Source organism: Mustelus asterias, chromosome 9 (genome assembly GCF_964213995.1).
Source record: "Mustelus asterias chromosome 9, sMusAst1.hap1.1, whole genome shotgun sequence".
In the NCBI taxonomy this organism is placed as follows: Eukaryota; Metazoa; Chordata; class Chondrichthyes; order Carcharhiniformes; family Triakidae; genus Mustelus; species Mustelus asterias.
Window position 1 is genome coordinate 15,061,726 of NC_135809.1, and position 113,258 is coordinate 15,174,983.

Here is a 113,258-nt window from a genome sequence, read left to right on the forward strand (position 1 = left end):
AAGAGGCTTGACACTTTGACGGTAGAACATGCCTGCATTTTTGAGAAAAGAGCTAATTCATCAGGAGGACAGGATGTTATATTTTATGTTGCAAATGTCATTTTTTTGCTAAAAAGCTTCTCTCAATTTTATGAATATGGGAAATTGATTCCAGGAAGAGAAAGATTGTCAGTTTATCCCCTTCAAGATGCCAGATTAAATTGTTGGTGAAATAATTTTCAACCTCCTAAAAAAGTCAAAGAAACATAGAAAATAGGTGCAGGAGTAGGCCATTTGGCGAGCCTGCAGCACCATTCAATATGATCACAGCTGATCATGCACTTCCAGTATCCCATTCCCGCTTTCTCTCCATATCCCTTGATCCCTTTAGCCGCAAGGGCCATGTTCAACTCCCTTTTGAACATATCTAACAAACTGGCCCCAACAACTTTCTGTGGCAGAGAATTCCACAAGTTCATAACTCTGAGTGAAGTTCTTCCTCATCTCAGTCCTGAATAGCTTATCCCTTATTCTTAGACTGTGAGCCCTAGTTCTGGACTTCCCAAACATCGGGAACATTCTTCCCGCATCTAGACTGTCCAATCTCATCAGGATTTTATGTTTCTATGAGATCCCCTCGCATTCTTCTTAATTCCAGTGAGTACAGCCCAGTCGATGTAGTTAGGTTAAAACTGGTTCAGCCTCAACTGGAATACCGCAACCAGTTCTGGGCACTACATTTTAGGAAGGACATGGAGGTATTGGAGAGAGAGTGCCGAATACATTCGCAAGAATGGTTCCAGGGATGAGGACATTCAGTTACGTAAATGAATTTTTAAATTCATTCTTGGGATGTGGCGGTCACTGCCTGGGCCAGCATTTATTGCAAATCCCCAATTGCCCTTCAACTGAATGACTTGCCAGGGCATTTAAGAGTCAACCACATTGCTGTGGATGTGGAGTCACATGTAGGCCAGGTAGGTAGGAGTAGCAGATTTCCTTCCTTAAAAGACATTGAGACCCAGAGGGCACAGATTTAAGGTAATTGGCAAAAGAAGCAATGAGGACATGCTACGTGAAAAAGTTTTTCCTTAAATGGTTGGGTTCTGGAATGCGCACTGCCTGAGCATATGGTTGAGGCAGGGTCACATGGGGCTTCCGAAAGGGAACCAGATCATTATCCGAAAAGGACAGATTTTTCAGGAAATGGCAGGGGACTGGCACTAAGTAAATTGCTCTTTCAAAAGGTTAGATGGACTGAATGGCCTCCTTTTGTGCTGTAACCATCCTATGATTCAATACTGAAATATATTTAAACAATGGAATAATCTGAAATTTAGATGTGTACACCCACAGTTACCTAACATTTTTAATTAATTTCTGGCTTCAAGCATTGATGATTAAATTCATAAGTATTTCACATTTTTCATTCATTAATACTCAAAGTGCCTGTCCATTGCAGTAGAAATTTGGGGTTATGGAGAAGTTTTAGATTTTTATGAAAAGAGGTGTTTGTATTATTTCTGCACATGACCAGCTGATGCTTTTGTCAGAACCCTTAAAGCAGTTCTCATTCTCAGTGGACTTTGGATGAACTTCCATTTCTTGTGGCATTGGCATGGATGCCTTTTGCTTAAATATTTCAGTAAATGAGGGTCCTTAATTGTTCTTCCAATGGGAATAAAATAACGCTGCTTGGATTAAAGAAATTGCTGGTTATGATCCTTTTAATTTCCAGCTTCAGATTGAGGAAGAATGTCCTTCGTTTTCAGGTAGAGAATCAATGCAGGAAAATGTATTGAAGAGGTGGCTAACTTCACGTTATTCACTTGAGTTTTCCATCCTATCACTTCAGGATCAAAATGCATCCACGACCCATTACATATAAACAAATTGCTCAAGAATTAAATTACCCATTTCATTCCCCTATTATCTATATATTGTGTCCTAGGACTGATGGCAAACATCAGCTGGGATGTTTTTCTCCCCTTCCAAAGTTGTGGACTGCAGCTGTTTTATGGCGATGGGAAACATATCTTTGCATCTCATTTTTCACAGTTACCTTTTGCAGTGAGTTTTGATATGTTATTTGGAATGGTTAATACAACCAATGCTAACCTTGTTCTCAAACTACATTTCCTGCGGGGTTGCCAGATAGGAGTCATTTTTTTCCTGTGTAATCAAGGGATGCTTAGGCCAATGGTTAACATGCTGCCAAGCTGGTTGCAATCAACTAACTCAACACTGACCTGAAATTAACCCCTGGGTCCATTTGATCTGTAAGAAGTCTAACGACACCAGGTTAAAGTCCAACAGGTTTATTTGGTAGCAAAAGCCACTAGCTTTCGGAACAGGCTGTTCCTTCGTCAGGTGGGTGGGAGTTAGACTTCTTACTGTGTTTACCCCAGTCCAACGCCGGCATCTCCACATCCATTTGATCTGGACAGCTCAATTATACCGATTTCTTACCAACTGAGCTACTTTAGAGAAGAATGCCTATTCTAAGCGTTCATCAGTATCAGATTGTCAATCATTATCATATAGGCCAGCTTCAACCCACACCAAGATTCAGTACAAATTACCTGCAAGTGACAACTACACAATTTAAACTCCCAAAGTAGATAGTCCTGCTACCGGAGGACAAACTATTTTAGGATCCTTGAGGATGTATATCTTCTTGATTGGCTTTGTGCAGAAAGGTAGCTATGGAGCTGTTGATGGGTCGTTTATTAGAACCAGGGATATATATCAGGACAGATCTTTAAGATATATATTCAAGATCTCAAATGTCAAGGCAGTAGATTTTTAATTAGTCCTCAAGGAAGTACTCGGGACAATGGTAATGATGATATTGAGTACGATGATTTTTTGTAGAATCCCTACAGCGCAGAAAAAGGCCATTTGACCCATCTACACTGAATCTCCGACACAGCATTCCACCCAGGCCCATCCCTGCTATCCCATGTATTTACCCCACAAATCTCCCTAACCTACACATCTTTGGATACTAAGGGGCAGTTTAGCATAGCCAACCCACCTAACTGCACATCTTTGGACTGTGGGAGGAAGCCGGAGCACCCAGAGGAAACCCACGCAGACACGGGGAGAAGTGCAAACTCCACATAGACAGTGACCCAAGGCTGGAATCGAATATTCTTACACCGTTTAAAAGATTATCTTTGCCATAAAGCTTTTCAATCAAGTTGACTTGGCACAACACTTTCTAGATGTACATCTCTACAAAAGGTTCAAGCAGACCTTGATTTTGATGGAAGCTACTTAATAGTGGGCATAGATGAAGTAGTAATGGTGGGCTTGTCATACGTTGTCCCAGTGATGTGCACTTGTCTTATCCCTTTTTGTCAGTGCCAAACAGGATACGTTAGTCATGCTTTTACACACAATCGTGGTCATCAGCGGGTTGAAGTTGGAAACTAGTTTACAAGATGCATTCAGGGTATTCCAGAAGGCCCATCATCTATTTGGAATTTTACAAAAGAACAAGTAGCAGATCTTTTCAGCAGTAAGTGCAGAGAGCTGATGATGATCTGCACAAATCAAACTTTAGTCCTCAGCACATCTTAACTGAATCCTCCAAACTGATGGTTTTTATACAGAATATGTTGCGTAGAATGAATGAAGAAAGAAACTGCTTATCTTTAATTTTAAGCAAAGGTGTGTATTCTTTTCACTTCTCCAATTTCCTACTAGAATGGTAGATTGGTACAGTGTATTTCCTGGGTTGCTAAATTAATGTATCTGACCTATTTTTGTAAATAGTCCTGTTATTTGATGTACATAGTTTAAATTAATAAAACCCTTTTGGTTTACATTGTAAATACTTTATTTACCAACATTTTTCTGCTCCCTTCAAGACAAAGACATTCACCCAAACTCAGGTGATTTTCCTGACCTCAAGCTTGTCTCTCCAGACGTCTGGTGGGGGGGTGAAGAGATTAAAATTAATACCCTCTCTGTGAAGACCTATTATGGGGTAGGTTAATCTACTACACTTGGTTACACATTTCATGTGCTCTATGATCTGATTTTTTAAAAAACTGCACTGTTGTAGAAACATAGAAGATAGGAGCAGGAGGAGGCCATTTGGCCCTTCGAGCCTGCTCCGTCATTCATCACGATCATGGCTGATCATCCAACTCAGTAGCCTAATCCTGCTTTCTCCCCATAACTTCTGATCATTCACCCCAAGTGCTATATCTAGCCGCCTCATGTGTTTCCATGTCTTCAACTTTGCAAACAAAACAAAATTTTTTTAATGCTCTGACCAATTTTTTATAGTACTGGTCATTGGATACCATTCTTCGCTTATTGCTGAGACAGTGGTAAACTATGGAAAACATGCACTGACCAAAATTCTGCTGCAGATCAGGAAGTTTCATCCTTTTTGTCGCAATTCATTAAGTAGACTAGCATTTTAGATTGCCACATTATGGAAAGAGAACTCCATATCAATGGAAACACTAAATGGTAGAAATTCTGATCTCTGAGTTTCTTTCATATGTGAATGTTTAACATGTTTGGGTGTGAACCACACTGATAGGAGAATCCATCTTTCAAATATAGGTTCTAGATCACAAGTAACTTCCTGGAAAATAGCTTCTGTCTAACAAAGAAAACTCCCAAAACACCCATAGGTGGAAGCTTAACATTATTGTTGAGGAATCAGATTACAGGGTTACAACTTTTGAGTTCCCATCTGAACTGGGACTGATGCAATGACTGAGAGGAAAGAACATATATAGGAGCAGCCATTCAGCCACCCAAGCCGCCGCCTCCACTCAGTAAGATCATGGCTGATCTGATCATAACCTCAAACTCCACTTTACTGCACATCCCCAACCCATAACCCTCAACTCCCTTAAAGATCAAAAATCGATCTTCACTGCTCTCTGGAAGTACTGGTGTGAAAGCTCATGATCCACAAATTACCTCCTGCTTAAATATGTGATCTTTTTAAAAAGGAAGTTTTATAAAAGAAACAAGACAACTGGGTTCAGTTAAGCAGGAATAAGTAACATGATGAGCAGATTCTTTAACTCTAGCTTTTTTTAAAAAAACAAGGACATCGACTGATGCTGTTGTTAGTTTAGTTTTATTAACCAGCAAAAGATTAAACAGACTTTCCACAGCTACCAGATCCCTTGCTTAGCAAGGATCCAAATCTCTAATATGTAGAGAAATGTGTAGGAAGTTGATTTATGAATTATGTAATGTGAAAGGCCAAAGAACAGGCTTTCACCCTCCTCCTGGATGCATTTTAGTTGATTTTGACCAGACTGAATTGCTAACTGTAAACTGGATTCCAGAGGAGACAGACATACATGCCAATTCTCTATAGCAGCCCAGTTGACTCATTTAATAGGGAGGCGATGGCCTAATAGTAGTATTGCCAGATTACTAATCCAGAAACTGGGTTCAAATCCCACCACGGCAGCTGGTGGAATTTGAATTCGATAAGAAATATCTGGAATTAAGAATCTACTGATGACCATGAAACCATTGTCAATTGTTGGAAAAACACATCTGGTTCACGAATGCCCTTTAGGGAAGGAAATCTGCCGCTTTTACCTAGTCTGGCCTACATGTGACTCCAGATCCACAGCAATGTGGTTGATTCTCAACTGCCCTCGGACAACTAGGGATGGGCAGTAAATGTTGGCCAGCGACGTCCATATCCCATGAATGAATATATTTTAAAAATTCAAATATACAAGCTCGAACCAACACTAATTTGTGACTTACTTTTAAAATCTCCAGTCAAAAGAACCTATAGCTGCATGACTGAACTGTGGTTCCCTGGTCTTGGCAGAGAACTGGGATAATACACAAGTTTAATAAAATAAGATTGAAATCCCAGCTGGAATATATATTTTCAAAAATAATTTCGGTGACAATGTGAGGATCATGTTGTGCTTAGAAAGGATAAGATGAGCGTTCTATGGGATACAGCAGAAAAAAGCGATTCTAGTTAAAAGGTATCAAAATTAGGGATTTTCCACTGAGATTAAGGGATGTGGGTGGATACGAGTTTTTTTTAAATTAAGAAAGCTTTTGGGTGTAGGCAGTGAAAGATTATACCTGCTCAGTAAATCAAGAAAAATGGGTTAAATAATGTATAAATAACTTAACCCTTAACTAGAAGAATAAGTGATTATTAGAACGTGGAATCCTTTAGCACTTGTGATTTGAGACAGAATATGACAATTTAAAAAGGAGTCGGGTAAGTGATGAGAATCTGGAGCATCTTTTGTGCAGTTGATGTTGTCTACATGGACTTTAGCAAGGCCTTTGACAAGGTACCGCATGGTAGGTTGTTGCATAAAGTTAAATCTCACGGGATCTAGGGTGAGGTATCTAAATGGATACAAAATTGGCTTCTTGGCAGAAAGAAGTTTAACAACACCAGGTTAAAGTCCAACAGGTTTATTTAGTAGCAAAAGCCACACAAGCTTTCGGAGCTCCAAGCCCCTTCTTCAGGTGAGTGAAGGGGCTTGGAGCTCCAAAAGCTTGTGCGGCTTTTGCTACCAAATAAACCTGTTGGACTTTAACCTGGTGTTGTTAAACTTCTTACTGTGTTTACCCCAGTCCAACGCCGGCATCTCCACATCACTGCTTGGCAGAAGCTAGACGGTGATTGTAGAGAGTTTTTCAAACTGCAGGCCTGTGACCAGCGGTGTGCCCACTGTTATTTGTCATTTATATTAATGATTTGGATGAGAATATAGGGGCATGGTTAGTAAGTTTGCAGATGACACCAAGATTGGTGGCATAATGGACAGTGAAGAAAGTTATCTCCAATTGCAACGGGATCTTGAGCAATTGGGCCACTGGGCTGACGAATGGCAGATTGAGTTTAATTCAGACAAATGCGAGGTGTTGCATTTTGGTAGATTGAACCAGGGCAGGACTTACTCAGTTAATGGTAGGGTGTTGGGGAGAGTTACAGAACAAAGAGATCTAGGGGTACATGTTCATAGATCCTTGAAAGTGGAGTCACAGGTGGACAGAGTGGTGAAGAAGGCATTCGGCATGCTTGGTTTCATCGGTCAGAACATTGAATACAGGAGTTGGGACGTCTCATTGAAGTTGTACAAGACATTGGTACGGCCACACTTGGAATACTGTGTGCAATTCTGGTCACCCTATTATAGAAAGGATATTATTAAACTAGGATCATGTGTGGCAAAATAAACAGGCAAGTATTGAGCCTGTTTCTTGATCCCTGATTTGCAATGTTGCTGGTTCTTTGTGCTTTTTTAAAACTTTTTTCTCTGGAACGTAGGAGGCTGAGGAGTGATTTTATAGAGGTCTATAAAATAATGAGGGGCATAGACAAGGTAGATAGTCAATATCTTTTCCCAAAGGTAGGGGAGTCTAAAACTAGAGGGCATAGGTTTAAAGTGAGAGGGGAGAGATACAAAAGTGTCCAGAGGGGCAATTTTTTCACACAGGGTGGTGAGTGTCTGGAACAAGCTGCCAGAGGTAGTAGTAGAGGTGGGTACAATTTTATCTTTTAAAAAGCATTTAGATAGTTACATGGGTACGATGGGTATAGAGGGATATGGGCCAAATGTGGGCAATTGGGATTAGCTTTGGGGTTTTTTTTTTAAAAAAGGGCAGCATGAACAAGTTGGGCCGAAGGGCCTGTTTCCATACTGCAAACCTGTATGACTCTATGATCTTGCAGCCCAAAGAAATGTTGGACCCGCAGGCAGTGTTTGCCTTGGATGGAATATGGCACCTTGCAGCATGAACATGATCTGGGCCCAAATTCAATCACGAGCTGTTAACTGGCTTGCATGGGCTGTGGAAATCTTTGTGGAGTGTCTTAGATTTGGTAATAGCTGAAGTATAGGTGTCCAGGGCCTGCACTTGAAACAAGAGTTAGGCCCTTTGTTAATGTAGTGAATAACTGTTCATAGAACCTCCTCCCACAATTCCACCACTGCCTAAATTCAGAATAACCAAGTTTCCAGGCAGCAGCTTAGCTAGCGGTCCTCAAATATTTTGGAGACTGACACCTAAAAAGGTTTGTATGAAAGATGCTTGCTAAAATGGGGAGCTCGGAGGTCCAGGAGTGCAGTTGGCTGCAGTGATGCTGAAGAATGCTGACAGCCCCTGGTCGTCTGTGTCTTGGTCACACTTTCTACCTGAGGACTGCATTCAGTGATATAACAATCAGAAATTTAAATAGGCTTTGCTGATGAGATGTCTAGGGATGCACAACAAGTATTTGCAGCTTACCAGTATCATTTAGTTGAGGCCTGCTGCTCTATACTGGGTGTAATTAATAGACTACCTGCTCTGACAGTGATTACTCTCTGTGCCCAGTTTACACGATGTGGAGATGCCGGCGTTGGACTGGGGTAAACACAGTAAGAAGTTTAACAACCCCAGGTTAAAGTCCAACAGGTTTATTTGGTAGCAAAAGCCACACAAGCTTTTGGAGCTCTAAGCCCCTTCTTCAGGTGAGTGGGAATTCTGTTCACAGAGCATATAAAGACACAGACTCAGTGAGTCTGTGTCTTTATATGCTCTGTGAACAGAATTCCCACTCACCTGAAGAAGGGGCTTAGAGCTCTGAAAGCTTGTGTGGCTTTTGCTACCAAATAAACCTGTTGGACTTTAACCTGTTGTTGTTAAACTTCTTACCCAGTTTACACTGCAGGCAATTCAATTTCACGTCCAATCAGAAACTATATAAGCTCAAGTGGGTACTTGAAACGTAAATTTCATAATCGCTTAGAATCATTTATTTAAGAAGAATTTAGTATGTCCTGCTGTTGCTATTTTCTGTGGAGAAGGAATGTGCACTTCCCTTGGCAGATGTTATGGGATAGATTTATTTGGTTGTGAGTCACGAGGATGTGCTCTAAAGCAGTCTTGACCGGTATAGTTATCAATAGTTACACTTGGCTGATTAAGGTCCCAGAAATGAAATGCTTGACATATGAGGAGCGTTTGAGGACTCTGGGTGTGTACTTGATGGAGTTTAGAAGGATGAGGATGGGGAATTTCATTGAAACTTACAGAATATTGAAAGGTCTGGATAGAGTGGACATGGGGAAGATGCTTCCATTAGTAGGCGAGACTAGGATCCAAGGGCACAGCCTCAGAATAAAGGAATGACCCTTTGGAACTGAGATGAGGGGGAATTTCTTCAACCAGAGATAGTGGTGAACCTATGGAATTCATTGCCACAGAAGGCTGTGGATGCCAGGTAATTGAGTGTATTTAAGACAGAGATAGATAGGTTCTTGATTGGTAAGGGGATCAAAGGTTATGGGGAAAAGGCAGGAGAATGGGCTGAGGAACTTATCACGTGAACTTATTCGATGGGCTGAATGGCCTAATTCTGCTCCTCCCTCTTAGTCTAAGTAGTCGATTGCATTTTTAAAATTAGCAAGGGGCAATCTTCCAATAAGGTCATATGATCTGGGAATCCAGTCGGAAACCAGGTTGAGGGATCACCCTGGTGGAGCGTGAGCTTTTGCCTCAGTTCAATCCAGGTGGCAGATTTGCAGTGTTGAAGCTGCATTACTCTGTAAATAGCATGTTTTTTTAAAAAATCATTCATTGTACCTAACTGATGGAGCCAAGATATTACAATTGGTATATTAAAATAAGCAATGGCCACATTGCTGAAAATGTGACCTTAATACTCAATCACTTTATGTATGTATGTGTAGTTCTTATTTGGCACATTGGTTGATAAAATGGTGAGATAAAAGCAGCAGTGCAAATATTTAATTTTTATGTAGTTATAATAGTGAGTAATAAGTAAAAATAGTGGACACGTAAACGCTAATAACATGGTATGAAGTGAGGAGCCGACTTAGTGAGCTGCTGTATCCAGCAAGAGAAAGCAAATTCAACCAGTGATAGGTATCTGTAACAGTACAGCATTTGTTACGAGGTCGAAGGACTCCTGTCTTCCCTCCTCATTTGACTGCAACAGGGTTCTTTCATTTTTGATCAGGATATCCTTGTCAATTGAGTGTGTACTTATATGTTACGATTATAAAGAACCAATCGGATGGGTTCTTTGAGTTTAACAAATTCAAATTCCTTCAGTCCACCTTGCAGCACTATCGTTTTCTCCTCCACCATCGCGTTTCATTTTCTCCTGTCCAGGTACATGGGAGGACTTCCGCATTGTAACTAATGACATCTTGAACCTTAGTGATCATTTTTCTGGCTCTGACTGAGGAGGGGTAGGGTTCAACATCTACTTCAGACAGTGGAAGCCAGTACTCAATCTTTGCTTTACATTCAATGGAATACTTTGATCCTGTGAATGGCTGTCAGTCTCATTGCACCATTTAAGGGAGCAAAACACTCCCACCATAAAGGAACCACCCAACCTATTGGCTGGTATAACAATCATTTCAGCCATGGAAGAACTGTTTCATGTCACTACCCATCAGCCATTAAATCCTTTGCTGCTGCAAATTATTCCAAGAATCCACTTTCACCCCCTGCCTCCAGAGGGTCAACTTTTATATGTATAATCGCTGAAAAAAAATGAAGCTTTTCACCTTGCACTCATCAGGACAGATACACAAGAATACCAAGTATAAAGCGAACAATAGTTTATTCTGCCGGAACAGAGTTGATTGGCTGGTAAGTGGACTTTGGAGAATGCAAGACTTACTAAGCTGTGTTTAAGTTCAAACCAAGTAGATTGACTCTTATTGCTCAAGGCTGGGGAACAAATTAAGAAGTCTCACAACACCAAGAGACTTCTTAGTGTGCTTACCCCAGTCCAACGCTGGCATCTCCCCATCTGGGGAACAAACCCAGAGAATGGCTATTACCTATTTGTGCCTGTTTCATCTGAACAAATGTGTGTACATGTTCTTTTTGCCTATGAAGAACAGGGCTCTGTATATCATGTAACTTCCATCACATGTAAGTGAGAGCCCAATTGGTAATCTGTTAACATATTTCTTAAGGAATGAGCCTCAGTCCCTTGATCTCTCCACCTGTTCAAAACACACCTAAGTAAACTGCTAGTCATACTCCCTGTTCATCTTTGTCAATTGTAAAATGCCTTGGAATTTTAAACACTAAAAATTCTGTATAAATCAAGTATACAGTTAGTTACTCACCATCTTCAACAAAACATCCATAGGGATTATGCAAATATGTGCCCCATGCAGTACAAAAGGAAAGGATCAGACACCTGTTAGTCACTGGATCCCAACTTTAGACAGGACACTTGCTTTCGTAAGGACACTTATGGGACTTCGTTGTCATTAAAGTAGACAAGTATATGTACACCAAATCTCCATCATGCTTTAGAACTTCATCCCACATGCAAGTTTCAAGCTTAACCTACACAATTAATTTATGTCAAAAAGGGAGAACTCCAGCTGACTAAAACTGCTCAACTATCCTACAGGGGGATTTCACAAGTATTTCCTTGCTAGCACAAGCAGAGCAGGATTAGACAGATTTAATAGCATGGTCTGCAATGATGGACATGGGCATCTAGAGAATGAAGATGGACATGAGACAGTTGGAAGGCATATCTAAAGTCCAGAATTCAATGTGACAAAAGCCAGTGAGATGCTACTGAAGCAGTAGATATTGGTGTGTGTCCATGCAGTGGCTTGGTGGAGAACAAGAATACACTGCTCTCTCAGGACAAGAATTCTAGATTGACAACCCTCAAGAGAAAAAGTCTCAGATTCATTTTAAATGCATTTTCAAATTGTTTCCCTCACTGTTCTAGTCTCTCCCATCCTTTCAGCATTCACCCTGGGCTGAAGGGATTGTCTTGTGGTGAAATCATATTCTGCCTTAAATGAGACCAAAACTCAGTACACAGATGTAGTTTCACCAATGGCCTATACAACTGCAGCAATCTTCACTACTTCGTTATTCCATTCCGTTTGTAATAAACAGCATTGGGAAAGCAAATGGGACATTGACTTGCTGCGCCTGCATTCTATTTGTGATTCATGTACCAGACACCCAGATCCCTTGTACTGCAGAGTTGTGAGATCTCTCTCTCCTTAAGTAATGCTTTCTATTCATCCCTCCAAAGTGGACAAGTTCACATTTTCTCACATTATACTCTATCAGCCAAATCTTTGCCCCTTCATTTACCTATCTTTATCCCTTTGCAGATTTAATTTACACTCATATCTCTGTGATCTCCCACCATAATCATTACAAGGCACTCCTGCGATATGCTGTCTGGCCAGGAACAGCTCAAACTTGCAATCATGTTATTTGATGACCCTCAAACAATTATGTTCCTTGGGTTGGGGAAGTAGAACATCTATGGGATTGAGATAGCTACAAAATTATATCCTTCGATGGAAGTTCAGAGCAACCTTCTGGCATACTTAATCGGAACCAAATAGGTCCCCAACACCATACGCCATTACTGATGGCTGACCAATCCCCCCCCACTGGAACTTAGAAAGGTGGATCTGCCACAGATGCTCACATTTCACATAGCTTCCATCTTTCTATGAAATTGTATTTCAAACTGAATAATGAACTGGAAGTAGCAGGCATAAAGTTATTAATTAAAAAATTGGGAGAATTTTTGGGGGAGATGGTGTCCAAGGAGCATAATGAGTTCCTGCAGTGCATCTTGTAGATGGTGTACACAGCTGCCACAGTTAGTCAGTGGTGGATAGGGTGCCAATCAAGCTGGCTGCTTGGTCCTGGATGGTGTCAAGCTTTTTATGAGTTGTTGGAATTGCACTCATCCAGTAAAGTGGAGAGTATTCCATCACACTCCTGACTCATGCCATGTAGATGTACAGGTTTTAGGGAATCGGGAGGTGCATTACTAGCTGCACAAGTCCTAGCCTCTGACCAGTTCTTGGAGCTACAACATTTATGGCTAGGCCAGTTCAATTTCTGGTCAGTGGTAACCTCCAGGATGTTGATTTGAATGCCCACCATGTTCAGATCTCCACACACATGCAATTGCACAAAACAACCAGTCATATGGACAATACAAGTTGCCATTTCTAATGAATGCTCAAACCATAGAAAATATTTCAGCAATACAGTACACACCAATTCAATCAGACTGTATTGTCAATCACATTTTTATTAGGAGACAACAATCTCCTAGTATTCAGAACACTCAAACATTAGAAAACTCTTTGGATGAATGAGTGCTTTGTAAATTATGGCTTCGCAATAAATTGAAATTAAAATCCATCTTGTACAAAACCCAAGAAGTGTAGGGGAGTCAAAACTAAAGGTCACAAATAATAAAAAACAGTCAGTAATAAATCTAATTCGGAATCCAGAAGAAACTTATTTACCCAAAGTGGCAAGAATATGGAAAACATTACCACAAGGACTAATTAGGGCAAGATAAGCACAAGGGAGAAAAAATTAGAAGGATATGCTGATGGGATTTGGAGAAGGCAGGTGAGAAGAGGTTCATGTAAATCATAAACATAGACCAGTGGAAAAACTAGCCCGTTTCTGTTTATTTAATTTTATTTATTTATTCGTCACAAGGCTTACATTATCACTGCAATGAAGTTACTGTGAAATTCCCCTAATTTCCACACTTCAGCACCTATTTGGGTCAATGCACACAACCAGCACGTCTTTCAGCCCGTGGGAGGAAATTGGAGCACCCGGAGAAAACCCACACAGACACAGAATGTGCAAACTCCGCACAGTGACCCAAGTCGGGAATCGAACCCGGATCCCTGACACTGTGACACAGCAGTGCTAACCACTGTGCCACCCACGTTTCTGTGCTGTAGTGTGATGTAATGCAGGAGGTTTTTGGAGGTTATGTCTCAGTTCAAGTTCACCAACCTGACACTAAATTACACTGCCATTTTCCTGTCAATGAATGTCTAAAAACAACACTGAATTGGCACACAAAGTCCACCGGAGCATTTTCGATCAGAAATATCACTGTACCTCAGAGATAAACGTTCCATGCTAGGATAATGTTGAGTCTCATTTAATTCACTGAATGGCCACCAGCATGAAATCAATGACAATGGTACAGTCACAGCTGTATCATCAGTATCAGTTATGAACACTGCAAGTTGTTGAACACATTCTGTGCCGTATAACATCGGAAATAAACGAGTGCAAACAAAAACAAAAATGTCCAGTCTCTTTTATTTTAAAACTATAAACAGTCACCAAAGTAATTAAAGTCATCTAATGTAAAACTGTTGTATGTTTTTACTGCACATTCTACAGACAAAGCAGGAAATGGGAAAGGGGAGTGTTCCTTCCTTTGGATGCTAACACATCAGGCAATTGGCAGTTATGAAAGATCACATAACGCGCCATCCAGGACAATGAAGAGTCATGAAAAGATTCTGAACAGGAATGTGGTATGGTACAATATTTAAGATGGAAGAATAAACACTAAAATACTGCACTATAATTGGATTGGAAATAAACTTTATGAATAGCGAAGAAAATACCATACCTGCACCTAATGTAAATATAACACAGGGAGAAAAACCTGTATAAAATTCCTTGTATTTAAACTAATTTACAAATACAAAAAATCCTGTACAAGCACCTCGCTTGTACCAAGTGATACCTTTCAGTGGGTCCAAGTTAGGGTAAACCAAAATACCTTCGATAGTTTTCTTCTACAAAATGACATGAGATATATTATTCCATACTCTTTCAACCAGCAAATGAGTTCTACAAGGTGTATATTACAAAAAAAATCAGTTCCACAAAACTGCTTTTGACTTTACAGCATCGGTACCATTGTAGAATTATTTACACAGACATTCATCCACTGCAGAGAATATATCACAATTACTTACATTTGACAGGAAACACTAGGAAAAAAAGTCCTATATCCTAACAGTAATGCTAATATGATACCACAAGCTGTGTTTCCAGTGATTGCAGTGGCATGAAAGTTGGTTCATTTTATTCACAAATATTTACAATTGATCATGTGATAATAAATAAGTGAAAATATATTGGCTCAAATATGAAAAAAAAACAAGCTACTGATTTCTAAACAGGAAAGCACATCACTAGAAATAAGCTGCGACCTCTGATGGCAGAGGTTACATCCAGTGTGTCAATTTCTGTTCTGTTAAACCCAGCTTAGTCACTAATTATGAAATATAAAAATGTGCTCATATGGGGTAGAGGGTAAAAATAGTTAATGTGTAGCCTCTCAGTTTTAGCATTTACTATTTCTAAACTTTAAAAAAAAGGTACTGGATTATGAACAGTTGGTACTCCTCCTATTAAAAGCTGGTCAATGACAGATTCAGTTTGCGATCAGGATGAAAAGCTTCTGTGCCTCATGGAAAAAAGATTAAAACGAAACTATGTCCAGAATGGCCTTTTCGTATTAAGACTTGTTCTTTCTTCCGAAATCAGTGACGGGGTATTTTAGAATACTGTACACACTGGCCACGTACATCATCCCGACGCACCATTTCAGAGTTTATTTTCTGGTTGTTGCAATTGCTCTAGACGCACAAGCTCGAAAAGGCATTTGGCAAGTGTGCTGGAAGCTTCCATGTTACTCAGGGCTAGTACAGACAATTGGCTCTCGTGCCGCTTTAGTAATCTGCAGGAGGAAAGAAAGCACAAATCCAACCGGGTTTAAAACACTTTTCAACTTTCTGGCCAAGCTTATTCAATTCTTCAGTTAGGGTGGCACAGTGGTTAGCACTGCTGCCTCACAGCGCCAGGGACCCGGATTTGATTCCAGCCTTGGGTGACTGTGTGGAGTTTGCATGTTCTCCCCGTGTCTGTGTGGGTTTCCTCCGGGTGCTCCGGTTTCCTCCCACTGTCCAAAGGTGTGCAGGTTTGGTGGACTAGCCCTGGAAAATCCGCAGGGTTATAAGGCGGAGGGGAGGGCCTGGGTGGGATGTTCTTTTGGAGAGTTGTTGCAGACTTGATGGGCCGAATGACCTCTTTCTGCACTGTAGGGATTCTATGGTTCTATGATCAATAAAATGCAATATTGCTATGCTTGTAAGAAAATGCACGAATGTGATCTCCTGAAACCCTTCAAATTAAGCATCCAGTCTATATTAGTTTTTAGTGTTCCCACAGACAGCTCCAGCTCCATACTGAGTAGTTATCGTTAATGAGGTTGTATTTCAAAACTGGAAAAATAATATCCACAACCTAGTCCCTCATTCTAATTGAATGCAAAACATTGATGAAAGTCCCCCATCTTCAGTCCTTGCTTGCTCTAAGTAGAGACTCTGTTCACAAAATTCTCCAGCTTTATCAGGCTTGATATATTGTTCATGCTTCCAGATTTCTGATTTGCCAGTGGAAATGACAAGGTATTCAAGTGATCTCCCATCCAGGTAATGGTCTTCCCTCAAATCAGACAGCAATGAATCATATAGCACCATAACATCATGCAGACCAGAGTGGCCTAGATACAAACTACAACTTAAGTGCTCTTCTTCCCAGACTACTGAGCTCCTCCCTATACATACTCTAAACTGCCGAGAATTAAACTGTGACCCACTCAGAATCATAGGGATTTACAGCATGGAAACAGGCCCTTCGGCCCAAATTGTCCATGCCGCCCTTTTTTTTGAAACCACTAAGCTAGTCCCAATTGCCCATGTTTGATCCATATCCCTCTATACCCATCTTACCCATGTAACTCTAAATGTTTTTGAAAAGACAAAATTGTACCCACCTCTACTACTACCTCTGGCAGCTTGTTCCAAACACTCACCATCCGGTGTGAGAAAAAATTGTCCCTCTGGACCCTTTTGTATCTCGCCCCCTCACCTTAAACCTATGCCCTCTAGTTTTAGACTCCCCTACCTTCGGGAAAAGATGTTGACTATCTAGCTGATCTATGCCCCTCATTATTTTATAGACCTCTATAAGATCACCCCTAAGCCTCCTACGCTCCAGGGAAAAATGTCCCAGTCTATCCAGCCTCTCCTTCTAACTCAACACCAGCAAGTCCTGGTAGCATCCTAGTCAGCATCCATTTCCACTGGCTTTGTCTCCCAGTGACCACATGCCTTGATATTTACAAGTCCTCTACCTAATCTGGAAACCCCCACTGTAATCCCATCTCATCTATACTCCTCGAGCTCTGGCTTGCGCAAGTGTTCCTCATTTCGTTACAGAAACGCACTTCTCTCTCCACCTCAAAATGTTCATCTCCTAATGCTCCTACTACAACCCCGTATATTCTCTGCTATATGAATAGCACCATAGAAATGCAAGTTACTGTAACTGCAACATCCCAAATTCATGAGACCAAATGGCTGGACCTCTCTACTGCTCCACAGAACAAAAGATGTGCAGGTTAGGTGGATTGGCCATGCTAAATTGCCCCTTAGTGTCCCAGGATGTGTAGGTTAGCCATGGCAAATGTGTGGGATTACAGGGATACGGTGGGGAAAGAGGGCCTGGGTAAAATAGTCAGGAAGTCAGTGCAAACTTGATGGGCTGAATGGCCTCTTCTGCACTGTAGGGATTCTATGAGAACACAATCGATCTCGATTTATTGCCTATAACAGATCTCCACTGAAATGTGAAAGAACAAAAATTCTTGTTACCTGCGACCACAATCTGAATACTTAGCAACATTTTTTAAAATTAAGGCAGCTGTTAACCGGATGTGTTTTGTTATTGGACCCTCCTTTTCGTCCTGGGAAAAGGAAAGAAAAGAATTAGGTTAGTTTTGGCAAAGAAAATACACCAGACAGTAGAAAACAAGCTGCTCTAACTGCTCAACTCGAACTGAACCCAATTTACTTAACTCACCATATAGTCTCTAAATGCAAGATTCCTTGATCCTCTTCGCAATGCAACTAGAGCAGCACTAGGGTGATTCACAATTGTCTTCTGTGCTTTAGGAATGGAAGTAGATCCAGCAGGTGTCTGCCTGCAGAGATAATGAAAGATTAACTTGGTCAGTGCAAATCACATCAAATATCTGCGTCCCCCTCCACCCGCAACAAACGAGAACTATGTGCCCATGGAGTGTGAACAAATTTATTTTAAAAATCAGTTTAAAACAACTTACATTTGTATAGCCTTTAAGAGACTAACATCCCAAAGTGCATCACAGTGGTGTAATCAGACAAAAATATGCAGTGACAAAGGGAGAGATTTTAGAAGAGGTGACCAAAGCTTGAACAAAGAGACAAGCTTTGAGGGGAGAGCACACAGCTTACACTAAATTCTATAAATTATTCATTTTAAATTTTTGGTGCTTTTTCCTCTTACTTATTCAAAGTTTGTTGGTTTCCACTTTGTGCTCGTTCTTCAAGCCTCTTCAGTCCTGTAAGGAGTGCTTCTTTTGTGCAGTGTTTATCCTATTTATAAAATCAAATCAAAGCATCAGAGTATTACCACACCTTTGTAGCCAAAGCAAAGAAACAAACTGCCACTTCACAATCCTTTGCAGTTACATACCTGTAAAAAGTCTCACAACGCCAGGTTGAAGTCCAACAGGTTTATTTGGTACCACGAGCTTTCAGAGCACTGCTCTTTCATCAGGTGATCACCTGAAGGAGGAGCAGTGCTCCAAAAGCTCATGATACCAAATAAACCTGTTGGACTTCAACCTGGTGTTGTGAGACTTCTTACTGTGCCCAACCCAGCCCAACGCCGGCATCTCCACATCATAGTTACATACCTGCAAGTGAGTAATGAAGGAGAATCTCTGCCGTGGAAAGTGTTCACAGGCCTCCCACATACATGCCCCAGGATACACATCTTTCCCTCCATGCTCAGTTGCTGCATGGTAGTACACCTGAGATGGAGAATCAAACCATCTGAAATTTGAAATAAAGATATTTTAGTTTCCCTAAATTCAATTTATTTGTACTGAACAGCTAGCTCTTCAATTAGGCCAGTCGGGTCCTCCAGCAGACACGGACCACCAACCCTGCCCCAACAAATGGTTCATCCAACGACGTCTTCCTAAAGCACCATCGCTGTCAGCATGTACTCATTTTCTAGTTTTCTACCTCCCTCTAGATTTTATTTTGTTTATTCTCTTTTCACCTAATTTCTCATTTTTGTTTGCTAACCCAAAAAAAAGTACTTTACTGTTGAAGGTAAAATAAGTGACAATTGGATAAAAAAATTAAAAGACTAAAAATAATTATTATTATTAATAAATACAAAGAATTGAACATATTCCCAAACTCAAAGAAGTCATGTATCTACAGATTAACTCTGAATGGATAGGATAAACTTAAGGCTCTCAGTCATAGTCAAAGAATCATCTGTGAATGTTTTTCTTCCTGGTCCTGAACTGCTCCCTCTGGAGTTCCAAAGATCTATCCTTGACCCCCCTCCTATTTCTCAGCTTCATGCTACACCTCATCAACATTGTCCAAAGACACATGGTCAAGTTCTATTTGTATGCTGATATCATCACCACCTCACTCAATCTCACTGTCTCTGATATGCCATGCTGATTGATATTCATGTGTAGAAATTTTTCCAACCAAATATTAGCCACTGTCTTTGGTCCTCAACAGAAACACCATTCCCTAGCTCCTGACTTCACCCTCTGGTCACTTGCTGAGGCCGAACTGGACTTTGTTTAACCTTGGCATTCAAGTTGACCCCAATAGGAATTTCCTGACCACACATTCATTCCGTTACCAAGATCACCTACTTCCACCTTTGCAACAACACCAATCTCATCTGCTGCTGAAACCCTCACTAATGCATTTCCTTAAATCTCTAGTCTTGGCTATCCTGATCAATGCTCTCCAGATCAGCCTCCCATTTTCCACTCTCCATACATAAACACATTCAAAATCTGCTACCCCTGCACAAGTTTCATTGTTCACTGACTTACTTAGGCTCCTAGTCTGGCAACATCGGTTATAAAATACTCATCCGTGTTTTCCAATCTGTCCACGGCCTTGCCCTTCACACCCCCATAAACCTCTGGTCTTTTGTGCATCCCCGATTTTAATTTATTTATCTTTGATAGCCTTCAAATGACTGCACCCTAGAACATGGATTTTCTTCCAGTCTCTCAAGTTCTCTTCCTCTTTAAGATGCCCATAAAGTCTATCTCTTCTAGAGTCAACTTTTATTTGATAACCATTCCTGTGATGTGCACAGGGTCATTTTGATAACCACCCCTAAGTAGCACATTGGGATATTTGCATTTATATAGCGTCCTTAAAATAACAAGTATCTGTTGCAATGGTACTAAATTTAAAAATGACATTCCTTTCTGAAAGGCATTTTTAGCTTTCAACATGCTAGAGTTTACACCATATTACACCTGCAATAAATATTAATGGAATTATATCTAGAATTAGGGTTTTAAAAAATCAATTTTGTCTAAGGTTATTAAGAAAATCTGATAAGTTGAATTTTTGCTCTCTTATACATTTACAGGACATTATGTAAATCAGGTGATTCGAGTTTACATGGGCATATTTGAAATTTTAAAATTTCAAAATAATGATTCCAATATCAAAGAAAAACAAAGACTTGCACCTTTCACACTCTCAGAACCTCTCCAAGCATTTTACAGCCAATGGAATATTTTGAAGTCTTGTCATTATTGCAGTGTACATTACCCACTATTTCATTGATTTTAATTTTTCTTTATAACAAACTATGCTTTATATATTGTCACAAAAGAAGATATTGTCATAAAAAGATAAAAGCAACCTCACAATTTGTACTTAGCCACATCTTGCTAAAGTGCTTTTATTTCATCCTCTGAAAAGAGCAGCACAAATGACAACATGCGCAAAAGGCACAGTTCAGACATGCTGTGCCAACCTTTGATTATATATTGGACTGTTCAGACAGGCATTTTAGCTTACGACGATTAGACTGCTTTTACTGGAGTGACACCTCCAAGTGTGAAGAACATAAAATTAAGATAAGCCTCCGAACTACACTGGGAAAATAAAATAGTTGTCACTGAGAAGCTGAGGTACCACGATAGAGGATTTCTTCATAAATTGACCAAAAAGGAAGCAAAATCAGATAGCAAGTCATGTCAGACCACAGAACTGTAGAACTTCACGAGCAAACTGATTAGCCATCCAATCTGATACTGCATCAAACAGGGAGTGACTCAAAAGCATGTTTTTCTTTTAAAGAAAAAAGTAAAGTAGGAAATCAAAACGGGGGGGGCGGGGGGGGGGAATCCGAGCTCCAATACATATGTAACTTTTTCAGAATCATAAGTAGTGATTCACCTTCTGCATGCTTGCCACAGACACATGAAATTCTGTCCTGGTTTTCTTGTTAAATCGGCATTTGGCTGCGATGATAGAACTTGATGTTGAAGAGGCTGAGAATTGACCTGAGCTGCTACGGGTGGTGCTGATGAAACTGCTAAAGGAGCAGACTGCAGGAATATTTGTTATATGTAAATCAATACAGGCATGCTTTCAGTAAAAATAACTGAAAAATATCCATATCCTTGCACATTAATGTTACAGAGATCTGCAGCTATAACTAGCTTCAATTAAGGTAGAATAAAACATTCTTAGCTAAGACAAACCAAAATGTTTTGCAATTTAATGATACAGAATTGAAACATCGTCATTGAGTTTGAAGGCAGGTCAGTTTTCACTTGAGTTAGGCATCTCATGGTGATTTAGGGTTAATATGTTGCCCATAAAGTCACTGCAAGTGCTCAGTAACAAGTTACTTCTTTCAGCAAAATCTTGCCTATCATTTAAAGCTACTTGGTAGAAACTCGAAGATCATCATTAAAATCAAGTAAAGGTGTGGTAGGATATAGTACATTCATTTTATATCTTGTCCAACCGTATGCACTATCTGCAAAGTAATTTAATATTTTAAGTGTTACAAGAAATGCCACTGAGCTCTGACTGGTTACTACTATACATCAAGATAAGGCCACAAGTAGATTTCAGTGCAACACTATGTCTAATAAGAAATTGAGTTCAACAAGGCTAGTTCAATTGAATAAACATTAAATGCTGCTTTCATTAAGTTTAACCTTAATATTACAGACCACTCCTAAATGTAAAAACGTTGTTCGCCAAAAGGTTCCGTATACATGAAAGGTAAAAATGTAGCCATGAAACATAACTAACGTAATCATAAAATATTGCAGCAAATTACAATTTATCAATTTAATTTTTTCCATTCATTTAAATGAGACAAAAATATAGCTAACCTTAACTGTGAACAAAGTTAAAAACAAAAATACAAAGTACACCTCCATTAATGGAGCAAAGCTATTCATTCAATAGCTGGACAATGCAGACTAAAAGAAAACAGTTTTTGCAGAGTTAGCTGGTCTCAGCAGTGATCATAGTACAGATGGTCGGTGCGGACTCGATGGGCCGAATGGCCTCCTTCTGCACTGTAGGGTTTCTATGATTTCTATGATTCTATGATTCTATGATAGTAAAACAAGGAGGAAAAATTGACCAGATGTTCCATTCCTCAGCACTGTTCAGTACATCCGGTTGGTAACTCAGCGATAGAACTTGATTAGCTGAAGAGGTTGAAAATTGCTCTCCGAGTTTCTACTGGTCATGTTGTTAATACCGTTAAAGAGAAGACTACAGGATTGTCAGGTGTAAAGTCATATTAGATGAGCTTAGCTGAGGAAATATTTTTGCCACATCTACCATAATCAAATCTTTTCTTCATTTTAAATAGCTCATTTAAATCACAACTTTCTAAACAAGGCACATTTATGCAACTTGTTTTCATAACTTGACTCTTTAAAATTTGATATATTTTTAGTGAATTTGCACCAAACCTCCCCCAACGTGAATAGGTTTCGCCTGAGGTTCAGTGTCCAAAGGTTAACACAAGACTCCAGATAGAATCTGATAAGGCACTGTACCGCTGAAATAAAGCTTCATCAGTTTTGTATTCTAGACCCCTTGATAAAAAAAATTCCCATTACCTGTTTGATTATTTTGTACCTATGTCCTCCGTTTTAGCGATTTGAAAGCCTGTACATCAAACTCTGCTCCTGCACCATTCATAATCATTTACTATTAAGAAATTATTCTGATTTAACTTTCGTTAAATCCAAATTGGGTGAACTCACACTTCTCCATAGTGAATTCCATCTGTCTGAGTTTTGCCTACTCACTTATTCAGTCTACATCCGGTTGTTATTTGTGTCGTGGGAGAAATAACTGTGCCTCCTTACTTAGTGTCACCTACAAACCTAACAGGAAATCTCTCCTCCCTCATTCACGGGGACAAATGGAGACCTTAATACAGAACCCTGGGGAACACCATTGGTCTCAACCCACCAATCAGATAAAGTTTCTTAGATCCCTACTCTGACTCCGACCTTCTAATTAATTATCAACCCATGTCAGTTACCTTCAATTCGGTTCTAATTGTTGCTAATAATCCCTCATGCAGGTAATCTTGTTTTATCAAATGCCTTTTGGAAGCCCAAATAGATATGTGCATTCCTCTACCCAGCATAGGGCTGACCTTAAATATTCAATTAAATTAGTCAAACATAATCTACTTTTCAGAAATCCATGCAAATCTTTGATCAACTCAAGATTTGTTCAAGTACTCAGTAACACTAACCCTGGTGACGGATTCGAGTAATAACTTCCTCAAAACTGACATTGAGTGCTTTCATGAATTAATGACAAAGCATCACAATTCCTCAACAACTCACACCACAAGATCTCTGGAGCTTTCAAAAAAAAGTGTAGCAAAGTCATTTTGAAAATTGAAGTTGAAATTCAAGTCAAGCTGGGTTTGTTAGCGAAATCCGTAAATCTCTAGAAGAGTCAAAATGAACATTGCATCGAACAAAATAAAATGCAGTCAAATGTGGAACTGAAACGAACAGCCAACAGAATATGATGTGCACCTATGGGCTTGGATTTTACGTGAAACAATGGCTCCACTGATCTCTGTGGTGGGAATTCCCCTTTCCCAACCTCAGTTTGAAACTGGCGTCAGTGGGCATTTAGCAAATGACATCATCAAGCAGGGTAAGCAGCATCTTAATGGACAGCAATCCAGGAAGGAACATGTGCCCCTTTTTTTTCCAAGTTTAATTAAAATTTCACAGAGCAAAAATAAATGTTTGGCACATACACGTCGAAATATAAAACAAACTGTAAAAAGAAATTAAAATGTGATTTTCTTTCATCATGAGAGAAATTTGACACTCACAAATAGAAAATTAGTTTCTCAGGACAGTGAGACTATTTAGCAGAATTAAGAAGTGTTTCAAGTGTTTTTACAGCAAGACTAAGAATACAAAGAGCAATTTATCAGCAGTTAAAGTAAAATTAAAGTTCATTTATTAGTCACAATTAGACTTACATTATCACTGCAATGAAGTTACTGTGAAAAGTCCCAAGTCGCCGCATCTCTGTTCGAGTACACCGAGGGTCAATTTAACATGGCCAATTCACCTAACCTGCACATCTTTGGACTGTGGGAGGAAATTGGAGCACCCAGAGGAAACCCACGCAGACACAGGGAGAATGTGCAAACTCCACACAGGGAGAATGTGCAAACTCCACACAGATAGTGACCCAAGCCGGGAATCCAACCTGGATCCCTGGCGCTGTGAGGCAGCAGTGCTAACCATTGTGCCACCGTGCCGCCCAAGTTGATTGATTTCTGCTTGATTGCAGTCTAGGGAACTTCAATAATACATTCAATGGGAAAAGCAGATATTCACTGATGGCAACTTTTGGATTTCTGCATGTGTGAACTCCAGAGGTTGCTATCAGTTTTGGAGGTGTAAGGACAGTCAGTGCTAACAGTTTCTATTGTGATTACTGCTGTAAAATCTGGGATATTGTTTTTGCTGCATAGTAGTTGGAGAAAAATATAATGAATACGCAATTGCTACTTTAATCGACTTGCAAATTTGTTTTGAGAAAAATGGCATTAAAACCACACGCACAGGCATTGCATAATGTCAATATTCTAAAAGACTTGCTGGGAAGTGATCTAGCAAGCAGCAGCAGTAAATACTTTAAATAATTTGCATAAATAAAATAACCTTGGAATTGCGGTCAAAAAAAATTGAAGACTTCAGACCTTGGATAATTCTAACAGTTTCTCTGTAAAGCTGCCAAAATATATTCCCTCATTAACCCTTAAACAAGCACCTATTTGGCAGATTTCAGTGCTAAATTTCTTCTCACTCAAAGAACAGGAGTTTAGAATTAGTTCTTATAGCAGAAACCTGTAGCGACAGTGTGAAATCAAGAATATGTAAGTGGAAAACCAGCTGCGACATTTTTCTGAACACCATAATCTTTTCTTCACTTGCAAGTTATTCAATATAAAATGGTATAAGACAAATATCTGCAATCTTTACATCCACAAGTTATCCCAAGCCATCTTTTTAAACTTTATGGTATACAGCAATTTTCTACTTCCTTTAGTACACTGTAAATGTAACAAAATAATGTTAGTGTGAAACAAGTCATTAAACTGCAACGTACACAAAACAAGCTGGATTCTGAAGCATTAAATATCAGCATTAAAACAGAAATTTTACAAGGAACTTCAATCAATTTAGTAAATTAAACAGAAATTAGCTTATTTAATTACTTGCTTACCTGATTAACTCTGCTCTGAGAGAGAACAGGCAGATGCTGATTTTGCTGTGTTACATTGTCCATAGCTACTTTGGCTATAGTATTGGAATCAGATCCTACCGGCACAGCCACCATTGTTGAACTGCAACCAGCATTGTTAGGGTCACTGATGGTAACAATCCTTACTCCCACTTTATTTGGTATTAATGATATGTTATCTTTGCACTCAGCTGATCTTTTTAAAAGGTCAGTTGAACCATTGGTTGTTGGAGTCTGGTAAAGTTGGACTGAATGTATAGCTACAGGTCCAGGTTGGTTTGGAACTGGAGAGTAATGCACCTGGGGAGTGTTAGAAAGCGAGGACTGCACAGAAACAACTGAACTTGGACACTGCTGAAGCTGAGGCACCGCTGAACCTATGCCAACTGTTATGGGTCCGTTGGATAATCCTGAGTTTGTACCACTGATTTGTTGGTCAACAGATGTTGAAATGACTGTACAGCTAGCACTAGAATTTCCTATTAAAACAGGTCCATTATGCACTTTGGTCAACTGACCACTTTTGGCAGTGTTTTGCTGATTACAGTCCATATTGCCCCATTGCTCCTGTGCAACTATATCACCATTTTCCACATGATTGGAAGCTTTATGATTTGGAATGTTTTTGCTCAAGTGTGAACCATCTCCTTTTTCAAAATCACAGATTCCATTAACCATGGGCATTTTCAAAAGATCTTTTTTAATTTCCTGCATTCCTGTATGCTCTACATTCAGCTTCCCATTGGTTACATTTTGATTGACTCCTGTCAAAGGTCCATTTGAGGCCAGTGTGCACTGGATGGGCTCAGACTGAGCTATCCCTGAGTTAGATGGAGGTAGATGTGAATTATCGTGCTTTTTTCCATTTACAAGTTTTGTTGCCTGCGTTCCGCTTTCCTTCAAGCCACCATTTGGTGTAACTCCCTCTGAACAGGAAGGATTCTCCCGAATTTCAATTTTACGTTCATGTAGATGTAAATCTGTTGTATCTTTTGCTTCCTCCTCCTTCTGGCAAATTATTTTGTCACCTGTGAATGCAATTCCAGATTCTGCGCTTTTTACCTGTCCACTCTGCGATGTCAAGATAGGTGGAGATGCTTGTACTTGGAGGCCAACTCCGGCTTGCGACCCACTGACAGGAATTCCTGCAGGGGCTATGATCTGCGTTCCACTGCCATGACTCCCAGCTGCAGCAGTAAAGGTGGTATTTGGCACAACAGTAATGGTAACCTGGTTGCCAGTTGTTCCCTGGAGAAGAGCAGCAGTGTTACTAGCAGAGATTAACTGACCCGGTAAAATCTGCATGTGAGGAATGGGCACCGTCTGCACTGACCCCGGTGAATGGATGGGACCTTGAACAAGCTGCACATTTTGCTGTCCAACTACTAACTGCTGACCTTGGGCTTGAACTCCAAAATTACTTGCCTGATTGTGAGTCACTTGATAGACCACCTGAGGACTCGGAGCTCTAGTATTGGAAGGGGGAGGCATTTGAGGAGCAGGTAATATAAGTTTACCACCTGGAGTAGGGGGCCCTCTTTTTGGAAGAAGTAATTGTTTTATTAAGCTAGACTCCCCAGAGGGAGGTTGACTAGCTCCAGTACCGGTCTGTTGAGACTGAAGTTGCATCTGGAACTGCTTTTGGGGGTGTTGTTGCTGCTGTTGCTGCCGTTTCACAGAAAGCATCTTGCTCACTGTTTGAGGCCCTTGTATTTGAGGAGTGGAAGGTTGAGTAACCAACCCCACTTGTACCGGTGTGTTGTTGACAGGTACAGGAGATGGTGAGGACGAAGGGGTTACATTTGCCTTCCCAGCCAAATGAATAGTTTGGCCAGCTTGAATAGCAGCTGGATTTGTCAACAATATCTGATGAATGGCAGGGGAAAAACTCTGTCCCTGTTGAGTTGGCTGACTAACAATCACACGCACGCTTTGCTGGGGTTGCTGTTGCATTATGGTAGACTGGATTTGCTGAGGTGGCATTCCTGCTGGTTTTGGTGCTATATTCTGGAAACACATCCTGGGGGCTGGAGGGCTTTGAACCCCAGCAATTGCAACCACTTGACCTGTCGAGACTTGAAAGTTTTGCACTGTGGCACCAGATACAATGGTGGGACTCGGGCTGGAAGAATAGTGCTGAGATGCCAATAGAACAGGGTCCTGCTGGTTATTTATTTTTGGCTGGTGACGTGGTGCCTGGGATACTGCACCTGATAATAGCTGTCCTTGGGAAACTGTGGTGGCTGGTATACTTTGAACTCTGCCAATTGCTGCATGGCTGTGAGAGACAGCCTGCTGTATCACAGTAACAGTTGTTGTTGCTGCAGAGGTATTCACCTGATTAGAAGATACTGTTGGTATGGATAGCTGGTGACCAGGAAGCTGCTGTTGAAAGAACTGTGGATGTTGAAGCACTTGCTGAGAGGTTGTCATTGTAGCTGATGGTGTTGTCGTCGTGGCATGGTTTTGGATCACTGTTCCCTGTGGTATGCTGGTTCCAGTTAATGAATATGGAACGGAAACCGCAGGATGACTGCCAAAAGTTGGAGAATGGACAACTGTACACCTCACTGCGTCACTAGTGATTGGAGTTCTGCTTTGTACAAGAGTCACTGCAGCATTTTGGTGTGGTTGTACCAGGCCAATTTGGTCTTGTGGCATCTTGGTAACATTCAGAGCTGGAACGCTTTGTTGAAAAGTGTAGATCATTTGAGATCCTGGCTGACCAGTAGAAAGGTTACCTCCAGGAATCCTTTGAAAGTGGTTTACCACTGCCTGTGCTGAAATCAGAAAAACAATATCATCACAATGCTTACAACTGTGGTCCTTCCAGCAGAGTCTCAACTTTCAGCAGAGCCTTTACAGATTACAATCCTTTCATAATTCAGTTTAATTTGTTCAAGAATAAGAGTTCCATTATTTTCAGTATAGACCAAACATGCAACACCAAAGAGCAGAGATTCACTGAGAACAAGATCTTGCTTCAGAAATTTTATATTATACGGTGTTCACCATTCACCAGTCCCACACAACACCTCACAAAATCCAATTCCTAAACAACAATGTAAAGAGAGTGTGAAATTTGTTAAAGATAAATGCCATTCCAAAGGTGACCATAGATTTATTTACCATCACTTTCAATGAGATGCATTAATGATGCAATCAGCGAATTATATTATACAAAAATGGTTTCAGCCATTAGCAATTAACATCCTATGACAGCTTCAAAAATATTAACTCTTTTTTCCTGAACATGATATTTCAATGTTATCAATGGGCTTTCTGATGTAGACATTCAAGTAGCTCGACTTAGCCATAAATCTATGTTACATTCCATCCTTACCCCAACACTCCACATCCCCAAGGACTTGCCTGGACTTGCAAAATCTCACTAGCTGTCCTGTCTGGAGACAATACACATCTCTTCAACCTGTGCTTAATGCTCTCTCCACTCACATTGTCTGTACCTTTAAGACTTGATTAGCTGTATTAGCATTGATTAGCTTGATTAGCATTCCGATCATTATTCTGTAAATTGAGTTTATGTCTCTGTATGCCCTGTTTGTGAGCACATCTCCCACTCCACGTGATGAAGGAGCAGCATGCTCCAAAAGCGAGTGGCATTTGCTACCAAATAAACCTGTTGGACTTTAACCTGGTGTTGTTAGACTTCTTACAATGAATCCTGTACAGGTTTACACATAGAGCATTTTCTTCATTCAAGTATTTCCCAAATTGGGTTTCATGGAAGGAGACACCCAGGAGTTCTGCAGTACATCTGTTCATTTAAATTTGAAAAAGCTGTCCTTTCAGCTTGTCCATTTGAAGATGGTTTTCACAGTGTTGGCTACAGATAGACGCACCAGTCACTAGAAGGTGGCCTCCAATTGGATAAGCTAAAAATAGCAGCAAAGTGTGTGAGCGGGGGAGGGGGGGGAAGAGATGTGCAAGTGCGGGAGGGGGGGCTGTGCAAGCGCAGGAAAGAGAGAGGGAGTGTGTATGAGAGAGAGAGAGTATGAGTGCATGTGTGTGAGAGTGAGTATGAGTGCATGTGTGTGAGAGTGAGTATGAGTGCATGTGTGTGAGAGTGAGTATGAGTGCATGTGTGTGAGAGTGAGTATGAGTGCATGTGTGTGAGAGTGAGTATGAGTGCATGTGTGTGAGAGTGAGTATGAGTGCATGTGTGTGAGAGAGACACACATACAAACAGAACTAATGAGTGCACACGTGTCTGATCTGAAAATCCAGCTCTCCAGCAGCATTCCTAATATTAAACCAATTTGTGAGCACAAGAGCAGCATCACCACCCCAATTAAAAATGACAAAAGGTTAAATATTTGTTGAATAAGAGAATTTTAAAATGACAATAAATGTATACATATAAGAAATAGAAAATACTTTCATAAATTTGCTTTTACGTGCCTATTGAGCAAAAACTCATTTTTTTGTTGTTTAACCCTTCAACATAGTTAAGGATGTTTCTCAGGGGTTCCATCAGTGCTCTTAGGAGGTCAAAAGAGTTCCGTGGCTGGAAAAGTTTGGGAAACCCTGATTTAATCTAATCTACAAAGAGCTTGTAGACTTCAGATTGATGGTCTATCTGGTTGCTAAAGATATTTTACATCAAAGGGCATCTGCTCTGAACTAGTAACTTCACTGTAGTGTTAATGTAAGCCTACTTGTGACACTATAAATAAATTTTAAACTTTAAAATACCCAGAAAATGTAGCTTGCTATGAGGGTGGCAGCCCTGATTATTTGTTGGTCGGCCGGATTTGCTAACTTTTACCCCACTCATTTCTGTTTTATTTATTCAAAATTTCTGGAGGAATGTCTGAATGTAGTTTTTTTTCTGATTAATCTGACATGTTAAGTATTCACATATATTTTCATGAGTAAGCAACTTACCCGAGGGCAGTAGATTCTGTGTCAGCTCTGGCGTAACAGAGGGAGCTGTTGGTGATTGCTGGTAGTGCACCTGCATGGGAAGTGGTGTAGCCCTTCTTTGGATCCCTACTATGTGTATTTGTGCTTGCCCACTATTATTGGGATCTTCCATTCGTTTTACCGTATGGGTTGGAAATAGAGACCTTGCATACAAGACAAAAGAAAACATGTCAAGCTCTGTAAGCAACCAACCAATTCAGGTGTTCTGAACAAAACTATTCAGACTAGACCATGTAGTTACTGTTCCATAGATAGGTAATTGAGCATTTTAGAATGCTGTAACATATCACTCCCCAAATCTATTTTTCTTGCACAGCAAAATATTAAAAACATAACTCAGGCAAAGGAGCATTCAGGGATTTTGAGCAGGAGAGATCATATTTCCCCGTGGGAAAAACAGAAATGTGTTTGCCTTTCCAAAGCTATTGTTCACTTGTTCAAGGTCTTTTCAGAACTGGCACTGACAGAAGCCACGCACCGAGATGGTTCATAAGGTATATATAGGGGCAGAATTAGGCCATTCGGCCCATTGAGTCTGCTCCGCCATTCGATAATGGCTGATATACTCATCCCCATTTTACTGCCTTCTCCCCATAACCCTTCAACTCATTACCACTTAAAAATCTGTCTATCTCCTCCTTAAATTTACTCACTGTCCCTGCATCCACCGCACTTTGGGGTAGTGAATTCCAGTTTCACAACCCTTTGGGAGAAGTAGTTTCTCCTCAACTCTGTTTTAAATTTGCCACCCCTTACCCTAAGACTATGACCTCTTGTCCTAGAATGCGCCATAACAGGAAGCATCCGCTCCACGTCTACTTTATCCATATGTTTTACCATCTTGTATACCTCAATTTGATCTCCCCTCATTCTTCTAAATGCCAAACAGTATAGGCCTAAACTGTTCAATCTCTTTTCATATGACAAACCTCTCATCTCTGGAATCAATCTAGTGAACCTCCTCTGAACTGTCTCCAATGCCACTACATCTTTACTCAAACAAGTGTACCAAAACTGTGCACAATATTCCAGGTGTGGTCTCACCAATGCCTTGTATAGTTGCAACAATACTTCCTTACCTTTATTTTCTATTCCTTTAGCTATAAATGCCAACATTCCATTCGCTTTCTTTATTATCTGCTGTACCTGCATGCTAGTTTTGTGACGCATGAACGAGGACACCCAGATCCCTCTGCATCAGAGCACTCCGAAGTCTCTCCCCATTTTAGATAATAAGTTGCCTTCCCATTTTTCCGACCAAAATGCATGATCTTACACTTATCCACGTTAAACTCCATCTGCCACATTTTGGCCCACTCTCCTAATCTATCTATATCCATTTGTAAGGTTCTTACTTCCTCATTGCAACTTACTATCCCACCTATTTTTGTGTCATCTGCAAATTTGGTTATAGAGCCTTCTATCCCTGTATCCAAGTCGTTAATATAGATTGCAAATAGCTGGGGCCCAAGAACCGAACCCTGTGGTACCCTACTAGTTACATCCTGCCATCCAGAAAAAAAAATATTTATCCCGACTCTGTCTTCTGTCCAGCCAGTCACCTATCCCAAGCTAATAAATTACCCCTAATCCCACGTGATCTAACCTTGTGAATCAACCTTTTGTGTGGCACCTTATCAAACGCCTTCGGGAAGTCCAGATACACTACAAATACAGGATCCCCATCATCCATTTTGCTTGTTACATCTTCAAAAAACTCTAGCAAATTAGTCAAATATGATTGGCCCTTCATAAAACAATGCTGACTCTGATGAATAGCGTTTTGACTTTCCAAATGTCCTGATATTGCTTCCTTGATAATTGATTCTAACACTTTCCCAACAACAGCTGTTAAACTAACTGGTCAGTAATTTCCCACATTATTCCCACAAGATAGGTGCCAGCACATGGAGAATGAACTGCGAAATAACAGAAACAAGTCTTACAATCTTTTTATTACCCTTGGGTTGTGTCACTGACAATGCCAACATTTTTTGCCAGCATTTTGTTGCTCACTCAAGTTTCCCTCAAGAAGATAGTGGTACGGTTTTGTTCCATACCCTCCCAAAAAATACTAACTTTGTCAATGGTGGAGGGAGTGAAAATCATTTCCACCATCAAATAGTTTGACTTACCTGAGACATCTGTTAAATCCTGTTGAAGTCAGAATTCCACCCCGAGCTAATTTACTGCACACAGAAAGATATTCAGAGTACAGATCCACTCGCGAGACGGAGCCTTCCAAGGAGGTCTCAAAATGTGCACTTAACCTGAATAAGCAAGAGACCAAATTTCAGAAAGAACTTCATGGACTTAGAATATGGTGCCTTACATAATTTAACAGAGAGTGGACAGAGCTCAGAGAAAAAGCCATTCCAATAGTAATTATTTTCTTAACTTGCTGCAGTTTCATTAGTGTTCCCAGAGTTAAGTGGTAAAATTAGCTATTTCATTTAGGCTCTATACCTTTGGCAAGGATACCATAAAGGCTTTATCCATTCAATTAAATTTCCTGACAGAAAAGGGCACTTTCAGTATTCAAGCGGTTTAAACAATTTACTGTTAAACATCAATATTTCATATTTTATCCATTTCTAGGAAGGCTATTTTTAAACTACTAGGTGCTGACGATCTTTGGACAGTCAAGGTGGCAGTACAAATGAGTGAGCACTTACATTCCAAAACACATCTTAATCTATTGACAACAATAAATGAAGACAATGTCAAATGTTAATTCAAATGATGTGTGGAAATTAATTTTTTTGAGTTAATAATGACAGGCTCAGTCAAATGCCAAAGAAAAATGGTCAGACTCCCTCTTGCTGGAGATAGTCATTACGTGGGACGTTTGTATCCTTTCGAGCAAAAGTAAAATGAGCAAGGCATTAAGTAAATAACATTTAGCTCACTGCATGGGAGACTGTACATTGCAGCGCCTTACATAGCAAGTTTGCACTGTATTGTGAAGGCTCACTTAATCCTGGATCTTAATCACACTTCCCATTGAACTTTGCAGACTGCTTTATAGAATAACTGTCTAGTTTGCCAAGTATCTGGAATTGGTCATTCGATTTGACAACTTCCCAGAATCTTGCACTTTGGTCATACTGCTATCTGTCTACAGATCATAGGCAAATGACTGTGGTCATTGGCCGAATAAGCATTATGCTCACTTTTACTGACGCCAGCTTTTTACTCCCACATTTTAAAAATGGAATTCAAATTCTCAAACTATACAAACTTCCGTTCTTAGTCCAGATCTCTAGATTACAAGTCCAGTAGCATAGCCACTCATCCAAAGTTAAATTATGTAATCAGAGGATAATAAAAGCAAAATACTACAGATACTGGAAATCTGAAATAAAAACTGAAAGTGTGGAAAACACTCAGCATATGTAGCAGCGTTGGTGGAGAGAGAAACAGAGTTAATGTTTTGAGATGAATATGACATCATAGAATAAGATGGTTCCAGCATGAAAGACATCACAAAGCGAAACGAAAAGGGCTTGTTTCAAGTTCTACAATGGGCAACAGCTTGGGAGAAAACATCAGCCATTTTAAACCAGTAATAAATTGAGAAAAATAAATATTCATTTGTAGGCTCAATGGCTTGGAATTCTTTAGCTCAAAATTATGGCAATGTTCAAATAAACAATATTAGTAATAAAGTAACTCAAGTATCAGGATTTGCTTAAATACTGTAATACATTTCCCCATTCCTTTGGAATATCAAAGTAACCAAAAAAAATACAAATTATTTTCATACCATAACTAATTTACCTCCTCTCTCATTCTTTGTGCTATTCTAACTTTAATCGTTCTACTTAATCTGACAGTTCAAGTTCTCTACATCACATTTATTTGGGGCAAAAAAAAACATCCTTTTAGTTCCTTTTTTTGGAGATGGAAGCAACTTTTAAAAATAACTTGGGTTGGATGCGCTAAAGAATGGCCTAAAAGACCAGCTTTTCAACTCATTAAAAGCCAAAAAATTAAATTAGCCATTATACCCTGACCATTTCAATCATTGACGTGTCTACCTATCAAGAGACGATGGAATTTCCAATGTAAAAAATAAAATGTTGCTGATGTCTTAGAGAAAAAGAGCATGTCCATGATGTGCAAAAAGCTTATGCTTCTCAATATTGAATGTATATTTTAGACTGGTATGCTAAAAATACAATTCGAGTTGCATTGTTGTGTTGGCATTGCATTTTGGCAAATCTTTAATCTTTCATCAAGATTCAGGATCTTAGCTCAAGGGAATTAACCTCTTCTCATATTTAGCATCCAATATCAAATAAAGCATTCCAATTTTATTCACAGAACAGTTGGCCAGGAGCTTTTAGCAAGATTAGCAATTTGCAGCACAGAAACAGACCAGTGTTTATGTTTCTTACAAGCGTCCTCTCACCCTATTAACATATTCTTCTCCCTCATGGACTTATCCAGCTTGACCTTAAATGCATTTATACTATTTACCTCAGTCACTCCATCTGGTAGCAAATTGCACACTCAGCATTCTGAATGAACAAGCCACTCAAATTCCTTACTGGATTTATTAATGGCTATCTTACATTTATAGCCTCTAATTTTAGATGCTCCCAGAAGTGGAAACATCTTCTCTACGCCAATGTAACAAGCTCATTCATAATTTCAGGCCACATCTGTGTCTTCACTAGAGCCCCTAACTGTTCAGCCTTTCCTGGTAGTTGTAAACTCAATTTTGATATCATTCCTGCAAATCATTTTTGCACTTTCTCCAGTGTTAACATGGCATGACCATTTCAGTAGTAAAACAATGCCACACCATGGACATTTTTGGACTAGGATCTGAATATATTTCACATATAGGAATATTAAAGTTTGTAAATGAAAACACTGTCTTTAATGGATTTAACTCAGATCCCAGGGATGAACGAATAATGCACTCATCCAGTCTCTTATTTGTTTTTACTATTAAATATTTGACTTAACATTTCATTGTGTATGTCATATTTATTGAATAAATTTATTTTTCAATCTATCCAAAAAAAATGGTCAACTATATTAAATATAAGCAGAACAGATTAACTGCTGTTAATAATCTCAAAACCACCTCAACGAAAACTGATTTTCTAAACAGTTCAAAGTGGGGCCTGACAGCTATCAAATCAAAATATAGTCCACAAGTTCTTTAAATATTGAATCCAACCAACAGTGATTGTATTTATTTTCAGTCATAATTTTAAAGAACATTTTTTTTTAGATCTCCATGGAGTGATACTAACTTTTCATAATTATTTAACTTGTGTAACACTACTAAAAAATAAACATAAAAGTATATTTTATGGCATGACCTTTAAGAGACTGATTGTATCCAAAATCAAGTTTCAGTAAATTTTAAGTCTTCCATGCCTCCAGCTACTAAATAATTCACAACAGCCAAACATTCTGGCTAATTTTATATGAACCAGCTAAAGAGGTGTGTAATAAAAACCAGAACAAAATAATGTTTTTAGCTACTATTCTGCACTTCCTGTATCCTAAAGTGGATAGTATGTACAAACAATGTTGAAACTTATATTAGCAAAAAAGCAGTATCAAAACACTGTTTTAACTCGACTGTGTACAAAGGTTTAAGACAAGTTTCTTTTTTTATTATTCTTTCATGGGATTATGGGCATCGCGAACAAGGCCAGTATTTGTTGCCCATCCCCAATTGCCCTTGAACTGAGTAGTTTTTCAGGTCAATTCAGAGGGCGAGTTAAGAGTAACCATATTGTGTTGGTCTGGAGTCACATGTAGGTCAAATTTCCTTCCCTAAAAGGACATTAATGCACAAGGTGGGTTTTTACGACTATCAATGTAGTTTCATGGCTGATGTTTCCGAATTGATCAATTAATTGAATTTAAAATGGTTGCCATGGTGGGAGTTAAACCCGTGTGCCCAGAAAATTAGCCTGGGCACCTGGATCACTAGTCCAATGACATTAACACTACCCCATCATCTCCCACAATCATTATAGTTGAAATACGTAATTATTATACTACATTTTCCTTCACCATTTATACTTACCACTGGCAGCCAAACTTTTCACTGTCAACTTCTAGTCCTGGAGGTGTTACTAATGCAGAGCCAACTCTTGCTGCTGTGCAAGTGAGTAAGAACAAAAGATCAATGATGTGGGATGGTGGTGGGTGGGGGAAAAGGGAAGAGTAATGAAGGAATACCATCATACATCAATGAAGTCATATGGGACAGATTGTTTTTGCTTTGTTATGAACAGTAACTTAAACATTTTTTTTTAAATATATATATATATGCAGTTAACCACCCTTGTATTTATTTTACACCTGTACTTCCAACTAGAAAAAAAAGGGAAATTAGTCCTCATTGTAAGTTCTGTTCTCCAAACACAACTTTGCATATAAACACTTGGGTTTACCTGATTGTATGCATGTTGGTAGATATTCTCAAATGTACCCACATGCTCTGAAGTGACCTTCTGCATAGTAAGTGGCGCTCCCTCCCATCAATGCTGGAGAAGAGTTAGAAGTTACTCATTGAAATGATGTAGAGTCTCAGCACCAGCAGGTGGTGCCACAGGCTATGAGGATAAAATTCTCAGTTCTGGAGATCATTTGGCCAATACAGGAAGGAGAGATACAGGGACCAGAAGCAGTATATTTTTTTAAACTAGAAGCATTCCTCCGTTTCTCTCACCCAGCTCACTGCTATCTGCTCTGAGCCACACTGGCAAAGAACTTCAGTCAGGTCAACCATCAACTCTTTACAGCTGCCACCCTTTCAACCTTGTTATCTATTGTAACCATCACTGATAGGACAATCTCTGATCATTTTTTTAAAAATCGCTCTCTACTTGTACCTTTTTCCCCACCAACTTCATTTCATTCCGTGCTCTCTCTCCCACCCACCTGGGAAAAAAACATTCCCTCAAGTCTATTACCACTATCTTCATATTTCCAACTAGCGAGATTTTGTTCTGCAATTTGTCATTACATTTCTGCAGTTACTAGTTTTGCGGAATCACAATCCATCATCTTTGGTTCCCTTGTCCTTGTTAAAACCATTAAACTCTCATCCCCATCGCTCCCCTGGTGTACCTCCTACATTCGAACAGTTCAAGTCTAAAGGGAAACAGACTTGAACATCTTTGGCAGACAACTGGTTTAGTGATCCATTGTCAAATCTGACTGGACCACATAAAGCATCATTAACGTCTGACATCCAATTGTTCAAAGATATCCAGGAAGGTAAGGATAACACCAGACTTCTCTTCACCACCACAAATTGTCTTCTTAAACCACCCTCACATGCCTTCTCCACCCTCATCTCCAACATTAAGTGCAAGAAGCTCAGGAACAACTTTGCTACTTGGTACAAGATCAAGACTATCCATTCAGTTGCCTCTGTAGATTCCCGCCCTTCCACTAGCTCACCAGGTCAAACTTCCTCAAAAGATCCCCTTGCCCAAATCCGGAATTCCATCTTTCTCTAGTTTCTCTCCCATCTTTCCCCCATGCCCTCTCTCAGCTCATCTTGCCGATGAGACGCATTGCTTTCTTTCCAGTCACCAGACTTCCCTTCCTGGCTTCTATTTTGCTGATATTGTTAAAGGCTTTCTCACTTCACGTACTGTCCCTTCTCCATCAAATCAGCGGTCAACATCCTTCTCCTCAAAAAAAAATTCCTGGACTCCTCCATCCTGCAAAATGCAATTCCTGTAACTTCTTTCTTAAGTCCTTGAACTTATGATCGGCTCCTAAAACCTTGTCCACCTTCCTCAGAATCACTCCTGCCCAGTGCGAAAACAGCTTACCAAAGTCACAAATGACATCTTAGCTGACTTGAACAAAAGTAAACTCTCCCTTCTAGAACCAGCTGTACAAAATTGACCACAAAATTCTCTTCCAACATCTTTCCATCGTGATCCAATTGGGTGGAATTTGACTCACTTGGTTCAATTCTATCTACCCAGAGCATCAATGGTAGTGGTTTCTCTTCCTACTCCCATAACTTTACCTCATCACATATCCCCAAGAATTTACCCTCGGACCCTTCCTGCTTCTCATCTGCATGCTACCCCTGGGCAATATCTGAAGATTCAACATCAGTTTCCACATGTATGCCTTTATACGCAGCGCCAATGCTCCCTCCAAGCTATTTGAGTGTATGGTTACACTGCAGGTCAGAACTCGCTTCTTCTTCAGCAGTCCTTCAGGGTCGAGGATGACTTGCCTCCACTCCGAAGAGGTGGGCTTTGCAGTGGGTGAATAGTCCAATCCTGGAATTGCAGACTCTGCCACAGGTTTGGCAGGTGGTTTGATGAGGTGTGTGGGTGGGATGATCTGGATTCTGCACTTTTTTCTGCTGTTTAAGCTTGGTCTCCACGTGCTCCACCTGGTGATACGAGGTGATTGGCACCTTCGTGGATGCTTCTCCAGTTTGTGTGCTCTAAGGCAAGCGATTCACATGCGTCAATGAGGATGTTGCATAGATTTAGGGACGTGTTCAGAGTGTCCTTGTTGCGTTTCCTCTGCCTTCCTAGTGACCGCTTGCGATTGCAGAGCTCGGAATAGAGCACTTGTTTCGGGAGTTTAGTGTCGGACATGTGGTCATTGTAGCCCGCCCATTACAGCTGGTTGAGTGTGACCAGTGCCTCAATGCTAGGGATATTGGTCTGAGCGAAGATGCTCACATTGGTTATGCCTATCCTGCCAGTGGATTTGCAGGATTTCGCATAAGCAAAAACGTAGGCAATGTTAGTTATATCTCTCCAGGGATTTGAGGTATCTGCCATACATTGTCCATGTTTCTGATGCATACAGGAGAGCGCGGACCACAGTTGCTCTGCAGTCCATAAGCTTGGTGCTGGAATTGAGGTCTCGGCCTTCGAACGCTCTGTTCCTCAGGCGACCGAAGACTGCTGCTCCCTGCACTTTTCATGTGCTGACGATCGTGTCCATTGTGCCTCTTGATGGGCGGAATCTGCACTGAGACTCAGCCAGAAGCTCTTCAGCTACTGGGCGGAGGCGGGTGAGGAGGATTCTTGATGACTTTTCCTGTGGTGGAGAGAATGGAAATCCCTCTAACTTCCACAGTCAGACCTGTCTCTTTTCTTGAAGACGGTAACAATTAAGGCGTCTCGGAGATCTCCCGACATGCTCTCTTCCTTTCAGACAAGGGTGATGAGGTTGTGGATTCTTGTCAAGAGTGCCTTTCCTTCAGCGGGGATTCCATCTGCGCTGGAGGTCTTGTTGTTTTTCAGCTGTTAGATTGTTTTTTTGACCTCACGGTGAGCTGGGGTTGCGCTAAGACGGTGGTGGGTAGTGTGTTGTGGAATGGTGCCGAGGGCACTTGAGTCGAAGGCTGCATCTTGGTTGAGGATGCAGCAGCAAACACTACGCACAAAAGAAGCAGTCGCTTTAAGATATGGGTGACAATTTTAAAGGGACCACACAATAGGAAATTAGTCGGAACACTGCCCACTTCTACCTCATCTCCACCTGTTTCAATCATTCAGGTTTCTAAATAATTGAACCACTTATACAATACTGGATGAATATACATTTTCTCCAAATAAATACTAAGACGACAAAGGGCACTGTCTTCTGTCTATATTATAAACTTTGCTTTCTAGCCAATGACTCGATCCCTCTTCCTGGCAACTATCCAAAGCTGAACCAGATTGTGTGCAATCTGATCCCAAGATGAGCTTTCTAGCACATCACTAAGACTGTTCAGTTCCAACTCCATAACATCACCCAATTCAGGCTCAGCTTACCTGCTACAAAACTGTCATCCACGCCTTTATCACATCGAGACTTGACAATTTTAAACACACTCCAGGCTGGTCTCCCACATTCCACCCTCCACAAACTCTGCTGCCCATGTCCTAACTCACACCTCGTCTATGCTTGCTGAACTAGAGTGGCTCCCAGTTAAACAATACTTCAATTTTAAAATTCTCATCTTTGTTTTCGAACCCCTACATGGCATCACCACCTCCCTATCACTGTGATTTCTTCCGGGTTTACAATTATCCCCTCCAACCATGCCCAAGACCTCAGAGAGAGCTCTGCCAATCCTGGCCTTTTGAGCACTATCAATATTATTTCACTCTGTTACTATTGATCTTGTCTTCAGTTGCCAAGCCCCTACGCTCAAAAACGTCCTCAGTAAACTTCTCTATTTCACTTTCCTCCTTGATGTCAGGTTTTTTTAAAAATCAGGTAACACTTTTAACACATCTTGGGAGATTATGTTACCTTAAAAGGTGCTACATAAATGCAAACTATTGTTTTTGCAGTTAATATTTGGCATAGGGTTTAAGGTCACAAGAAGTTATTCTCCCAGGCCATACAAATTAGCTTTCTATTGCCAAATAAATACATCTAGCTGAACATCAAGAGACTAAAACAAAATTCTATAAGGAAATAAAATACACCTTTGGTAGTTAGCTGCTGGTGAGAGTTGAAATAAGCCACAAATTAATCAGCAAGAAAGCAAAGGAAGAAACAAAGATTGCAGATGAAGGATAGGCAATATTGCTTGAAAAATGTCTAGTGTTTTGCTTTTCAGCTTGTAAAAGGTTAAAAAGCAACTTGCCCCATCACAACACACAATTGTTTATTTTTTGAGCTTGAGTACCTGTTAATGCAATTCCCATTTCCCTTGGCACTACCCAACCACCACCTCTCCCTCACACACCATTTCCCCTCCCCACAACAGTGTCAAAATGCTTTGCTGAGAGAGGATCAACAGGTTTGTGCCAGAAAACCATTCTTTGGAGAACAGAAATTACAGTGGGCAACTTCCATTTCTCCTTCAAAAGCAGATCTTCCATCTATGGAAGGTAGATCAACGGGGACAGAGAAGTGCATATCCAAATATCAAATTAAACAATTACCACAGTGAATAAATCCCTACTGCCCAATTTAAGACTATAATGCTTCTAAATTTTGTTGTAAGTTTATATTTTCTCCCCTTACACTTTTTCAGGTCTCCCCTCGCCACAGACCATTCTCCAAGTCACGAGGAAGTGCATGAACATGGCCCCGGGGAAAACATCCCTCCAAATTTTCCTTCCTCTCTGTGAGAATATGCCTGGTCTCTGCTGTTGAACAAAGAAAGATGGCAGTCATTTTCCAGCAGCCATACCATGGTTCACGTTGGTTAGGAATAAAAGGCCAAGTGGCAGGCCTGGGATGAAGCCAAATAACTTGAAGGTTAAAAACTCCAAATTGCAACGGAGATTGACAAAACAAGAACATCTAGGGACGGAACATTAATTGATCAGTTATCCAAATGGTCTTTACTAGCTGCTGCCCTAGATAGCCTGGTATCATTGGTATCTTCTGAACGTCACTCTAGCCAACAGCTATCAACTTTGTACTACCAACAATTTTATGATAGAGGTGCTGGTAGTGCAAAGAAATTTTGGAATAGTTATCAGGTGAATCTACAGAAACTAGTAACTGGATATTTCTGATGCTTGTGTCTATGTGATTTAAAATTTAGTTTGTCTGAGGTATTACTTTCATCCCTTTACACTGAACCCATTGCAGAACAGAACCTTCCTATAGCCACTGATCTGAGGCAAAACAACCCAGCAAGGACATGGGAATGATTTGAAGATCCTGCTGTTTACTTGGCTCGTAACAAGAGAAATATCACGTCTACTTGAAACCATCCAGCAACATAAAGTTATGATTACTAAAAGAAAAGGCAGAATTCTTGAGCAAAGAAGGATGAGACATTAGGAAGAAGAAATTGGGCAATATGGGTTTAAGATCTAAGCCAATAGTGAGGAAACAACCCATACCATGCAGGGGGTCCTGTGGGGAAAAATAAAGTGCAACTTTCTATGTATTCAATGTTGTACATGTACAGTTAGGGAGACCCAAGTGTTTGTATGTGGAAGATATAAATCTGAAAAGAAAAAAATTAAATAAAAAACCATGGAAACAAAATAGTTCACACAAAATTTACAAATGTCACACAGGCAAAATTCTTGTGATTTTATTAAGTGAAGGGAAAGGTTATTAAATACTTTCCAATTCAATATTTAAAACTAAAAACTTTTAAAGACCTGCTAGATCATCATAAATTTTCATCAGATATTTTCTCTCCCATGAAGAAGACTGCAGGTCAGTTGGAATCCAAGCTGATCCATTGACATGGTTTGTGAAGACAGTCCACATACACATTGGTACTCGAGAATGAAACACTTGCTTTAAGGGCATCTTCAGTCAGCATCAAGCATATTTGGACACAAAGTATGGTCTATCAATTTGTGCTGAACTAAATGCAGTTGAGCTGTGGGTGTGCAGCAACTAGCAAGGAGGTAGAGTTTAAATGGATCCACATAACCAAGAGATTGGAGACTTTAAATGTGAGCAGCAATTATATTTTTGAGCATTAATTTTAATCCTCATCAGTTATCCTTATTGAAGAAAATCTCAGTCAATATCTCACTCAATAACTCAACAGATAGATGCAAAGTGCTGCGACAACAACCTTTATTGTGCTTGACTGTGTTTATAAAAAGTTTGCTAATTGTTTGGAAGTTTTTGTTTTAGGAAGTGAAGCTAACACAAGGCGAGGTACAAGCAGAGATAAATTTATGGAGTCACACATCTTGAGGAAGCTAATTAATCTTTACATGGGGGTATGACCATATTCACGACAACCATCTCTTTTCTATGCTCTCAGCAGTCAGTTCAAACCCCTGAATTTGAAACTTTTCCCAATTTTCTCCCCTTCTTAAGGAAAGCTGTGACACAAGTTGCTGGTAGATTGTAGTTGGCCATTCACCAGGTGCAAGTTGGCAGATTATGTGGCTTAAGTAGGCATCATCAAAAATCTGTTACCATACTCAACTGATATCCATGCCTGAACACTTTCCAAATGGAAACAAAAATAAAAACTCACGATTGACAAAAGAAACATCAGAATATTCATCCATATGGTTTGATTTTCAAGAGGATTTTGAATTTCAAATTTCAAGCATTTTAAATTTTACCACTAGTCACATACCTGTCACTGATGTGACGTGGGTTGGTACATGCGGCAAATGCTCCATTGCTTGTGGTCTGATCTCTGAGATTACTCGATGGTTAGAACTTTGATACTCAATTAGTTTCACTGCAGTAGGTGCATCAGACTCAAACGACTGGATATCCACCGACACAAGACACACTAACATATCTGATAAGAAAAAAGAAATTGCTTAACAAACAAGACCAAAACTAAAGTGGAATATGGTTTTAGTAATTGTTTTCTAATTTTAAATGGCCAAGTTTTGAATGATGATGAAACTGGTTAACAAATATAATACCCGCTAGCCGTGTTAAATTGAGAACATCTAATGAAGGGTTAAGTTCACACCAGTCCCCCACCCCCCACACACAAATGCTGCCTCACCTGAGTATTCTGAGTACTTTCAGCATTTCTGTTTTTATTTTCATAAATACCTCCAGCAGGTGGCTTCGCCTCCAGCAGCTATGAAACAATGCTACACTGCAAGGTACATGGAATGAATATTTACTGGTTCTCTCTGGCTATTTTAACCTATTCCACCAGATTTGGCTGGGAGATTTTGTTGTAATAATTTGCTTTTTGAAGACTTGTTCCTGCACTTGTATGGACACCGTACTGTCACATTTTACACGATAATTTCTGGTAAGGCTAATTTCTGACTGAAAATCTATTTCTTTACTTGTTTTTTTCCCTTCATTTGGCTCATGAACAACTGTGTACAATTTGCCCTGCTGCACCTCACCCTAGAATCTCCAGAAACAGTCAAAGAATCACAAATAAAAATATCCCAACAACTTGCATAGCATCTTAATGTAACAAAACATCCTGGAGGTGCTTTACAGGAACATTATAAAATAAAAAATTACACTAAGACACAAAAGCAGATATTAGGCCACTATTGTCTTAGGTCTTAGAAGGTTGTGGGCCTGGAGATTACAGAGATATGGAGAGGACAAAGTTATGGAGGAATTTGAAATCAAGGATGAGAATTATGAAGTCAATAATTGACTGGGAGCCAATGTAGGTGAGCCCTCACAGGGGTGATAGGGAATGGGGTTTGCTGCGAGTTAAGATGGGCCAGCAGTGTTTTTGAATACCTTAAAATTATGGCAGGCAAAATGTGAGAAACCAGCCAAGGGTGCGTTGGAATAGTCGAGTCTAGAAGTAATGAGGCATCAAAAGGGTTTCAACAGCAAATGCGCTGAGGCAGTGGCAAAGTCAGGCAATGTTACAGAGGTGGAACTAGGTACTCTTAGTGATGGCAGAAATAAGGGGTTGGAATCTTATCTTTGGATCAAATGTGACATAAGGATTGCGAACAGACTGGCTTAATCTCAGACTGTTCCCAGTGAGAGGGATGGAGTCAGCAATTAAGGAAGGGTTTGGAGATGGGACCGAAACAATGGCTTCAGCATTTCCCAGTATTTAACTGGAGGAAATTTCTGCTCATCCATTTCTCGATGTTGAATAAACAATCAGATAATTTAGCAATGGAGAAGGAATCAAGAGAGAGGTGGTGGAGAGATAGAGCTGGGGTGCTATGTCTTCAAGAGACAGTATGTAGATGAGAAGTAGGAGATCGATTCTTGGGTATTGCAAGAGGGAACTGTGCGGGGGCAAGAAGAGAAAAGTCACTTTAGCTACAGTTGGATAGTTATGAAGCCAGATGAGGGCAGTCCTAGTCAGCTGGACGATAGTGATAAAGAAGCATTGGAAGAGAATGGTGTGGTCAAACATATCAAAGGCTGCAGACAGATTGAAAAAGACAAGGAAGGAAAGTTTACCTTCATCAGTCTACCATCATCACTAGTTTCCTCAGAAAACTCCACTGCTGCTAAATTATCAGACTGCTTATCCAATATCTGATCCTGGATGAGGAATATTTTTCTCCAATTAAATATTGGGAAGACAGAAGCCATTATTTCCAGTCTCCACTTCAAAGTTCATCCCTTAGTTACTGACTCCATCCCTCTCCCTGCCAACAGTCTGAGATGAAGTCAGTCTGCTTTCAATATTTGATCCAGAGATGAGCTCCTGGCTTCACATCCATGTCAACACCAAGACCGCCTAGTTCCATCTCCATAATGCTGCCTGATTTTGCCCTTACCTCCGCTCATCTGCTGCTGAAACTCTTAATTCATTTCTCCTTTGCATCTAAACTAACTACTCCAACACATTCCTGGCTGGTCTTCCCCATTCTACCCTCCATAAACTTAAGGTCATCCAAAACTCTGCTGCCTGTCTTAATTTGCACCAATTCCCATTTCACCCCTCTGCTCACTCGCCTACATTGACTCCTGATCTTGACTTTATAATTCTCAAACCTTATTTTCAAAATCTTTCATGTCCTTGATCCTTCCCCACCTTCTCCAGTTCTGGCTTCTTGTGTAATTATAATTGTTCCACTATAGACGGCCGTGCTTGCAGTCTAATTCACAAACTCGAACTCCTTCCCCATACCACTCCTTTCTTCTGCACATTCCTCCTTTAAGGAACTCCTTAAAACCCATCTCTCTGACCACGCTTTAGGGCATCTGACCTGATATCAGCTTGTGAGGCTCAGAGCCCGATTTTACCATTTTCATTCTAAGTGCTGAATCTGGGTGTAATGCAGATCCGACTTGGAAATCTGCTTTCAGGCGCCCCGATACGCATTCAGCCTGAAAAAAAAAAATCACGGGTCCCATTCGCGGTGTGGGCGGGGCTTAGTGTGCCCAAAACGATCGGAGCTCTGAACTGCGCATGCGCAGTTAGAAAAAAAATTTGAAAAAGCGTGCCCGTGTCAGATCGCTCCCGGGCTGCAGAAAGTGGCCCGTGAGCAAAAAGCAGGAGCAATGGCCCCACACACATCACTGTCCCCCTTATCCACCCCCTACACACATCACTGTCCCCCTTATCCATCCCCCCCACTACCCACACACATCACTGTCCCCCTTATCCACCCCCCCACTACCCACACACATCACTGTCCCCCTTATCCACCCCCCACACTACCCACACACATCACTGTCCCCCTCAACCACCCCCCCCACTGCCTACACACATCACTGTCCCCCTTAACCACCCCCCCCACTGCCTACACACATCACTGACCCCCTTAACACCCCTCCCCCCGCTACCCAGACAGATCGCCACCCCTGCCCCACTCTCCCCCCCCCCCCACCAATCACCCACAGAGTGGCAGCGGATCCCCCTGCCCTCCCCCATGCCCCCATCAGAGATCCATCTGCCCCCCCTCCCCACGAAGGAGCGATTGGACCTCCCCTCCTCTGCCACCCCCCACCCCCCCACCAGAGATACATCTGACCTGCCTCCCTCCTTCCCCCCCCTCCAGACAACGATCAGCCCTCCCCTCCCCAGACAACGATCGCATCCCCCCCGCCCCCTCCGACCTGCCTCCCTCCTTCCCCCCTCCAGACGACGATCAGTCACTCCCCCCCCCCCCTCCCAGAGAATGGTCTGGCGCCCCCCCCCCCCCCGCGAGATGAACATCTGACCCGCCTCCTCCTGCCCCCACCAGAGATACATCTGAGCTGCCTCCTCCTCCTCCTCTCCCCCCTCCCCCCCCAACCAGACAACGATCTGGCCTCTCTCCCATCCACCCATGCCCCCCCGCCTCCCCGAGAATGATCTGGCCCGCCTCCCTCCTCACCCCCGCCACTGATCCAAGTCAGAGAGCCTTTGGAGGCTCTGAACACGCTCTTCAGCAGCTGGAGCGCCCGATTCAGACTTTTATTCAGCAGGTCCATTACAGCGCGATTCCGGATTGGCAAACACGGTGGTAAAGGGGGAAATGCTGATAAAGTTGGGCGGGAAGTTCATTAATTCAATTTAAATGTATGCAAATTGCGTTAATGGCCTCACACCCGACTTTACCACGTTTTCACGCCCGAAAACGGGCGCAACACAATGGTAAAATCGGGCCCTCAGTGTCACTCCTATAAATAACTATGGGATGTTTCATTACATTAATGGCACTATATAGAAACATAGAAAATAGGAGCAGGAGGAGGTCATTTGGCCTTTTGAGCCTGCTCCGCCGTTCATTAAGATCATGGCTGATCATCCAACTCAATAGCTTAATCCTGCTTTTCCCCCATAACCTTTGATCCCATTTGCCCCAAGTGCTATATCCAGCCGCCTCTTGAATGCATTCAATGTTTTGACATCAACTACTTCCAGTGGTAATGAATTCCACAGGCTCACTACTCTTTGGGTGAAGAAATGTCTCCTCACCTCCGTTCTAAATGGTCTACCCATAATCCTCAGACTGTGATCCCTGGTTCTGGACTCCCCCACCATCAGGAACATCCTCCCTGCATCTATCCTTTCTAGACTGGTTATAAATACAAGTTGTTGCTGTTGATTTTGTACCAGCATTTCAAAACTTGGCATGTTGTACCACTCCGACTACCTTTCCAGGCCAATTCCATACTCTCTTTATCTATTACCTCCCACTCCAGCTAAGTGCTCTCACATTCCCAACTTATTCTTCACATCTAAATTAAAATCTTCAATTACACATACAAGTCTATAGGACATTAGTGAGGCACAAAATCAAAACATCAATGGTGTGAAATGGTTCTTAAAATAAAGTAGCTGCAACTCCTCAGAAAAGCACAACTAAACTGAAGGGCAACAGACATGGCAAACAGTCAATTTAATATATTTATGCCATAGTTCAGTGATTCATTCATCAATTCAAACTCTAAGCACTTCATACAAAAGCACAAAATGTTCTTAAGCATATTAATTTTAGGTAAAATGTGACATTTCTTCAAATTCAGTTCATTCTCGTAAGTAAGTTTAAAAAAAACATTCATGGGATGTGGACACCACCTTCAAGGCCAGCATTTATGGGCCATTCCTAATTCTAATTTTATTCGTTCAAGGAATGTGGATGTCACTGGTCGGGCCAGCATTTGTTGCCCATCCCTAATTGCCCTAAACTGAGTGGCTTGTTAGGCCATTTAAGAATCAACCACAAGACTGCCGATCTGGAGTCACATGTACGCCAGACTGGGTTAAGATGGCAGATTTCCTTTCCTTGATTCCCTTTCCTAAAAGGCATCAGTGAAGCAAATGTTTTTTTTTGCAATCGACAATGGTTTCATGGTCATTATTAGACTTTTAATTCCAGACTTTCTTTTTACCGAATTCAAATTTCACCATCCACCACGTTGGGACTTGAACCTAGATACTCTGTGCTTTACCTTGGGTTTCCTGATTACTAATCCAGTGGCAATACCACTAAGCCATTGCCTCCCCTTAAATTACCCTATAGAAAATGATTCAGTAGTAAGTGAGGCTACCACATGGTAATTAACAGGAATTTTCCTTGCCCACGTTGACCTGGTGCCATGAGACTTCATGGGGTCTACAGTCAACACTGAGCGCAACCAGAACCACTCCACCACCACCTTTGCTGGGTCTGCCTTCCTGGTGGGAAAGGATATACCTAGCATTGGTAATGGAGGAGTCTAGAATGTTTCTGAGTGTATGACTATGTCAGGCTGTTGCTTCATTAGTCTGTGGCACAGCGCTATGAATCTGGGCACAAGTCCCCAAATGAGGGTGGAAGACTATACAACATTGACTGTGTCTTTGCCATGTCCAGAACTTAGGTGGATGTGACTATCCAATTTTAATTTTCATTGTTCTCTTTAATAGCAGTCTGATACAACGGAGTGCTTTGCTAGGCCATTTCAGAGGGCAGTTAGGAGTCAACCACATTGCTGTGGGTCTGGAATCACAGAAGCCAGACCAGTAAAGGACAACAGATTTCCCTCTCTAATGGACATTAGTGAAGTATTTGGGGTTTTTTTTCCACAAGATATGGAAATTGACTGATAATAGCTTTTTATTCCAGATTTATTTAATTAAATTTAAATTCCCTAGCTGCTGTGGTGGAATTTGAGCTCATTAGTCCTCTGGATTACCAGTCTGCTGATATAAACACTATGAGCAGGATTTTTCAGACGGCTGTGTTTCCCCAAAGAGTCCTCTGCCACCCAAAGGGTCGAAGAGGAATGCGTTCCTGCAAGGGGCGGTGGTAGATGGCATGCAGGCCATGCGTTTCATTTTACGAACACTTACACCTTCAAATCCATGGGCAGGGAACCATAAAACATTACCCTATGTTACAATTCCCGACCCAGCACAGGCCAACACTGCTCTCCCCAAAGCGGCCGACACTGCTCTCCCCAAAACAACTGTGGCTTTTTGGGACAGAAGTATATTTTTCCCTTTAAGTTCACATTAGAAGGCTCTGGCATGTTCAGATTCGCTCTTCTATATCCTCATTTTAAATCCAGAACCGAGTGTATTTTCAGGTACGTGGGAGATGAGAAGGCCATGGTTTATAAGATTACACATTAAATGGATTTGAACATTCTGAACAAAGCAAAATTGTAAAAACATTTTACAATTCCGTGCAGCATGCAAGTTAGAAATTAGGATCAACAATACAATGTAGTACCACGTCACAGTTGAGTTCTCCAAGAAGATGCAACATAAATACTGATTCATTCAGTTTAGATAATCTCAAGCGACTTTGCTATAATTAGCAAGTGGCATTAGAAAGAAAACTCAGCAGTTACTGCCGTCCAGAATGGTGAAAGATCAAGATGTCTAAATGGCTGTCTTTATCTCCAATAACCTTTAAACTTACCCACACTTTTTTCCACGCTAACTATCTTTGTGCAGGGTATTTCTCCTAGTTGAGTAAGCATGTATAGCACTTCTAATGAAGAGATGACCAGCAGCATATCAGGTAAAGTTAGATGGCATATGATCTCTTTGTAAGATTCCTGATCCACATATTCACATATCAAGTCTGCATTATCTTCTGCTCTACATAGATTTGCTAGTATTTCCATACCTAAAAAATGACAAAAAATTAAGTATGAAGACAATGCGTAAAATCAAAGAGAAAGAATGGCATTATTAAAGCAGCTACTCACCTCTCATCTTCAAACACTTGTCACAGGAAAGTAGACATTTAGTTACAGTATGAAAAATTAGGTGGGTACTTTTAAAATCAACAGGATCCAACTGAAGCTGCAAAATTATAAACAAAAAAGGAAAGTTAAATTATTTCATGTCTACTTGTCACTTAATAAGTTCTATTAACTGGCAACGGTACGCACTGTTGGTCCATGATTCACGTCAAGAACAAATAGGAAAAACCATAGCTAAAAATTAATTAAACTATTGTAGGACCACCACATGCAACACATTTTGTAGCCTACGATGTTCAAATTCACTGCGAAGTTAATGTGCAAAAAAAATTAAAGCTTCCTTATGTAAGCAGGAGTTGGCTGGCAAGTGGCATTAGAAAGAAAACTCAGCAGTTACTGCCGTTCTATCATTATAAACTGTTAAGGATTCAACCCAGAAATTATCTGATGCCATTATTTTAGAAGAAGAAGAAAAAATGGAAGGAACAATAATAAAATGTGGAATATTAAATGACTGTGTATTGAAAATATATTGGATCTATTATCGGAAACTCTCCTGGGAATGTGAGCAGTCCAAGTCAGTATTACAAGAGGTCCCATTCCTACACGTTGACAAAATGCAATATATTGGGGTAGAGTTTGCTGTTAAAGCTAATGCACTCACCACTAATTTTGTGCAATGGTACAGTATCTTCAGGCAAGGAGCAGATGCATGTTTAAATGGAAATATCCAAAAGTTGTTTCAATTGTGCCACTCCACTGTTAACTTTGCAGAAAAGAGAACCAACTGTCTGCCTCTGCTGAAGTGCACTGAATAGTGTGAAGTTGTTGCATTTGCAGTATGTATTAAACTCACATAAACAATGACGATGCCATTAGCCAGACTTATTATTTTGACAGCAAATTCTGGCCTGCCATTTAAAGCTTAAGTATCCTTTTAACTGTGAGGTTAGTGTTATTTGCTACCATTCCCCACCGCTCTGGCACCAAAAATTAACTCCCATTCCTTCAGGATATTAATTGCTGCTGGACATTGAGAAACAAAAGTTATTTTTCCTTTGTCTCTTTATTCTCTCTCTAAATTCAGTTTTTTTCCCCTCTCTTTATTTCTCGATTGTACCAGATTTAACATGGACTTCGCCCACTCAAATTTATGCTTCTTTTTCAGTCCTTGTGCGATTAACTTTACAATCTTTCAATAGTTGAGATACACAGATGTTTGCCCTATTCACTCAGGTCCTGAATGTTCTGTTTTGCATGCAATGCAGATATCAGCTCACACTTTAAAGAACTTGCCTTGCAAATTACTTTTAGAAATCCTATAAATTCAAATGTAACCAACAAAAGTTGCTGTTAGATGCACTACCACAGCAACATCTGAACCATTAGATTACAGCTTTAACATTCATAATAACAAAACAGGATGGGCAACATTTCTGCTGGTGGGTTTTAAGTTGTGTCATAATAGGCACCCTAGCCTATATGTTTTGGAATGGCAGTATGTAATAATTCTGTAGGAATGCTTTATTTTCTGTCAGAAACATGCATGTACATAGGTCCCTTTCTTTCTTGATCTTATTTGTCTCCATTTTGACGTCAGGATCAATGGAAATGTCAAGCTGTTTTTGAAATACAATGAGAACCTCAGGCTTCTCTATTCCATTAACATCTCCTAAAACCCATCTCACTTCCAAATAGTGCGAGGAGATCATTAACTTGTTGTTAAGGTTGAGGCTATCTGATTTGCCGCCTCCCACAACTTCCCACTCCCATGAAACCAAACTTGCCCCAAAACTTCCTAACTTCTTCCTGGTCCTCAGGCTAGCTGACATAGTAATGGGCTCGCCCATTTAGTACTGTCTCCCCCTTTTTTAAATTGACAATCACTCACCCCCACATTACAATCCCATTCTCTTTGATAGTGTCCCATCTCTGACCTCTGTTTTCTCTTCAAGAAGGATGGACAACAAATGCTGGTGCCCACATCCAATGAATAAAAAAAATACCACACCTTAATTGGGACAATTTTTTGCAGCAGTGCTGGAAAACTTTAAACGTTGAGTTGCAAGAAAATATGCACCGAATTAACAGTGTATATTTTACTGCAACTCAATTTTTAAAGTTTTCCAATTATGCTTCCAACACACTCGCATCACCAAATAGCCCTAACCAAAGTCACAAATTTTTGTGGGCACCAGAATTTGATACCCATCTCTAATTAACCTCAGGGAATCCCTGGCTGCCACAGAGCCAGGGAATCGGGTTCGATTCCCAGCTTGGGTCACTGTCTGCGTGGAGTCTGAATGTTCTCTCCATGTCTGCATGTGTTTTCTCCGGGTGCTGCACAGTTCAAAAGATGTGCTGGTTAGGTACACTGGCCATGCTAAATTCTCCTTCAGTGCACCCGAACAGGCGCCGGAGTGTGGCGACTAGGGGATTTTCACAGTAACTTCATTGCAGAATTAATGTAAGCTTACTGTGACACTAACAAATAAACTTTAAACAGATACACCTACAGTGCTGTTAGAAGGGAGTTCCAGGATTTTGATCCACTGACAGTGAAGGAACAACAATATGTTCAAAGTCATCATGGTGAGTGGCTTGGAAGGGAACTTATAGGTGTTGTTGTTCCCAAACATCTGCTGCCCATGGCCTTCTAGGACGTGGGTTTGGAAAGTGTTGCCAAAGGAGCCTTCACGAGTTGCTGTAGTCTATCTTAATAAATGGTGCATACTGCAGCCACTGTGCATCGGTGGTGTAGGGAGTAAATGTTTAAGGTGATGGATGGGGTACTAATCAAGTTTTGGATGGTGTTGAGTTCCGAGGGAGCCCTACTCATCCAGGAAACTGGAGAGTATTCCATCACATTCTGACTGTGCCTTGTAGACAATGGGCAGGCTTTGAGTCAGGGGATTAGTTATTTGTCTCAGAATTTCCAATCTCTAACCTGCACTTGTAGCCACAGTATATATACGGCTGGTCCAGTTCAGTTTCTGATCAATGGCAACCCCTGGATGTTGATAGTGGGGGATTCAGCAATGGTAATGCCACTGAATATTAAGGAGAGATGATTATATTATCTGTTGCTAGAGATGGTCATTACCTGAATGTCTTTGAAAATGGTTGAGTGGAAAATGGTGAAGAAAAAGGCGCAGCATAGCAAAAGGAGCAGCAGGTTACGTGTTCAAGTGAATTAAACCAGCAATTTAAGTGAAAAACAAATTTTGTGGCAAATATTGCACTGTAACCAGAGAAAAATTAATTTGTAAATGTTTGACTAAAGAGAAATCAGAAGAGATGATCAAAGGGGGCATAATGAAAATATCTACATGCAGCATGCCAAGTACCAGGTCCAAGGTGTGCAAATAAGTATTTAACCAAGATTTGAACATGTTCCTTCATTCAAAAAAATGGTTCAATGAAGCAGAAATGAAAAAAGCTCGTGATGCTTTGAGGAATTCAATTTTTGTTCTGGCTCTTTAGCTTTCAAGAACTGGCCACAGCTTACATAAAAGGGGACAAAAGAAAATGTCAAAAATTAAAGTTACATTATTTCCTTACTATCATTAGGTGTACACCATATCACAAAAATCCTATCTTAAGGTTCAATACAGGATTATTTGTGTACAGTTGATGCCAAAACATTTGTAAAAGTTAGGAAATCTCATTATTTCCACATGCAAGCCGATTATTTCCCAAAATAAAATAAAGACCCTTTATGAAATTTACAGGTCACACAAAAATTTTAGTAAATAAATCTAATTTGCCTTATAAAATAGCCTTTTCTCTGGAGACAAGTTTCATAAATGTGTTACATTAGATAAAGCACATGGTATCATTCAATTTAAATTAGGGTTTGTAACAGCACAAGAGTATAAACAATTTTACTGACTGAAATACACTATTTGTCAGAATAATTTCATACCTCAGCTGCTACGTTACCCAATGTGTCCAGCCCCAGTTGCTTGAGAGAAGCATACTGACAATGGGAACATAACAACAGGAAACGGACACATGTACGGTGAGCTGCCAATAGCTTCACATTTCCTTCCTCAAATGACAAATTGCGAAGGATTACTGCTATCTGAAGTACACGCTGTCCCTCAACATCATTGATGCCCACTTTATGAGGGGGATGGAATAAAGATGTCTCCATATCGATTTCTATACTCGTACCTAAATTAATAAAGAGATCAATTTTATTTAACAAGGTAAAAAGATCTGGTTACATAAATAAAAATCCAAATTTATACAGAAAACAAAGCAGTAAAACAGAACAAAAGATTTCAGATGCAAAAAGCCGCTAACCTCTGCTCCATATTTCCTTCAACAATACAAGAGACACGGGGAACTCATCACATGAAAATGATGGGTGACAATCTTTTTTTTTTAAACCTTTGTACCATACAGCATATTTAACATTCATAAGCTGCAGTTCACCTGCCACCTCACGTCATAAAACACAGTGCAATTAAAATTATTGTACTATAATAAATAATAAATATCAACTTTTCAGTTAAATATTTGTTCTGGCTCTTGAGCTTTCAAAAATTTATTACTTCACTAACCTTGTGATCCATTGTTCCTAAAAATAATGAGTTCCCGTATTTCATTATCTTCAACATTGTCTTTCCAGAACTATGAAAGTCAAAACAAAGAAGCCATTTTAAATGTTACGCATAACAAATTTCTTATTGAAATTTTATTAAACTGTATTCATTGCAAAACTGCATATAAGCTGGAAAGACAAACTTATACAATAGTTCTTCAAAATGTCATGTTTAGGAGTGTTATATAAAGTACTGTAACGATGGGCATTTGGAAACCATTTTTTTTACAGAAGTGAAAGAGTGGCAATTAATCATCATGCAAGAGTTTTATTAGGCAACATTTTGAAAACTGGAAGACACATACACAATCCTTGAAATGTTTATATATATTTGTGAATCTGTATTTAGATAGAACAATTGTGACAGCTAAACATAACTTACGCATTCTAAAATAAACTCCAGTTAAATTCTGAATAATTACAGAACTTCACCAATCACAAAATTATCCAAGCATATCAAATACTCATCTGTTATTGAAGATTTTAAATTACTAAAATAAGCAGGAGCTTTTAAGGTGAGTTTTGTTTAATTCCTTGCATTTTAAAAACTGTAATTTTGAGAGCATAAAAGGCTGGGTTGTTGAGACTATTATATTATATTTGAAACATTTGGCCAACACAACCCAGAAACAAGGATGCTCAAGCAGGTTATAAATGACACCTCAGATGTACTGCAATTTTTAAATCAAATTGGCCTTTTGAAAAAGCACTGGCTTGGAATTCTTTTGAACAGTGGCCAAGGGACAGCATTTAATGCTGACTACACTGACAGCTGGTCAGAGTTTCAAAGACTTTGAGGGTCTAATCCAGCAAGATGCCCTCTACAGAAAATCTATGGAGTATTTTAGGAACAACATGGCACTTCAACTAATCAGGTTGAAGAAGCTTCACTGAGATAGGGGGCTGGATTTTGCCAGAATAGCTGCAAGCCTGACATCCAGCATAATTCCAGGTCAGGAACTAGGACGTGGCAGGCATCAGCTGCAATCTTCCAAAAGGTGTCCAATTAAGAAGCTGTCTCTGGGGGTTCTGTCCAATTAAGGATGGCAAGGGAATAGACAGGCCCAAAGGGAGGGCCCACAGATGTCTTGCCAACACCCCAGTCAGAGACTCCTTCTGAAGAATTCTGGAAGTACCAAAAAAGTGCAAAATACAAGGGCTGGCACAGCTGACAGGCCATCAATGTGGTGAGGAAATCCTTCTGCAGGATGGCCTGAAACAACAGCTGTGGCCCTCTGGCACACCGTTTTTGATTCCAAAACAGATAACAAGTCAATGTGATGCAGCAGAAAATTGTCAACACAATTGTAGAATCAGATTCTGGGGATGTTGTGCATTGAAGGAACTTGTGCGCATGTCTTGCATGAAGAGACAAACTGTATGGCACACTTGCTACTCTTAACCAAAAGCAAAGACAACAAAACCGTACATTTTTGGCCAGAGTTCAAGTTATTGTTGGGTTTTGATCACATTATTGGAATCTAATCATTTATCTCAAGGGAACAGAATGTAAAAATACAAAGGTTTTACTGCAGCTGTACAGGGTCTTGGGTTTTTTAAAAAATATTCATTCATGGGATGTGGACATTGCTATTATCCATCCCCAATTACTCTTGAGAAAGTGGTGGTGAGCTACCTTTTTGAATTGCTGCAGTCCATGTGGTGTAAGTACACCCACTGTGCTGTTAGGGAGGTAATTCCAGGATTTTGACCCAGTGACATATTTCCAAGTCAGGATGGTGTGTTGCTTGGCGTGGGAACTTGCAGGTGGTGATACTCCCATTTATCTGCTGCCTTTGTCCTCGCAGCTGATGGCAGTTGTAGGTTTGGAAGATGCCGTCCAAGAAGTCTTGGTGAGTTCTCACAGTGCATCTTGTAGATAGCACACACTGTTACACTGCATGTTAGAGGTGGTGGGAGTGAAAGTTTGGTGGTGGGGTGCTAAGCAAGCGGGCTGCTTTGATCTGAATAGTGTCAAGCTATTCAGTGTTGTTGGAGCTGTACTCATCCAAGCAAGTTGATTGTGGGGGATTCAGTGATAGTAGGTGCCATCATTTAGGGCTGAGATGAGGAAAGATTTCTTCACTCAGAATGGTAAGCCTTTGGAATTCACTACCACAGAAAGCAGTTGAGGCAAAAATATTGTGGGGATGATGCTCCCAAAAAAATTCTAAGTGTCGAATTCGAATATAAACTGGAGTAAATCCTACTGGTTTTTTCAACGGGAGTTTCAAAAAGAATCTTCTACACTCTGTGCACTGCAGAAAGCACTAGCATGAATCACTACAAAAATCAGTAGGTGACCTGTTCCCACTGGAGAGGCCGGCAGCATAGTGCTGAGTGGGCCACTGCGCATGCATCAATCTGTCAGAGCTGGCCAGTCCTGCGACCACCCCCCCCACCACCAAATCATTGGCTATACGACCCTCCCATGGCCCAATCGCTGGCCCCCCGAGCATGTCCAGGCGAGCCAATCCCCCCCCCAAACACCAGCAGCCCCAATTTCCCAACCGGCAGGGCCAGGGCCCTGCCTGGCAATACCCAGGGGGGTACCCCCTTACCCTCAACCCTCTGGGGGGGCCTCAATGGCCCCCCTTGACTCCAGGTCGCCAGCTCCTCGTAAGTGGGGAGCTGTTGTAAAGCCCACTGGAGTGAAACACTCCAGGCGGGGGCGGAAACGCTAGTGGACTCAGATTTTAGTCCTGGGACCGCTAGTGTGATGCTAATTTCAATCAGCATAACTTATACAGCTCCGGGGCGATTTCTGGCGCAAAGCTGATGGCGCCGGAAATCTAGCTGCCAAAGACTCGCGGAGGCCGTGGCGCCCAGTGGGAAGCCCGTGAAATGGCCTCTGCTTGAGTCACCCGTCCCACACTGCTGCAAATGCAGCGAAGTGGGCTGGGAGAATCGCCCCCTGTATGTTTTCAATGAGTTAGATATAGCTCTCTTGAGGCAATGTGGATCAAGGGATATGGCGGTGAGGCAGGTGAAATCATGCTATTGAGTTGGATGATCATCCATGATCATAATGAATGGTAGAGCATGCTCAAAGTGCTGATTTATGTTTCTCTGTGAATAGCACTGTTAATGACCCCTTCCATCACTTTACTGATGATCGAGAAAAGAGTCATTGGCAATAAATGGTTGGGTGGATTTGTCCTGTTTTTGATAGGACATACCTGGGGAATGTTCCACATTGTTGGATAGGTGACAGTGATGTAGCTGTATTGGAACAGCTTGGCTAGAGGCATGGCGAGTGAGACCACATGTGGAATACTGTCTACAGTTTTGTTCTCCTTGTTTGAAAAATAGTGTAATTGTGTCAACAGTTCAGAGGTTCATTCGCCTCAATCCTGAGATGAAGGGCTTATGAAGAATGATAGAAATGGTTGGGCCCAAATCCATTGGAGTTTAGAAGAATGATCCTGAGGAGACATGATAGGACAGATACCAGGAGGATGTTTCCATTTGGGGAGACCAGAACTAGAGGACACAATTAATAATAACAGTTCTCCCTCAAGATGGAGATGAGGGGTTTCTTTTCTTTGAGGCTCGCGAGTCTGTGGAATTCTCTTTCCCAGAAAGAACTAGAGGCTGGGTCACTGAATTTATTCAAGCCAGGGGAGACAGATTTTTGATAGACAAAAATGTTAAGGGTCTGAGCAATGGCAGGCAGACTGGAAAGTGGAGCTGAGATCAGTCTTGGTCTTATCGAATGGTGGTGCAGACTTGAAGAGCTGAATAGCCTACTTCTGCTCCTATGTTCCTATGACCTGCATATTTAAATAAAGGGTCTGCTGGCTTTTGACTAGTATCTTTGCCACCTGCTCAGAACGGCAGAATAAAGTCTAAGACGGTCGGATTCTGCAGCTTTCCAGGAGGTAATTAACCTGAGCCATTTTAATCATACTTTGTCTGGTGTTCGTTGCGTGGGCAGAGTTAAAATGGCTCCCATTGAATAAAGTAGGTGGCAGTGAACAACCTGACCTCACTTTGTATTTAGAGAGATCCAGTGAGTTTCTCATCTATCTTTACATAGATCTTGGAGCTGGAGTACACAAACTGCACAAAATCCAAAGTTTGACCATTTCCCGCTACTTCACAATGGATGCATGAGGGATTTTGGGGTGGCAGAGTGGCTAGCACTCCTGCCTCACAGCGCCAGTGACCTGGGTCCAGTTCCAGCCTCGGGTCATTGGCTGTGTGGAGTTTGCACATTCTCCCCTTGTCTGTGTGGGTTTCCTCCCACAGTCCAAAGATGTGCGGGTTAGGTTGACTGGCCATGCTAAATTGACCTTTGCATCAAGGGGATTAACAGGGTAAATATATGGGGTTACGGGAATAGGGCCTGAGTGGGAATAGGGCCTCAGTGATCGGTGCAGACTCGATGGGCCAAATGGTCTCCTTCTTCACTTTAGGGATTCTATGATTAAATTGAAAGTTGTTGAGCACAATGCAAGTGAAGTTTCTCCCAAATCTTACAACGATCCCTGATCTTGTCCCTGTACATTGCTCAGGAAAATAAAAACCGGTCTGCTATTTACTTACTTTTCAGAATTCTGGGTTCCTGCTCCAAAACAACACAACGGGAATTTTTAAAAAATTACATTTGTTAATTTGCTATAATATTCAAAAACATAATGGAATGTCAGCCTGCATAACTACAGGACCAGAATATAAAAGGGAGAAAACATTTCTACAATTATACAAATCCCTCAAGACCACATCTCGAGTACTATGTACAATTCTGGTCATCACACCTCGGAAAGGATATACTGGCTCTCAAAGGAGTGCAGCACAGATTTACCAGAATGTTACCTTAGCTCTAAAGGGTAGGTTATGAGGAGAGATTACATTAACTCTGCCTATATTCCCTTGTATACAAAGTTAAGAAAGCTATGGGACAATCTAATTACAGGTTTTAGGACACTGAAAAGATAGTGAAAAACCATTTTCGCATGACGTAATTATAAAATCTGAGCTGGGTCATTTGGGAGCAAACTTAGGAAACACTTGTAACTGTACTTTTGCGTAAACAAGTGTGAAACATTCTCCCACAAGATGATACTAGCTAAATTAATAATTTTAAACCGAAGAGCAAAAGACTTTTCCTAGACATGGGTATAAAAGGATACGGAGCCAAGGAGGTGGATGGAGTTAAGCACAGCTGCAACCTCACTGAACAGTGGAAGTGGCTTGAGGGGCCTACTCCTGTTCCTACTTTCCCATTGTACCATTCATTCCATCAACAACAACTGACACCATTATGTACACACTCATAATCATTTCCTTCAGACCAATGAAGAAATTACAAGTAGTGCAATTGCCACCACTTATAGATATTAATTTCAAAAATAGCCGCTATAATGCAGCTGATAGGTGCATATCAATAATCAACTCACCGTAATTAATTTGACAAATTTTAATTGTCTTTATAAACTTTACACTAATTATTCAGATACCATTTATTGTTTAATCTATTAACCATCATTTTTTACCTTAACAAAATCTCTGCCTGTTTTTTCTTTCCATTCTGCTCCAAATACAGAGGACAAGGTGCCTAAATCTGTAAACAATCATATCAGGACAAATAAGCATAAAATTAAGCTAGTATAATCATAATGCTTAAAACTAGCCCTCTCATTATTTATTTTTGCATTTACTGTTAACATGTTAAAACTAAAACAGCTAACTTTTTTCAATAAACTCTGTAGTGTTTCAGTTAACAAAGAAAAATACTGCATGCATACGCTTCAATTAGCAGTGTATCTTTTTCAAAAGTGGCCATAACATTTACTTTACAGCGAAGGTGCTGTAACCACCGACAGTTTAAAAAAAATGGATGGTCAATGATTGCAAGTGAATGGACAAGTACCTTCTTTATTTTCAAACAAGTTCTTACAACAGTTAACAAAAAAATCCAAATTCAAGGCTAAGTTAGATAGATTTTTGATCTAGGATCTTTGATCTTTTGACAAGGGAGTCAAGGCTATGGAGAGCAGACAGGAAAGTTGCGACCACAACCAGATCAGCCATAATCTCATCAAATGGTGGAGCAGCCTCAAAGGGCTGAAAAGATTTGTAGTCCTATGTTTTAAATGGACCTAAATCATGCATATTTTTGAAGCATACCTAAACTATTTAAACCAATCCGTATGTGCTATGCCACTACCATATACAGATTATTTGTACATGAAAGAATCTAGAAGTATTTTTTAAAATAAGCAACAGGACCAAATTCAAACCCCAAAACAGAACTAAAACGACTTCTAACTTTCCTCATGTACTGAATGTTAGTTAAAAGAAAAATACTGCCTTTCTAATTAAAATCTAGAGTAAATTCTGATTCTCATTTTCTTGAGTTAATTAAAATAATAACACAAGAAAAATACTGCATTCCTGATTAAATCTGGAGTAAATTAGAAGATGGGAAAGAACAATTGCAAAAATTAAGTGAAACAGGAAGTGAGAAGTGAAATGACAGCAGAAAGGAAAATCCAACAAGAGCACAGTTTGGTGGTGAGTGACAAGGAACAGTACTTATTGTGGACCTCAAAGAAAAGCTGTTAAAAAGATTTAGCAGGCTTCAGAGTGCCGATTTCCTTTATTAGCCATAATCTTCCAATATTCTCTCAATTCAGGAATTGTCCTTTTAGATTGGAAAATTTCAAATGCAGCTCTATTATTTAAGAATGATGGGAGAGAAAACCAGAAAGAATAACTCTTGCAGTCTACCATCTGTTGTGGGGAAGTTATTGAAATTTATAATCAAAGACAAAGTGTCTGAACACTCAATATGTATTAATAACGGGTAGGTCAAGTCTAAAGTAACTAACTGAATAGGTTTATTACTGTAACGTCAGTGTTCATTTCAGTATCTGTAAAACAGAAATCACAACTAACAAAAAAAGGGAAAATCAGCAGACATAATTTATATTTTAAACCACTTTTTTGCTGTTAATTTACTTTACACAGACAAAAAGTAGATCAGTACACAAAATAAGGATGAAAGCACTTCCAAAACGTTTTCATAATTCGATTACAAAGGGTGTGTTTGCTTCCAAAGCTTGGGTCACTGTCTGTGCTGAGTCTGCACGTTCTCCCCATGTTTGCATGGGTTTCCTCTGGGTGCTCCGGCTTCCTCCCACAGTCCACAATGTAGGCTGGTTAGATGCACTGGCCATGCTAAATTCTCCCTCAGTGGACCCGAACAGGCGCCGGAGTGTGACGACTAGGGGATTTTCACAGTAACTGCATCGCAGTGTTAATATAAGCCTATTTGTGACACTAATAAATAAACTTTAAACCAAAAGATTGAACGAAGTTGGGTCCAAATCCTTTGGAGTTCCAAAGAATGAGGAGTGATTTTACTGAAACACACAAGATCCTGAAGGAATGAGAGTGGATACCAGGAGGATATTTTTTCTTGTGGGGGACAGTGTTTAAGAATAAGAGGTCTCCAATTTAAAATGAAAATGAGGAGACTTTTTATTCTCTCAGAGGATCCTTAGCATGTAGAATTCTCTTCCCTAGAAATCAATGAAGTCTAGGTCATTGAATTTATTCAAGGCTGAGCTAGATAAGATTTTTGATAGACAAGGGTGTTGGTGAGTAGGCAGGAAAGTGGAGTTACTGAATGGTGGAGCAGGCTGTCAGGAAACAGAGGTAGATTCAAGTGATCTATATTTGTATTGTTAAATATTAGTTATGTGAGATTTAAATGGGTTTAATTTAGTGTTTTGTGTAGGAAAGGGTACAACTCAAGATTAAGGTGTATGGACGTTTTTGATTTCAGTTAAAACTATGTTTACAGTGCTGAGAGCGGGTTTACCATGTGTAAAGTAAATAAGAAACTGGAGAAAGAATGAGCTGCTGCTTAGCAACCAGGGGCTACTTTTAGGGAAAATATATTTTTTTGAATTTAGTTTTCAACTGGAAGCCAGAGTAGAAAGGGGCTTAGCAGTGGGAGGGGGAACACCTTTCACGGCTTTTCTAAAAGAAAAGCTATACAATGGAGTAAGGGGCAAGGAGCAAGTGCCAGAAATCAAAAGAACACCTAGTTAAGAAAACTGTCGAAATAGAAGTTTCCAGGAAGTCTGAAGTTAAAGGAGCAGAGGAATTTTGAACAGGATACTGTTCATTGAAGCCACAGAGCTGAGAAGGGATTGGCTATTGAGAAGCCAGAAAGATATCTGAAGTGATTCGGAGGTTTGTCATATTTTACTACAGCCTGTGAAGGACTAGTCGAAGTAATTTTGGAGCAATTCGTGGTTGGATCTTAGAGTTTGTGTAAAAGCATTCAAGACAAAGGAATACTGAAAGGAGAGTTTAAAAATCTGGAGGTGGATCCTTGTTAAAATGGCAGAGAGAAAACCTTGATTGAAACTAGAGTTGGAAAACCTGGAGGTGGATCCTTGATGAAAACAGCTGATGGAAAGCATTGGTGGAAATATATTTTAAAGTGTGTCTTTTTGAGAATGGAATTTGGAAACATCATGTGACCATCATCTGGGGGCATGTGAGGAGAAATTCACAGAAGATCAATTGAGTAGCATCTGCCACTTTATTTCAGAGTGGACTGTTGTCTGACCAGCCTATTGGGTGACAGGATCTATGTGTTTATTCAGAACACTGTAGCATAAGATATATTTTGTAAGCTGTTTAAAATTTGTGTGCATGTACGAATATAGGGGGAAGTGAAGGAGTGCTGCATAACAGTCACACTTTTCATGTTTAATAAATGCTTTTGTTGTTGTTAAAAGCTAATTGGCATTCTGTAACTCTATTTCCCCCATGTTTTCTAAAATAAGTAAAAGCTGCAATCTTATGAGCCAGGGTTCCATTCTGAGATCATCAGAGTTCAATTATAACATCAACTGGGATTGTAACAAGGCTCAAAAAGGCCAAATGTTCTACTCCCACTCCCAAGTCCGATGCCCTATGTCCAAGCTTGCCAGTACCAATACAGTTATATTTAATTGCCCTATTAGTCTAGTCTTTACATCGTGGGTCTTTACATCTCACAACCAAATTTGTTAATGACACTGAAACAAAGAGAGAAGCAGAAATAAAGGATGCAGCTAAAATGATGCAGATATATTTTTGATCAGTTCTGTAACTAGACAGTCTTTCTGCCAATAAAATTTTATACTGATAAATGCAGAAGTATTGAACGATGGTTGAAAAATAAATGTCAGGTGTTTGTCTCAGTATATATTTTTCAGTATGACTCAGCTACTCACTACCCTAACCAAACGAGCCAACGGGTGATAGTTGCAGGAGCATAAAATTCCTCCTGTTTGAAAAGGAAACATGTACGCCTAAACTGTCTGTCTGGCTATGTAGGTTGCCTTTGATTCCACGGCAATAAATGTTATCAAAACTTGGCAGCTTTTCATGGAATTTTCATAAGGTCTTCGCTATAAGAAAATTACCAATCATTTGACTCTGATAACCTCAACCCAGGCATGTCTATAAACTAATATTTAACTGTTGTTTATACTCAAGTCCCTGGGGTATTGATTGCTTGCTTGCTGTGGTCATTTAATGTTTTAATTTGATGGCAATGACTCCAACCAATCTTGATCTCAAGAATGTCCTTGACATATAGATTCTTCTTTCCGTTACCCCCAGCTCTCTGCATTGCTTTTGAAGGTTTCAGTACTCTGACCTATATACGGTGATGCATTGCACTTCTGTAATGTTGAATGGCATTGAAAAATCCACAGCAGATGTGGTGAATAATAATACTTATTCATACTCATAACTTGGGCAACACCACCATTGCCAGCATTTATTGCCCATCTCTAATTGCCCCAAGGTGATGGGCCCCAAGTCTAAATTGTCACAAACTTTTGTAAAAAAAACATGATAAAAGTACAAACCATCATTAAAAGACTATAAATGAAATTCCTGATTTCATAACAAGATGTTGCCAATGACATGAGCAAAAAAATGATAAACTAGTTCTTTAAATACTAACAAGCTTTGTGCAGGAACACCACTTAAATAATACGGCACACTTCACATCAAACTTTAATAAGTGGAGCATTCCAGTAGACTTGACAAACTTGGATTATATCCTATTTAGCTGAGATGAACAAATTATGAACTTGCATATCTTGGGCTCTTGATTGTTAAATTTTGTATTTGCAATGAAAACGTTAACACAACAAATACTGTCAGCACACATTAGCATTCTGTGGTATAACTTACTGTCATCAAAAACTCCAGCATGTGCAAGCAAAATGGTGGTGATTCTGGGGTCTTTTTCAAGTTGCATGATGTGCTTATTCCCATTTGAGAGAAGAGTGCAAACGTTAATTGCAAAATCCACTTCATTAGGGAGTCCAGACAGAAGGGAAAGCACCAATTTATTGTAGTCACTAAGCGTTACAAACTCTGTATTAAGTCCATAGCTTTGTCGAATATAATCTAAAAGAAAAAGCAAATTATTGAGCACAAGTAAAAATTATGCTGATTTATCAGTGCTCTATTAACGTAATGTAAAGTACTCTGTTTGTTGCAATGATGATGCATCGGCCAATCATTTTCACCAATTTTTAAATACCAAGATATTTCTGTCACAGGATGTTATGTTTAATGAAAATACATTTTCGTATTCTGTCTCAAATGCAAAGCATGGAGCATCATGTGGGATTATAGTATGGGTTGTCAATTCGAATACAAAAAAAACACAACCATGCACTAAACAAGCAAACCAATTCTGTAATCTGATCAGTCACATATTTGCCCATTGAAAATAAAAGGTTGCAATTTTATCAACGACACAGCATTTCACAGGGTATGAACCCAATTGGCAACTTAAATTGCAACAGGTTTCATTTGGGCCTGTACTCTCCATACCCTGCTCCATGTGGCAGATAATATAGAAAATATGAGGTCTAGCAGATGATTAATTTGATTTGTCACATGAATTAGTATACAATGAAAAGTATTGTTTCTTGCATGCTATACGAAGCATACCGTACATGGAGAAGGAGAGAGTGCCGAAGGTAGTGTTGCAGTAATAAAAGAGTTAGAATAAAGTTTTAGAAGCATAGAGCGAGAGTAAAAGATAGAATTAGAGGGTATGCTGGGCACAGCTTGCAAGAAGTCGCCACGCTCCGGCGCCATCTTGGAGTTAAGGATGACCAACTCCATGTCAGAACCCATCCGTAACACTGAGGAAGAAGAGGTCAGACCAGCAAATTTGTAATACAACACCCATGGGCAAATATGTGACTGATCAGATTACAGAATTGGTTTGCGTGTTTAGTGCATGGTTGTGTTTTTTTTGTATTCGAATTGACAACCCATACTATAATCCCACATGATGCTCCATGCTTTGCATTTGAGACAGAATACCACATGTACTCAAATTCTACCATGACAACGTGCAGAGCAGAAGTCAGTGAATCTGGTTATCTGTGACTAGCACCAGGGAGGAAAAAACATAAAATTACCACATCATAGTGATGGAAATTGTATGCTATCAACAGCATACATCAATTTGCTATCTGAATAACTGAGATAGGCATGAGTTTAGCCACACCTATTCAGCAATGCCCATTCAAGAGCCTTGTCCATATGATGTGGCTGATTCTTAATTCTACATGAAATAGCCCGACAAACGGTCATCAGGACAACTAGGGATGTGTAATAAACATGGTTTGGCCAGTGTTAGCCACATCACAAAAATAAGTAAAATCCCCGACAGGGTGTGAACAAGAGTAGCACTAGTGTTATTGAAACATGAAGAAAGCTGGTAATGGTAGATGGTAATTTAAGAAAATATCAACAGTTCCATCCTTTTTGAATTAACTATTCTAAGAATTATTTTATGACAAAAAAAAGCAAAAAAAGTCATGCCACACTATTTCGAGAGAAACCTTTTCTGGAGGAACATTGTCAACAATAGACTAAATTAATTTATTCTCACTAACTAAAAGCAGAGTTAATTAGATCCAAATCTAATATTGCTGTGCCAATTTTCCAGTGTAAAACAAAGGCAACAATATCAATTTCTCAAGGCAGAGATCTATGCCTTTCTTCTGATCAACAGGTTGAGGCCTTTATTCACAACTGTGTACATCTTCATACCAGATTGATAAATTAATCTGCCCCAGTCAGAGCTTGTGATGTGTGCTAGCCCACTCTCGCCATCTCTCCAAATTGTCTCCTCCCATTCTCTACTTGCCTCCAGGGCTTAGTGCAAATGAACTTACAAATGAGTAGGTCATTCAGCTCCTCAAGCCTGTAGAGAGAAATCAATATCAATTCATAGAATCCCTACAGTACAGGAGGCGGCCATTTGGCCCATCGAGTCTGTACCAACTACAATCCCACCCAGGTCCTATTCCCGTAACCCTCATTTACCCTGCTAATCCCCCTGACACTAGGGTCAATTTAGCATGGCCATCAACCTAACCCGCACGTCTTTGTCTGCTTGGGTTTCCTCCGGTTGCTCCAGTTTCCTCCCACAGTCCACAGGGAAAAAGTGCAAACTCCACATGGACAGTGAGCAGAGGCTGGAATTGAACCTGGGTCCCTAGCGCTGTGAGGCAGCACTACTAACCACTGTGCCATCGTTCTTCAGAACTTCTTCCTCTTGCAATGAACAACAACATTCCATTTGCCTTCCTGATCACTTGCTGGACCTACACTTCAAATTTTTGAGATTCATGTATAGGGACACCCAGATCCCTCTGTAGCTCAATAATTCTGCAACACTATTTAAATAACATGTTGTTTTTCTGTTCTTCCTGCTAAAGTGGACAAGTTCATATTTTCCCACATTATACTCCATCTGCCAATTTTTCCCCACTCACTTAACCTATCTGTATCTTTTTGCAGAATCCTTTTGGCCTCTTCACATCTTACTCATCCTCCTATCTTTCTGTCATCAGCAAATTTAGCAATCACACATTTGGTTCTGTCATCCAAGTCATTAATATGGATTGTAAATGGCTGAGGGCCCAGCAATGATCCTTATGACACTCCACTCGTTACCTCTTGCCAAACCGAAAATGACCTCAATGCCTACTGTTTCCTGTTAGCTAACAAATCCTCTATCCATACTAATTTGTTACCTCCTACATCAGGAATTCTTATTTTGTGTCATAACCTCTGATTTGACACCTTGTCAAATGCCTTTTGGAAATCTAAGTATACCGCATCCACAGGTCCCCTTTTATCTAGGAATCTTGTTACTTCCTCAAAGAACACTAATAAATGAATCAAACACAGTTTCCCTTTCAAAAAACCATTGTGACTCGGCCTGATTACCCAAGATTTTAAAAGTACCCTGCTATAAAACTTCCTTGATAATAGATTCCAGCATTTTCCCTTTGGCAGATGTTATGTTAATTGGGCTGTATTTTCCTATTTTTTGTCTCCCTCCTTTCTTGACTAGAGAAGTTACATTTGATATTTTCCAATCTGATGAGGCCTTTCCAGAATCTAGGACATTTTGGGAAATTACCACCAATGCATCTACTATCTCAGCAGCCATTCTTTTTAAAGACTCTAGGATGAAGTGGATCTGGGGACCTTGTCAGATTTCAATTGTAATAATGTCCTCAGTACCCTTTCATTGGTGGATAAAATTTTGAGTTGCAATTTCTTGATTCACAATTATTTCTGGGATCTTATTTGTACAGTTTTCTGTCATTAGTATGGAGAAAAACAGACAATACGCCAACAGGTGCATTGTGCGAATTACCTTCATGGTTATGTGCAGCTTGCCTAATTTATTCTGACAGAGGACAAATTTAGGGCAGAATTCTCCCCAACAGCATGTAGCAGATTTGTGGATAGTAGGCGTGATGAATCTAGCAAGAGTCAAAAGTCGAAAACTCGTCGTTGTAAAATCCTGCTGCAATTCTCTAAATGGCAGGTCTCTCTTCACACTGACAGATGCTGCAAATGCTTTATTTGCATCTTACGAGTGCTCATTAAAACAGCTGCCCGGGGACATCCCATCAGGCCTTTCAATGTTATATCATATCTGTTTGCTAATAAGTGGTATGCACAAGGCAGTCCTCAGGTTGGGGTGAGTACAACAACTTGCTGCCATAGTGCTGCGCTCTTCCTGATGTGCTGTTCACCACTTTGCTGGGGCAGACCAGCTCCTACCCCCATCTCCAGCCTAACTGTGTTCATGGACAGCACCTTGATGCTGGACCCATGGACCTCCTGTGTCAGAGTCAGATCAGTACTGTGCCTGGGGTTGTAGAGGACAGGGGATTCCATATGACTCTCCTTCAGTAAACAATGTGGTATCCCTGGTGCCACACAGCAGTGTTTATCTGGGTAGGAAGGTGCTGCGGGACTCATGCTGACACCGCAACAAAGGTCTGAATTTTGACCGGGATGGGTGGAGTGCGAGGGGATGAGGCCTAATAAGGTCAAGGGGGAGGCAATCTTGAAAGGCGTCTGTGCAAGGAGGGAGGGAGGAAGGATGAGGGCTCATGATGGCACGCAGAGGAGTAAGGATGTGGATGAAGATGAACAATGGAAAGTAGAGGGAAGACCGAGGGAAGGGAAACTGGACCCCAACAAGTTTATATAACAAAGCCCGAAACAAGGGGCTCAAAGGGATACCCACATTGTTTACTGAAGGGGATGGAGGAAGACTCCCAATAAAATTATTTGAGGTCCAAATGAGCCATGGTCCAAACGAGCCATGGGCACTTCACACATAATGGGTTTGGGGAGAATCTGGCTGAATCGAAGAACAGACTTCTTCTCTCCTTTAACCATGTCCGTAATTGCAATATCATAATTCCATGGAGTAATCCAGGCTCTCAGTTCATCTGTCTTACCTGTTATACTTCTTGCATTGAAGCAAACGCACTCCTACAGGTCTGATGAAGACAGGTGGGCTGGAGAGAGTGCTAGGAGTGTACTGGATTGGTATTTAAGTATGGCACTGCGACCTTCGAACCAGTCAGCTGAGGGCAGATGAATCAGCTACTGGCCCGCCAGGAGAGTCGCAGGGGAACTCACTTGTGCATAATTAATGAGCTTCCGAGCACAGACTCTGGCACGGTATCCCGCTAATCTCGTCGGCAAGACAGGTGCAGCTAGAGTCATCTGCCATCACACTTAGTGTTTTGGACAAGTCCATTCCAACCAGCCATCACTGTGCACCACATAGTACTACAAACCAGTTCTGATTAAGTAATTCAGGACAGAATAGATGTTTTTTTCCAAACCTTAGGGAAGCAGACTACAACAAAACATCCATAACATGTTCTACAAACAATTCTAAAGTAGAATGCAAAAATCAGAAATCAACTCCAGAAGTAGGGATAAGATGCTGAAGGTGCCAAAATGTTAGAGGATTGGGCTTCCAATCTTTTTCTTGTGACTCCAAAAAACAGGCTACACCACACAGATATGGAGCTTTTTACATATTTGTGCAGTTTATCCAAAAGAAAGCCTCCCATGTTCATGAATAAACAGTGGAATGAAAAATGGTCAAGAAATATTTACAACTAAAAGAACTGAAGGAGCAATGAAATAGAAAATTACTTCATCACTTATTTAAATTTACATTTGAGCAGCTTTCATATTACATGGTTAGAATAAAGGAAAATCCTCCAGTTATAATATCCCAGTTCAATATTTAAAGGAAGTGAGAAATTCAAGATTGAATTATAGCTGAATTTGTATCAATGCTTGTCATCTACCGCTATGTTATTTCAACAATGAAATGTTTGCACAACTTCATAATCTTATTGATTTGGTCAATTATTAAGAGCATTCCAGGTGATCTTACATCTGCAGAATTTAATTACATGATATATAGATTATTGAACTGATTTGGGGAAAAAAAAGCAACACGCCCTTACGTGTCTATGATTTCCCTTGCAACTTCTCACTGCAAGTGAAGTGAAACTCCCATCATCGGAGTCAGTAGCAGCTGAGAAAGGTTTGCATTCACAGTTGACTGCTCAACATTTTACACAGAATATGCAGTGTAGAAACTTTAGCTCTGTTCTCTCTCCACGGATGTGGTCAGGCTTGCTGAGATTTTCTAGCATCATCTTTTTTGTTTTAGACACCAGCATCCACAGTAATTTGTGTTTATTATCATTGGACTTTGAGCATCACACAAGTGAATACATCCTTTTGTCCAATCCTTCATTGGGGTGGGGGTAACATTTCAAATTTTTCTCACTCAAATAGTAAATAAGCAAAGTTTGGAAAGATAAAGTTTGGCACAGTGTTAAAACATTAATTTCAAAATATAAAATATGTTTAGACAGTTACATGGGTAAGATGAGTATAGAGGGATATGGGCCAAATGCAGGCAATTGGGACTAGTTTAGGGGTTTATAAAAAAAAAAGGGCGGCATGGACAAATTGGGCCAAAGGGCCCGTTTTCATGTGTAAACCTCTATAACAGCTTTGAAAAGAAACAACACTTGCTGAGCAAAGAATAAATACGAGTATTAGAATGCAACAGGGTGAGTGTGCGTGTTTCTGGCATATTCCCAGTCTCAGGATGTTCACTCAGGCATCCTCGCCCTCTGTGCGAGTGGATGATAGTGTGTGTTTAAAGTTTTATTTAATAGTCACAAGCACGCTTACATTAACACTGCAATGAAGTTACGGTGAAAATCCCCTAGTCGCCACACTCCAGCGCCTGTTCAGGTACACTGAGGGAGAATTTAGCATGGCCAATGCACCTAACCTGCACGTCTTTTGGACAGTGGGAGGAAACCGGAGCACCCGGAGGAAACCCACGCAGACATGGGGAGAACATGCAGACTCCGCAGTCATCCAAGCTGGGAATCGACCCTGGACCCCTGGCGCTGTGAGGCAGCAGTGCTAACCACTGTCCCACAATGCGTGTGTGTGGGTGAGGGTGAATGAGAACAAACTGGTGAAGAGCCAGACTTGAGGGTACACGCACACTTACTCCTCTTGCACTCTCCCATCCCTCACTCTCCTCCACATCACTCTCTCCCTCCCTCCCCCCATCTCACTCTCACCTGCACTACTCCCCTCCTGCTCACTCATCGCCACACCCCCACATCTCTATCTCTCTCTCATGGCCATACAGCCCCATCTCTCTCTCTCACCGCCGCACCCCCCTTTCACTCTCACCGCTCCCCCCCCCCCCCCCCACCCTCTCTCACCAGCCCCGATAGCTGAATGCATTTGAAATCAATTCTTTCTTTAAGTGACATCATGTCACTTTCAAAGCAGAGATTATAGAACAAAAACAAAAAAATGAGATCATTGGCACTTGGTTTGATTTACATTTTCCACCATAACACTTATCAGAATCCTTTAGGGATACTGCAGTTCATTTCAGTTTCAAAGAACAAAGAAAATTACAGCAGAGGTACAGGCCCTCCAAGCCTGCTGTAAACGTACTTGTGACTGTTAAATAAAACTTTAAACACACACTATCATCCACTCACACAGAGGGCGAGGATGACTGAGTGAACGTTGGTTCGGCCGCATCTGGAATACTGCGTCCAGTTCTGGTCGCCGCACTACCAGAAGGACGTGGAGGCTTTGGAGAGAGTACAGAGGAGGTTTACCAGGATGTTACCTGGTATGGAGGGGCTTAGTTATGAGGAGAGATTGGGTAAACTGGAGTTGTTCTCCCTGGAAAGACGGAGGATGAGGGGAGACTTAATAGAGGTGTATAAAATTATGAAAGGCATAGATAGGGTGAACGGTGGGAAGCTTTTCCCCAGGTCGGTGGTGACGTTCACGAGGGGTCATAGGTTCAAGGTGAAGGGGGGGAGGTTTAACACAGATATCAGACGGACATATTTTACACAGAGGGTGGTGGGGGCCTGGAATGCGCTGCCAGGCAAGGTGGTGGAGGCGGACACACTGGGAACGTTTAAGACTCATCTGGACAGCCATATGAACGGAGTGGGAATGGAGGGATACAAAAGAATGGTCTAGTTTGGACCAGGGAGCGGCGCGGGCTTGGAGGGCCGAAGGGCCTGTTCCTGTGCTGTATTGTTCTTTGTTCTTTGAACATCCTGAGACTGGGAACATGCCAGAAACACGCACACTCACCCTGTTGCATTCTAATACTCGTATTTATTCTTTGCTCAGCAAATAATTTGACTGTTTTAATAAGAAAGCTCCTATTTTTTTTACAAACAAAATGAAGATTTGGATAGACCACGCTGCCTGTCTGAACTAAAACCCCCTACCCTTCTCGGGACCATATCTTTCTATTCCCATCCTATTCATGTATTTGCCAAGACGCCCCTTAAAAGTCACTATTGTACCTGATTCCACTACCTCCCCCGGCAGTGAGTTCCAGGCACCCACCAACCTCTGTATAAAAAAAAACTTGCCTCGTACGTCTCCTTTAAACCTTGCCCCTCGCACCTTAAATCTATGCCCCCTAGTAATTGACTTCCACCCTGGGAAAAAGCTTCTGACTATCCACTCTGTCCATGCCCCTCAATCTTGTAGACTTCTATCAGGTCGCCCCTCAACCTCCGTCGCCCCAGTGAAAACAAGCCAAGTTTCTCCAAACTCTCCTCATAGCTGATGCCCTCCATACCAGACAACATCCTGGTAAATCTTTTCTGTACCCTCTCCAAAGTCTCCACATCCTTCTGGTAGTGTGGTGACCAGAATTGAACACTATATTCCAAGTGCGGCCTAACTAAAGTTCTATAAAGCTGCAACATGACTTGTCAATTTTTAAACTCAATGCCCCGGCCAATGAATGCTTTCTTGACTACCTTCTCCACCTGCGTTGCCACTTTCAGTAACCCGTGTACCTGTACACCTAGATCCCTCTGCCTATCAATACTCTTAAGGGTTCTGCCATTTACTGTATATTTCCTATTTGTATTAGATCTTCCAAAATGCATTACCTCACATTTGTCCAGATTAAACTCCATCTGCCATCTCTCCACTCAAGTCTCCAACTGATCTATATCCTGCTGTATCCTCTGATGGTCCTCATCGCTATCTGCAAATCCACCAACCTTTGTGTCGTCCGCAAACTTACTAATCAAACCAGTTACATTTTCCTCCAAACCATTTATATATAGTACAAACAGCAAAGGTCCCAGCACTGATCCCTGAGGAACGCCACTTGTCACAGCCCTCCATTCAGAAGTCCTTAAACTTCCTCCAATTTTGGTCATGTGGATTTGACCTGGCAAAGATCCTGTTAATGCACTAAATCTCTTACTTGGAAGGTCTGTTCAATGTGCAAAATTTAATCTGCCTAGATTGTAATGTTTTTGTGAACTGTAATTGGTATATCTGAAGTGATTCAAAGACTTGATATTGTCCAGGTATCGCCTAAATCTTCAATAGAATCAAAAATAACTAGTGAAAAGGAGCTCATATCTCCACAACACTGTTATAATTACACACTTCTTCCTCAAGGCTTTTCCTTGCATTGTTGATATTCTGAAACAACAAAGCTGAAAAATGAATTTTTTTAAATTAAAAGCTTCCATCACATTGAAGCACCTGCAGGGCAATCCACATCCAACGACCTGCTCTGCAAACTCTGTTCACATTTTAACAGCTACGACAAATTCCACTATAACAGGTCAATTCACAACATTCTTAAAAAAAAAATCAACATTCTAAATAAAACAACCCACATCATTCTTTAAAAAGGTCAATTCACCCTATCTCCCAATGTTAAAATTCCAGATATACATCTTTGCCAAACACAAATCACTTCTTCATTGGGCTATTCCTATCTGTGTACCAAGTTTCGTTGAAATCCACCCTAGCTTTTTGTATATTTTGTTCACCGACAGACTAAGAGTGAAAACATTACCTCTACCCACCTTCAGTGGTGGAGATAAAATTCCCAACTACAAGATCTATTAAAATCTTGCACAAGATGTATACTGAATCACATGTTCCAAGACCAGAATTCAGTTGCAAATTGATTTTACAAAAAAAAAGTTCAGATTGCCAAGATCTGAGTTGGTCTGATTAATAATAATCAGCTCTTATGTAAAAAAGACTACAACTTGCATCTATATAGTGTCTTTAAGGTGTAATGCAGGGATTTGAAAAAGAATGAGTATTTTAAAATCAAGACATTGCTCGATTTGGAGTTGATATAGGTAAGCGAGCATTCGGGGGGGGGGGGCGGCTGCGAAATGACAGAGGAACAAGGATTGGTGCAAGCTACTACACACATAATGTTTTAGATTACCTCAAGTTTATGAAGCGTAGAACGAGGGAGGCTGACCAATAGGCCATTCAGACAGTCAAGTCCAGAAGCAACAAAAGCATGGATGAGGGTTTTACCAGCAGATAGAGCTGAAGTCAGGCAATGTTACAGAGTTGGAAGTAATGATTGTGCAGAAAAGTGGTCCAAAACTGATAACTGGATCGAATACAGCACCAAGGTTCCAAACAGTCTGGCCAAATACAACACCAAAGTCCCAATAGTTGCCAAAGAGAGAGATGGAAGTGCTAACTATGGTTTGAGTCTTACAAATTTTTAGTACTGGATGTCGGACAAGCATTCTGATAATTCAGCAATGGTAGGGAACCTTGAGAAAGGTTGGTAAAACTGGGTGTCGTCAGCACTAACTAACATTAACACTGTTTTCGGGTGATGCCACCTAGGGACATCATGCAGATGAGAAATCGAAGGGAACCAAAGAGATGAATACAAATCAAAGTTTTAAGCAATAGCTTGCACTGTAACTAGCACTGCAACAATTTCAGCCCTGGAAGAACTCACTTGTTTTCATTCAAGCATCCTCCAAATTGTACGATGGTTAAATAAATGGAATTGGCTTGGAGATTCCTAAATTAAATGATCCTGTACACATTCAGTTACAATTCTACTGGAGAATGTACCACTGGCATTGTGATACAGTATGGGGTGTTGCTTAAAGCTCTGCTTTATATTTATCAGTTCAATATAATGGTGTACTGTTTATTAGCATGCCCATTTAGCCCACCTTACACCAAATTAATTTTCAGGGTATGCCAGACCTGACTGGGCTGAAAACACTGCAAATGTATGGCATAGGTAGGGCAGGCAAGTTGGAGAGAAATTACAGGAAAAGTGATATTTATGTAGCTAATCTACTAAGTGTATTTGTAAATATTTTAAAACATACATTTTAATATTAGGTCTCCAAAGACCCACCTCATGAAGGTGAATCTTACAACTTCTTGCAAAGTGTCCAAATCCAGAGATGAGTATGACACAAGAAGAAACTACGGGAATCTCCTCTGATGCAAATAAGTTTAAAAATAACTAAATGAAGTGATGATTTGTACTACTTTTCACGGAATCACTAATGTGTTTTTATGCAGGGGATTAATAAGCATTTGCAAAATAAGTAAAAGAGCGCTTTTAAAGTAAAAGAGCAGCTATGTTGATGAATGCATGAGTTGCAAATAGCAGCTGTCACTGAATTTTGGTTGAGGTCAAAGTGCAACTGTGAAGAGATAACACAGTTCTTGATTCAGAATACTAATTCCTCACAGATAAGCACAATTGCCAACTCAATTGGAGTGCAAGTAAACCAATATACATATATTTTATTTGGCTGTACATGGCCATCCACATGAAGAGAGATGGTTGGATGGCAATAGAAATATTAAAAGTGAAAATAAGATTTTGGTACTCCATTGGGCTCTATGTTGCTTACATAACATTTAAACTGTAAAGCAAGAGACACCACATGCTGCTTCACTAGTCATGAAATTCAGAAGCTCTACTGGCCATTACTTTCTCTTCTAACTCCAAATGCTTTTCTGAAAATTTGGATTGATGCAGTGTTTTGCTAATCTCAACAAATTTCCCATGAAACCATTAGTGGTGAATTTCTGTACTTTGCCGTGATAATTAATTATAGTTATACTATTACTGGAATATCTAATTCTGAAAAGGAGTTGTGGCTGTTATTTGGTGCATCATGGCAGGCATATCGTTTCCTCAAAATCAGCTGAGGAAAATCCCTGAAGTGCCATCCAATCCACAACATGGAAGATGTACCCCTGCACATGTTAACTGCTGCAATAATGTATTGAGGTAAAATTCTTTCTGAAGATAATCAAATGATAAAACAACTACTCAAACAGGCAAATTATAAGATTACATATTTTCATTGTCTCATCTAAACTTTACAATATAGAGTGAGAATAGTTGATTTCAAAAGAAATGAGTACATTACTTGTCATATATAAAAAAGCTTTATTCCTAATCTTTTATGTAGAAGATAAAGCTTGGATTCATTAAAACATTTTGTCATTGCTGCTTGAAAACATATTCTTGACATTCTGTAATTGATGTGATCCCCACAAAAGTAAAAATTAATTTCAGAAAGTTTGATCTGAAATATTCCTTCATCAGCCGCATTTTATTGGCCTTTATTTTAATCCTTGAAGTACTGAAAGGATAGCAAGGTTTCAAAACGCCAGCCTATTCACCAGCTGCAGAAATAATTCTGAAAATTTCCAATGATTGGTGGTATCAATTGGAATTCTAGAGTGCCACAGAACTTTTCATAAAAGCTGCAAAGTTATAACTTTAAATTTTGGTGCAGAACTACTGGATCGATACTACAATATAATGATTATTTACCTGACAATATATGCTGCTGGTAACTGTACGATGAAGGTACCCCACCAACAGGAACTGGTCCCCGTTGATTACCTGAACTAAGCTCGTCATCATCTTCCCCAAAGTGATGTACCTTTTCATAAGCTTCAAGGTAACTGGAATAAATCAAGTTATTATCAATGAGAAGCAGTACACAACATGATTATTAGCAAGGCTGGATATTGAGCTATGAGACTAAGCAATACATTTTCCTATTACAAAATCAATGTTCTTTTTTGCTGTCAATATTGCACTTTTGTGTTAATTTGGATAAAGTGAACAAGTACTTCATCGTTTACTGAACATTATTCTCCTTTGGTATTGAGCCAACTGAATGATTTACATTTTACAATTGCTAAATATAACAAAGCTAAATATAGCATGATTCTCAGGAGAATTGGCATCATTAGTCTCTTGTTCTAAAAGCATCAGTGTCTGAAGATAATAGTGTTATAGAAATTTCAAAATTATTGGTGATCACAGAAACATTGTAGTACAGGAGACCAGTCGGTCCACCATGTCTGCACCAACTCTGTAAATGAACAATTCACTTAGCGCCATTCCACCGCCTTCTCTCCATTGCCCTGCACAGGCTTCCTCTGCAGATAACAGTCGAAGTTCCTTTTGAACGCTACGATTAAACCTGCCTCCCCCACATTCTCAGGCAGTGCATTCCAGATCCAAACATATCACTTTTGTTTCTTTTGCCAATTATTTTAAATCTGTGTCCCCTCACTTGCAATCCTTTCACAAGTTGCAACAGTTATTCCCCATTTACTCTGTCCAGACATCTCATAATTTTGAAAGACCCATCATCAAATCTCCTCTTGGCCTTCTTTTCTCCAAGGAATAGTCCCAACTTTTCCAATCTACCTTCATAACTGAAGTTCCTCATTGCTGGAAAAAGTAAAGTTTATTTATTAGTCACTAGTCACAAGTAAGGCTTACATTAACACTGCAATATGAGGTTACTGTGAAATCCCCCTAGTCGCCATACTACAACGCCTGCTCGAGTCAGTGCACTTAACCATCCTTATGAATCTTTCTGCCATGTCTTTATATCCTCCCTGAAGTGCCGCACCCAAAACTGGATGCAATACTCCAGCTGAGACTGAGCTAATGTCTCAGAAAGGTTGGTGGATTTACGGATAGCGATGAGGATCATCAGAGGATACAGCCGGATATAGACTGGCAGGTGGAGCTTAATCCGGACAAATGTGAGGTAATGCATTTTGGAAGGTCTAATACAGATAGGAAATATGCAGTAAATGGCAAAACCCTTAAGAGTATCGATAGGCAGAGGGATCTGGGTGTACAGATACACAGGTCACTGAAAGTGGCAACGCAGGTGGAGAAGGTAGTCAAGAAGGCATACGGCATGCTTGCCTTCAATCGGCCAGGGCACTGAGTTTAAAAATTGGCAAGTCATGTTGCAGATTTATAGAACTTTAGTTAGGCCGCACTTGGAATATAGTGTTCAATTCTGGTTGCCACACTACCAGAAGGATGTGGAGGCTTTGGAGAGGGTACAGAAAAAATTTACCAGGTATGGAGGGCATTAGCTAGGAGGAGAGGTTGGAGAAACTTGGTTTGTTCTCACTGGAACGATGGAGGTTGAGGGGCGACCTGATGGAAGTCTACAAGATTATGAGGGGCATGGACAGAGTGGATAGTCAGAAGCTTTTTTCCAGGGTGGATGAGTCAATTACTAGAGGGCATAGGTTTAAGGTACGACGAGGCAAGTTTTTTTTTTACACAGAGGGTGGTGGGTGCCTGGAACTTGCTACCGGGCGAGGTAGTGGAAGCAGATACGATGGTGATTTTTAAGGGGCGCCTTGACAAATACATGAATAGGATGGGAATAGAGGGATATGGTCCCAGGAAGGGTAGGGGGTTTTAGTTCAGTCGGTCAGCATGGTCGGTGCAGGCTTGGAGGGCCGAAGGGCCTGTTCCTGTGCTGTAATTTTCTTTGTTCAATATAATGTCCTTGCTCTTGTAGTCTTTGCCTCTATTAGTAAAGCCCAGGATGCTGTACGCTTTATTAATCACGCTCTTTATCTGTCCTGCCACCTTCAATGCATATGTACACCCAAGTTCTCCGTTCCTGCCCACCCCTTTAAAATTGTACATTTATTATCTCTACATGTTCTTCCTACTAAAATTAATCACTTCACATTTCTCTGCATTGAACTTCATCAGTCACCTGCCTGCCCATTTCACCAACTTGCCTGTGCCCTTTTGAAGTTCTACATTATCCTGCTCAAGAGTTCACAATACTTTCAAGTTTAGTATCATTTGGAAACTTTGACATTATGCCTATACACCAAGGTTGAGGTCATTAACGTGTACCAGGAAAAGTGAGATAATGTGTTAAGTAATGTAAATGCGAAGTTTCAAAATACACTTGCCAAGAAACACTGGAGTGAATTGATTATTAGGAGGCAGTGAATTATTTTACTCTGCTTTAAGCAATAGCCTACTTATGTGGATGGAGAGGAAACAATTTAACTGTACTTGCACTTCTAAATCTCAAAATATCCATTACTTTAGAACTTAACAAGTTTAATGCTCCTTTGTTTAAAAAACAAAATCATTTTCTTCAGCAGTCAATGATGTGTGAAGATCATATAATTAGTTTTCACAACTACAAAATGAAGATAAACTGAACACATCCATATCTTTCATGCACTTAATAAAGTGTCATTCCAAATCAAGCAAGTAGCATAGTATAATAAACTTTAGAATGGTTCCACATTGCATTGATTTTATTTAATCCCATACATAATTGTTGGATTATATCTTTCATATACTTGCATTAAATTTAACATAATGCTACAAGTTAAAAGTATAAAGGAATAACTGATAAAGAGAATCATTCTGATTGTCACAATCAAAACAAAAAAAGTTTCCAATAGGCTGTAAGAGAAATCAGTGAAACCTAAGCGATCAATTGCATTATTTACTGTGATGAAAGAAAGGAATTGCATGTACTCTTGATAGTAAGACACCTGATTCATTGATTCTTTAATTCTCACCAGAGGACTTGGAAAATTGCCAAGAAAGCAGCTGTGGTTTCCTCACACGTGCACTAAGGAGAGCCAAGATTGTAGTACTTATGAAGCCAAAATTGTGATTCAGCAGTGCACCCACCAATCTGGATGATTCAGAAAGCTAAACACAGGACACAGTGCTTCCAAAGCATTCAGTAATTTCAGAAGATAAGCAAGCATCTGACTCCTATTTTTCCACCTACAAAGCTCTATTACCATGTCTGAAGTTGGTCTGAAAATAAATAGGGGAGGGGGCTCGTGGTATTGTCACTGGACTGGTAATCCAGAGACCCAGGACAATGGCCTGGGGACCCAGGCTCAAACTTCACCTAGGCAGATTGTGGAATTTGAATTCAATAACAAACTGGAATTAGAAGTTTAAGATGACCATTAAACCATTGTTGATTGTTGTAAAATCCCATTTAATTCACTTGCTATCCTTACCTGGTCCGGTCTACATGCGACTCCAGAACCACAGCAATGTGGTTGAATCTTAACAGCCCCTTCAAGGGCAATAAATGCTGGTCCAACTGGCAATACCCATGTCCCATAAAAGCATTTCAAAAATATGTCAATGCTTTTGATTATTTAGCATTTGGAAAGGAACGCTTCTGTTCATGTTTTCATCATTGCCAACCATGGGCATTTATTTATTAGTGTCACAAGTAGGCTTACATTAACACTGCAATGGGGTTACTGTGAAAATCCCCTAGTCTCCACAATAAGAACATAAGAACATAAGAAATAGGAGCAGGAGTAGGCCATCTAGCCCCTCGAGCCTGCCCCACCATTCAATAAGATCATGGCTGATCTGAAGTGGATCAATTCCACTTACCCGCCTGATCCCTATAACCCCTAATTCCCTTACCGATCAGGAATCCATCTATCCGTGATTTAAACATATTCAACAAGGTAGCCTCCACCACTTCAGTGGGCAGAGAATTCCAGAGATTCACCACCCTCTGAGAGAAGAAGTTCCTCCTCAACTCTGTCCTAAACTGACCCCCCTTTATTTTGAGGCTGTGCCCTCTAGTTCTAGCTTCCTTTCCAAGTGGAAAGAATCTCTCCACCTCTATCCTATCCAGCCCCTTCATTATCTTATAGGTCTCTCTAAGATCCTCCTCAGCCTTCTAAATTCCGAGTACAAACCCAATTTGCTCAGTCTCTCCTCATAATCAACACCCCTCATCTCTGGTATCAACCTGGTGAACCTTCTCTGCACTCCCTCCAAGGCCAATATATCCTTCCGCAAATAAGGGGACCAATACTGCACACAGTATTCCAGCTGCGGCCTCACCAATGCCCTGTACAGCTGCAGCAAGACATCTCTGCTTTTATATTCTATCCCCCTTGCGATATAGGCCAACATCCCATTTGCCTTCTTGATCACCTGTTGCACCTGCAGACTGGGTTTTTGCGTCTCATGCACAAGGACTCCCAGGTCCCTTTGCACAGTAGCATGTTGTAATATTTTTCCATTTAGATAATAATCCAATTTGCTATTATTTCCTCCAAAGTGAATAACCTCGCATTTGTCAACGTTATACTCCATCTGCCAGATCCTCACCCACTCACTCAGCCTGTCCAAATCTCTCTGCAGACCTTCTACACCCTCCACACGATTCACTTTTCCGCTTATCTTTGTGTCGTCTGCAAACTTTGTTACCCTACACTCAGTCCCCTCCTCCAGATCGTCTATATAAAATGGTAAATAGTTGAGGCCCCAGTACCGATCCCTGCGGCACGCCACTAGTTACCATCTGCCAACAATCCTGCACCTGTTTGAGTACACTGAGGGAGAATTTACTATGACCAATGCACCGAACCAGCACACCTTTCGGATGGTGGGAGGAAACTGGAGCACCCGGAACAAACCCATGCAGACACGGGGAGAACGTGCAGACTCCACACAGTCACCCAAGCCAGGAATTGAACCCGGGGCCCTGGCACTGTGAGGCAACAGTGTTAACCACTGTGCCACCATGGCACCATCTACCAGCATGTAACATTTAGCTTCCATACTAGTTAGAAACAATTTTTTTCTCAGGTAAAGGCGATCACTTATCTTAAGAATATTTAAATACTTTCCACTGAAGTGATTCCTTTAAATGGACTTTGCTGAAAGTTTCAATAAGTGCAGCTGACCCAATCACAGGCAATACTGTTCCCACCTGCTTGGAATCAAATATTCTAAGTTAACGTGTAGGATATTCTTCATCCCGAACCTCAAACTGTTTCTGCAATTCAACAGTAGTTTGGAGTTGAACATGTGTATGTAAAAAAAAAGGACTAACTTATTTTCTCTCCACACATCTGCCAGACCTGCTGAGTGTTTACAGCATTCTCTGCTTTTATTCAATTTAAAAACATTTAATGCTTGTTGCTCAAAATTTCAAGTCAAGCTTTAAAACTTGTTCACTGTAAAACATGTTTTACAGTCATACTTCAACTAAGCATGTGGAGTTGCATATGTCTGACCATTCAAAACCACCTTTTGCACTGAATGAAAGTAAACAATTAAAATTACCAGCTGATGCAAACACCACAAAGTAGGTATTTAATGCAAAAATAAAAATAATTTGGATCAAGTATCTTTGAATTAAGAGTGACAAGTGACTTGTTTTATTTACTATTTGCATGCAAGATATGGACAACCCTGGCATGGCATCATTTATTGCCTGTCCCTATTTAACCCAGGAATCTGATGCTTAGCTGCACTTTTATACCACTGATGTTGAAGGTGTTCCCCCCACAATATAGTACAAGGTACGGAATTAGGGGATATTGATCCAGTGGAATGATACAATGTCAATACATGTCCAAAGCAGGAAAATGCATAGAGGAGAACTGGGAGGGAATGATATTCCCATGACACGGCAATTAAGTTCTTGGTGACCACAGAATTTGCTACTTAGTGATTCGCTGCAATGCATTCTTATTACATACGGAAGCCACAGGGTGTTAATAACAGAGGTGATGGATATTGAGTACAGTGGCAGGGGCACCAATCAAGTATCATCACTGCCATGATACTGTCGAGCTTTGATTGTTGTGATTGTACCTATCCACATTTGTGGTGAATTTTTAAAGTTCATTCTTGCGATTTGGGCATTACTGGCTGGGCCAGCATTTATTACCTGTCCCTAACTGCCATCAAGAAGGTGGTGGTGTGCTGCCTTCTTGAACCACTGCAGCCCATGTGGTGTGGCTAAACTGAGTGCTGTTAGGGAGGAAGTTCCAGGATTTTGACTGAGCGCCAGTGAAGGAATGTCAATATATTTCCAAGTCAGGATGATAGGTGGCTTGGAGAGGAACTTCCCGATGGTGGTTTTTCCAGGTATCTGCTATCCAAGTCCTTCTAGGTGATACTGGTCGTGGGTTTGTAAGGTGTTTTCAAAGGAGTCTTGGTGAGTTGCTGCAGTGCATCTTGTAGATGGCACACACTGCCTCAGTGGTGAAGGGAGTGAATGTTTGTGGGAGGGGTGCCAAAAGTGGGCTGTCTTGCCCTTGATGGTGTCAAGTTTCTTCTATTGTTGGAGCTGCACTCATCCAGGCAAGGGGTGAGTATTCCACCACACTTCTGACTTGTGCCATACATATGATGTACAAGCTTTGGGGAGTCAGAAGGCGAGTTACTCACCACAGGATTCCTAGCTTCTGATCTGCTATTGTGGCCAGTCCTGTTCGGTCTCTGGCCAATGGTAACCCCCAGGATATTGATATTAGAGGATTTAGCAATGGTGATGCCATTGAATGTCATGGGAAGATGGTTAGATTCTCTCTTGTTGGAGATGGTCACTGCCTGGTTCTTGTGTGTTGTGAATGTTACTTGCCACTTGTCAGCCCAAACCTGGATATTGTCCAGATATTGCTGCATTTGGATATGGACTGCTTCAGTATCCGAGTCGTCGCAAATGGTGCAATCATCAACGAATATCCCCACTTCTGACCTTATGAAGCAAGGGTAATTGATGAAGCAGTTGAAGATGGCTGAGCCTTGGATATGATGCAGAGGAACTCCTGAAACTGAGATGATTGACCTCCAACAACCACAACCATCTTCCTTTGTGCTAGGTATGTCTCCAACCAGGAGATTTCGCCTGATTTCCATTGACTCCAGTTTTGCCATATTCGATGAAATGCTGTCTTGATGTCAAGGGCAGTCACTCTCGCCTCTGAAGTTCAGCTCTTTTGTCCATGTTTGAACCAAGACTGTAATGATTGACCCTGGAGGAACCCAAACAGAGCGTCAGTGCTAAGCAATTGCTGCTTGATAGCACTGTTGATGACCCCCTTCCATCATTTTACTGATGATCAAGAGGAGACTAATGGGGTGCTAATTAGCCAGGTGGAATTGATCCAGCCTTTTGCATGCAGGACAAATGGGCAATTTTATGCTAGTGCCGTAACTGTAGCGGAACAGCTGGCTAGGGCACATCAAGTTCTGGAACACAAGTCTTCAGTACTATTGCCAGCATTTTGTCAAGGCCTATAGATTTTTAAGTATCTAGTGCCTTTAGCCGTTTCTTGATAGCACGTGGAGTGGCTGAGATGCTGGGGCCCTCCAGAGGAGGCCAAGATGGATCATTCACTTGGCACTTCTGGTTGAAGCTGGATGCAAATGCTTCAATCTTATCTCATGCACTGGTGTGCTGGGCTCCCCATCATTGAGGATGTGGATATTTGTGTAACTTCCTTCTCCAGTGAGTTGTTTAATTGTCCACCGCCATTCATGCCTGGATGTGGCAGAATTGCAGAGCTTAGATCTGACCAGTTGATTGTAGAATTTGTGATGCTACTGTGCTATGAATACCTCTTGCGTTTAAGGAGAGACTGCTTTAAGATTCAGTGTTTTGTTACAAACAGTCGGTTTGTGGGGGAGGAATGTAGTAAATGCTGGAAAGCAAGATAACTCATTTTAGCCAAGTAGGTGTTTATTTAGCCAAAGGTTTAATGAGCTTTTGTTTACCAAAGAAGAGGACCCTTGGGGTGGTTTCTTGATTAAAGTAATGGAAAGGCAATTTAGGTATACAGGGTCATATAGTCATGCGATACTGGAAGTGGGCTGAGCTAGGTTTGTAGCTGAGAAAAGTAGCTTTCGGAGTTCAGTTGCTTGAGAGGGCTGTTTAAAGATAGCAGCTCTCTCTCCTTCAATTCAAAATCTCTCTGGAAGTTCCGAAGATGTTAACAAAGCTTAAAGCAAGTATGCCTGGATTTGCCAACTATTTTTAAAGTGGGATTTAAGTCTATAAGAGAAATATTGCTTAATTGGAACTGAATAGTAATAAGTTAAGAGTTGTTTCTCTTCATGTTTAAAAATTGTTCAATGGTTAAGAGTTGAAACTGTTTCATTTTGTTAGAGGTATATTTAAACTGTGTTATAAATAAAGTTCGTTTTGATCAAAGGATCCCTTATTTGTCAGTGGAATCACTCCCGAGATGAGGCATCCCTTCCTCACATTTATGCCAAAATAAACAAATTGTTGGGGGTCTAGTTTGGTTTCATAATATACCTCGAGGTTTCTGATCTGGTACGCGGACAAATTGCTTAGCTCTGTCCATCACTTGCTGCTTATTCCATTTGGCATACAAGTAGTCCTGTATCACATCTTCACCAGGTTCACATCTCATTTTCAGGTATGCCTGATGCTGCTCCTGACATGCCCTCCAGCACTCTTCATTGAGCCAAGCTTGATTACCTGGATTGGTGGTATTGGTAGACTGGGGGCAATGTCAGGAGATGAGGTCACAGATTGTGGTCGAGTACAGTTCTGATGCTGATGGCTTCTGCACCTCATGACTTGGTTTGACGTCCAGACCTTACCTCTGTGACTGGTGAAGAGTCTGGAGGTGACCCACTCATTACAGCATATTGAGCAAGTATCCTGCTATTGTAGCCACATTGTTGACATGGCTGGCTTAATTAAACTTGTAGCCAATCTTGACTCTCGAGGTTGATGCTGCTTTCACTGAAGGTATGGAGTAAGTTTTCCTCACTTGGAAACCGTCACTAATGTTCAACAACATACGGCATTTTTAAAGTACAAACATTCCAAAATATGCCATAGGAGCATTATTCATCAAAATTTAACACTGAGCACATTAGGAAATACCAGGACAGACAGATAGATAGGTTTATGGAGCATCTTCAAGGAGGAAAAAGGAGTATGGGAGACGTTATGGGGAAAGGAAGAATTCCAGAGCTGAAGGGTTAGGCAGCTGAAGATCGAGCCGTCAATGGTAGAGTGATTAAAATCAGGGATTGTAAATGGATTGAGGAGTCAAGGTAGGTCTCTGAACACAGGAGTGATGGGTGAATGAGTTAAGATATAGTTTTGGATTAGCTCAGATTAGTGGAGGGCAGACGATGGCCAAGAGATCACTGGAATAATCAAGTCCACAGATAAAGGCACGGATGAGGTTTTTAAGCAGATACAATGAAGCTGGATAGGAGCAAGCAATGTTACAGAACTGGAAGTAGGTGGTCTTGGTCATGGAGTGAATAGGGTGTTGGCTACCCAGCATCGAATATAACATCAAGATTTCAAGCTATCTAGTCCAGCCCTAGACAATGACCAGGGAGTGGGATGAAGTTTGCAGTTAATGGAGGGAGAATATTACCGTACACCTGTCAGCACATATGATCTAGGTTTTATTGGAGGCTGATGCTGGCTGCTTTGTTATTGGAGCAGTTGCAAGTAGATCGGAATGGTGGTAAGTGTATACATATTTTAATGCATGAGGAATCAATTCAGCTTGTCCCATGCAATTGTGATCAGCCAATATTTTCCTTTCCGTCACTGTTAATATGCAAGTCTCCAATTTCCTCTCTCCCTTTTGTCCTTCCAAATTGGAAGGGTTTTAAAATGGTTAAATGCCTCATTTAAAAGACCACCATCTTTTAGACTGTGGTGTGATATACATGCCATAATTACATTCTTGTGCATATTCAAACTTAGAACTATTAACTACCCCAGCATAACTGGCTAAACCTTAGTTGCAAACGGGTTGGAACAGGCTCTAACAAAATTCCTTAACAACAATGTTCTATTACCTTATCAGACTTGGCCTGTTCATTACTCCAGCTTCCACAATATCTTACTATATCTCTGTTATATAAATTAAAATTTAACATATAAAAAAAACAATTTTAGATCAGATCAAGTATCACAAAGCATAATGTTCATAACTATTTAATCATGCATGGCTACATATACAATTTCTCCTGCCTTTGGAACAGTCCCCCAGATAGGGTTATTGTGCAATTTATCCATCACGTACAGATTAGGTTTTCACAATGGGTAGGTCAGGTACAAATTTCTCCACTTCGCCAGACAGCCATCAAGATTTATTTTCTAAAACATTGGTTCTTTTTAGTTTCTGACAGCTGTACCCTGCTGCTATGCCACATAATATACAAAACGATACTGCTTACAATGCTGACGTTTTTTGGCTCAAACTTACCACACTCCCTTTGTGAGGAGCTCAGTGGGGAATATTCAATGTAATGCAGGCTTTGAGCAGCACCTGGATCTTTAGACCTCTGACCTGTCCATTAAAGCTGACAGGGACCGAAATCTTATTCTTCATAAGCTCACACCTGATCTATTTAAAACAGAGATGCACGTGATCTTACATTAACCAGACCTGATCTGAAATTTTGCCTAAAGTAAAGTTTCCCGCAGGAAGTTACAACTGCATTCCGCTGAAGAAAACATTTTATTTTTGTTTGTGGTACTTTGCCTTTTTAGTTAGGCAAAAATCAAAGGTGGCCAAATCAGGGAGAATGAGATCATTTTAATTTGTTAATGTGTAGTAAGTCTGCAAATGTGGCAAATATGCACTTCACTTTTTTAAAAAATTCCATTAAACTAGGGTGCCACTGTTTAACATTTATAAACTAAAATATTGTCTTCGTACAGCTTTTCTGAATGATTACCTAAATGGTGCTTAAAAAATCATGTAGATAGGAACAACTCTTTTTATGATTGTGTTTTTCTTTGATCTTCGAGACTACCAATTTGCAACAAATCTGAGTAAAGTTTTTTAATCATGAAAAATGCAAACACTGTGCATGAAATATACTGTAGTGCCACTTAGGAGTTACGCAGTGAAATCATTCTTCTGTTCCTACTCTGTTATCTTCTGCTCATCATCTTTCATATCTGACCGACAACATGATAACTTGCAGCATGTGCTGTTTCATGTCTCTCGCTTGACGGATAGAGAATGGCATGAGGGTTGTGCAGAAGAGACGCTGCAGCACTCCAAATTTAGGACACTCAAGATTGGCTATATAAGCTTAAGAGTCGAAATTGAATATGATGCTGATTGTAATGTCCAAAACATGTGCTGCTTGGCACTGCAGCTAATTTTTTAAAAATACATTTGGGTTGAGGATGGAAATGCAGGAAAACAAAGGTGATACAGCATCTTTTAAAGAAATTCATTTCTCAGTTTTCATTATTTACATGCAAGTTTATCATTTAATTCTAGTTTTTAACTGGAACCAGTTTATATCATTAATGTTGCAATTTTTAGACGTCATAAGATCTACCCTTTTCAGCCTTCTGCTGAACTGGCAGAAACATTTTCGAATAGCAATACTGAAAATGAGCACTTTAAAAAAAATATAAAGGCCTGGATTTTGAAAGCAGACAAGATAAAAGCGTAGAATGAATCGAGAAAATATACCAACACATACTCACATTTTTTTCAGGCAGCTTAGATTTTAGAAGCAGGGGAAGGGATGTATTTCACACGACAACATAAGAGATAAATAAAATGTAACTGGGTCAAGAATGGCCAGCTTCTTGCAATTAGCAGCAAAGATACGGTCTATTACTTTGAAGAAAGCTGTCCACAAAGGACAGCTATATAATGATACAGAGAAGAAATTTTTGCACAGTAGTTTAAATCTGATGCCAAGTCAAGGGGATACCATGGCCTGCAGCAGCAGTGACATCAGCAATCATGTCAGCAACCACATTGAAGCGTGTACACACACAGCAAACCGAGAAGTTAAAAGCACTTGCTATCCTTCACTTCTAAATTAAATTTTCAGATAGTGAAATAAAGGTACGACTACGTTTTAAGATAGAACTAAAATAAACAGACTTCTAAAAAGTATTTCTTGTGTTTAAAAATATAGAATGTTTAACTATTGTGGTATATATTGTGTATATTTGAAATTCTACAAAGATAAAATTGGCCTTTTAGACCAATAAGGATGTTTGGCGGGAATTATCAAGTTAGCACATGTCTGAGCCCCCAAATGCTGCTTCAATGTTATTACCCACGCAAAATTCAGGCCAGCATGTCTCACTTTGTTAACCAACCTGTGATATGGCACTTTATCAAATGCCTTTGAGAAGACAATGTGCACCATGTCCACCAAGAACCTCATCAACTTTTCCCATCACATCAAAACATGCAATCAAGTTAATTACACATGATTTGCCTTCCACAAATCCATTCTAGCTTTTCTTAATTAATCCACTAATGTCCAGGTGACCATTAATTTTGTTCCACGTTATCATTTCTAAAAGCTTTCCCACCACAGAGTTTAACCTGACTGGCCTGTAGTTGCTAACTTTATCTTTACACTTTTTTTAAACGAGGGTGTAATATTTGCAATACTCCTGTGCCCTGGCATCAACTTTTATATCCAGGGAGGGTTAGAAGAGTGTCTCCCCAGTATCCTCAGATGCATCTGGTCTGGCCCTGGTGACTTATCTTTAAATAGAGCCAATCTTTGTAATACCACATCTTATCAATTTCTAGGCCATCCATGTGTCAACTACATCTTCTTTTACTATGAAGTTTCATCTATCTTTACCAAGGAATAAGATGCTGCCAAAGTACTTATTTGATACCTCAGCCATGCCTTCTATTTCCATGCACAAGTCTCCTTTTTGCTCCCCAATCAGCCTCACTGCTGCATTTAAACACTGTTTTACTATTTATATATCCATGAAAGACTTTTGGATTTTCTTGTACGTGTCAGCTGCCAGTCTCTTCTCAAACACTTGCTTTGTTTCTCATTTCCGTTTTCACTTCCCCCTCTGAACTTTTGAGATTCAGGCTGGTTCTCATTCTTTCATCAATCTGACATGTCATATGCACGCTTTCTGCTCCACTCTGTCACTTTCGCACCCACATTTTTTTTGTCCTACCTCTATCTCTCATTGGATCGTACTTGGTCTGGACTCGAACAGTCCATTCTGTAAAGGTAATCCATTGCATTGTTAGACTTTTGCCTGCTAATCTTAGATACTAATTTACCCGAGCCCTATCCACTCTCACTCCACTGAAATTGGTCTTCCTGCAATTAATCATTTTTAGAACCGTAGAATCCTTACAGTGTGGAAGGAGGCCATTCGGCCCATCATGCCAGCACCAACAACAATCCCACCCAGGCCCTATCCCTGTAACCCCACGTATTTACCTTGCTAGTTCCCCTGACACTAAGGGGCAATTTAACATGAACAATCAACCTAACCCACATATCTTTGGACTGTGGGAGGAATGATGTGGCATTTGCTACCAAATAAACCTGTTGGACTTTAACCTGGTGTTGTTAAAACTCTTACTGTGGGAGGAAACCAGAGTACCTGCAGGAAACCCATGCAGACACAGGGAGAATGTGCGAACTCCACAGACAGAGGCTAGAATTGAACCTGGGTCTCTGGTACTGTGAGGCAGCAGTGCGAACCACTGTGCTACTCTGAATTGATTCTTTCCTTTTTCATAGCTAACCTAAACCTTACAATGCTATGATCACTGTATCCTACATGTTCCCTTGACAATTTATTCACTTGATCCACCTCATTCCCAAGAACCAAATCCAGCAAAGCCTCTTAAATGCCCTTAAAAAATTCTTCCCCAACTCTACCCTCTCCACCATTAATATAGCAGCCTTTACTAGGATAATTAAAAGTCTGTCATTATTCTATGGTTTTTACACCACTCCATTATTTCTTTCCAAATTTGTTCCTCTACTTCTTTTCCACTAGTTATTGGCCAATATGATATACCTAGTTGTGTCACGGTTCCACTATTGTTTCTTAGCTCCAATCAAATAGATTTTACCCTTGACCCCTCTAGAATATTTTCTCCCCCCGGAACTGTACTAAAATAACTATAAAGTTCAAGTAACACAAATGAAGCAATTCAAGTCATTTTAAATCTGAAAAGATGGAAGTCAAATATACTTTGATGCATCAGGCCTCAAAGTGTGAATCAATAAATTGCCATATAAAAATGACTACAGCTACAAACTTCCACAAGAGAATCTTTTATCTTGTGTTTAAACCAATACATTACAGCAATCTCTTGTAACTGACCCAGTTTTATAAAAAAAAACTTGAATAAAAATTGAATGGGAAAGCACTTGTACAAGTTGAGAAAGTCACTGAACACAAAGCTTGTACCTTTCTAATATTTATCCAATCTTGGCAATCATAATTCTATACAGCATTGTAATCTCTTAGCTTTATGAATATTGCAAAAATTAATATATAATAAATTCAAACACAGCAATTTTTTTTAAACATTCTTGAGTTATGGGCTTGGCTACTTCACCCCAACTATCCTTGTAAAGTGGTGGTACACCATCTTCTTGAACTGCTGCAGTTTGTGTGATGTAGGTACACCCATAGTGCTGTTAGGGAGGGGTTTTGACCCAGCGACAGTGAAGGAATGGCAATATGTTTCCAAGTCAGGGTGTTTCCAACAATAAAGAGGCAGCCAACAGTATGTCCCCTTGCAAACATGGGCAAACTATCTGCAAAAGAGACATTATAACTGCGTTGCCCAGTCACAAATACAACCAGCGAAGCAACACTCAATATCAATGTGTATGAGAAGATACAAGTTATGACATGAGATACGGAACATAACTAACTGGATGAGAGGGCAATTAGGGTAAGATGACGTAATATTTGACTGCTCAAGTCTTACATTTGGGTGGGTGGACAATGTGCTGGAGCAATAAAGAGGAAGATATTAAACCATTTTTTAGCTACTGCAATAACTATTTACTTTTCACAGTTGAGGAAAAATAAATAGACAGGAAACAGTTTTGATTGCAGGTGAACATTCAAATCTCTCCACGGGATTGCCTTCCCTGGAGTTTCTCCCAATTTAGATTAAAGGTGCTATATCAATGACAGTTGTGGTTGTTAGACCTCGAACTCTGGTAGATGGCATTATGATAGAAATTTTAAATAACTAACTGTTAAAAGAATAGTTACTATTGTAGACACTTCATATGGTTAAAAAGAAACTGATTGAAAACCAATGCAAGCTCTGGCCACCAAGCGTTATGGTGGTGTAGTACAAGTCAGAGCCTCTGTTATGTCAGATATCAGCCAAGTTGTCACATAGAAGTAAAGGAGATACGCAGGTACAAGATAACATATACAATTGCTGCTGCTTACAGCAACTGCACTTGTGTACTTTGTTGTATGCATTTGTATGCAATGGCTGGTATAAAATGGTAGTGCTATACCTTTTAAAAATGTCGTCAATACTCTCAACATCAACTCGGAGCGAACTTTATTACTCCCAAGAGGCAGTACGGTTGAGTTGGAAAATTTCCAAACCCATTGACCTATCTACTTAAATGGCAGGATGGTGTTGGACCCACCGCTTTTGGAGGGAAACTTGAAGCAGCAACAGAAGCGGGTGGATAGCTAATCAAGCAGGCTAGAATGCCCACATCCATTAATTAGGACATCGGCCTAGTTTTAATGCTAAATGGCAGGCCCATAACTGAGGCGGTTTTGTGGAACTTGCTACCACATGGACCAGCTGAGGTGAACAGAATAAATGCATTTAAGGAGGAAGATTGGGAAGGCAGAAAGTGACGTTCGGGCATGAAAATAAGGTTAAATGGCCAAATACTAGCATCGGCCAGATGGACTGAACAGGTTAAATATGTGCTCTTTTTGGCCCCATAGGTCGTGCACCCTGTTATGGCACCTGTCTACCCTCTTCCTGCACATTAGCTGTCCCCTATCCCTCCTCTTGATCCCATCCTTCACTAAGATGTAGGAGCAGAAGTAGGCCATTCAGCCCATCGAATCTGTTCTGCCACTCAATGAGAGCATGACTGATTTGATATAATGATTCTCAACTTCACTTTCCCACATTATCCCCATAATACTGGATTCCCTTAATGACCTCTGTGGGAAAGAATTCTACAGATTCACTCCCTCAGAGAAGAAACTCCTCCTCATCTCCGTCTTAAATGGACAATCCTTACTCTGGTCCTAGACTCTCCCAGAAGGGGAAAAAACCTCTCAGCATTTACCCTGTCAAGCCTCCCTGAAATCCTATGCGTGTCAGTAAGGTGGTCTCTCATTTTCCTGTCCTTTGACTCATTTATCTTCACCCAGCCCAGTTATCCCCTCCACCCTCTTAGTTGACCTGAAAAATGCTCCTGGACTCTATTCCCCATGGGATATGAACAATTATAAATATAAGAGTTAATGCAAGCCAATGGCAATTATAATATAATGAAATACTGCAGTACCAAAGTTCTGCCACTAGATATTACTAGAATATGCAGTTATACAACAATTTATCAGGTGAAATCCAGTGCTAAAGTCCTGAAAAGAGTAGTGTACTTTACAGCCTAATATTTTTGGCCAGAAAATATTATTCCCTCAAAGAATAATTTTTAGTTTTAAATAATAAGAAAGCATATCGTTATGCACCAAATCTTCACATTGTGGTGGAGGTTGATAATGGGAAGCCACTTTCTACAGTTGTCAGGAGATTAGAATTGAATACTGTTTCTGCTCTCTGGTGACCAAATGTAAATGGCTTCAATTATCGCACTACATAATGTGTTCATGCTCAATTGTAGATTTAGCACATCACAAATGCAGGCTCAATTTATTTTCAAGACAATTAACATAAACACTTCGTGCACAAATGCAGTTCAATTTTTAAAATAATTCAGTCAACATATCAAAGTAAATTTTAGCCACAATCTCACATGGATCACCCTCACGCCCAACCATTTAATGACTTTTTTTCTTTCGAGATGGCAAATGGTTGCAATTCTTCCTTTGACACTGAACAATAATGAGACAGATTCTGCAGTTCATTAGCTTTTTCACTGGCCAGACATCTAATCTTGGGTGGGGGAGCGGGGGGGGTTAAGAATTGACAAGTAACTATAATGTAATAAATGTTTAGGTTTACCAGAATTAAGAACCAACAAGTTATTTGTTATTAATAGCATTTCTTTGGGTGCTGAAGAGACTTTGAGCAGTTATAACCTAGTTCCAACTGATGTCTGGCCTACAACAAAAAAAAACAGTCCTTAAACTTGGCACTAAATTTTGAGATCTCACCCAAAAGGCCACTGGATGATTCATGTTCAGAATTTTAAAAAGGATACCGGTGCTCCTAATTTTGTTCATCTGAAGTTTGGGCTGGGGTCCTGTTAAAGTAAGGAGAGTTTTACTCTGCATCGAGCAGGATGTGTTAAATGCTGCTACTGGGTCCCTGAAACAGGAAGAGGTCTACTCCTCAGCATATCTCATCTTGTTGGGCAAAAAGAAAAAGTTTTCTTTTTCAGGATCTTCCTCGAGATGGGATGGAAATCATCCTCATCTCTAGTGTCATTTCAGAGGATATAGCAATTCAGCAGCAAATCATCGACCAAAAACTGGAGTGGTATTTCTCAAGGCCCACTCCAGAATTTTTGCCATCTTGGATGCAGTGGTGATCCTGTTCCAAAATTCTATAGATTCTGGAACGGTTCCTGCAGATTGGAAGGTAACAAATGTCACCTTACTATTTAATAAGGGAGGGACAGAGAAATCAGGGAACTACAGACCTGTTAGCCTTACATCATTAGTAGAAAAAAAATGCTAGAATCTATCAAAAAGGATATGATAAACGATCACTTGAATAATGACCTGATTGGGCATAGTCAACATGGAGTTAAGAATGGCAAATCATGTTTGACAAGCCTCCACAAATGACCCCTTCTTCAATGATGGGGGAGCCCAGCATATCAGTGCAAAAAAAATGGCGGAAGCATTTCCAACAACATTCAGCCAGAAGTGCCAAATGGATGATCCATCTCAGCCTCCTCCTCCAGAGATCCTCAGCATCACAGATGTCAGTCTTCAGCCAATTCAATTTACTCCATGTCATATCAAAAACAGTAGAAGGCACTGAATACTGCAAAGATTATGGGCCCTGACATTTTCCAGCAACAGTACTGAAGTGTTGTGTTTAAGAACTTGCGGCATCCCTAGCTAAGCTGTTTCACTGCAGCTACAACACTGATACCTACTCAGCAAATATGGAAATTGACCTGTCCACAAAAGGCTGGACAAATCCAACCCAGCCAATTACCACACTATCAGTCTATTCTCGATCATAGGTAAAGTGAGGGAAGGGGTCATCAATTGTGCTACTAAGCAGCATTTGCTTAGCAACAACCTGCTTACTGACACTCAATTTGAATTCCACCAAGGTCACTCAACTCCTGACCACATTATAGCTTTGGTTTCAGATATGGACAAAAGAGCTGAACTCCAGATTTGAGGCGAGAGTGACTGCGCTTGACAACAAGGCAACACTTGACTTGAGTATGGCATCAAGGAACCCGAGCAAAACTAGAGACAATGGGAATCGGGGGAAAGCTCGTCGTTGGTTGGAGTCATACCTGGCACAAAGGATCATGGTTGTGGTTGAATAATTAACGAATGAAAAAAAAAATCACCAGGGAAAGGGCACTAAAAAAAATATTGGAACTGCAGGGTGGCAAGTTCCCAAGTCTTAGGACTTCATCCTCAGGTCTTAAAAGCAAATTGTTGCTCAGATAGTAGATGCATTGGTTTCAATTTTCTAAACTTCCCTAGATTCTGGAAAGGTCCCATCAGATTGAAAAATCGCAAATGTAACTCCTCTCTTCAAGAAAGGAGGGAGAAGAAGTCTGTTAGGTTAATATGTCAAAGTAAAATACTAGAATCTATACAGTAGGCTAAAGCAGAGCATTTAGAAAACTTCATGCAATCAGGAAGAGTCAACAATTAGTGTGAAATAGAAATCGTGTTGGACTATAGCGTGGATAAAAGGGAACCTGCAGATGTTTTTTTTGGAATCTGTTCATGGATGTGGACATCACTAGCTCGGCCAGCATTTATTGCCCATCCCCAATTTCCCTTGAGAAGATGGAAGTGATCGTGATTTTGGAAGATGCTGTCCAATAAGTGGTGAGTTCCTGCATCTTTAAGATGGCACACACTGCTGCCACTGTGCATTGGTGGTGAAGGGACTGAATGTTTGTGGTGTCAAGCTTATTTTGATGGAGCTGCACTCATCCAGGCAAGTGGAGGGTTTTCCATCACATTCCTGACTTGTACCTTGTAGATGGGGTACATGCTTTATGGCATCAGGAAGGGAGTTATTTGCTGTAGGATTCCTAGCCTCTGACCTGCTCTTGTAGCCACAGTATTCATACGGCTAGTCCAGTTCAGTTTCTGGTCAATGGTAACCCCCAGGATGTTGATAGTGGATGGTTCAGAAATGGCAACACCACTGAATGTCACAGGGTGATGGTTAGTTTCTTGTTAAGAGATAGTTAGAATCTCTTGGAGATGGACATTGCCTGGCACTTTACAGTGCATATGTTACTCGCCACTCGTCAGCCCAAGCCTGGATATTGTCCTGGCCTTGCTGCACTTGTTTACCCCAGTCCAACGCACAGCATCTCCACATCCTTGCTGCATTTGGACATGGGCTGCGTCAGTATTTGAATTGCAAATGGTGTGGAGCATTGTGCAATCAGCAGCAAACATCCCAGGAACATTTCCAAGGGCAGGTAAGCCTTTAAAAGTGATCAGGCTATCCCAAAGTCATGGCAGCATCTAAAGACCATAAGGTGTGAATTACTCTCAGAGTAGAAACAAATTACTTAGATGACTGCTAATGTTAAGTTTCCCAAGCAGAAACAGTTTATCTAAATGAATGGGTGATTCCGGGAGATAGAAATACTAAGTTCCACAAAGGGAAAGGAATCAAGATATGTAGACAGCTGACTCTCGAGTTTGAAATAACAAAGGAGAAACAGGATAACTGTTTCCAAACATCTCGGGCAGAAAGACCAGTCCACACCTCACAGCTAGAAAGTTTAGGACCCATTTCATAGCCAAAGGGTCCTGTGAAATCTTTTATTCCTAAGAAAAGCCTAAGCATTGCAGGAAACCTTCGCAAAGTTTAAATATCTACGTTTCACCAGGAAAAGATGTTTCCCAGACTTGATCATCAGCCCTGTATTATGTGGTAAGTATATTTAATTTGCATGTTGTTTGGGAAAGGGAAGTTTTAGTTAGTTCAGGGATTGTAGATATATTTTGGAAGGAGGAATAATTTGTACATAAGTACATGAATAACTAAACACAGTATCTTAGAGTATTATAGTCCTTTTGTTGTGCATTCTTCTTTTCTTTTAAGTTAATAAATATCCTTCAATAATTGTTTAAACTACTGGCTGGACTGGTTAATCACTGGGGTTTTACGCAACTTCTCAATATTCCAAAAACTATACACCACCACGGACCTGTGTTTCAAGTTGGGAAACCCTCGCTGGTAACATCAAGGTGGCTTGTGACAGAAAGTTTTAATGACTTGGACGAAAGGACAGAATGTATGGTTCCTAAATTTACTGATGACCCAAAGATAGTTGGGTGAGTAAGTTATAAGGAGTCTCCAAATGGATCTAGATAGGTTAAGTGAATGGTCAAAAGTTTCATAAACTTGTCCACTGTGGCAGGAAGAACAGAAAGGGAGCACATTATTTAAATGGAGATTGTAGAGCTCTGCAGTATAGAAAGATCTGGGTTTATGTTATGTGAATCACAAAATGTTAGTATCCATTTACAGTGAATGATTAGGAAGGCAAATGGGATTTTGTTGCTTATTTCAAGGGGAATGGAACATAAAAATAGGGAAGATTTGCTGCAGCTGGACAAGCTTTTTGTGAAACTGTGTCCAGCAGACTGTGCAGTTTTGGTCTTTGTATTTAAAAAAGGATATAATTGCATTAAAAAGGTTTACTCAATTGATTTGTGGAATGAGGGGTATCTTGTGAAGCAAGGTTAGGCAGATTGGGACAGTGTCCATTGAAATTTAGAAGAATGAAAGGTGTTCCTATTATACATACAAGATCCTGAGGGGATCTGAAAGGCTGGATGCTGAAAGGATGTTTCTCCTTCTGGGAGAGACTAGAACTAGGGAACACAGTTTAAAAATAAGGGGCCTCAAGGTCCACAGCAGACACCATCTCCCTGGCCCTGCAATCAACCTTGGAACACCCAGATAACAAAGGCACCTATGTCAGACTCCTATTTATTGACTACAGCTTTCAACACCATCATTCCTACAAAACTCATCTCCAAACTCCATGACCTGGGACTCGGCTCCTCCCTCTGCGAGATCCCAGCCTTCCTAATTTACAGACCACAATCAGCAAGGATAGGCAACAACACCTCTTCCACGATCATCCTCAACACCACTGCCCTACAAGGCTGTGCCCACAGCCCCTTACTATACTCTTTATACACCTATGACTGTGTGGCCAAATTCCCCTCCAACTCGATTTTCAAATTTGCTGATGACACCACCATAGTGGGTCGGATCTCAAACAATGACGAGACAGAGAATCTGGTGAACTGGTATGATGACAATAAGTTCTCCCTCAATGTCAGCAAAACAAAGGAGATAGTCATCGACTTCAGGAAGCACAGTGGAGGATGTGCCCCTATCTACATCAACAGGGACGAAGTAGAAGTAGTTGAGAGCTTCAAGTTTCTAGGTGTCCAGATCATCAACAACTGTCCTGGTCCCTCCACGCCGATGCTAAAGTTAAGAAAGCCCACCAACGCCTTTTTGATTTGATTTGTCACATGTATTAATATACAGTGAAAAGTATTGTTTCTTACGCACTATACAGACAAAGCATACTGTTCACAGAGAAGGAGAGAGTGAAGAATGTGTTACAGTCATAGCTAGGATATTGAGAAAGATCAACTTAACACAAAGTAGGTCCATTCAAAAGTCTGATGGCAGCAGGGGAGATACTGTTCTTCAGCCTCTCCTTTCTCAGGAGGTAAGGAAATTTGACATGTCTGCTAGGACTCTCATCAACTTTTACAGATGGACTACAGAAGAATAGCGAGCATTCTTTCTGGTTGGATCACAGCTTGGTATGGCTCTTGCTCTGTCCAAGGCTGCAAGAAACTACAAAGGGTTGTGAACAAAGCCCAGTCCATCACACAAACCAGCCTCCCATCCATTGACTTTGTCTACACTTCCCACTGCTTCAGAAAAGCAGCCAGCAGAATCAAGAAGCCCACGCACCTCATACATACACTCTCCCATCTTGTTCCGTCAAGAAAAAGATACAAAGATGAGGTCATGTACCAACCAACTCAAGAACAGCTTCTTCCCTGCTGCCAAACTTTTGAATGGACCTATCTCGTATTAAATGGAACTTTCTTTACATCCTAACCAGGACTGTAACACTATATTCGGCAACCTCTCCTTTCCCTCTCTACATACGGTATGCTTTGTCTGGATAGTGTGCAAGAAACATTACTTTTCACTGTATACTAATACATGTGATACTAATAAATCAAATAGATTTAAGACAGACGAGGAGAATTTTTTTTCTCTACAGGGTTGTTAGTCTATGGAATTCCCTTCCCCAGAGAGCAGTGGAGGCAGTCATTGAATATTTTTAAAGCAGAGTTAGATTGACTCACTTGTCAGTCAATCTAACGGTATAGGGGTTAGAAAGGAAAGGCCACAATCAGATCAGTCATGACCTTATCAAATGATAGAGATGATAGAACAGGCTCAAGTGGCCAAATGGTCTACTCCTGCTCCTAAATCATGTGTTTATATCTGAGCCAGTGTTGCCCCAAAACCCACACAAAATGTCAACGCACCTTTACTATATTGCCTCTAGAAACAAAGGACTTCTGATTTAGATTTTAGAAGTACAAGTGAGCAGAATATGCTGTTGAATTATATGCAATTAGGAGCAACAACAGACTTGTTTAACATAAGTGACAGTGGGCAGAGTACAATACTAGCTGGATATTACACAAATCATCAAATTACATGCTACGAGTGTATAAGTGTAAACTCCTTCGTTTCCAGCCAGACTTTAATTTGGAGCAATTTAAACATTTACAACTGCAAATTTTAAATAAAAGCCCATTCCAAGTGACAAATGAGCAGAGCTTCTGTTGAAAGTGAACTAATCAGTTAGTATTTACTTACTACTCAGATTGGCACAATGTAGGAAGTGATGTTTGTTCCACAGAGTTCGGTGCCGAGGCCACAGTTGTACACAATTTACCCCATGCATTATAAGTACAATTTATAAATTGAAGAAAACACCAAATTAGGAGAAAGGGTTTAGTCAGTATAAGAAACAATGTGACAAAATTAAGAAATACATTAATACAATGGGTGCATAATTGGCAAACCTTTCACTTAACCATATAATTTGAATATGGTTAAGTGAGAGGTGAATCTGCTGAGAATAGGAGGCCTCATACTGCTTGGATAACATGAGTGTAAATGAGGCAAGCAAAAGGAATCTGGCTTTGACACACAGCTCACAAAACGTAGCAATGCAGGTTAATAAGACTGTTAAGAAATCCTACCAATCCTCTATTTCTAGAGCAAGAGAATAGAAAAGCTGGGAAGTCAGGTTGAACTTTTTGAGCCTTGGTTGGGTTAAAATGCACAGTTCTAGTCTCCATATTGTAAAAAGGATTTAGAGACAAAAGGTTTACAAGGAACGTGCCAAAAGTGAGAGGTTTTGGCTACAAGAAACAACTGAACAGGCTGAGGGTTGACCTATAGAAGTCTTTAAGATAATGAAGGCGTTTTGAAAGGGTAACTATGAAGAAAATGTTTCCCAGTTGTGGTAGGAGACTAAACCAGAGGTTATAAATATAATTTATTCATTAATCAATAGGAAATTCAGGAACTTTATCCAAAGATATGTTAACATGTTCTACATGATAACTTGAGACAAATAGCACAGATATATTTGGCATTCTGTTTAGATGCATCCAATCAAATGTCTCTCCCAATTTCCTCCCTTCCCCTTGTACAAACATCCTTCATGGTTCCCAGGGTTGTCCTATCGCTGAAATTGTACCTTTCCGTAGTTTCTCTCCCATCTCCCTCATGCTCTCTCTCCAACCTTTATCGTGTTCACAAGATTCACCTCCTGTTCTCTCAACCCCATTTCCAAGAAAATACTGACCACTATCTAATTTCCCTTTCTGGTTTCCATGTTATAGGATATTGTTGACAGTTTTCTCTCCTCAGGTTCTGTCTCTCCCCTTCAAATCCATTGTCATCTTCCCTCTCCACAAAAACCCAATTCGTGACTTCTTTGTCCTTACAAACTATTGTCTCTTCTCCAACTCCTCCAACACTTCTCCACCATCATCCAACAGAATGCACCGTACTTGCCTGGTTCCATTCTTATCTATGCAATCATAGCCAGAGAATGGCCAGAGATCTCTCGATCTCCTCTAAGTTCCATTCTTGGTCCCTCCTTTTTCTCCTACATGCTGCCCCTTGGCAACATACCTCAAAAATACAATGTCAGTTTCCGTATGTAGACTGGCAACACCCAATTTTACCTCAACACCAGCTCTTGGCTCTTCCACAGTTGCTAAATTATCTGACATTCAATGCTGGATTAGCAGAAATGTCCTCCAATTAAATATTAGGGAAGACTATTTGAGTATTTATTTTCAGTTCCAGCTTCAAACTTTGCTCCCTTGCCACCAACTCCATCCTAGCCTGTTCACAACTTCCGGTGTCATATGGGAGAGGAAAGGAAAAGTTAATGATTTCCTGTAAACTCCTGAATTTTAGCTCTTTTTATTAAAATGAAGTAGTGTAATCTTGTTTCCCTATCCCTGTTATTTTATTTCTACAAATTACGAATTGTCAGAGAACTAAGCAAATCAAGGTACAGTTAATTGAGATAAATTTTAAGCTTACATTCTTTAAACGAAAACAAATTTTCATTGGCTCAAATATTTCAGAAAATAATTTCCTTCTTGCTGTTTGTTGCAGCATGTTTTTAAATTTGTATCTTTCCATAATTCCAGAATGTATCTGACAGTAAAACAAAGTATAATTTTCTCATGCGTCAGAATATGTCTGATCATATACAAAACTGAAACAAAGCACTGGTTTCCTTTCCTGCTCCAAGCAATACTTTCCTCATATGTCCAGAAATATTTTGCAACAATATGCCAAATTTTTCCCATTTCTGCTTGCAACATGCAGGCAATAGATTTTGATTTGATTTATTATTTCACTATGTTAATACATGTGACAAAGTATTGTTTCTTGCGCGCTATACAGACAAAGTATACCGTTTATAGAGAAGGAAACTATGTAATTCACCTTGCTCAAACATAAATTTGTAAATGAACTGCAAAAGCTAAATATTTTAAATGATCTATCCACAACAGCTTTCATACTGTACTAGAACCTCAAGTGATCGTAATAAAATGTAGTACACCTGAATCCATAAACAAAGACATAGGGAATTTTATCATTCAAGATTGCCTAATCCTTAGAATGGAAAATTTAGAAAATTGAATAATTGATCAAGTTTAACATTAGTCCCCAATATTAAACAGGCTAAATATAAAAACCACCAAATGCCAAAAATACAGGGAGTTGCCTCACTAAGCAGGCAAAGCTGGTAGGTGAGAAGAGTTTCAAGTAAGTGTCACGAACAGGCATGTAGCACATATTTAACTCCTGGCATCACCACTTTTGGATGGTGTAAGTTGTTGCAACTGTGTCATGCCATTGATGGAACTCAACAGTTTGCATTATGAAAATTCACTGTATTAGTGAGGGGATGCATTTTATAAGTCTTCACATAAAACAAAACAACAATCAGGTCTTTATTTTACTTAATTTTCTCAAACATTTGGACAGGTACTGGTTCGAGCTCTAGTCAGGCCCTATTTGTGCACAGTATTCAGTATAGAATTGCGGTACAAATTGCGGTACAATATAATTGATTAGCAGAGAAATGACCCCCTATTCCTAATATTCCCAAATCCCATGCTAGCAAACTTCTCAACTCTGTACAGAGGACAGGTTGGAGTAAGAGGCAACTTGATCGAAACTTGCAAGATCGTGGAGTATTTACAGGGTGGGTGTGGCAAAGGTGTTTCCTAATGGAGAGGATGTTTCTTCTTGTCAAATAATTTATAACTGGGCATCACTGTTTATAAATAAGGAGTCACTCCGAAATGAGAATTTTTCCTCCGAGGGTTGCAAGTCTTTGGAAATCTCCTCCTCAAAAAGCAGTGGAAGCAGCCTTTGAATATTTTTTAAGGCAGAGCTGGATAGATCATTGATTAACATGGGGTTGAAAGGTTAGTTACGATTAGATCAGCCATGATCTTACTGAAGGTGGAGTAAGCTCAAGGGACCGAGTGGCCGACCCCTGCTTCTAATTATTTATGTACCAAGTTATTAGCCTAAAATTTGAAATTGTGAGAGTGCGAAGATCAAACATTGCCGTACTTATTCAGCATTCTGCCATTCACCGAACTGCTTTCCACCTCTTAAGTTTGTTATCCATTCCCAGATGTCACTTCCTCCACCACTTTAAGCTCAAGGAGGTCTTGCGGCACAGTGAACAGCGCCTCTGCCTCTGAGCCAGATGCTCTGGAGTCAAGTCCCTCTCCAAGACTTAATAGACATGGAATGTGCATTCACAGTGGATGTAAATCTATTCTATATGAAGCTTATGTAGGGATGAGGAAACAAGGTTCTGATGGCTCGATTGAGGGTTACAAGTTAGCAAGGAACGAGCTGATAAAGGGGCTTAGGAGAGCTAGGAGGGGACATGAGAAGTCCTTGGCGGGTCGGATCAAGGAAAACCCCAAGGCTTTTTACTCTTATGTGAGGAATAAAAGAATGACCAGGGTGAGGTTAGGGCCGGTCAAGGACAGTAGTGGGAACTTGTGTATGGAGTCAGTAGATAGAGGCGAGGTGATGAATGAATACTTTTCTTCAGTGTTCACCAAGGAGAGGGGCCATGTTTTTGAGGAAGAGAAGGTGTTACAGGCTAATAGGCTGGAGGAAATAGATGTTCGGAGGGAGGATGTCCTGGCAGTTTTGAATAAACTGAAGGTCGATAAGTCCCCTGGGCCTGATGAAATATATCCTAGGATTCTTTGGGAGGCAAGGGATGAGATTGCAGAGCCTTTGGCTTTGATCTTTGGGTCCTCGCTGTCCACTGGGATGGTGCCAGAGGACTGGAGAATGGCGAATGTTGTTCCTCTGTTTAAGAAAGGGAATAGAAATGACCCTGGTAATTATAGACCGGTTAGTCTTACTTCGGTGGTTGGTAAATTGAAGGAAAAGTTAATGTAAGCCTTACTTGTGACTAATAAACAAACTTTAAACTGTTCCAGGAAAAGATAAGCTCTGGATACAGATGCAAGCATGTGCTTTGTCTGCCTCATGTGCCTCCATGTGTGGGAAGAGAATTGAGAGAGAGAAAAGCTTTAATATAGAAATTTGTCAAAGGATTTTTAGAAGTTTAAGTGTACACGATGGATTATTTTTCCACAGTCCAATGGGATGTCATTCCCTTAAAATAATTTATGACACGATCTTCACCTCTTAGCGATTATTTACTAGATCAGTGTCATATTGCTTCCATTATTTTACCCATTGTCAACACGAAACTTATGGATCAGTCGATCCCAGAATGTGTTGTATTGTTCTCCTTGAAACAGTTATCATGGGCTGAATTTTTGTTGAGGACCTGATGTGGGTGTGTCAGTAATTTTGCACCACCTGTTCCTGTCTCCTGTTATTGTCATGGAGGCTGCTTTGGGGTTGTGGGGAAGCGGTTAGCTAATTAAAGTGTCTACTGAGGGCACTCCAGGCCACCCTCCCACATGTGGGTGCAGTTGATGACCCTGTGGATTCAGCTGCTCCAACCCAATTTCCAGCTGCCACTCTAGAAGGGCTTCCTATTGGCCCCCAAATCTTGGAAACTTACCCCTGTCCTTAAATGGACGATTTGATTGTTTACTTTATTGGCCACCTCCTCCAAAATCTTCCTCTGGTCCCACCATTCTCAAACATGGATTCCTAATTTGCGTTTCATCCAATGTCATGGTCATTCTTGATGCAAAGAAAATAAATTATTTCTGCTGGCTCAAAGCTTGGCAAAGTGCTGCAGTGATTTACTCCGCATTCTACAGTACGGCTCACCAGGAAACTCTCCCACTCTTACCCTGTCATCAAACGCATTAGAAGGACTTACAGGCTGATGATCAACCTGTTTGGCTGCATTAAGAACAAGCTTACCATGGCCATCCAAGTTCTGGAGTGGGGCTTGAACCTGGAACTTCTGGCTCAGAGGTAGGGACTTATTCTGAGTCTCTTAATTAGCCATAAACAAAGTTCACATTAAGCAGAGTTTTTAAGAGCAAGAGTAGCAGCTCAACATTCATGGCTGCAGGGTTTTCACACAGGGTAGAGAGAGTGAGAAATAGGAGTGGAGTCACAATATTGATTTTTTTAAGCTGCAGCTGTAAAACAGGATGATATCCTACAAGGATCAAATGAGGCCAAATGGGTTGAACTGAGGAACAAAACAGAGCACTCATACTCCAATAGCATATGACAAATACTTCCAATCAGGGACAGAAAGACTGGCAAATATGTAATTGCTGAGAAGTGCAAAACAAATAGGATGCATTAGCAAGGAATTTCAACTACCCTAATATTGACCAAAGTAAAAGGTATAGAGTGCTTAGAATTCTTAAAATGCATTCAGGAGAACTTTTATTAGCTGGTACATAGCAAGACCAACAAGAGAGTGAACATTTCCAGACTTAATGCTAGGGAATAAAGCTGGCAGGTGGAGGTGATGTGGTATCACTAGGGGAGCATTTTAGTGGTAAAGATAAAGTGGTAAAGATAAAGATAAACATGCTGTAAAAGTTCTTAATTGGGGAAAGGTCAAATTTACTAAGCTGAGATGTGATTTGGCAAGTGTGGACTGGAAACAGCTCCCTGAAAGTAAATCAGTAACAAAGCAGTGGGAGACATTCCAGGAGATCGAAAGGGTTCAGAATAAAGACACTCTTACTAAGAAAACAGGTAAGATTTCCAAATCTAGATCCCGGATGTCTGATGCCAGAGCTCAATACTATAGAAAGAGTTTAGAAAGTGAAGGTGTAAAAGTAAGATTAGAAATATATCATTGTTCCATCACTGTTGCAGGGTCAAAATCCTGGAATTCCCTCCCTGATAGCACTCTGGGTACACCTGCACCTCAGGGACTGCAATGGTTCAAGACAGCTCACGGCCATCTTCTGAAAGCAACTAGGGATAGGCAATGAATGCTGGCCAAGCCAGCAACACCCACATTCCGGAAAGTGAACAAAAAACACATGGAACTAATTAATTTAAATGGTAAAATCTGGAATACACTGCCCACGAGAATGGTGGAGGCAGATCTAATAGTGGCTTTCAAATCAGTATTGGATAATTATCTGGAAGAGAAAACGTTTGCAAAGTTACACGGAAAGAGAGAGACTAGGTAAGTTGCTTTTGCAGAAAACAGCATAGACATGAAGGGCCTAATGATCTCCTTTGGTGTTGCAACCATTCTATGATTCTCTAACATTTATGTATGCTGCAGCTAGTAATTACTTAGGACTTAACCTACTCAAGTCAAACCACCATATAAATTATGATATTCAGCAGAATGTTTTACCAATACTGAAAGATCACCAAAAATACCATACAAAATTATATGCACAGTTGAACCTCAAGTATTATGGTATGTTTTCATTCTTAGAATTATAGACTCTCAGAATCCCTACAGGAGGCGGCCATTTGGCACATCGAGTCTACGCCGACTTTCTGACTGAGCATCCCGACCTATTCCCGTAACCCCGCTAATCCCCTAACCTACACATTTTAGGATACTAAGGGCAATTTAACATAGCCAATCAACGTTACCTGCACATCTTTGGACTGTGGGTGGAAGCCGAAGCACGCGGAGAAAACCCACCCAGACACAGGGAGAACATACAAACTCCACACAGACAAAAGATCATGTATCAGTTTTGGGCTAATTTCTCTACTCAAAATTAATTGATTTTATAAAACAAGTGGGAGGACCATGAGTAAAAAGTAGATAAAATTATGAATAAAACGTATCAGAGATTTTACATATATACAAGGCCTGAAAAAAACTTATTGCACATAACCAAAGATTAATAAATATGACCTTTGGGGACATGAAGTGGTCAGACATGGTGCTGCACGTTAAATGTTTTCACTGTAATTTATAGTAAACAAAGGAAAACTGCACTTTTCTCAACTAAAAATGGCTTTGATAAGGCCATTTCTGCATTAGGAGTATAAACTTAAATAGACAAGTCCTCTTCAAATAAACTTAGATAATTTAGGTGACAATTATATAATTGATGCGGGTCAATTGACTACTTTGACCTGTAAACCTCTAACCCTGGAACATTTTTTTTAAAACAATGCTCAATTCTAGTTCTGAAATGTAAGTTATAGGCAGCACATACCCAAAAATAAATAATGCTGATGTCATGGCGTCCATGTGACTTTACAATGAGTATAGTTAAGGAACCCGCTATTAAAATTTGATCCACATGGTATGTGAGCAATTTGGAAATTAGTTATACGTGACATATTGTGCCAGATTAGGATCAACATCCATTTGAATATCCTTGCCCATAAGTTGTCACATACAACTGTCTGGAGACAGGGCGAAGGGCTGTTCATGTACAAAAGCTGCTGTTAATGCAACACATCAACTGCGCAACAAAATTAGCTACAAAGTCTACATTGTACTATGCCATTTGTCAATTTTCCAGGTATTGTATTTACAAAAGATATAGATAGGATTTGAAATATTTTTGTAACATTTTGGCATAAGAAACGTTATCAGTTCTATCAACATGTTGAGATGATAGCACATTTGTCAAAAACACAAGTACTTGCTTCGCTGAGACAGTTTAAACCAAACATAAGCTATGCAAATCAGACATTCAAAGGAGACTATAGCTACTAATATTTTCCCATCAAAAGTAGTTGTCAGAAACTGGCTTAAAACTCTAACATCCTTTTATGTTGATTTACATAATGCTGCTTTTAGAGTGATGAAAAACACACTAAATGTACACTACTTTCTCAAATTCTAGGTTCAATATAATTGTTAGTCTTAAGTTATTGCATTTTTTTAAAAAGTAGGATATATGTCATCCCCAAGTTCAAGATTAAAGAAATAAATTTGTAAAAAAAAAATCACTTATTTTAAGCAGAAGGTAAAAAAAATGGTAAGTTACCATAGAATCCCTACAGTACAAGAGGAGGCCATTCAGCCCATCGAGCATACACCGACAACAATTCCACCCAGGCCCTATGCCCATAACCCCACATATTTGCCTTAAGCCTCCTAACACTATAGACTTTCTTGAGTATGTTTATTATAATCCATATCAGGTAAAAAGCCATTCTGCACTTTTAAAATAGAAGACAATGTTTCCCAAAAGAAATTTAGAAAGTACAAACAAAAGATTGCTTTTAAGATATCTCAATACTATAATGGGGTTGTCCTGTGAAAAAAAATACATAGGGTGATCTAATATTGTACCACACAGTGTCCCAGTCATCTTTAATTGTGTTAAGCACACATTGTTTATGTTTGATCACTACTGCTTGGAATCTCTGAATACCTACTGCATTCTAATTTTTAATTGGCTTTTCCAACAATTTTAAGGCAGACCCTTCATCCAGCTGGAAGCTCAAGGTTGGCAATGCAACAAAAACATTAATATTTCTATCTGCACCCCATAAACATGTAACCAGTATTTATTTTACCTGGCCTTCCTGCAAATATGTTTTGTTTAAACATTGCAAATATTAATTACTGTTCACCAATCTATAAAATATTTAGTATCTTTAAGGTACTCTTCAAGTTTGTGGCTGTCATGAACATTAACCATATTTACAAAACTAATCTTATGAAGCATGTGAAAATGTATACAACACATGGACCGTTATTTCTTGTTTTTCTGTAACAGCACAAAAATGTGTAACGTTGCTACAGAATATCAAAAAATCAAATTTAAATGGAGGAAATCATTACAGTGAGCATTACTACTTCCTAAATCATCTGGAGAAAAAGTACAATAAACTAGGAACAAGTCAAATCTTAAAACAACTTGTACACAAGAATATTATAGTCCTAATGTTCTGCACACGCAACTGGACATTAAATAGAAAAACATGGCACGCCAATTGGTGATCAGCATATCTTTAATTTTACCAACGAACATTTCTGCATAAAATGCTCTCAAACCCATTTGTAACAATCCCTGCTGCATTATTAAATATTGCTAAATTAGGCTCAAGTCAAGTTGAAACAAGCTTAATTTCCTGAATCCAACAGATGCACCATTGCTAGAGCTTAGGGACCATATAAATGAACAGAGGCAATTGTAATTGTACCATAACCTGATCATTTTAAACACTGCACGCTACAGTCACCACAAAATATTTTGCACAAACACTTTAATGCCAATTTTATTTTAAAACTGTAAATGTGTATGGCATTGTTGAATGGAATTAATATTTAAATAACTGCTGTCCAATAGTATACAAACCTGACTACTTCTGAATCCCAAGTACAACACTGCTTGCACATTGAAACAGAACTTACCCCCTTCACCCCATTCTTATCCACAAATCGTCCATCAGTTCTAATGCACAAGAAAAATTTCCCCAAAATATTTGACCACAAAACAGTGACTGATCAGTCAATCTCTTGAAGTATTTCACCTCCATAATTTTGAAAGTCAAGGCATTCAACATCCTTTATCACATAAGAGGGAAATAAAAATATTGGGACAACGCAAAACAAACATGCTGCACCAGTGTACCTTTTCATCCAGTTTGCAAAATATAGGCCTTTACACAAAACTGGCTGCACTATTTTGAATAAGAGCTACAAAATAAAATTAGTAATTAGACAAAAAATAAAAGGCCACAAACTATACTTATATCAAGCATCACTGTGGAAATATTTCTGAAGTTTATTTTGATGAAAGAAATGAAAACAATTAAAGTACAGTACCATAATATCACACGGACATTTAAAAAGTTCAGTTTTGGCAACAAAATTGGCCAACACAAAACACCTGCGATTTTTCATGTAAACAATTATGCTACTTCCTTCCAGGTAGTTTCTGTACATTTGTAAATGCTGCAGAGCGCCTCAACTGTAAACTATTCCATAAAAGTGGGTCACACCTGTACAGTATTTTGAACTGCAAGTTTAATTCTTTTAAAATCCACTCTCCAAAGTACTTGAACAAAATCTAAAAAAATGAAGCCACGGTTTAAGCAACAAAACCTGAACAAGCGCTATTACTTAGCTTTTAAAAATGCAATAACAAATCTCACACTCTTAGAGCAAAATAACGAGGAACGTTTGCAATTATATTCGTATTTTCAGACCTTGAAACTAACCCCCCCCCCCCCTTCACAGATACAGCAAGCATTAAATGTAATGAAAATACAGGCTAAATCTTACCGCAAGTAATATTGTTTTAAGGCAAACGCTGCATTGGGACAACCTTTTGGAAAGTTTAACTCTTCCGTTATCTGTGACCATTTGTTCTTGTCGGTCACCTGCAGCAAAATAAAAAAAACAATAAACCCGATTAATATGCAGACACATATGATCAGATATCAGAATATACCATCTGTTCCTTCACCCACTTGAGCTGTCTTTTTTTTAAAAAAAGAGCGGAGAGGGATCTGCACCTAAAGCGCAAAGACAAAACTTTAGTACTTCCCATAAGAGCGACAACAAAAAAGGGGGGTCGAAAACATTAATATTTTAACCCTCCTAGCCATCCTGTGGGCCTGTGCGAGGCCTACGGTTTTCCCCCCGAACGGCGAAGCCTGACATGGCGAAGAAAGTCCGACGCGACGAGGTTAAACGAGAGAGAAAAGAAACACACACACTCACAGGCAAACGAATGGTGCGAGCCGGTCCCCTGAAGAGCATTTCCTACCCCAGGCACACTCACGATTATCGATGTTAAGCATGCCCGCTAATTTTGACTTGGCTGAAGTGCGGCAGCGACAACAAGCAGGCCAGACAGGCAGACATCCCAACAACTGCCATTTACAGCTCCCTGCCACACACACACACAACAAAACCCCCTTCAAAACAAACAAAATCAACAACCCTCCCGACAAATTTCGCAAATTTTTTTAATTTAAAAAGATCACATTCACCTTGGCGAATCCTCCGAGGCTGGTGACTCTGGTGTACAGAGCGTGAAGATCCAGCTCCTTGCCACCCACTATTGGGATCTTTTTAAAAGGCGTCCTGCACAAGAAGGAGAATAAATCAGACCTCCCTCCTCTTTAGGAAAGTGCCCAAAGTTTTTTTCCCCCCTCCTCCTCCAAATCCCTCTTCCCTTCAATTCCTTACCCTCGGTTGTGGTGAAACTGCCGCAGCTCCTCCAGGAACGCCTGCCTCTTTCTCCTCGGGTCTGAAGGCTGCGTTTTCCCCGTCGAATTTGCCATCTTTTTCATTGTTGTTATTGTTGTGTGTGTGTATGTGTGAAGAGAGAGCGAGGGGGGGAGGTGTTTAAAAAAATAATAACCTCTTGGAAAACTTATTCAATATCTGAGAGGAGAGCCGGTCCGCCGCCGCTCACTCATTGATGAAGCGAGTGCGAAAGTTTAAGGGGGTAAAAGAGAGAGAGAGGGGAGGGAAAATAAAGAGCAAAGACTTGGCTTTTACTCACTCACTGCACTCTTTTTTCGATCTCCCCTTCAACCAGAGAGGAAAGAAAAAGACTTACATCTTGTTCTCTATTGTATGTTAATGTGGTTTCAAAAAAAATAAGTGTGGTGTAATTATTTTTTCTCTCTCTAGACGGGCTGCAGGGTTGTAAGCGGCTTCATGCAGTGGTTCGGCTTAATATTCACTCACACGCAAATATATGTGTGTGAAGAGAGAGGGAGACATACAAAATAAAACACACACAGTGGAGGTGCTGCGGGCAGCAGGCAGGGGAGCAGCAGCGGCTCGAACCTCCCTCGGAGAAGCGAAACAATAGCGCCTCGTCTCAACCAAACCGGCCACCACAGCCTGGGCCCCGGGAGGGGGTGCCCCTATTCAACCATTACACGACACCCCTCCCCCCACCGCCCGCCCCATCACCAACCTCCCCTCCCCTCCCCTCACCCACCCACCCGGCCGGACTCCGCACACAAAATGGCGGCGCCCAGCCTCGGTAAGGAGGACGTCGCTTCTGCTCCAAACCGTCTCTGAACCAAGATGATTCCCTTTCCTGCCCCTCCACTCCAAG

At 40.4% G+C, this 113,258-nt stretch overlaps 1 protein-coding gene across 3 annotated transcripts; it reads right to left on the minus strand.

The window, feature by feature from the left end:
* Window positions 1–14,107: 14,107 nt before the first annotated feature.
* On the minus strand, window positions 14,108–113,035 carry arid2 (AT-rich interactive domain 2). Of its 3 annotated transcripts, XM_078219720.1 has the most exons (22): window positions 112,373–113,035; window positions 112,174–112,267; window positions 111,461–111,558; window positions 77,693–77,826; window positions 65,326–65,544; window positions 60,609–60,676; window positions 55,070–55,139; window positions 54,427–54,677; window positions 50,505–50,601; window positions 50,213–50,422; window positions 43,540–43,710; window positions 36,556–36,628; window positions 32,633–32,767; window positions 30,459–30,640; window positions 27,888–28,330; window positions 25,533–26,798; window positions 21,177–21,328; window positions 18,626–18,764; window positions 18,214–18,302; window positions 17,749–17,869; window positions 17,541–17,632; window positions 14,108–15,562 (listed from the first exon to the last, which is right to left on the minus strand). In XM_078219720.1, exons 1-22 carry the CDS (start codon window positions 112,474–112,476, stop codon window positions 15,430–15,432), a joined length of 4,341 nt encoding a protein of 1,446 aa, XP_078075846.1. In that variant the 5' UTR covers window positions 112,477–113,035; the 3' UTR covers window positions 14,108–15,429. The 3 variants fall into 3 exon arrangements, with proteins under 3 accessions (XP_078075846.1, XP_078075845.1, XP_078075844.1); XM_078219719.1 differs by having other exon boundaries at window positions 25,533–28,330; window positions 36,556–36,625; XM_078219718.1 differs by having other exon boundaries at window positions 25,533–28,330.
* Window positions 113,036–113,258: the final 223 nt, after the last annotated feature.

Bases quoted from the DNA above. Each gene is read 5' to 3' on its own strand.
- arid2 (XM_078219718.1), bottom strand. From the start codon at position 112,476: ATGAAAAAGATGGCAAATTCGACGGGGAAAACGCAGCCTTCAGACCCG. The intron at 36,629-43,539 runs GTATGTGACTAG...TCACTTGCACAG, and splicing joins CCACGTCACATCAGTGACAG to CAGCAAGAGTTGGCTCTGCA. The intron at 17,633-17,748 runs GTGAGTTAAGTA...TCCTTTTCCCAG, and splicing joins TTGCATTTAGAGACTATATG to GACGAAAAGGAGGGTCCAAT.